This window comes from Aquila chrysaetos, chromosome 1 (assembly GCF_900496995.4).
Source record: "Aquila chrysaetos chrysaetos chromosome 1, bAquChr1.4, whole genome shotgun sequence".
NCBI lineage: Eukaryota > Metazoa > Chordata > Aves > Accipitriformes > Accipitridae > Aquila > Aquila chrysaetos.
Genome location: NC_044004.1, coordinates 6,107,336 through 6,231,758, shown reverse-complemented (window position 1 = coordinate 6,231,758; position 124,423 = coordinate 6,107,336). Strand labels below are relative to the sequence as shown.

General features: G+C 46.3%; 7 protein-coding genes across 13 annotated transcripts; 3 read left to right on the top strand and 4 right to left on the bottom strand.

The window, feature by feature from the left end:
• Positions 1-7,144: 7,144 nt before the first annotated feature.
• CD8A (CD8a molecule) lies at positions 7,145-14,705 on the bottom strand. The gene is made up of 6 exons (XM_030026337.2): positions 14,322-14,705; positions 13,393-13,761; positions 12,707-12,796; positions 12,049-12,165; positions 10,471-10,501; positions 7,145-8,108 (listed from the first exon to the last, which is right to left on the bottom strand). The coding sequence occupies exons 1-6, from the start codon at positions 14,365-14,367 to the stop codon at positions 8,054-8,056; spliced, it is 708 nt and encodes a 235-aa protein (XP_029882197.1). The 5' UTR covers positions 14,368-14,705; the 3' UTR covers positions 7,145-8,053.
• Positions 14,706-19,990: 5,285 nt separating this feature from the next.
• On the top strand, positions 19,991-40,707 carry LOC115341020. 2 transcript variants are annotated; one of them, XR_003923266.2, is made up of 2 exons: positions 19,991-23,353; positions 26,172-26,565. XR_003923266.2 is itself a non-coding variant. In XM_030013163.2 (2 exons), exon 2 carries the CDS (start codon positions 39,007-39,009, stop codon positions 40,702-40,704), a length of 1,698 nt encoding a protein of 565 aa, XP_029869023.1. In that variant the 5' UTR covers positions 19,991-23,353; positions 38,424-39,006; the 3' UTR covers positions 40,705-40,707. The 2 variants fall into 2 exon arrangements, 1 of the variants encoding a protein (XP_029869023.1); XM_030013163.2 differs by lacking the exon at positions 26,172-26,565 and adding an exon at positions 38,424-40,707.
• CD8B (CD8b molecule) lies at positions 28,953-35,158 on the bottom strand. The gene is made up of 5 exons (XM_030007941.2): positions 35,041-35,158; positions 31,879-32,229; positions 29,948-30,043; positions 29,398-29,487; positions 28,953-29,279 (listed from the first exon to the last, which is right to left on the bottom strand). Exons 1-5 carry the CDS (start codon positions 35,084-35,086, stop codon positions 29,239-29,241), a joined length of 624 nt encoding a protein of 207 aa, XP_029863801.2. The 5' UTR covers positions 35,087-35,158; the 3' UTR covers positions 28,953-29,238.
• A 3,718-nt stretch (positions 40,708-44,425) lies between the features above and the next one.
• LOC121233413 lies at positions 44,426-47,875 on the top strand. The gene has a single exon (XM_041124699.1). It carries the CDS (start codon positions 44,426-44,428, stop codon positions 47,048-47,050), a length of 2,625 nt encoding a protein of 874 aa, XP_040980633.1. The 3' UTR covers positions 47,051-47,875.
• A 3,181-nt stretch (positions 47,876-51,056) lies between these two features.
• KRCC1 (lysine rich coiled-coil 1) lies at positions 51,057-84,592 on the bottom strand. Of its 5 annotated transcripts, XM_030013244.2 has the most exons (9): positions 84,554-84,584; positions 69,404-69,510; positions 67,631-67,738; positions 67,368-67,542; positions 66,361-66,609; positions 64,673-64,772; positions 61,439-61,617; positions 52,745-53,882; positions 51,057-51,787 (listed from the first exon to the last, which is right to left on the bottom strand). In XM_030013244.2, the coding sequence occupies exons 3-8, from the start codon at positions 67,697-67,699 to the stop codon at positions 53,839-53,841; spliced, it is 816 nt and encodes a 271-aa protein (XP_029869104.1). In that variant the 5' UTR covers positions 67,700-67,738; positions 69,404-69,510; positions 84,554-84,584; the 3' UTR covers positions 51,057-51,787; positions 52,745-53,838. The 5 variants fall into 5 exon arrangements, with proteins under 5 accessions (XP_029869104.1, XP_029869085.1, XP_029869067.1 ...); XM_030013225.2 differs by lacking the exons at positions 51,057-51,787; positions 52,745-53,882 and having other exon boundaries at positions 59,650-61,617; positions 64,673-64,769; positions 84,554-84,579; XM_030013207.2 differs by lacking the exons at positions 51,057-51,787; positions 52,745-53,882; positions 84,554-84,584 and adding an exon at positions 79,146-79,179 and having other exon boundaries at positions 59,650-61,617.
• Positions 84,593-87,927: 3,335 nt separating this feature from the next.
• On the top strand, positions 87,928-115,365 carry SMYD1 (SET and MYND domain containing 1). Of its 2 annotated transcripts, XM_030013182.2 has the most exons (10): positions 87,928-88,344; positions 99,075-99,251; positions 99,935-100,148; positions 101,846-101,976; positions 103,776-103,814; positions 106,747-106,939; positions 110,264-110,356; positions 111,555-111,718; positions 113,284-113,452; positions 114,940-115,365. In XM_030013182.2, exons 1-10 carry the CDS (start codon positions 88,208-88,210, stop codon positions 115,096-115,098), a joined length of 1,476 nt encoding a protein of 491 aa, XP_029869042.1. In that variant the 5' UTR covers positions 87,928-88,207; the 3' UTR covers positions 115,099-115,365. The 2 variants fall into 2 exon arrangements, with proteins under 2 accessions (XP_029869042.1, XP_029869053.1); XM_030013193.2 differs by lacking the exon at positions 103,776-103,814.
• Positions 115,366-117,508: 2,143 nt separating this feature from the next.
• FABP1 (fatty acid binding protein 1) lies at positions 117,509-121,411 on the bottom strand. Its single transcript, XM_030013258.2, has 4 exons — positions 121,258-121,411; positions 120,135-120,307; positions 118,158-118,250; positions 117,509-117,625 (listed from the first exon to the last, which is right to left on the bottom strand). Exons 1-4 carry the CDS (start codon positions 121,322-121,324, stop codon positions 117,575-117,577), a joined length of 384 nt encoding a protein of 127 aa, XP_029869118.1. The 5' UTR covers positions 121,325-121,411; the 3' UTR covers positions 117,509-117,574.
• Positions 121,412-124,423: the final 3,012 nt, after the last annotated feature.

The window sequence follows — 124,423 nt, the reverse complement described above, 5'->3', positions numbered from 1 at the left end:
AGGGGAAGAGTGAAGAATACTCTGAAGTTTTCATACTTAAAATACAGTTAGCACCTGATACTCATACATTTTCTCTAATGGGGTTTGGGAATATCCGTAGTAAAAAAGTATTTTATTTTTAAAGCTACAGTGGTATCTGAGGTCTGTCTCTATTACACTTTTGGTCCAGATTGGACCTTTAACTAGTCCCTTTGTGCAGCAAGTGCCTTTTAATGAGACTGCTGCATAATGAGAGTAAGGAGACTCAGCACATTTATATCTGTATCGAGATCACTGTGTCCCTTCTGCATACTGCATCGGGCTTGCAACTGGTGCTTCCCCCCTTCTTTGCAAAATGTGTCAGAACAGCGGCTCTGCGGCAACAAGCACACCAGTTAGTAACGTAGATGGGCCTTAAGCCAAGAATTTTTGACCACGCTTATATAAAAGGTTTAGTTTAGCTTATGGGTGCTCCAAAAGTAATGGAAGTTAATAAATATGATTTATGTAGCAGCAGCTTGTTAGTAGTGTTAGTTCTATATCTATTAATGGACTGAGTTTTAATTTTTGTAGGTGTCTTAAATAGGAAATCTATTGTGATATGTTCTTGCGGGGTTTCAAGTCTGACTTGTGGTATAAAACATAATCAAACCTTAAAAACATAGTAGGAAACGAAAACAGTGCATAGCCTTTTTGATTTCAAAAGGTATTGATCATTTTTGTAGTACTGTGATTGTCATTAGCACAAAGCTTGTGTCCTTGCTTCCCGTTAGTACTCTCGATGATCAGCTGCTCTGTGAAGTATTTTTGAATTAAGTGAAGTCTTCCTGCAGTGACTTCAGCACTACACATTGCAGATGGATGTGGCTGAACAACCAATCTTCCCTCCTAAAAATCAGTGTTTCTCTACTGAAATACTGTCTTGATTTCAGTCTTCTATCTGTAAGTCAGGTTAATTAATGTGTGTAGAAGCTGCAGTGAAAGCTGTGTGTTACAATTAATGAGTTAGAGCTTCTGTTCCTTGTGAACTTAGACCTGTCTCCATCCTGTTGCTTTCGTTCTTTCTTCTTAAAATTTTACAGGATGGCTGTTGCTAAAATTTAAGGTTGAAGTTATTTGTGACTACTTGGAGCCAACTTGCCAAGTTTAACACAGTAAGTTTGGGTTAGATTTTCCTTGCAGGGTTTGTTTGCCTACTGCAAGATACCTTTTTCCTTTGTGTGCTTATCGCTGCAGAGGTTGATGAGTCTCTAGGAGTGGAAAAAATGCACGCTCCTTAATCCATTCCAACTCTTGTACTTTTCCTTTTGTGATTAGGAGACTGCAGTGTAGGGAAAGGCTCTCTGAGAACAAGAAGGAAAAAAAAAAAAAAGAGTGGCAGCAATGATCTGTAGTGAGTAGAGCTGTAAAGTAGTGCTACATTACTATTCTGAAATTAATTCAAGCCCTCTAATATATATAAAGGAGGAGTGGTTTACAGAAATATATATATGTGGGAGAAGAGTGACTTCATACTCCTTTATGACTTCATGTTTGCATTGAATTAGCAGTCCTATAGGGAAATATGGAAAATCGAGTTGTTCACAGCCTACTGTAAGCTCTTACTGAATCCTGCTGGGCCTATATGCAGGAACTGGTGTTTTCAGATCACACTGACTTGTAGTAGATTTTACAGGACAGCTGTTTCTCTGTATTCAAACGCAAAAGCCCTGGTAGTGTTCTGCAGTTCCTATTCCACTTCAGAAGTAAGAATTTTTCAAATTGTAGAGGGGTTATTTTTAATGTAGCCAAGCAGCACGGTTCCAGTGCAGACTGGAACAAAGACTCAGCGCTGAAGCTGGTGGGTGCTGTGACCTGGACTGGAGTGAGCAAAGCTCAGCCTTTGAAAGGGATATCCCCTCTTCTCCTGCCTCGTATTTATTTTCAGACTTAGTGACCCTGCTATTGGTTTCTTCCTTCTTTGTAAGTGTCAAGTTATCGCTGTGGGTTTTCCTTTACTTTGGCTAAAGAAGCAAGGGATGGGGAAGATGCAAATAGCATCTCAGTTCAAGTCTTAAGCATCATCCATAAGACATTTGCATATGGGGGGAGGAACTAAATACACAAACACAGCTATTTTGTCTGGTGATTTTTTTTCCCCCCTCAGAACTGAGGGCAAATCTCAGTATTTTCCAGGGTTTCTAAATTACACGAGAGGTTTCCAGGAACATGGAGCACAAGCAGATGTGATAGGTCTCCCACTACAAAAATCATATGTATTCAGTTTATTCCGCACATCTCAGGATGGGAATCCAGTGATGGATAGGTCATGCTGACCCTGCATGTCAAATAGATTTGATTTCAGATGAATCAGAAGGAAGAAACCTAGTTACAGGAAGGTCATATTTCACTGTCTCTTTACTGTTCTTCCAGAGATTTCTGTAATTCTTTCCTTGCCTTATTCTGCTTTTCTGCCTTGAATGCTGCAGAAACAGCAGCAAGGGTAGGGTTTCTGGAGGGTGGCTTCCAAGCACTTGCACAATGTGCGCCACAGCATTAGTCTGAGAAGTCTGGGATGAACTTGGGTGCCTTCACTGTGACAGGTCACCTGTCAAATACAGGCTTGGACAGACAAAGTGACTTTTAACTGACCAGTCTAGTTACTGGCTCTTCTGGGATCATCTTAGCTGTGTTATTTATCTGGAGCTTATTTAACTCGTCAAAATCCTTTATCATTCGGAAAATACTTCAGAGTAAGTGAAGCACTGGGTGGGGTAGAAGCAGTTGTCTAACAAAGGCAATAAATTCTAGATGCTTTATGTTGTGGGGGCATCTGATGCCTCCCTCAGCTTCATAGGGCTTTCAGTGACCATCTTGTGCCCTTTTTTCTTTCTTAATTGAGGTTTTGCTTAAATTGTAAATAAGCTCTTGCTCTTTCCACGATTGTTAACTTCTAGGTTGTTTGCCTTTTAGCCCATCAGCTTCTGAGAGTTTTGAGCTACTCCGCTATTAGTTTTGAGCAACTCTGCAATTAGGTAACCTTCAATCTCTGAACAAATTTAGTCCTTCCACTTCTCTTTGAAAGTAATTCTATATCTCAGACTCTTGTTTGCCTCGTATTAACCTGTAACAGCTTCCAGCCTTTGCTTCTGCAGCCGGTGCAGTCACCTCAGTGTGTAACCTAGAACCTCCTCCACACACTGTTAGCAAAAAGCTGTCAGATCTGTAGGGCCTGTCCAGCAACAGCTTTCTGCGCGGAGAAACAAGCATCCTCGAGCTGCTTCTGTAGACTCCAGCTCAGCCAGTTCTCCTCTCTTTATCGGTGCAAGCAGCAGTCTAGGCTTCTCGCCCAGACATTGCTACTCAGCCAGTTTGCTCCGAACTTGCTTGATTTTCTAGAGGCATCTATGTGCCTTCTAGCTTGATGCTGTGTTAGTCATTCACCTCTACAGCAGGGCTGGAGTTGCTTTCGGCTCCTTCCCTTCTCACTGCTGCACTGGTACTTGCATCTGGTTGTTGAGGTTTTGGTGCAAAAGATGTGGTTCTGTTTTTGCCTGCTATCAGTAGCTTATCAGTAGAGGTGCAAAGGTAAATATCTTGTGAACAAAATGCAGGTCTTACTAAGCTAATTGTAAAGATCATTGTTCTTCAGCTCTACATGTAAATGGAAAACTTAACAGGCCTTCCTTGAGCTCTAGGTTTAAATCTGAGACGCAGTGCTGGCTACAGCTGACCTGAACTGGAAGATGAATCGATCATGGGACTGCGTGGAGGGAAGAGCTGGCGAAGGAAACTCAGTCTTGCTTTGGAGAACTGTGCTGTGTCACCGCCTCTGCTGGAGGGTTCCTTGGTGAAGTCAGTCTGGTGGTTTAAAGCAAACTTCTCATGGATGTGTCTGCCCGTGAGGTGTTCCTCTTTTTTGGGGTATTCAACGTGATACTGGGAGCAGTGACTAAAGAAGAGTAAGTGCTTGTTCTGGTGCATGCCCCAAGCTGCCTCTTCTGGTTCCCTCAGCCTTCTGAGCTTCTGCAGAGGTAGTTTTGCTGGTTGGGTAGCAAATGCTGAATCACAGCAGTTCAGTCCAGTGTATTTGCTGTATTTCTAAAACATATTTAAATTGCAGTGTTTCACAAATAGAAAGGCCCATGTAAGAAGAGAGAGATCAACAACTTTTACCCCTGGGTATCTTGGGAGGGACAGCAGTCCATGAACATGTACTTGTAGTAACTCACAGAGAGTCCACAGGTAGAGAGCTGGATGTGCTTTTAAAATTAATTCCTTAGTAGGTTTATGCTAACTTACGGTGTCTGTTACAGTGGTACAGAGGGATAATATTTCTACTGATACTTTATGTGCAGTTTGCAGCCAAGCTTAATGGGCAGTTTGGGTGATGCATCCCTTTGGTCGTCTACAGATCTAAGAACCAAAATCAGACACCACCAAGATCTGTGTTTTAAAGAGATGCAAAGACACGAATGAAGGTAAAGAATTGAAGATGATGCCTGGCTGATAGTTAGCAAGTAAGAAGCTGAAAGCTGCTAATAGAGTTCAGTGAACAGTCATGTATTTTTAATAGCTTGATTATACCCAGTAAAAAGCCATGCTCTCATAGCTTACAGCTGTGATGACACTGTCCAGAAGTTGGCAGGCAGGAGAATTTTTAATAAGTCCGTTAACTGGGCTTGCTTTGTATGTGAAGCATACCCCATAAAGAGGGAATGTGCTATATAGGTAGTACTATTGCAATGAAAGTCCTGTCTTTGCAGTGCTGAAACTGCTGGGAGCTTGCTAGATTCATGAATTTATGAATGAAGGCTCCAGTTATCCTCAAAGATGAGATTTCAGTTTTGGTTTCTTTTAAGGCATCTGGCTGTGCAGCCAGAGCTTGAACCAGTAGATACTAGTTGCCGCAGGCAGTTGTGCGATGGTTGGTATTTATCTGTTTTTGCGATACCTGGATGCACGCTGGGTCCTGAGGGTTGTGCTGAGCAGGGTGTACCCCGGGGTGCTGCGTGAACTGTGGCCTGCAGAGTGCAGGCTGGGGGCTCAGCACGAAGAGTGCATAGAGGGAGGCAGGAGCCATCCCAAAGGCTCCCGAGTTCGGCATCGGGGTTAAAAGAGATCGACGATGTTCTGTGATTCTGAACTATAAGTCAAAAATCGGTAGCCCCCACTGTGCAGTGGATTTTGTGCTGTATTCAGGAGGGTAGTTACAACTGTCAGTGTTGTAATTTTTTTTTTTTAGGTGTCGGTTTCCTGTGCAAATGAAGACTGTTAAAAAAAAAAACAAACCCCAACAAACCATATACTGCTTCCAGTTCTTTGCTCCATTCATCTGCGGTGTCAGGAGGGCTTTGGCTGCATCGATCTCACTGCAGGACCAGGGTCTCGGTGCAGCGCTGCACGGTGGAGCATTACTGTTACTAATGTCAGTAGTTAGTAATGCCCAAATATATGTATTTTACATTGCTTGGGGTATTATCTTGCTCTTTTTATTGTGCATGCGGTTTCTGTAGCGAGGGATTTGTTGTACATGTGTTCATCTTATTGAAATGCTTTTTGATTTTTAAATACCCATATCCTGGTTTTCACTACAGGATTGACCTCTATAGGCTCTTATAGCAGTAGAACTAGCAATAAGTGGTTAACCGGTGGATCATGAAATAATAATTTCATTTGAAAGAATAGCATAGCTTACAGGGAGTAAAATACAGAAAAACGCTTCTGCTAGGTTTTCTGTTCAATGTTTAATGCTACACATTTAATCTTGGTGTGTGTCACATGCCACATTCAACTACTGTGCTAGAGAAAATGCATTTTCTTGAAATGCAAGGAAGTGCTTCCCGTGCATAATGTGGCCTTTTGTGGGGAAACAACAAGAGATGCATGCAGTCAGATCATTTTACCTTCTTTCTACAAAACCATTTGAAAGATCTGGAGTGGGAGGGGAAGGTCACTGTGGAAGCGTGGAGACAATCTGTTGGGAAAGGATTTAGGTTTGGGGGTTGGCACCAGGTCAGGAGGAGCATTGCCTGACAGCCTGGGTTACAGGAACGTGGCATGATGTACACCAAAGTGCTAGTATAATGTGAAAACCCAGGATAAAATGATTGAGAATAGTGAGGAAAGAGCTGTAAAGAATGGTGTCAGTGAGGTAGTGAAGTTCCTACCTTCTGTAAACTGTTTTGCAGAAATGCTTTATGAGTTAAGGCTTTATAAGTGAAAACTTTTAGCTCAATCTAAGTCAACAAGAGACTCTGGGACAAGCTAATAATAAAATTGATACTCACAGAGAGAGAAAAGGTATGAGCTTTTCATCTGCATGGTTAAGAGCTGACTGTAGGATGAGATCGGCCTGGTTCAGGTAACCATAACGTATTAAAATGGGGCTAAAGGTTGGACCTAGTCTGTCTAGAAACAGGTTGGTGAGTGGATCTGCTTCATGTTGTCAAAATGCAGCTGCACGTGGGTGACAAGGCTGACGCGGTGATGGGGCAGAGTGGCACCGCAGGTGCGGCGAGACCCTCGCTTCTCCCCAGCTTGGCACCTGGGGTATGAACGAGGTCACCCTTAGTAGATTGAATGTGTCTTAGTGTTTCTTAATGTCTGTGAATTCATAAGACATTTTAATGTTAAGGCTTTTCTGTTAATTTTTTCTTTAGTGTGTAGATACATGTAGTTGTTGTTCAGTATTTGCCTGCTACTGTTTACACTTACCGAGTCCCTGTTTTTTTGTGGGTTGTTTTTTTTGGTTTTTTTTTTAATTATTACAAAAAACTAAGTTTGGAAGAACTTTTTCTCTCTGAATTTCTCTCTTTCCCAGCTTGTTTGCAGGGAGGCAGACTAGCAAAGGATTTCTTTCATTCTTTTTTCCCCCAGGTTTTTATCAGGCCCTTGGCAAGAATACGTGAATACCTCCAGAGTCTTTATCTCATCCACCTTCACAGCATCTCCCTGCAATGGGGGAGTGTTATGGGGCCCATTTTGCAAGTCCCTTGGAAATTAATTTTAGATAATTTTAGGCAGTGGTAATCTGGAAGCTGAACTCTGGCATTCTAAAGCTCAGGCTGGTATGTAGATTGCTGGCTTTTCCCTTACCCAAGACTTCCTCAAACCCTCATTTATTATCTTCACAAAGGATTTTAGCTTTTCTGAGGCTAGGAACTGAAGAAAGAAATAAACCTTATTGAGTCTGACTAGAAACAGTGTTTTATTTTTTTTCTCAGTTCTTGATTTGGAAGTGCAGTAAGGAAGTAGTTACATCAAATACAGAGCTGAAAAAACAGAATTCCTTGTAGTCAATCAGCATGTCCCAAGTCAGTATGCTAAAAGTTCTGCTTAACTGAAACAAGTGACAAAGACTTTTTTTTTTTTTTTTTTTTTTTTTACCAGTCGACTTTCTTTCTTTCAGAAAGAAAATCCTACCTTCCTTGAACAGGCAAAAACTCCTGCTGAAATCGGTAGAAGCGGGGCTAGCAGCAGAACAAGGATAGCAAGAGGGAAACAGTAAACCTTAGCCCCCAGGACTGTAAAAGCCTAAAAAGTAAGGCCCTTTAATCCATATTTACTTTCTCAGTGCAGCCTTGTGTTACAGTAGATAAAACAGTAAAAGTCTTAGGAGATACATGGCACCACAAAAAGAGGATGTGTTAAGTGAGGGCATTTATTTTTATGTCATTTTGTAGCAAATTCAAATTTTGGCTGCATTTTAGAAAGAAGTATCACACACCCTTGAGCAAAGGTCCAGCTAATACCCTTATTTCTCATCAGCTTATCCCTGATACAGGTCAGAATCAGGATTGATCTGTTTCTTCAGCCGGAATCACAGAGCTCCGTCACTGGGAATAGAGATGGCATTTGGCCTTGGGAATTAATTTGAAAACCTCAAGTTTTGGAAGGAGCTGTGCTTCAGGGTGCAGTTCACAGAAAAAGTGCTTGCTTGCTGTCCGTGTGTCTCTGCTCCATCCTGTCTTTCCAAATTTCTCAGGGTAGAGTGCATGAGAAGTAGTAGCATTATATTATAGGTAGCGTAGGTGATGGGCTTATGCGGTGACAGCTCCCAGAAGATGATCCAGAAGCCAGAAGGTGCAGATGCTTATGTGTGTTGGCTTGGCGTGCTAGGTTTCGCATTGGGCTTCCCGTTCACAGGTCTAGAGAGAGAAAAGGGTTTGATTTACTTCGATGTGAAAGGAACAAGAAGGCAATTAACGTATGGCTGCTGATCAGCTCGTTTAGCCTTGGTCTGCAGCCAGGGACCTCCAAGAGCAGGCTGCAAAGTGTTCCTAAATCCTCTCCGTGCTAGTGAAGGATCTGCCAGCGTTTCAACTAGTGACAGCCAGTAGAAGGACTTTCTTAAGATACACTGCTAATCAATTTTTTTAATTTACCTCTGACTTCTGCACACTCCTGTCCTCTCATCAAGCCCTTCTCCATATTCAGAAATGAATGAAGAAAGAATTGCTCAGGGCTTTTTTTTGGAGTTGGAGAAGCTGTTATCAATTCATAAGGACTTTTTCTTGTCACAAACCATTTTCCTGCACAGCAGTTTAAAAGGAGGCTTTCTAGACAACCAGCGTGCTCCCAAAATGATAGAAATTACTGGTCTCTAGCAACTGATAGTTTTATGCTGATTTAATGAGTTGGAGATTTGGCACCCATTTTCACTGAAGATTAATTTGTGGTGGAAAATGAATCCTTCAGCTGCCAGCAAGAATCCCAGGCCAGATCCTGAGGCGCTCTTTAATTGAGTGAATTGCACTATTAACTTCCAAAGAGCTTCATTTCAGTGAGTGGGAACAGCTCAGAGCAGCAGGAATTTCCTCTCTAAATAAAAGCTTAAATATGCTACAGTTGCTTAAACCAGAACTCTGTCATGTTACTGCTGCCGCCGAAGGAAACCTGTCCTTGATGAGATGATTTCCTGAGGCACTTGTAACCCAACCGCTCCGTCGGTGCAAAATTGAAGAGCTCTGCAGTGTGTTTTTTCCCCTTAGGGACAGAACATCTTTGCACAGGGCTGGCAACAGGGATTGAGATAAGTGAAGAATGCAAGTATCGTCCTAAACAAGGCTGCTAGAAGAGCTCTTCATTATCACTTAGCCCTTGGAAAGCCAGGCGAGGATTAGAAAAGCACTGGGTGTAATAAATATCCGTCATAAAAATGACAAGCTGTTCCCTTTTTTCAGACAGGTAAAAAAAAAATGCAGGTCTGTGGGTGCAGCCGTATTCTGATACGTACATAGAAAGATTGCACCCAAAGGGCAGAAGGCATTGCCACTCAGTGCCGCTTCCCTTAAATGCTGCTGTTATTCAAGCAATGATTTCTGAGGTGTTCTGCCTTTAAAAAAAAATTGTAGGAATCTATTTTCTGTTCATGTAGGGGGACAGGGGTTCTTTCCGAGGGATACTGTTAATTTGGACAACTAAACTTAACTTTTTTATTATGAAACCCATGCATGTATAACAGGGAATTTGAATTCATCTGACTTAAAAGATGCTTGATTTGCAAAGCATAAGGCTCCGGAGGTGTGCCAATAATGTTCCAAACTTTCTTGCAAGCCAGCTTTTCCAAGTGCTAGCCCAGCGGTGGCCTGGCCGGAGCAGTAGCGGGGATTTCGGTGCTGAAGCACTCTCTTGCCAAAAGCCCTAGGGTGCACTCTCGGCACGAGGCTTGCAAAACTGCCAAGTGGTTTTCTGCAGAGCAGGGGAGGTGAAGAAACCGGCTGCGGGGAGGTCGATTTGCAGAAGCAAAATGCACGTTAGTCGCAGGCAAAAGGATTTCTTCTTCCAAACTGGCAAATCGCAATTCCTATTCTGATAGTGTTTTCCTGGTGACTCGGTGATGGGTGGGTTGGGGAGGCAGGAGGGAAAGCATAAAAAAAGGGTTCCTGTCTGTCCTAGAAAATAGGTTAACTCTAAAGCTATATATATATATATATCTCTGCACTGCTGTTTCTCAAGAAAGTCACCTAAGGCTGCATCAGCCTCTTTGCTACTGTTACTTAGTGCCTGTTGGGGAAATAGAGGCATAAAGCCATGATGATGTTGGTCCAAAATTGTGCAGAGGAGGATTTGGGATGCAATAACTTGCATCTAATCCGTGGGCACAACCTGAAGGTCCAGTGATGAAATCAAATGAACAGTTTGGGGAGGGGAAGGGATGAAACACGGTCACCCCCAGGCTCGAGCTGGAGTAGTGCATGAGGAGCACACAAATGTGATATTAGTTATAAGCATCAGGTGATGCACAAAGTTTTTAGGCTGCCACAAACACCTCCTGTCTTTCTGTTTCATATCTACTGCAGTGTCAATGCTCGCTGAACACAGGAGAAGAGTCTTATCTCTCTTTTTTTTTTTTTTCCCCCCCTTAATTCATTACACAGTCCCTTCCCATCCACCGTACATCGGATGAAGAATTTTTAGGTCACCTTTTGGCACCTGCCTGCTTTATCGCTTGAGGGCGAGATGCTGCCAAGTTTAAGAGAAAAATGTCAACACCTGTCACTTACTAACCTTTTACATCTGCATCTTCGTCTTCTGGTTTCTAAAACAAAAAAGAAAATGGTTTAGTTCCAAGATACCACGGCACAGCTCAGTAAAGAAACACTGCAGCAAGGTAGGGCTGGCGATTCCCTAGCAACTTGCTATCTTTAAGACTAACAACGGATAAACCAAACTTATTTTTGAGGAAAGCCATGCGACGGAGCGGTGCTATAGCTTACATTTCCCCAGCAGTCTACTTCAGTATTTTCATTAATTAAAGTTTCATGTGAGTAACAGTGGCAGGGTCAGCCTGGGAACACTGATGGTGAATAATTTTTTTTGCTGTTTCCAGTGACTTCAGCATGTTGCTGAAAATCCATTGGCAGCAATTAATTTCTACAACGGGCAGGTGGCAATAATGCCACGCAGCATGCAACCAAGTTGAACGATACTCTCCCCCATTTTAGCATCTGTGTCGTTACTTTGGGCTGTATCCAGCAAAATACAATGTCCTGCCATTAATTTTAGTACAGGGTAAAAATCTGTCCTTGAGGGCTTGGGCTGCCTGTTGCAGAAACTAATTGCAGCTAATGGCTTTTCACTGATAATTCACGTCAGCGTTAAAAGGCAGAAATAAATCACTGACTGGCGTTTGTACGTTAATGATGTTGCAGGTCACTGGGGAATCCTAGTGCACATGGAGAGCTCCTGGTGACTTCAGAGGGAATTCGGACCAACTCTGGGTGCTCTGCTGCATCATCAGCTATTTCCCTCGAGAAGAATGATTTTTGGCTGTGGCTCATTATTGTTTTTTCACGTATTCCTTCCTATCGCTGCAGACCGTGGTGAATTAGCATTTTTCAGGGCTGAAAGATGCTGAAAGATTGTACTTTTTTTAACTGGGTCAGCTGGTAAATTCATCTTGCATCAGCTCCAGGCTGCGGGGTCAGTGAGGATCTAGTTACGTTAATTCAGCAGCAAAGCACTTCGGTGTTCCAGGCAAACGAGCTGAGCCAGTTTAATGAAATCGGTGTAACTGCTGGAGGTATCGGAAAGTTAAACTGATTTCAGCAAGCGTTAAATTGATTTAAATACGTTTGCACTCGGTGCTTGCTCAGGGTAATTTAAAGACATTTCAAACATGAAATTTCACCAAAGGATTTTTGCCTACCCAGAGATTTTGCATTACTGCTTTAACCATAGCAGTCTCTGAACCTGGGCAATTGTTGCTTGTTCGGTTACAGCTCAGGCTGCTAATGAGAGTCTCGGCGTTTGAATTTGCAAGCCCTTTTTTACCCCCTGATACACCAATTTAAGGATGGTAGAGCCAATACAGTTTGATAGAGTAAGTTTTCTCTATTTATAATCTATTTTTCTTTCTTGTAGTGTAGAAATTGATAATTATTTTCAGGCTAAGCCTACTGATGAGGAAAATATGAACACCAATTTTTTTTTTTTTTTAACAGTAGCCCTTCTCTTGGGTTGACTGTGTCCTGGTTCTCTGATGTCTACGTAAAGGGGATAGCTGGAAGATCCATTCCCCTGAAGGACAGGGCTGCGGTTTCGGGCTAGAGGGACTATCTGTGGGGGGTTACGGGTAAGTCTTACGTTGACACAGCACGGTGGTGACTATCAGGGTGATGAGGAGCAGGAGGCAGGCGCCTGACAAGGGAACCCAGATGAAGATATCACAGAAGAGATTCGGCTCTTTCTCCTTACTGGTCTCTGCAGGAATAGAGAAGAGGAAAGGTCCGTCAGGTGCTCACGGCTGGTGTTACCCGCTCGGCATTCAGCGAGGCTGGCGGTGAAGCCGGGGGCTTCCCCTGGCCTGCAAAGCAGAACTGGGCACCGGGGATGTCCACGAGCGCAGGATGGGTCTCATCCCCAGCAGCGAGCCTTCGTTAGCGCTGCCGCGCTCGGCATTTTCCTGGGGATTTGAGGGAGGAGACGGAGCCAAAAGTTTTCTTGCGTCCCCTGCCGAGGCTAAAACCAGCCCCAGCCCCTGAGGCTCTGCCCTCCCTCCACCTCTTCCCAAGGTACCCGGTCGTGAGACATCCTCGTGCTTTTTAAGTGATCCTTAGCCTTTCCTATATGGGATGAAACGTTGGGGTTTTAACCCTCCCAGCTGCACAGACCTACTTATCCAACTCTGATAAAGCTCTAAGGATTTTCCTCCCTCTGCCATTCCCAAATGCCTGCAGGATTCCCCTCTTTTCAGTGGACCAGAGCCCAGCTCTTTCCCTCTCCCTCCCTGCAGGTGGGCTACCTGGATCCGGAGTCTTCAGGCAGGGGTCCTTTTGGGTGATGCCGCTCTGGGTGGTGGGTGCTGGTACAGTGGGTGCTGTTGTGATGGTGACTGTAAAGGAAAATGGATGAATACATCATATAGGGTAATACAATAAAATAGCTCTCCCACCCCTGCCAGGGCACGGCTGCTCCTGGGGCCAGCACAGGGCTCAGGTCTGGGGGGACTTCACTGAGCCCATTTTGGATGGTGACTCCCCCGAGGAGGGTCTCCCAAAACCCAATAAGGAGCTGCCGGCTCCTTATTTCTTGCTTTCTGCCACCACCCTCAGAAAACCCGAGTACCCCGAGGTCGGTAGGACCTTTGGGACCTCTGTGAGGTGAGAAGGGAGGGGGTGGTGGTGGACTTTGCTTTAGTCTTATCCCTTCAGAGCCATGAATGGGATGGAGAAGTAGGGATGGGGAGTTGATGCTGGGTCTGCCCGATCACTTTGTCTTTGGACAGGAGTGATACCACGAGAAGAGACAGCAAGCAGGGAGCCTCCGGCAGAAGGACCGGTGCATTGGTCACAAGATGCCTTGAGCAAGCAAGCGGGGAAAATGGGATTTGTGGGACAGCGGGAGAGGCGACTGATTAAAAAAGGCACGGGCAGGAGGTGCTGGGCATTTTGGCAGAGCTAAGCGAGGCTGGGTGGAGGTGTTGCTGACCTGGGAAGAAGGCAGGCTGGCCACGGCTGAAGTACAGCATTTGGTTGCTGTTCATGAGGCAGAAATAGTTCCCCTCATCTCCCGGCGTGAAAGACTTCACTACCAGGTAGTAGACAATGCTGTATTTCCTCGCCTCAAAGCGTGTGGATGTCTTCTCGTTCCCCTTGAAGGTGGTGCGGGACAGGGCGGAGATGAAGACGATGAAGTGAAGGGTCCCATCCTTGTCCTGGCGGACCCAGAATACGCCGCTGTCCTCCCTGGCACCCAGACACTCCAGCTCCAGCCGCTGTCCCAGCCGGGGTCGCGTGATGCTGCTGTCATGAAACCTGGCCGTCATCTTGTACGCCTGGCCCTGGATCCCAGGGCAGCCTGCGGGAGAGAAATCCTCGTGGGAGCCGCTCGGGAAGAGGCACGTCCCCTCTGGGCAAACCTCGTTCCCTGTCCGCAGGGTGCGAGCTCAAACGCGGAGGGAGGACCACGCTGTCTGAATGACTTGGAAGTTTTATTGGAGTCTTTGCTGGGGTCGCGCGTGGAGGGTGCTCAGCACGATCAACCACCCGGGCTTTAAAGATAGGTGCTGCCCTTCAGAAAAGCTTTTCAGCTGCCTTTGCGGGGACGTTACCCCTTCCCAGCTTATCTGAAGTGACTCCCTAAAAACACTGACTGCTAAACCCCCTTTTTTTCCCCCTTCCCCCTCCAGAACCACTTCTCCGACTGGGCTCCCTTCCTGGCGTGCATGATGCCACCCCTCTGGCTGCCCTACGCTGCCTGAGGTGCCTCCACGATTACTGAGCAAACCTCAAAGTCAGCCTTTTTCGTTTGCTTTTTAGTTTCCCTTTAATTATTTAGCCCAATTCCTTGGATTTGGCGGAAGGGTTTTACTTGCCCGTCTCGGTGAAGGTGATGCACAACCCTGCGTCCATACTCACAGAGCCCCAGACCGAGCAGAAGGAGCAGCGCAGGAGACCCGGCCATCTTCTAGGGGTGGTTGTCCTCGGGGACGGTGTGGCGGAGCAGAGGTGATCTTTCTTGCTCGACTTGGGAGGCTGCGTCGCTCTTTGGAGAGGATGTGATGTCACCGGGACCCTCTTCGGTAAAGGGAAGACGTTCGGCATCTGCGGCAAAATGAAAGAAAAAAAAAAAAGATTTCTGAAGAAATTCGGTTCTAATCCAGAATTTGGGCTCATTTATCGTTATCGGTTCTTAACGATGCCTCAAGGATTTTTGCCTCAACGGCTTCCCTAGAGATTCAGACCGATGATGCTCGCGCCTGAGGTAGGATCAGCCGCCGCAGCCTGCTGCCTCCCAGCCGTCTGGGGGTTCACGGCAGCTCCAGCTCTGCAGAAGTCACGGGACAAGCCCCATGCCCTGGCTGCAGGCCCCAGGTTGCGTTTCTTGGCAGGAATTCTGCTGCCTTCGCTTGCGTGCGCTCGGGGTCTCGTGCGGATGGCAGAGCACGCCGTAGTTTATTACCCAGCACGGTGTCTCGTGGCATATATCCATACGTACGATTTATCTCCAAGCACGTGTGGTGCTGACATGCAGCCGAGTTCTGCAGGTGCTCAATTGTTCTCTTTGCAATTGCTCTGCAAAAGCCGCTTTGTGCAAGGCAGGTGGTCTGTGATCTGAAATCCACCGAGAAAGCCCCATGTCCCAGGGGTATGCGTGTTTTTGGGGGGTTTTTTTTTTGTTGTTTTTTTTTTTTTTTAAACATCTTGTGGTTTTCTTCTCTAACCGCAGGGGCTTCCGCCCTGCCAGAAAAACCCTTGCATGCTTCAAAGGAGAGGGCCCTTGCTGCTGCCTCCAGGTGACCACTTGCACATGGGTATGAGCGATGTTTCCTGGAGCTTTGCACGTACAACAGCAACAGTTTCACCAGACTGCGAGGCAGTGGGCTGGTGTATTATTTATTTCTTCAGGTGGCACTTCCTGGCTTTCCTGCTGATTATTTTTCTGTGCGAGGTGTTTTTCTATTACTCCTTTGCAAAGCAAGCCCCCTTTTCCTGGGTATGTCAGAAACCAGGTGCTGCCGACTTCGATGCCGTAGCTATTGCGGCTGCTGCGTAGAGAGGAGTTATGGAAAATGGTTTAGGAACTGGGTTTATTTCATTGGGTATCAAAGCGTGTTGGTGAATGAGAAAAGCTGCTGTTGGGCCTGCTGGGATGTGTGAAATACATACTTTCATGAGGCTGTGAGACTTGTGAAATAGAGCGGATTTTGGCAAAATAAAGAGAAAATAGGTGTCAGTTAAATAACATTACAAGGATCTGGATCTCAAAATCCCATCAAGCAAATGTGAACGTCAGAGTTGAGCTAAATGTCACCTCTTAGCACTCCAAACATTAAGTGATGCTACTTGCCTAGGCTCCTTCTGGTTTCAGTGGGCAGTTTATTCCCCTTACCTTAAGTAGAATTGATCTTCCCTTTATAATGGGATAAGCCGCTCTTGGGAAGCGTCTGTCTTCACGGGCTGACAGAGGAACGTAGACAAGGAACTGAAACTACGAGCCTGCCTTGTAGACGACTACAGTTGAGTCTCGTGTTTTCTGAGATGCTGAAGCGAGCTGGTTCCTGCCAGCCATCGGGATTGTTGTGTGAGTGCCCCCCCCATTCCATCACTATTACAGCTCGGTGACAGAAAATGAAATTTCAAAAGCATTTTCAAAAGCACAACACTCCCTAGACCAAAGTAGGAAAATTCCCGATTCCCATTTTCCAGTATGGTTCAAATGGAAGTGAACGTGCTGGCTAATGAGGATGGATCAAATGTTCGTCAGGACCAGGTTCTCACTCTGCTGTAGAGCGTGGATGCTTAACTACAGCATGTAGTGCATGTCCTCAGGCATGTCGTGATGGATGTGCTAGGAGAACCTATGCAATTAAAGGATTATTCAGGAAGGGCTATTGACTTTCTTACTAGGGACATCTTTCTTCTCTCTTACCTCTGATTAATGGTAAATTTTATTATGAATTAGTCTAGAGTACCAAACTGGAGCCCAGAGATTCCTCTCCTGGGTGTAGAGATGTCCTTGATCTTGGTCCTCGTGGCTCACGGATCGAGCGGGTTTCCATGCAAGGCCACCATTTCCATAGTGACGTTCCGACCCTGCGTCACCGTTCAGAGGTTTCCTTTTTCTCTTCGTACTCTTATTTGCTGAAGTGCTTCGTGACTCACCATTACACGAAAGATACCATCAGCCCCTGTCGCTTCTGACGCTTGCCCGTTGTGCCGGGCAAGGGCAACGTTGGGGAGTCACAGGAGACGGCTTCAAGGGGAGCTATTCCTTTCTGCTGCCTGCAATAAACTGCTAATGAATATCTTCTTTTAAGGCAAGACAAAAGCCTATTGTCAGCGGAGAGATATAGCTGCAAGCAGGCTGTCATGCATCTCTTTTCTGTGCCCCCATCTCATGTCTCCTAAATAATAAATTAGCTGGGGCAGGGATCATTTTTATTTTTCTGGCTTCTGTGTTTAGAGCTCACTCTATTTCACATAGTAACAAATAAGAACAACTAAAACAGTTGCAATGGCAATTATTTGATTATGAAAAGCACCAGGGACAAGCAGGACCTCCAGGAAAGGCCCTAATTTAAAATCAACACTTGTATAAATAATTTAGATCAGTATATGTAAGTTTTACGCTAATGACCTACTCCAAAACTAGGAGGAGTAGGTGGTTAATCTAATTAAGGAATCTCTGACTTTAGGATGCTCTGGTTTGGCAGTTTGCCCTCTAGATGGTATTTTGCAATAGACTTGTCATTGTTGGGTTGAGGACCTAAGTCAAATCAGTGAAACACTAGCATTAGTAACATGTTTTATTAGTTATTTCTGTTGCACTGCCACAGTTACGATAGGACTAAGGAAGAAGAAAAAACTCAGACAACTAGTTACTTCTGCAGAGCATCGTATAAGAGATATCAGGAGACCAGACAGGTTGGTTAGACAGTAGAAGGTAATTTCTTTTTTCTCCCAAACTTACCAATAAATTTCATTTTACTTGTAGCTAAGGTTGCAGGGGTCTGATTGCTGGCGAACTCCAACCTAAGTTGCTTGTGACTGAGGCTTATCTTTATATACTAAGGCCAGCCTAGGTCTGTATTTAATTAATGTCAAACAATTAAACAGAAGGAGACAGGAGCAAGGAGGGAAGAGACAAAATCATGCAGGGAAGAGACAGATTAACAAGGGTCTGCTTTTTTTGAATGGGGCTTGGCAGAAGGTGAGTTTAGGATTAATTTTCTCTGTGCTTACTTACATCCATTTAACAGAGGAAAACATGGGAAATGAGAGGGAGCTTAGGGCATCAGAGCTGGAGGAGATGCTGAATTTCAGATATGATTGATTTCTTAGTCATTTTGCGGAAGGATCTCAGTGACTTTTTCGTAGTGGTGAGAAACTCTTCAGCTTCTTAGTATCAGTAATATCAGACATCGCACGGATGTCTCAGTATCGCGTGACTGGCAGCAGGAGCACGTCTCAGGATGTGCGAGTTACGCTGCGGTGGTTGGTAGACACAAAAGGAGCGTCAAAATGACCGTGCTCTCTCAGGTCCGTTGTTCTGTTGCCCATGGTTCCTCCTCGTAGGGCTTCAGAAGGACTTCTCATTGCTAAGCAATGATGCAACGTTGCTGCTGCTGAGCAGGTGCTGCTTGATCCCTGCGAGTGATCACTGATGATAACTCGGGGAGGGACACCGGACTGTGTTTGCTTCAGCATTGCTGATTCTTCCTGTTGTTAACCTTTGAAGGATCTCTTTCATAAGGAGGAATGGAAAGTTTGAATGAAGATTTCAAAATTTAGTCGCAAATCACAAACTTTTGTTTCAAACAGAGGAAAAAAAAAAAAATGTTGACACTATAGCATACAGCTTTTCCGGTGTGAAATGAAGCTGTGGTTTATGAGCAACTTGCTGCCCCTCTTTCCTTTGCAAAGCTGCAGCACTAAAGGGGTTTGTAGAATGTCAAGTGCAACTGTCACGCAGCAGATACTCACACACTATCTTTCCACTTTAGCTGCATGTTTCCAGTTCAGTGGTCAATACTGTCCTCTCTTCTGAGTACTCTCAGCGTAAACACCACATACCTTAAAATACCATACGCAAACCGCAAACACTCCTGCGCTCTCATCTCTCTGTGGTGAAGAGCTGTAACCTGACCACTGGGTTGAAAATCTCCATAATCTCCATGCTTGTTGGTACCTCAGCTGGGAGTTTGATAAAAGAAGACCTGAATGTGTTTACAAGTTTTCCTTGCGAAGGCTTCCCACACCTCCTCTCTTGATGCTGCAGACCTCGTTTGTGCAGACATTTGGTAAATCAGCAATCCGTGACAGCATCTTTTGAGGACTGGTGACAATTTACTCTGCCAGTGCCACAGCTGGAGTTAACAGTGGACAGGTTGGTTTTCTGCAGCTCCAATCTCCTCAATACCACAGAGATTCAGTCCAGAACTACAGAAAGACTTCCTATCTTCTAACACTGAATATAGACTTCCCTTAAGAAAAGGAAAATTATCTGTATAGCTCCAGTGTATCATTTTTTTGTCTGAAGAGCAGTTCCAGTAGCCTTTAATTGGTGAACTGGGCTCATTAGCTCACTACCAATTCCCATAATCGAATTTCTGCTCGGTTTGAGGCACCGTTTGGTAGTTGTCCTCCTGGTTCAGCGCCCTTCCAGGGTCTCATAGCCTTGGTGTTATCCCCACAGCCCTGGGAGCTGACTTCTCCTGTCTCCATCTGTTGTGTCCCAAAATTGGAGCAACTCAGGTTCGTGGATTTCCTTTGTCAGAATTAAGGTGAAACAACACCAGGGGAGTTCAAACAACAATCAACATTTATTCAGCCAAGCTAACCTTGCCCAAGTACAAGTGAACTTACCAATATGAACCTTGCATCATGTCATTAAGCTGCTGTTTGAAAGGAGAAGGGCAGTGTAGAAAAAGAAGTGGGAAAAGCAACATGAAACTTTGTCAGAAGGAGAGCCCTCCCGTTGAGTCCCGAGGTTTAGAGCAGACCCCCTTGCTTTCTAGACTCCTTCTCAGAGAGGAGCCCAGGGGCGGCTGGATCCACTCCTAGTCTCAGACTTGGTCAACGGTTTTATGTCTTAAAGGATGAGGTGTGGAAAAGAGAGAAGGAAAAGAGGGAGAGAGAGAGGGAAAGAAAGAAAGAGAGAGAGAAGGAAAGGGTTTCACCAGTCCTGGGTCCAGCACTGGTCCAGCCAGCGTAGAGATCCAGTTCCAGAGGGCACGCGCTGAGAACTCGTTCTCCCTTCTTTTATAGCGTGTTAGTCGGTGGTCTCGACATGCGCAGTTCACGTTCCCCGGGGTTCTCTGGAATCAGTCGGTGAGCTTTGGGGAGGTCATTGCAGAGTTGCCTCTCTTTCCCTGCTGGCACGACCGCTTAAGATAGAAGCACAGTCCCATCCTCCATGGGGCCTCCTCCTCCGGGCGCATACGCTGTGCTCCGTCTCCTGATCACTTAAGATAAGCAATTATGGCTTTGGAGAAGCGTGGTCCCACCCTCCGGGGGGCCCTCTCCTCCGGCCACATTGTCCTGTTCATAAAACTCCAGCTTTTTTACAGAGGCCGTTTTCTCCACCAAAGTTCTTTAACGAATGTTTGAGACATTGGCTATAATTTGTCAGACCGTCACACCATCAGTCCAGAGTCTTGTCATGTCTGGTCTGTATAGAAACCCATGGCTTGCTTGAGATTATTTGCTTCATCCATTTTGTGGTCCTATTAATAGCGTTGGCTGGCTTGTACAACTTGTTATTTCTTCCCAATTTGGCGTTTACTTGAAAAACACCCAACCCTCGCTCTAGAATTAGACTTGTAAGACACAACCCAAAGCCACAATACCTTGTTCAAAAGAGGCAGAGGGGACATGGCCGCATCAAAAAGCAGCAGCTGGTTTAATGCTCTTCCATCATCAACAAAACAAACTACATTTGGTGTTAAGAGTTTCACTTTTAACAGCCTGATCCCCACCGTTACTGCGTAGAGAAGTGTGTGATTACTCTTTCCATACCTGTTCTCCTAGAGGTACCGCTCCCACCCTGTTTGTGAGCGTTGGACTCAGTAGCCATGTAACAATTTAAAACATACCCTGCAAACTTTATTTTTATGCACGTTAATTTACTTGCATTTATGTATTGTAAATATAGAACTGCAGAAGGATCTTTCAGAGACTGGGCGATACAGGGGCAGGTGAAATTTGGAGTAGGTGAATGTGAAGTGATGCATGCAAGGAAAACCAGTCCTGGCTTTGCTATAAAATAAGGAGCCAAATATTGCCATTCAGGGGTGAAGATTTGGGTTAAGATAGGTACTACCATGGAAACATCAATTCAGTGCCCAGGAGGAAAAGCAAATCAGATGGTAGCAGGTGGGAAGGAAATTGGATATAAAATAGAGAACACAGCTATGTCATCGTATGCTCCAATAGTCCAGTTCGTGGTCAATGCGTTGTATAAATCCTTGAATGCTGTGTGTTGGTCTCACCCCCTCATCTCGAAGAGGGGACTCAAAAAAGAAGTAGTAGGACAAAAAAAGGTTCAGAGAAGGGCAAAATGGAGGATCAGAGGTCTGAGATGGGTTTTGTGTAGGCAGGCTAGGACTCTTTAGCCGGAAAACACAATTTAAGTGGATACACTAAAGTCTCCAGAATCGTGAGTGATTGGGAGGGAGTGGAAAAGGATTGATTATTCACTGCCTTTTCCAATACAGAAAGTAAGGGGCAGCAGATGAAGCTGACGTTGGTGAGGCTGAAAGCAAATGAAGTTGTCCTTCACCCACGAATGTCCCTGCCAAAGGACACTGAGGATGCAGAGCCTGGACAAATGCTTGGAAGAGAGGTCCACTGTGGCTTACTCAATAGATAGGAACAGGCTCAGGAAGTCTTTTCAGTTAAAAGTAGTCTGAATATTAAGGGAAAGTGTCATATATGATTGTCTTGTCCTTGTTATTCCTTAGCCATCTGTTTGTAGCCAGTGTTGGAGACAGAACAGTCATCCAGTTGGACCTTTGCTCTGAACCAAACCAGTCATTTTTATATTCTTAACTTTGAGATCTCATTACAATGTGTCATTCTAGGGAAGCCATTTGCGACAAAACTCCACATCCATTTCCTCTGAAACACTATTAATCTTCCAATTATCTCATTCTTTAATGCAGAACACTTAAAGCTTCCTTAGCTTTTGGCCCTGCACAAGGACATTTATCCCAAGAATGGATCCTGCGGTTCTCCGTAGCTCTCCCAACATCTCTGTCCTCTGCTCCGCAGATACTGAGACAAAAGAGGGGGGGCCAACTCTTTCATGTGGTTACCATTGCGTAGAGAAAGAAACTGTTTTCCGGGTGTGTATGCATTCAGGATATAGGAGATACGTACACATGAACTGCCTACGGCTTTCCAACCTGTGTCTCCAGTTGCATGAGCTGGAAGGTGAGGGGCTGGAGATGGTTTGAACTTCCCGTGGCCTCAGCCCTTCAGGGCAGCAGCATCCAGCCCCGCAGGCCCCGTGTCCGTGTCCCTGTCTGCTCCCGGTGGGACAGGACTCCTTCCACATCCCTTCGGGACTCTCCCTTGCTCGCTTCGCAGCCGTGAGCGGCACAGGGAAGGGAGAAGGGGCTATATCACCACCTTCTCCGTGGCATGCCCACCCATAGATGACACCACTGAGGATGCTATGGCCATCTTTGGTGCATCACACCCCTTCATCCCTCCAGCAGGGACCACTGGAGCAATTCCGTGGTTACCCGGCACCTCGAGCAAGACACCTTTGGTCCTTGAGAGAAGGCAGGTGAGTTTTTCCTTTCTCTGTTTTACAGTCCAGGGCACCCTGGATGCCACTTGGAAGAGGGATAATGGCCAGGAAAGAAGTTTAATCCTGGCCAGGTAGCTCAGTTTGTGTCCCAGCTTTGGGGAGGTGAGAAGGGACCCAGGTTTGGGACGAGGGGAATTTGCACGGCGGCAGCTGCCTTCCCCTGGCATCTCCTTGGGGATGGCGGCTTCAGATCTGCGCAGTGGGATGTGACCCACATTTCTAAGTTATATCAAAATTATCCTGGCTATAGTAGCGATGGGTGATTCAGATTAAAACGAAATGACCTGAGGAAAGGCATATATTTTAGTAATGGCTGTTCCACTGCTTCTCTGAGTCATTTCCTCCTGCATCAAGAGGACTGGAGACATATATTTTAATAACAGCAGTGCCATTTGCAGCTTGTTACTCAGGGCAGGAATATACAATCCCAGCCCCCAGGAATACTTCGTCTCGATTTCTTTGAAGAGACCGACAGGATATATCCCAACTTGAATTCTGCATTCAGTGCTGATGTTAAGACATAATGTTTCGAAGCCCCGTGGCTGGGTGTCAGCACAGCCCAGCACTTCTCCCCGAGGTATCAACCACGCTGTTTACCTCGTGCTAATGCCGGACAACAATTGAACCTTGAGCTTTGCTGAGGAACAGCAGCGGTTCTGCCTGCGACCCTGCCTGCAAGCCGGTCCCCAGGGTCCCCAGCATCTCCTCCCGTGGCGGTACCCGAAGAGACGTCAGACGTGGTGGGACTCGACCGTGGGGTTTTGCGTTTGGCCATGCTGCAAGGTGGAAGAGCAGCGTGCGCCCGGCTCCTCCGAAGGATGCCCTGCCCGTCCCCGGAGGCAGCTGCCCAACACCCAAATTTTCGGCCGCATTTCGTGTCGCCTGCACGGCCCGTCAGCCCCGGCTCTCCGCGCCGGGAGGGAGCAACAGGAAACGTGGTGGGCGAAATTCTGCGTGTGGCTCCGGGGACAGAGATATCTCTTAAGCCACAGCCCTCCTCCCTGCCCAGCCTCGCAGGGAGGGAGGTTGGTTGCGCCCCGTATTTTGGTGCCTAACCTCCCGGCTAGACGTTTTAAGCACAAGGAGAGAAGAAGAGCGGAAAAAAACGCGCGTGGCTTGCCCCTTGGGCAGGGTAAGGCTTGCTCCATCGTGCTGGCAGGGTGGAGGAAGGTGTGGGGTGGGTACGCGGGGCCGACCGCCACGGGTGGTTGGCACCAGCTTGTGGGCTCGTCGTTTCGCTTTGGAGGCACCCATCGCTTTCACGCGGCGAAATCAGGCGTTTTTTTGGTGATCCCCAGCGAAGCTCAAGCCCTTGAAAAACCCAACGTTGCAAAACTTGGCCTGCAGACGCGCGCCGTTTCTGCGGGATCGGGGGTTCTGCTGCGTGATGCGGAGGGTCAGTCCAGTTTGGGCAAGACGAAATGTAACCCTTACTCGTTGCCCGACCCCAAAAAAGTCAAGGAGACAAGCTCATGGGTGCCTGAGTCAGCTCGGCTGCCTGAGGGCTCCTGACCCCTCCAAGGAGCTTTTTGGAGAGGGTGGAGAGGGCTTTGCCATTTGAGCAGGTTTCCTTTTCATATTGACTGCCAGCTGCTTTCCATAAGTGACTCGTCTTGGGGTTTTTTGGTTTTTTTATGTTAAATGAACTCAGTAAGTTGGTTGCGTGAGATCCTCATTGCAACAGCACATAGATATGTTGTAGCTGGCAAAGAAAAAATTCTGTTGATGCCATCATTGGGATTTTTTGGAGTGTTTCACATCTGGTTTTAATTTATTAACTAGATCAGAAAGTGCAAGTAGTAATAATGATATTCCCCAGCTTAGAAGTGTGAGGCAGTCCCCCTTCATACACGTGTATATCTTAAAGGCTAAATGAGAAGTTGAACTTTAGCAGAAAAAGAAGAATGGCTGGGGAGGAACATTATACCTCCTGTCCCGTTGCAAATATTTAAAGCACAGGGAGAGTTTTGTTTCATGTGAAAGCACCACTGGTGTATAAACTCAAAGTAATCTTTCCCATCGCAAGGTGGTAGAGAAGGAAAATACATAGCTTGTACAGATTTATTTTTAACTTGGTCTGATATGTGTTCCAGTTAAATGAATGCTGGAATAACAAATATTTGTATATAATTCCACAGAAGCTGCAGAGCTCACCCTGAGTGCACGCAATATAGATATATTGATATACACAAATATTTATTTCAGCAAGTAATTTAATAAGCAGAAATAATATTAAATAAAAACTGTAATAATGTTAAAGAAACCATTTCTGCTTTATATAAACCAGATATTTAATATATTACTATTTGTGGTTTATTGAATGAAATGCGATGAAGTCCAGGGAAATATAGGCAAGAAGTACTTATGCTGCCTGAAGGTAGTTTTTTGTTCCCCAGTGGTTTTTTTTCATAGCTGTCTGTCCATCTGTATAACTGTCAATCTATATAATAAGACATATATAGCTATATAGATATTATATATAATATATAACACATAATATATAAAATAATATCGATAATATGGTTGTATATAATATATTCAAATGTCATATATAATAGATAACTATATTGAATATATTATATATATTTAACTGTAACAATTAGTTATAATATAACTATATATAATAATATATAGTTAGAAAATTGTCAATATAAATAACTGTCAATATATATGATACAATATTTCTATATTTAAGGTTCCTGTAAATTGTTTGATATATGAAATAGCAGGTGAGGTGGTGTGTGCTGTGGGTGCAGAAGGCTTTTGATCGTTGGATGCTTCTGAAAGACAGGGAAGAGAATTGCCCATGCCCTTTCTCAGGCGTGTGTGTAGGGCTGTGTCTGTGCACTAACAGGGTTCAGGAGAAGCAGGTAAAAACTGGGATGGTTTTTTTGTAGCTTCTGGGACATATCTGGTTTTATACAGTGGCAGAAAAAGACGTTTTGAAATTCCCATTTAACAGGTCTTATCTGGATGCTTAGAAGTCCTGCTGTGAATCCATTTTTCATGCCAGGAGGATATATTTAATGAGCAGCTACCGTGCACGGTGCCGTTCTGGCCAAGGCTAAATGGGAAGGAATTTAAACAGCACTCATGGATATATATATCTCTCCTTTCCCTTTGCACGGATTTCAAGTTTAATCATTTAATAGAGATGTTACTCATCCTTTCTCTGTTAGCGTGCCCAACTCAGCTGTGTTTATGACTCTGCAAAATTATTTTTTTATATATTTAAAAGCTTTAAAATCAGATATATCTTCTGCTCTCGTGTCACTAGCTTGTTTTCAATTGAACGTTTTCAACTGCACCTGATTTGATTTACTTGTTTGTGTTATAAAAACACAGACTATCCACATAAAAATGACTGGGCAGGTTAAAAGAATAAAGAAGAATTGAGCAGTGCCAATATTAGATCAGCAACTGAGATATTCTGGAAAGACTGACAATTTTTTTTTAATCCATTTACAGAAGTTTTACAAAAACATGAAGACTATTTACTGCAATGCCTGAAATACCTGCATTTCTGTTCTGCTTTCTGTCCTTTGAATATTTGAATGCTTTCGGGATATGCATGCACTTTTTATTGAAAGAATAACTGTAGTATTTTTAAGAATACAGAATATATATTCTATATATAGAATATAGAGAGAATATAAATGTGGACCATAAAATAATAAAATAATAATAATAACAACAGATTATTGCAACATGTAATTTTTGACCTCTGTTACAATTCCTTGCCCGATGATTCACGGGGGTGGGCACACCATAGGTAACGCTTTGTACTTAAACCCATAGATCTGCAAAAACCTCCTTGTCCTATTTGAAAGCCTTTTGTCTTTGTCCAGTTTTTGCGGTGTCTCCTTTTGTCATTTAAGATGACACCATTTATTTACTGCTGCCGTGAGGGTTTGGGGTTATATATAAAATCCCATTATTTTCCTTTCTAGGTATGGATGTTCCTTGCTGTGGGGAGGAGGGGGACAGTGGGAGACAGGAGAAGGCTGGTCCATCCTCGGAAGGAAAAGAGGAATAAACGAGGGACTCTTGTTTGCCAGGACATCGTGGCTGGGGTGACACTGTGACGGGTGACGCCGTTACCCGTTTCTTTCCCTCCGTGGATCCGGGCACCGTGCCATTAGCAGAGAGATGCACGGAAATATTTTCCCATTAGTTTTCATGGTGGAAGCTTCCCTTTTCCCCCACGTGCCATAACACAGCATCCCTCACCCTTGGTATCGTCATCGTGCTCTCAGCACAGTGACGAGGTAGCAAAGAAGACCAAAGGAGTTGCAGATATCAGGGGACTGGGCTAATTTTCTCAGACATAAAAGCATCTTTTTATTAGTGTTTCTGTTTCTTTCTTATATATGCTCCGGGAAAAAAGTCTATGAAACGGGAGGAGATTTTTTCCCACCGGCTCTCGCAGTTGTGAAACCTGCTGCTAAAATCTCTCTGAGGTTTACTGTCTTAAAACACCCTACTGATAATTACAGGATTTACTGCAATTTTTTTCATTGTTTCCATTGGCGAGCTGCCCAAACCTATGTTTCAACAGGACAGGTAGCATCCTTGAGTGTTGCTGTCCTCACCTGTTTTCACTTCACACAGATGATGTGGAGTTTGGTTTTCTTTTATTTTTTTACTTTTTCAAATGACAAAGGACCAACGAAGCCAAATTGGGGAATTCAGACATTGAGCAAATTCTTTGCTGCCTGTTACAGTTATTCCCAGGGGTGGGCAGAGAGCCGAGGGGTAAATCCCCATCCTTTGAACGAGTGTTATTGGAATTGGGATAATCCAGTGGCTGAAGTCTATCAAGGTAAGACGGTGCCGTCCCGGGGGGGTTTCAGCGAGGGTCGGACACCGTGGGGATGGCCTGAGCGCGGGGATGGAGGGAGGAGGAGTGGACCGGGCAGGGTTATCCCCGAGGCTGCTCACCTTCCCGTTTGAGAGGAGGATTGGGCTGTCGCAGCCTGCCTTTCGCTGCCCGGACCGGGCGCTGGCTGCTTGGCCGTGGGAGGCCAGATCCTGTGCTGGCTGAGAGGTGGGAGAGGAGAAGCAGGGATGGACATTAAGGTCAGGATGCCTCAAGCGTGGGAAACCGAGCTGGGGTTTCAAAAGCAGCTGCAGGCAGAGGGAAAAACCCCTGGTTTTGAAAGAATAAACCTTTGCCCATGGGAAGTTTCAAAGGGGTTTCCTGATAGCTGTCCTGTAAAAATACATATAATAAAAATAACCTGCTCCTGGGGCGAAGATCTGCGCACCGAGTCCTTGCAGGGTAGAAAAATGGTGGGTTTAGTTCATCTGAGCTTTCACAGAGGCTAAAATGCGCTGCTGGTGTGATGTGTCGGAGGCAGAGATGCTTGGGGACCCCCCCTGCAGCATTCCTGGTGGGATGGGGTCTGGGATCGCCTGAGTGCCTGCGTGAGCATCACAGCCCGGGAAGGCCGGCTCGGCGTGCACCACTGCTGGCTTTATTACTGCGTCATTTAAGGGAAACATCCATCTCAAGGAGCGCCCGTGGCCGGCTTTCAGACCAAGCCCTCTAGAAAAATTTATATTAAAGTGGAGAGCGGCAGCTCCCTGCGGCTGGGAGGGGAGGGAGGGTAAGGCCAGAGGGATGCTGCTGCGCGCCCGCGATGCTTTACGCCCGCACAAGCTCTCCCCACGCCTGCGTTCGCCCGGGCTCTCGCGACTCTGGAGCCACACGAGTCCTTAGCTTGTGGGCAGCTGTAAGGACGCACGCGATGTGCGGTACAGGAGATTCCCCGCCGCTTCCCCAGCAGTAAAAATAGCTGGGGGAAGGAGGTATCTGGGCCACCTTCCCCTTGCGCTCGCTGCAGGTGATACAGCCTTGCACCGGTGCCCACGTTGGAGCAGAGACGTGGGGCTGGGGATGCGCCCGAGAGCGAGCGTCCACCGCCTGCGCTCAGCAAGGTGCCGAATTTCCAGCCTTGCTAACGTCCCCGGGGAGACCTGCCCTGCTTCTGGCACGGCGCGGGGCTCAGCACCCACGGGCGTCGCTCAGGGCTCAGCACCCACCGGCATCAATCAGGGCCGGGCCAGCACATCGCTCGGGGCTCAGCACGCCCAAGGCTCGGCACACGCGAGTGTCGCTTAGGGCTCAGCACCCGCGGGCATTGCTCGGGGCTCAGCACCCTCTGGCCGCGCTGCTGGGCTCAGGGCCAGCCCCCCGCCGCCGCTGCCTGCTCTCGGGAGCGGTGTTGGCCTTCAGGCTGAGCCAGGTGTTTGGCCTTGGGTACATCGCTTTGTCTGGCTTTCCTCTCCCACCCTTGGCTGTTTGCAATCTCCTGCTATCTGTCCCCCCGGGAGAAGACATCCCTCCCAGACCTGCTAGCCACAGAGCTGTTTTTCTGCTTTAACTCTTGCTTGGGCAGAGGCCGTGGCTCCTTGCTCGCCACGCAGCCGTGTCCCGCACCGACTGCGGCCACAAGACACCAGCCTGCAGAGCAAAACGGCTGAGCAGCGTACTCACTATTTCTAACAAACGTGCTCGCGCAGAGCCTTTACAAGCTGCGCAGCGACCTGCCCCTGCTGCCTGCCGGTTGCTCGCAAAGTGTTCGTTAGCAAAGTCTGATCAACCAGCGTTAGCAGGAGCAAACGAAAAGCACCCGTGAGCTGTGCCGTGGGTGAACAGAGAGGAGAGACAAGAAGATCCCAGAGCATCTTTCCAGCCCATCTGAATTCCTTTGGTACACCAGCCCCGGTGCCCCTGGTGCAGAGCCAGCCGTGGTGTTTGCCCTGCTCAGCACCCTTTGAGAAATGCTCAGCATGCTGCAGAATCCGGCCCGGTCCCTTTGCCAGCCATTGGATCAAGGGAAAATATTAAAGTCATGGTCTGTCGCAGGAAAGAATTGTCTGTCTTGCAGTGCAAGCCCACGTCCGTCCCGTGCAATGTCCTTCCCGGGTCACATCCAGGCAGGGCTCAGCATCGTGCAGGGGAGGGTCCGTAGCTTCTCCCTGCCTGCTGGAGATGGGGGGAGCCAGCGGGATTTACTGCCTGTGCATGCGAAGCCAGAGCCTCCTCCGCAGACCTGGGGAGAGATGGTGTCCGTCAGCCCCGGGACCTCCTCCGAGCTCCCCATCCTGCTCCCGGGGGGTCCCGGGGCCTGACCCCCCCTCATCGTCCCCCGGGGCTGGCGGCATGCTTACGGTGGAGGCGGTGGGCCGTGGGGACCAGGCTCAGCAGGAGGACCAGGACGCTGGTGGCCAGGGGGACCCAGACCAGGGGGCTGCAGGCACCTGGAAAGCAGGAGGAGACACGGTGTGGAGCTGCCCTGCCAGCTCAGCACCCAGCATCATCCTGCCCTGGCAGCTTTAGGGGATGGAGCGTGGGGTGGGAAAGGGAGAAAAGCAAGGCAGGTCCTTAGAGGAAGGGTGGAGGACGTGACCGTCGCTCTGGGGTATCCCTTGGAGGATGCATTACACCTGAAGGCATTGCAGGCAACTTAGCTATGAGTCACGATAACCTAAACTGAAATATATTCTGGCCCCTAAACCCTTGTATATCCCCGGGAACCACTCCTAAAGGCAGAGGTCAGCTCCATCCAGAGCACTGGCTCTAGGTGGACCCAGATGCCCACCCTGCAGGGTCACGTTGTGGTTGCCCCCACCCCAGGACAAACTCCAGCTGAACCCTGGGGACCCCAGGAGCTCCGCAAACCCCTTTTGCAAGGCCGCCTGAGCCCACCCGGTGCCGTACCTTTCTGGTCAGCACCTTTGCTTTTGGTTACGCACCGCACGGGCTTTTTGGAGAGCGGCGCCTGAGTGGTCTTCGGAGGCGGAGGCAGAACGTCAACTGGTGGATAAAGAGGAGAAGAGGATGGTCAATATGGCACCGAGTGCAGTGGAGATCTCAAACAGCAGGCAAGAAGGGCTGGGAATTTTGGCTTTTAAAATGAGCCCCATCCAGCGACCCCTGCAAAGGGCTGGGTTATCCGGAGGGGCTGGGAGCTTGACCTGATCCTCTCGGTGGCCACAGAAGTTACCAACAGCTTGTAAAAGCATTAATAAAGCAATGTACTAGGCAAACAAGGGCAGAAGGCAGAGAAAAAGGAAACTTCTTTGAGCTACATTTACTGCCAGGCACCATCTCATCAGCGTTGCACAAAATTACGGGTAGCAGGAGATTTCAGTAGCACTGGGAGGTTTTAAAGAATCCCTGGATCTTTTCCATATTCAGATTGCTCTAATCTTTGCTCAAAATTGGATTTTTTTTTTTTTTTTCTGGTAAAATAAGGGCAGGATTTATTATGGTGTATCTAAATTACAATGGAGCACATACATCTCTGTAACGTTGGTCAGGAAAATATCCCACTAATGTCATCAAATAGCTGTACACCTGACCGCTCAAACTCCACTTATTCAAAACTCTGGGTGATTGAAAACTATTTTTTTTCTGCTTCTATACGGGACTGAAATTCCTACGGAAACCACCGTTCTTTTACATGGAAAGACGAGACATCAGGTGACTGGGATTTATCTGGACAACTTCTCCCTTACTTTATAATAAACTTAAAGAAAAGGAACTTAAAAGACAATTTGTTTTATCATGTGTACTAAATGAAAAAAAGAAAATACCCAGCAAGGCCTGAGTAATCTCAAAACACCTGTTGGTGTTTAGTTTTAAATTGGACTGTCCTTGATCATGCTGAATTTCAACCCTGTTTTTCATCCTTTGCTTTGCACATAGATATGTGCCCAGTTGATAAAAACCAGTTCTCATTTATCTCAAACCAGCTTTTCTTTGAGCCGGCAAGAAATCAAAAGGAATTTCTCAGCCAGCTCAAGGTGAAGGGCTTATTTGCGAAAAAAAAAAAAACCCCAAACCAAAACCAGAAAGGTTGGGACACAGGAGATGCTTTAGAGCCAGCAGCCATAGCTGCATCTTGGTTAAATAAGAAGTTATTTGTTTCCCTAAAAGTCTGCAAAGAAAGGGCTGAATCCTACTTCAAACGCATTGGTTTTTCTATACCACCTCCTGCTTGGTGGTCAAGGGGAAAATGCTGCTGTCTGACCCAGGGTCTGTAAAGCATCATTCCCCCAATGCCACCCACAGATAGCTCTGATTTCTGGCTGGAGCTCCCCAGTGGTGCTCGGTTGTGAGCTTTGAGGAATAAACCCCAATTCAATCCTTTATGTGAAGGACAGGCCCGAAACCTGCAGTCAGATCCACCCCAGCGATGCGAGGGGTGATGTCCTCTGGCCTTGATGCCGCTCTTGCCACTTGGAGGAAAGGTAAGGAAAAACCGGGAGCTGAGCAGGGCACACATCCAGCCTCTCATCCAAAGTACTACAGGGGATGAGGAAAATGCAGGGTATGGCAATACTGGGGGCTGAGCATCTTCCCATGGAAATCCTAAGATGCTAGGACCAACGCGGTGCTCAAGGCATGACCGCAGCAGAGCAATTGCTGGTGGCAAAAGGACTGTCACATGCAGCTGACCTAAAATGTAGCTATTTTCTGTATTTTCTGCCTTATCTGGTCTCATAGGTCTCTTCGGAAAAACCCCAGAGCCCTAACCTTGCACCTCAAAATTGCAAAGGGTCCACCAACATGCATCACCCCTCGCCCTGGGGACCTCATCACAGCCTGCCGGTGGCACATTTTGGAGCCCGGGGGGTGGTGCTTACCCACACTGAGCTGCGTCCCGCTGCCCAGGAGGAGCTGGGAGGACTGGGAGATGGAGCAGTAATAGGTGCCGTTGTCCGAGGCATGGAGGTTACAGACGTGCAGGCTGTAAGAGGTGCGGGAACTTCCCCCAGGGACACTAAACTTGTCCTCGCTGATGTTTGTGCCGTATATGGCTTTGCCAAATGGGTTGGAAAATACCAAGAACTCGAAATTTTGCTTCTCCTGGCTCCAGCGGTACCAGTACACCCCAGCATGCTCCGTCTTCAGCTCACAGAGGATTTCTATTTTATCGTTAGTTTGGGCTAAAATACGGTGTGGAGTCTTGGATAGAAGTAGATTTGTAGAGAAACCTAAGAAAAAAGAGAGAAATACAGAGTTGTTACTTTCTTTTCATTGATGTTCTTCCATGCTAAGTACAGATTTTCTTTGTGGACTTAATAAGGTCAAGTAGTCACAGAGCAGGGGATCATACAAGCAAGAAACGGGATCATCTTTATCAGGAACCTCAACCCATAGTCCCTCAGAGGCCTTTTTGGGTTGCCCAGCTATTTTTTGGTCAAGCCTAGTTATACAGGTAGATTTTTGCCTCATAAACACTCATCTAGGGAGGAGGGTCAGTGGCACAGAGAGAGATGGAGGGATGATTTTGACGGTGTCCCCGGGGCTGTATGCACAGGGAAGGGCATCCCCACCGGCTCCTGCAGATGTCCCCCTCCCACCCTCCCTTTTCTCTCTCATTTTTCAGAGAGGCTTCACCTCTATTTCAACAGATTTTTTTTTGAACCTCTAAACTTATTATTTGCCAGATTTTTGTTCTAACAGAAGCAACACTGACAAACTTCAGATGGCATCTCAGGTACAGAAAAAGACCAAAAAAAGATGCAAAACATCTCAGAATGAGCCAGTTTGATATTAGTTTTCAGACGACATTAGTTTTGTATGAATTTTGAGACCTGTGGAAGGAAAGGGAGTGAGGGGTAGCGGTGGGGTTGAAAGCTTCGGTTTGGCATCGCATCGCTGTGTTTGGGCTTTGCAGCTTTTGTAGAAATTATCTATCTGAATCGTCTTTGGCCCAGGCAGATGTGAGCGGTGTCTGTGAGCGAGGATGTGTCCTTGTGAAAAGAATAACAGGTGACTCGTGATCCTTTCTGTTCAGCAAACAGTCCTACAAAGCTGCAGATAACCCGAGACCGAATGAAAAACAGCCCTGTGAAGATAAGGATGCTCTCGCTTCCCCCGTCTCTTTCCCAGGCGCGTTTTAAAGCCATGCGAAAAGCTCACCAAAATACATTTTTTGGCTTTTTAAACCTTAAAATGTCCCTATTCCTTCAAAATCCCAAAGCTGCTTACCGTAGTTGTTGCAAACAGCCTCGTGCAGCCCTGCAAACCCAGTGGTGCGGGAATGGGTTTGCATGACCACAAAAACACCTGAAGCCATCCTTGTGGCCCATGGCCCTGATGTCCCCCATGTCCCTGATGGGGACAGGCAGAGGAGAGGGCTCTGGTGACTGACACAGGTCCAGAGCCTTCCTCTGTCCCTGCGCCGATGACCCCATCGGCTGCCGACACGCTGCAGAGACGAGCAGGCTTCAGCCCTAATATTGCAATGCCGAAATTCAGGCATTGCACAGCAGCCGCAGCATTTCACCACATCCTCTGGTGCTGCGACAATATAAATGCCTCCTTGTTATTAAAATACGTTTTTCCAGGTTTTGGAGTGCAATCCTCTCAAACTTCGCTCTGGCAAACACCTGTGTGGTTTTTTTTTTTTAGGGGATGAATGTGCGTGGCCATGGGCATCGTGGCTTCAGGGTCTCCTTGGCTGCCCTGAGGTCTTGCTCCGCTGGGCATGGGAAACTTAATCCCCCAAGGAAAACCTTTTCCTCGAGCTGTCGGAGAGATTATTAGATGAATCACAACGGATGAGAAGGGATCCTGGGAAATGCTCAGCTCAGCTCTGAGCCAGTGGTCAAACTCCAGTGGGGTGAGCTGGGATGGAGCCAGAGCGGAAAAATCTCATCCTCTACCACACCTTCATCCCCCAAAACCTCCCTGTTCCCTTCCCCAGTGTATATTCTCACAGAGGAACATGGAGAATCAGGGTCGGATGGGTTTGTTTCCACGTGCTTGCCAGACCAGCCTGCAGCAGCTCAAAAACGGTCCCTTTCCCTTTTGCACGTGCAGAGCAAACTCTAAATTATTGGGGTTTTCTCAGCGGGGACTCCTCCGTATAGATCTATAGGATAGTACTACCTGTATATAGGTGTCGATAAAGCGCATTGGGCTGTTTGCTGCCAGATAGGCCATGTTATGCCGTGGCTGGATGACCATCACAGGACACGAACAAAACACCCTGCAGTCCTGGCAGCCTCTAGTGAGGATGCTGAGCAGCTGTGGACCAGCTTTGGGCATCGTCCCAGGCGACCAACTTGAGCTGCCACCCTAATATATACATTTAATGGGTGTTTCAAGCTCTCAACTTTTTCCACCTAAGAACTGATGGCACAATTTGTCCTGTAAAGCGTAATTCTACCACTTTGCCATGACATCAACTGTATATATTCAGTCCAGACCTCCTGCAACCTGTCTGCAATATGTAGAAGGCAGCATGGTTTTATAACACACTGATTCCAGCTGTGGCCCTTGGGAAACGTTCAGTCCTTGGATAGATTTAGAAGAAAATTTGATGGGATGTTTATTGTCTTCATGTTACACAGGCAGCATAGAGAGGTGCAACTTTAACTTCTCCATCAGCAGCTTCCCACTTTTAGTCTGCACTAAAAGAGTGCAGTAAAAACAAACTCTGCAGTGTCTATACCATTATAAATTGCACTATAAACAGAATAGAATAGAATAGAATAGAATAGAATAGAATAGAATAGAATAGACTATTTTAGTTGGAAGGGACCTACAATGATCATCTAGTCCAACTGCCTGACCACTTCAGGGCTGACCAAAAGCTAAAGCACGCTATTGATGGCATTGTCCAAAATTATGGGTTCAAAGGTAGTAATATCCTGTAGCTTTATACTATACCTGTATATTTAAACTTCCATCATCCAGATGCTGTGCAACGAATCCCACGTGCTGGAGTGGGCTGGAGAAGAGGCTCCAGCGTGATTTTAGGTGCCCTCAACCCTTAAAAGCTGTGTCCCTCTTACCTGGGATCTGCAGGCAGACGCAGAGATGGAGCCACAGCCTGGCCATGGCGGTGGAGTCAGCAACGGAGGGGTTTTGTGCCGGTTGCCCCTTTCCACACACAGCCACCTCTTGGTTGTGGGGCTAGCTTCACCCCAGGAGGTTCTCGTCCGTCTCGGTACGGATGTCTCGCCGACGGCTGCCAAAAAGCATCTGCCGCGGCAGCGCCCGGAGCCTCAGCCCAGCAGCTGCTTCTGTGCTGAGCCCCCGAACCAGGTGTGCACCAGGGCGGCAGCCCCACGCGCTTCTCCAGCACCGCACGAGATCCCCTGAAATCCCCTTTAGGAAGAAAAAAATGAAAGCTCGTTGATTTTTAATTATGATTTCTTCATATTTCATCACCTAGCTTCTTTCCTCCTTCTTTTAATCTAGTTCCGCGCAATTAAAAAATGACAAATGTCGGAGCTTGGCTTTAAAAATAAAAGCAGGAAAGGATGAATTTTGGCTGGTTTCTCCTCTGCTGAAATAAAAATGCATTCAAAATAAGGCAAAGATGCAATGTGAGCCGTGGGGTTGTTTTCTTCAGCAGAATCTTTAGCAGGAGGTGTTTTTCTCCAGGCCTGGAAAATGCTGAACGCCAAACTAGCTCACCATAAAGCAGAGGTGTGAGGCATCACAGAAAACTTTGAAGCCAAGAGCAAGAAACCTCAAACAAATTTAGTGGCTGAAAAACCGCAAAAATAAGGAAATTCTGGTGGGGCTCCCCACCTTGCAGCGGGCGCTGCTTTGGTAGCTGTGACAGTGCCTGGCTCATATGCAGAAATATTTAAATGATAGCCAAAATATCAGAGTGGCTTTGAAATGTCTTTGGGAGGAAGAGGTTTGAAGGACTCGGGGTTTGGGATTGAAAGAGTGAAATACATGATGTGAAATTACAGGGGTGAACTGATGTCAGCAGCCTTCAGTATTTCCATGTTTGGGAAAAAAAAATGTACATTATTTATTATTTTTATTTATTCACTGCCCCCTTGACTGCCAAATGGGGTTTGGTTTTCTTTTATGCCCTACTTGTGCAGATACTCATGGTCCTTACAAAGTCTCAGCATCTCCCTGGGGCTGGCTCCCTGGTGAGGGGGGGTTTCCCGGGGGGGGTCTCACGTGGGGGCACTGAGAAACCTCCCCTGGGGTTTGAGTCGGCGGACGAATCGGAAAAACGATTTTGCATCTCATGCAGTGCAATTTTTTGGTCCATTTTGCACCAGATTTTTCCATGCTGCTGTAACACATCCCCTCCCCATTTCTGTTTAAAATAATTTCCTGCTCAAAGCAGGTTGCTAACCACTAAAAGCCTCGCGACGAAGGGCTCCGCTGCTAAAATTTAGGGTTGGCTGAATCACTCCTTAACTCTTTGCTGGCAGGAGAAAGTAATTTCAGTGCTTTCAAACGCATTTCAGTGCTTTCAAGGGCTCGTTTTCAGAGCTGAGCCCCCGGCTTCTCCCCTCCTTACCTCCTGCTTGCCTTTCCCCTCGCTCCACATTGGGACCTCTCCAGAACTGGGTGTAGGCACCTCTTTTTTGGGGGAGGAGGGGATGCTTGCCTGCAGTGCTTTTACCTATAGGGTGTCTCCTACGGAAAGAAAAAGGAATATTTGCGATGTAAAAGCATAGTGTGTGTGCTGCAAGAGGGATTCATTTTCAATTTTCTTTTAAGCTGCTGTTTATATGCCGTTGAGCTATTTACTGGCAGCCAAGCTGTTCTCAGGACTGGATGGTGCTCCTACAAGAAAACATTTTGGAGATGGAATGCCTTTGTCTGGCAGCATATCGCCGACAAAAATGAAAGCACTGTGGGAATGTGCAGGCGAGCAGGTGCTGTTTATAACATCCCCACATTGTTTGGGGCTGCTGTTCTGGGAAGAAAGTAGGGGAGGAAAAAACCATGTCAGTTGAACTATCTGTTAATACAAGCAAGATCTGTTGGTGACCTTGCTGGGGTACAGCGGCTCCTCATCACAAGTGTTTGGCTCACAGCCGGGGCAAGATTTGGGAGATCGCTGAATTTTAGTGTATTATTAGTGTTTTTCAGCTGCACAATTCCTAGGGGGAATTTATTCTTTTTCTGAAAGGAAAGACAATCATCCCGGTCCCCAGCCCGGCCACGTCCCTGCCCCATCTTGGTGCTCTCCCTGTGGGTCTCCTCCTCGCACATCCCAGGGGGAAATAGCCCCTCTTCTTTTTCTCAGCCCACATTTCATGTACCTCACCACACCGACACTAATTCCCTGTGCTTTCACCAGCTTTGTTGTTACATTTTCAACTTCTAATTTTCTCCCTGTGTTGGGTTTCTCACAGCAAAGTGTTTGCTCTCAGGGGGTTGGAGCAAAGCAATGGGGCAGGAGAAAGTGGTCTACAGACAAGAAGCGAGACCTCTCTGGGGTTTCATCTCGGCTAAACTCCCATGTTGCAGCAGAGGTAATTGCAGCTGGGCTGTAAATGCCAGGCTGGAGGAAGAGTTGTCATAAAAAATAAGGAAAAATCTGTTCCCTCTGTGCTTTCTGGGATACAAGGGCTGATTTTGGGGATCGAGGAGGGCTGCTCAGCCTCAAGCTTGGTCCAACAGAGCCAGTACTGCAGGACCTGGAAATAAGGGCCCACTGGGGATAATGGGCTGCTGGATGGAAACTCCCCAGGACTCAAGCAGCCACGGGTGAACAATTTTTTGCTTTTAAAATTTTTTTAAATGATTTTATTCTGGGGAAGAGTATAGCTTCTGGAGTATTTCATTAGGGGGAACAGCAGCAATGAAAATGATAGCATTTTCACCGAGTACTACCTTTTTCTTAGTGTAATAGCAGAAACAAAATCAAGTGGGTCAAGTTTTCTTTTCTAAACTGCTCTGAGCTAAGATGTGGTTTGTAGGGTGAGGTTGGGGGGGGTCTGTCTGCCTCTGCAGGTGCAGATTTACAGCTGTACTTCAGCTGATGCAATTTCACAGTTGAGGCTCCTGACATGTCGCGGGATAGCCCCAAGGTATATGCCAGCGTGCAGTGGGCTGGTTTGTGGCATGGAAAAATGCTGCTTTTGAAGTCCAGAAGCCAAAATGGACCTAAACTACATATTGTATGAATTTTCCTGCCATCTCGTCTCTCCCCAGCAAGCAACCTGTGCTTGGAGGGGGAGCTTTGGGGGACCGTGTGTGTTACAGGTGTCAGGTGTGAGCCCCATGTGCGATCTCCCCCCAAAACCCAGGTGCTTACGGTGTGTGCGGCAAGCGAGGGGGCCTTTGGGGGACTTTGGGAGGATGGATGCTGAGGGGACAGGCTCCAGCTCTCCCTCTTCAGGGCACTTGGTGTAAGCAGAGGGTAGCATAAGCAAGCTGTGACTAATTCTGGGCCCTGCCAAAACAGATAAGGGGCAGAGCAGCTGCTGCCATGTGATGCCAGCCTCCCTAATCAGTGCCGAAGAGGATAAGGAAAGACAAGGAAAGTGTCCTTGGGAAGACAGGGGGAGGGATGCAGCACCTGCAGGCGGACGAGCCACTGAGGACGTAAGCAGAGGCCAAACAACAACCTGCCAAGGGTATAAAAATCCACCGGAGTGAGACCTCGCAACCACCTTGACTTTAAAGGTGCCGAATCTACGGGAGCTCTGCAGCAACCGTCTCCAGGTGCCCGGGACCGCCAGGACGTCCAGCCAAGGATTGGTGAGATCTTATTATTGGGGTCGTACTACGCCTCTGCTTTGCTTTGCCTATTCCCGCACCCCTTCCCCGTCCCCTCCCCGGGAGCCGGCGGGTCGCGGCGGCGGTCCGCTCGGCCGCGGCCACCCATCCTCACCTTCCCCTTCCCTCGCTACCACGCTTGGCATCTCCCCCGGGGAGGCTTTTCGGAGGGGTTGGTCGCAGCCTTCCTCTGCGGGTGGGTCGGTGGTGCTGGTGTTATGGTAGCTTTGCCCTGAGACGGAGCTGTCTCTGATCTCGTTCCCCTCACCATGATGACCGACATCGTTAGCAACTGGAAGCTGGAGCAGTTTGTGCTCCAAAAGTGTCTCCCCCCAGTTTGGTCCCCGGGGGCATTCCAGGGCCCGGAGGCGTACCAGCAGCTATGCCAGCAGTGGGAGAGCTGGTCGGAGGAGACCAAAAAGCCCAAACCCACAAACAAGTGCAAGAAGCGAGCGGCTTTGCAGGGTTTGTTGATGGTGGGCAGGGAGTTGTCCAAATTGCTGAAGGAGGCTCTTGAGAGCGTGCAGAAGTTGGAGCAGGCTAAGGGTGAGCTCAAAATGCAGGTGGACAACCTGCAGGCAGAGGTGCAGGGTTTGTGCGGGGACTCTCTGCGGAGCGCGGTGGAGATCACCCGGCTGGAGAGCAAGCTGGGTTACGAGAAGCTGAAAACGGAGGAGCTAGAGAAGGAGGTTGGCAAGTGGATTGGGGAGACTCACGATGCGCAGAGCGCGGTGCGGGCGGTCCTGCAGGACGTCCAGAGGGACCGGGGCACTGGCCCCGATCACAAGGTGTGCCACGCCAAGATCCAGGAGCTGCAGGCGGAGCTGGGGGTGTCGAGGGGCATCGTGGCCGCCATCCAAGGCAAGAGGAACCGGTTTGGGAATGGGGAGGGGGAGGACTCCCTGGACCCGCACCCGCCTCACTACGACTACGAGGACGATGTGTGGGGTGCCAACGGCCCCACCAGGCCGTCCCCCTACGCTCCTCTGCGGGAGGAGATGTGCCAGCTGCAAGGAGGGGAGGTGGAGGCTTCCAAAATAAAAAAGAGCCCCCCCGATGAGCCGGCCGGCCATGCCCCGCTCCAGGCCATAGACACCAACAGGGCCGTGCTCTGGTTTACCCCTGAGCAGCTCAAGACGGTGGGGAAGATGCTGGGGCCGTTGACAAAGGAGACAGCGGTCAACTGGCTGTCCAGGGCTCAGCGGCTGCCCAGGTGCCAGAGTGGCAACTCAGTGAGTGACCTGATAGATATTGTGAGAAAATGCATGAAACCGGACGATTTTGCGGTGCTGCCGGGGGACGTGCAGATGGGCAATGTGCAGGACATCAGGGATGTCCAGCTGGCCGTGCTGAAGGTGTTCTTCCCAGAGGTCAACCCCTTAGTGCTCTTCCACCAGGAGAAGCAAAACCCCGAGGAGCGGCCGGACGCCTATGTTAACCGTAAGAAGATGCTCTACCAGATGGCCGGGCTGCCTGGCTCAAAGGATTCCCCCCTCAATTTTGATAGGCCCGAATTCAAGGAGCCGCTGGTGGTGGGGCTGACCCCCCCGTTGCGGGTGATTGCTGGTGGGGATGCGGCCAGAAAGCCGCTGTCAGAGCTGGAGCAGATCCTGACCCAGAATTTTGAGCTGCAAAAGCAGGCGTTCCCGGGGTACATGCTGGGGGGGAAGAAAGGGAAAACCTCAGCCGTGTCCTTCCAAAACGTGGGGATGAGAAAAATGCAAGGAGACAGCCGAAAAGATCCCGATGGCAGGGGCGGTTTGGGGAAGGAGAACCAGCAAGGGCTGAGGTTTCAGAAGTCCAACCCTTGGCGGGCTGAGCTGAGGAAGCGCTTGATAAAATACGAGAAGCAGGAGGATATCGATGGCTTGCCGGATGCGGAGCTTTTCCGAAAACTGGCCCTGCATGAGGCCAAAAAGCACAGCAGCTCCAACCCGATTGACCCGGGGTCTAAGGCTCAGCAATAGGGCTGCCAGGCACCCGCATCGCCCCTTTTTGTGGCACCGATTAAGACCGATTCATGGGGGCGCCTGATAGTTGATACAACTATCGGAGGAGGGGTGCTTGGACAAGTGATGTTAATTGATACTGGTGCCTCTTACTCGATTCTGAGTATGACCCCTGGCGAAGCCGGGCTCTTCCAAACTTGCGAAATTATTGAATTGACAGGGCCGAACGGCCAAAAATCCTCAGTGCCGTTCACAGGGCCCGTACCCTTTGAAATTGGGACTGCCAAAGGGTCTGAAAAATTTGGGAAAATGGAAATTAAGGGAAAGCCAGGAATTTTAGCAATCTCTGCGCTGACAAAGATGGGGGTGGTGGTGGACCTGGCAAACCAAGCGCTATTACGCTGCCCCCAAAGTGATGTGCCCATCATCCCGGCAAGCCACAGGGTGATGGCGGTGAAAGCCCCCGAGCTCCTGGTCCACCCTCAGTGGGAGCCCCGGGTGAAACGGGTCACAGAGCGATTCCCCCAGGTCTGGGCAAAGAACAAGCTAGACTGCGGGCAGATCGATGCTGTCGTGGCAGTCAAAGGGCCGGATCCCCCTCCTCAGCCACAGCCCCGATACCCGTCTGAGGCTGAGGACGGCTTGTGGGACACAGTCAAAACCTTGTTGGAGCAGGGGGTGCTGGTGGAGCAGCAGAGCACCAGCAACGCCCCGGTGTGGCCCCTGCGGAAAGCTGACGGGAAAACGTGGAGGCTGACGGTCGACTTCAGCGCCCTGAACTGTGTCACCCCACTGCGGACCTCCGCGGTGGCCAAGTACCCCAACATCATGGCAGCCATCTCCCGGGGGTCCGAGTGGTTCTCGGTGCTCAGCTTGACCAGCCCGTCCTTCGCCATCCCCTTGCACCCCGAGTCCTGGCACAAGTTTGCCTTCACCCTTCGAGGACGGCAATTTGCCTTTGCCAGGGTCCCCCCGGGCTTTCACAATGCCTCCGCCGTCTGCCACGTGCACGTGGCGAGGATGTGGGAGAAGCTCGGTCACCGGGACAGCGTGCTGTCCTGTGCCGGTGACGTCCTCATCCACACCCGGACGAAGGAGGAGAACCTGGAGGTGCTGGCGGAGGTGCTGGAGGCTGTCCAAAGGACAGGCTTCAGGATCAGCCCCATGAAGGCCCAGCTGTGCTGGAAGGAGGTATCCTACATGGGGGTGACCCTGGGGGAGGAAGGGCTCTCTCTGGAGAAGCAGAGGGTCGAGCTAATCCAGAAGGTGTCGGCGCCGGCCGATGCCACCACCCTGAGGTCCTTCCTGGCTCTCCTGAAGTTCTCCCGGGAGTTTGTTGAGGGCTATGCGGAGAAAGCTGCCCCCCTCTGCCACCTCCTGAAGAAGGACATCCCCTGGCAATGGGGACCAGAGCAGGACGAGGCGGTGAAAATCTTAAAGGAGAGCGTGGCACAAGCCCCCACGCTGGCCCATCCCCGGCGGGACAGACCCTACGTCCTGCGGCTGGTCAGCATGGGGAAGGGGCTGCGGGCCACCCTGAGCCAGCAGCACGGTGCCCACCTCCTTCCCATTGCCCACACCTCGCGCCTCCTGACGCCGGCCGAGCAGCAGTTCACCCACTACGAGAGGGAGGTTTTAGCCTTGACCTGGGCCCTGCAGCACTGGGAGTACCTGGTGGGGTCGTCCCCGGCGCTGCTGAAGACCTCCCATGCCCCGGCGAGGTACCTCTTGTCAGGCAAGGGGGACGAGGATCCCCTGCGCTGCCCCAGGATGGCCAACTGGGTGTTGGCGTTGACCGACAAGGAGGTCCCCGGGGAGGTCGGGGAGCCCTCGTCTGGCACCTTCAGGGTGGTAATTAGTGGAGAGAGGGACAGGGAGGAGCCGGGGGGTCCCCCAGCCGAGCCCAAGCGGCGGCGGGCACCCCTCTTTGAGAGCAGCCTCAGCCTGGAGGAGGCCAAGGAGAAAGGCTATGTTGTGTGGTTTGTAGATGGGTCCAACTACCAGGAGGAAGGGGTGTCCTACACGGGCTATGCTGCCATCAACCGGGGCACCGGGGAGGTGGTGAAGGGGAAGTGCCTGCCGCACTCCATCCAGGCTGCCGAGCTGGTGGCCGTGACGGCCGCCCTGGAAAACACGCCGGCAGACCGGCCGCTGGCCGTATTTTCGGATTCGGGTTGGGTGGTGCGGACGGTGCTGGAGTGGCTGCCGGTCTGGCGGGAGAGGGACATGCAGTCCGCCGACGGCAAGCCCATCACCTACGCCAAAAAGCTGCTGTACCTTGCGAGGCTGGCGGAGCAGAGGGTGCCCCCAGCCCAGATCATTAAGGTCAAGGCCCACAAGAAGGGATCGGAGGAAGCCAAGTGGAACAAGGAGGCAGACACCAAAGCCAAGCAGGGCGCGAAGGAAGGGCTGATGTGGAAGGCCAGCAGGCTCGTGGAGAACGGCTCCGTGTCGGTGGCTCCCAGCAGACACTGGGAGAGCGTGGACCTGCTGGGCTTGCAGGCACAAGATCCCAGCATCCAGAGGTTAGTGCAGGGCAGGGAGTATAAAGGGTGCAAGGTGTGGAAGGATGTCTCGGGGTTAGTCCTGGCGCGGAGGGAGGGGATGGACTTCCCGGTCTGGGTGGTGCCTGAACTCATCCGGACGGAGCTGGTGGCCCTGGCTCACGAGCAGGGGCATCTGGGGACGGACAAGACCATGGTGAAGCTGCAGGGTGCTGCGTGGTGGCCCGAAATGAGAGAGGACGTGGAGAGGTATGTCGGCAACTGCCTGACGTGCGCGGCCAACAATCCCGACGCCAAAACGGCAAAAGCCCTCCTGGGCCACCAGAGGATTTCTGGGCCGTGGAGCAAGTTGCAGATTGAGTTTATCGGCCCTTTGCCCCAGACAGCCCAAGGGAACAGGTATTGCCTAGTGATCAGCGATAACTTCACCAAGTGGGTGGAAGCGTTTCCGGCTCGGAACAACACGGCCAGCACAACCGCGAAGATCCTGGTAGAGCATGTCTTCTCACGGTGGGGCACCCCAAAGGAGATCTACTCGGACCTTGGCCAACGCTTCATTGGAGAAGTCACGAAAGGGGTGTGCCAAGCCCTGGGTATCAAGCAGAAACTTCACATCACGGGGCATTTCCAGAAGCCCAGCTCGGAGGAGGGGCCCAACCAACCACTGAAGACGGCACTGAGGAAGCTCGTGAACCAGCAGAGGAAAGACTGGGATAAGAAGCTCCCACTGGTCCTGCTGGCGTTACGGGGGGCCATGGCATCTCAAGCGCCTTCTCCCCAAAAGCTGCCTCCTGCAAGAGACCTGAAGCTGCTGGGACACTGGTGGCAAAGAGGGGAGCCGCCGGATGAACTGCAGCCCCGCGTGCTGATGGACAGGTGGGTCCAGGACCTCCTGAGAACGGTGTCAGCTACGTACCACCAGCTCGCCTTGGTGCAGGAGACCAACATCCCCAAGATAGATAAGCAGCTGGGAGCACTGCTGCGCCCCATGGAGTGGAACATGGGGGACCTGGTAACGTATCGGGGGGTTAGAGAGAAGAACGAGGTGCTGGAATCCCAATGGATGGGGCCCGTTAGGGTTGTGAACAAGGCCAGCCCCTCCATGTACCTGGTAGAAATCAGAAAGGGGGTGAAAAGGCAGGAAAAATGGCTCCATTCTTCGCAATTAAAAGCATGGAAGGGAAATTAACGGGGCTGGAAAGCCCGTCTTGCTTATGTTTTGCAGATAAAGGAAAATGGAAGGCAATTGTGACCGGCGGGAAGGGCGAACTTCGCGGCATCATCAGCCCTGTTTGCGCTGCGGGGAAAATGCTTTCAAATTTCTGGTTGCAGGATTTGCTTTGCTTTCTGGTATGTGCATAGCGCTGAGCACCCAACATGCCCAACCAATCCATCAGCATCTCAGACAAAGAGTCAGTCGTTCCCACTTAGAAAGGCACCCCAAAACATGGGCCACAGCCCAGCACAGGGTTAGGAGGTACACAAAAATTGAGACCGATTGGCCCTGGTCTCAAGCTCACATAAAATATACGGGAAGCATGGGTTTAAATTCTAACAAAGGCTTAAATTTGTCAACGGTGGTTATGCATGGGACAGAGGTGTACTTGGAAAATGAGTGGAACTGGGATAGCACAAACAGACTCCCGCAGCTGCTGGGGAAGGTGGGACAAGAAATAAAGGTAGGGTGCAGGGTAATTAATGGATCCACTTACCAACGGGTAACTCAAATCTCTGTAACTGAAGTAAAAACTAAAAAGAATCAGAGAAAAACCTGTGCCATAGAAAAATTGGACTGTTGGTGCAATTTTACCTTGGTCCAGCCAGTCTTTGTGGTCTGCCTCTGGGCCCACAACAGCATGGGGCTGTCCTTTAAATTCAAGATTAACACCGCGATGAGCTCCTTTGCTGCTGTTAAGATCGCGAAGTGCCATTTTTTGGCCTGGCATGCAGCCCAATACGCTGAAGTTGGCAACCAGGTAAAGTTGGAAATTAAATACTCCCAGGAAAGTATAACTGATCCGATGCAAATCAATGGTACCACCGTGACTATTGCTGCCCCTAACGGCTGCAAGTGGGTCGTGCCAGTAAACTGCCTCCAGGAGAGCAAAACGTTTCATAGATCTGAATTAGGTGCGGAGGCTTCATGGTATAATCAGGACTACGGAGACTGTCCACACCTGGTCATAAACCTCCAGGTATGGTGTCAAGGAAACCTGAGCGTCAAAATGTCCCCCGAGCTTGGAGGAAAGTGGTGGATCGGAGGCCCTGAAGGGTTTAAAAAAGAGTTTACTATCATTTCTGTCTTGCACCCTTTTGTTTCCAAAATAGGCCCTTATGTAGTCAAGCAAAATCACATCCAAGAGCTGTTGACCGGGCCTGTCCGATCACTGAAGAAGGTGGTGTTGTCCCTGTCCACCGTTAACATCTCATCTGTCAGACCCCACTGTACCCCCTTCCTATCCACCCTCAACACTGGCTGGCAGGCATGGCTCCACAGCCGCTCCATCCAGGGCACCCGGGCCAGAAGAGACCTGCTGGCCACGGCACTGGGAGGAGGAGGCGCCGGGCTGGGGATCCTCAACAGCATGAATGTTGAGGTCTTGGCCAACAAGTTGGAGGCTGTCACCTCAGGCGTGCAGGGCCTCCTCAACCCCCTAAATTCATCCCTGGCCAGCCTTGGGATGGGGCAGTGGCTCGTGTCAGAGGTGTTGCCCACCTGGGAACAAATAAGTGAGAAAGACCATCAGGTGCTGTTGCGAGCACTGGGCATCGAACAAAGTAACGTCTCTCTTGCTCTTAGTTGCATCCAGGCCCAGATGTGGGTGCAGAGTGTTGTTGCAGGTATCCTGAGAGATGGTGACAACGGCATCCTCCCCACTGAGATCCGAAAGATTGTGTGGGATGCGGCCACAGAGAAGGAGCGGCAGCTCCAAGCCTGGTGGAGGCTTGTCAACTTCACCCACGACCAGGTCCTCAACGCAGTCATCGCCCACGTTCTTACTGTGGCAGAGGCTCGCATCGAAAAGGTCTACCCCATCGTGGCCCTGGGCGTTAACACAAACGGGTCTGTGGTCTACCCCTTGGACCACCGCATGTGGGCGAGGGTGTCTCATGGGAAATGGCAATCGGTAGATTTGGAAGCCTGCATTTTGGAAAGGGGGCTGGGATTCATATGCGAAGATGATGCCCTTAAGGCGAGTGATGTTTGCTTTGACACCAAAGAAGGGGTGTGTCACTTTGAGATCAACCCCCAGAGCAGTGATAAAACCGTGTTAGTGTACGTAGGGAAAGGGTGCGTGTGTTTTAGAACGAGGTGTAAACACGTGCAAATTAATGAAGTTTATAATCAGACCGTGTTTAATGATTCAAATATGTGTGCTTGCAATGTAGCTACTATTAGAGGCTGTGATTTTGTGTATAAACCGCCTGTGTTTACTAGCCAGTTGCTAATCAGAAACTATACCTTGTATCGTAGTATAACCCCGACCCCCATCGGTATGGATTTGTCACTTGTAAAAGAAATGTTAGAGCATGCGAATTTACAGCAGCTGTTAGAAAATGCCAGGACAGAAGCTAAAAAGATCCTAATAACTGTACATCATGATGGCAATGTTATAAAGCAGGTAATGGAACGAATTAAGAGGGTGGGAGAACACCACTGGTGGGAAATTTTCTTTGGCTGGTCCCCCACGGCCACCGGCATCTTCAACATGCTGCTGCACCCCGTTGTAGTTATAGTGCTAATGCAAATCTGCGTGTGCTTTGCCATGGTAGCGACTTGTTACTGGATGAGGCAGGTAAAGACCTACATTGACAAGCAGGTGGAAGGACTGCGGCTGGCCAAGAAACTCCTACCATAGTCAAGGGCAAGACTGGGTTGGCCTCTGTGTTTGCCACCAAGAAGAACTTTTAGCTCCGCTGTTGGCTGCAACCCAGTAGGCGTTGAGCGGTGGGGACACATGCCATACCAGACCTTGATGTGAGAGATGGCCTTCTCTGTTAGAAGAGGGCCATCCGGGAGGAGAGGGCAGGCCAAGCAGCCTGCGCTTGGCATGAATCACAGAATGGTTGAAGTTGGAAGGGACCTCTTGAGATCATCTAGTCCAACCCCGCCTGCTTAAGCAGGGTCACCTAGAGCAGATTGCCCAGGACTGTCTCCAGCTGGGCTTTGACGATCTCCACAGATGGAGACTCCACAACCTCTCTGGGCAAACCTGTTCCAGTATTTGATCATCCTCATAGTAAAAAAGCAAGAGTTAGCATAAGTAAGTTTTCTTTGAACCTCCCATCCCCAAATGCTAATGTGAAGAAGTTGCTCCTGTGTGATTTAAGACTCCTTAAGCAGAGGTGAAGGGGCTAAGGAAAGCCAAGGACAATGTCTTTGGAAGGAAAGAGAAGAGAACATTAACGCCTGAGCATGGAAAAGCACCCACTGAAGATGGCAGAGGTGTTACCAGCCTCAAAGACTTGGAAAGATGATAAAAGATGAGCAGAATGAAAAACCCTGTAATCACCTTGGACTTAAAGGAGCTGAATCCACATGGACCTTTGCAGCAACTATCTCCAGGTTCCCAAGACTCCCAGGACGCCTGGCCAACGGACTGGTGAGATCTTGTTTTCAGAACTTGGACATCACCGCTTTGCTTTGCCTAGTTGTGCATGTACTCAATAAAATTTTTCTGTTAGAGGACGGACTGTCTATTCAATTGCCACCTGCTCAGCTGCTCACTACCCAGGCTTGTAACTTTGACTACACTGGTAAAGTGAAATTCTGGTAAAAAGAAAAGATGTGGGTTTTTTTCCCTTTTATAAGTCAAAATCCCTCACTTGCTTTTTGTCTGCAGAATATTCACTGAAACACAAAGATTTCTGCCTTGGGCTGAAGAGCGGGGCTCTGAGCTGGTGCACAAACCCGCTCCCCTCTTCCATTCTGCCTCTCCCCACCTGCCTCACCTCCCTGCCTCTGAATCCAGAAGGAATATACATAGGGGGTCTCAAACAATTTAAAAACATTGGCAATTGCAAAAACTAGATTACCACCTCATTTGCAGCCCACATGTCTGATCTCATCTCAGAGGCGCTGCTCGCTCTGAGAATGGCGGGGGGGGGGGGGGGGGATTATGCAGACAAAAGGCCCTTTGCAATCCAGGCTGAAATAAAAAGATTAAAGAACTGGCCTTTAACCCAGTAGGAACTGCTGGGCTAGCTCGAGAAATGAGTTTAAAACCCCACTTTTCACAATCACCAGGCTGGGAAGCACAAAGAAACGGCATATTGCCACAGCATACTTTTTTTAAAGAAAAGTGAAACTTCAATATATGGGTTTGATAAAGACACTTCTCCTTAGGAAGCACACATTATAACTGAGCTCATGAAAATGTGAATAAATAAATCACTGTCTAAAACCACAGAAATCCTTTTTCCCCCTGCAAGCACCACGAAAACACCCCCTTCACCCTTGGGATGGGAGGTTGAACTCTCCCCCCAGCCCTCCCACCCACCTGGGAAAGGGCTGGTGCCTGGTGCCCTCTATGCTCTGCTGCTCCCTTCATATTACCCATAACAAAGCCTCAAGAAAACACAAGGTTATTTTGGTTAAAGCACCTTTCTTACTTGCTAACACCTTACATGTTTCAGGAGAATTCATTTCCCTGTGAATAATTACCCTTTTATACAAAGCCTTTACCCCTCTAACCTGTTTTGGGAGCCTGGAGGGGGAAAAAGGAACCACAGAAAATTCACATTATCCACTCTGCAGTCCCAAACTTGCACTGGGACAGTGTGGCACAGCAGGGGTTGGCCCCGGGATGGTGGTATAGCCGTAGGGAAAGGAGTTCCTACATCTACACGCAGGTTTTAGCTGAATGCAGACCCCTGCACGGCTGCTGGATGCGGCAGCAGCATCCTCTGCAGCTGCAATGAGCTGCTGCCCTCTGCAGAGCCAGCACACGCGTGCATATAGGTTTGGAAGGTTTGCAAAACTATGACATTTTCCCCGCTTTTTTGTGTCACTTGTTTATCACCACGAACCGAGGAGGGCTGTTTTCATGGCAACAGCAGTATCGCTGTGGCTGCGAAGACTTTGGGTGCAGCTGGGGGCAGGACCTTGAGCCAGAGGTTTTGTCTGCTTTTCCAGTTGTTTCATAAAAGATTTTACCCAAACTTGCCTGCTTTTCTGAGCCAAATGTGTAACACTATTGGATTTATTCCGTTTATATCCCTGTCCTCTGTGCTCTGGAGCGGCAGGGAGTCTGCCTGTGCAGACCATGCAAGTTGTGGCCTGCGGAAACCCCCAACCCATCTGCAACGCACCAGCCCTCCTCGGTTCCAACTAGGTAGATCAAAGAGGTGGTTTTCAGAGCTAGCCCAGCCTGGCTGCCTCCGCTTTAGGCTGAGAAGATCAATGTGAGCAGGTCATTGGCCCCACTGGTCTAGTCCTGGTGGTAGTAATTCAGATTAACTTTTGAAAAACTAGGGGCTAACGTGTGGAATTTTGACTCAAGTGGAAGAAGTGCTGTAAAAATAACCCTCGGTGGTGACAGCAGAAATGCTGGGGTCCTCTGGAGAGTCTAAGAAGAGCCCACAAGGGACAGGAAGGTACGAAACACATAATTTAACCCAAGGAGCCTGTCCTCCAGAGGATTTGCTTATCTCTGGATATGTCTCATGGAACTTCAGGGATACTCTATTATTTCTCTTTGGTACCTGCTGCAGAGAATCCTGCCAGTTTTGGGATGTGCTCTGCAGCCACGTGGAGGTGCCACTGCACGTCCTCACTCCATATGAGCAGACACGGAGAGTCTCCATCTCCTCCGAAGCAAAGGCGAGGGGCTACATGGAGATATCTCGATCGTGGCTGCATGGGGCCACCTGCAGAGCCAGTCCTGGGGTAAAGACCTAACATCTACCCTGAACCTATACATCCCACATTGGCTCAAATCAAATGCAGAAGGAATTTGAGCCTGGGTTTTCCCCTGGCTAGGCTTGTACTTGAGTGTGTTGCTCAGAAAAAGCTCAGGCTTTGATCTCCCAGCCCCAAACAGGTTAGCATCATTGTATTTTCATGAAAACGTTCAAAAAAGCTTGGAATTTTTTTCAGGGATTTCTTCCTCTGAAGCCCTGAACACTGTCAAGGTTAATTTCCTAACTCCTCAGGCAGGGCCAGGCTGGCATATGCCTGTCTGTCTGTCTGAGCTCTCTGTCGCAGCTGCCTCCCCAAACCCATCATCAGCATTTGACCAATGTCACTCTCCAGCGTGAACTTTGCCTTTCAGACTCAAGGTTTGGCCACAGCTCTCCTTTTTCTACTCTTTCCCTCTCTATTCCCTCTTTCCCACCTCTAACTTTTATCCCCTTCCTCTACCAGGTGCTTTCCACCTTCCTTAACACCAGTATTCTTGCTTCTTGAGCACAACTGTCACTCAAAATCATCCTTCAGGACTCCTGGCTTTGAGCACAACATTGCAAAGCTCTCCTCCTTCACCCAGCACCTACAAGGTGCCTGCATATTCACAGAGAGGGGATTCATCTGGCTTAAAACCTCTCGGTGCTGATGTCTTTCAAACCTCATGCATTTTGTAAGCCACTGCGCATCAAAGGAATTCTATAAAAGCAAAAGTAGTAGCAGGCAGATTGATACCCTGGAGGGTTCGATCTCGATGCAGCACTGGACAGTCTGCTGCAGTGCTCAGGTTATGACCCCTCTGTAAGATACCTTTAATGGTTGAGAACAAACATTTTACTCCCATCAGCCTTGCATAGTGGTGAGGCAAGCTGTCCCCCAGTTCTTTTTGCTCCCAGGAGTGTTACTCCACCCCAGAGCACACCAGGCGATTCACAGAGAAGCTGGATACTAGCCCCATCTACTTACACTCTGTAAATTTACTGTAGACACGACCCAGTATAGCAGAGCAGTAAGAAGGGAAGAGCGAGAAAGCCCCAGGGACAGTGATACAATCAGATGGTGATGTACTGCAGCATGCTATATCCTGGCTCATCACAATTTATTATGTATGGGCAGGATGGAAAAACTGAGTTTTAGGAGGCAGAATAAAGAAGAGCATCAGGGCTCAGAGGCACAATGAGGAGAGTTGGTTTGAGAGCCAAAAAGCTGAGTCGCTCATCTGGGATATGGGACAGATTCTGGCTTGTGTTGATTTTTCTTCAGCTTTGTAGAGTCCCAGAGAAATTCTGTGATGTGCCAGCACTCAAGCGTGAAGGGAGACGCTTGATTTATTCCTCACAGCAGGCTCAGGAAGCGATCAGATATACATCAGCCTAGCTGAGAAGGGGTCATGAATAACTCAGCAGGGAGTTAGTTTACTCTTAGGAGTGGTGAAAAGACTGAAGTTACATCCCGCAGAGGGAAATGGAGGGAATTCTTATGGGTTCACTCATTTTCTTGAAAAATGAAACACAATAGAAACAATTTCCAATTTTGAGAGAGATCCAGCATTGGCATGACTGTTGAGTTTGGCAAAGCTTACACAAGACAGTGTAATTAAGAATTAGGTGGTCTACAGCATGGGGCAATCAAAATGTCCTTGTCCCTCCAGCTGTTCTTAGCATTTTCACCAGTGGATGAGAGTCACAGGTATCTGGAAAGAGAACGGAAAGACACAAGGTTACTTGGAATAGTGCAGGCTAGAAGATATCGGGGTAAAAAATAAACTTTCAACTACGTTTCCCTTTCTTCCCAGCATCTCTAGAAGTAATGCAAGGCTTTATTCCATCGAGAGGAACAGGAAGTTGGTGATATCTGCACAAGTGAAGGTGGATATGCCATTTGACCTGATCCGAGAGCAGGAAGCAGCTGTAGGGCATGTACCTACGAGGTGAGCGATGGTGTGAATCTACAGCACATCGGCTGCGCTGTGGAAACTGCCCTCTCCACGCTTGTACCACAGGGTGTGCACAGAGTGACTTCTCCCTCAATCAAACTGAGGTATGTTACTCATATTGGTCCTGGGACAAGAGCACACAATTGGCCAGCAAACCCATGACCTATTTTGTCTCCTGATAACTACTTTGTGCAGCTGGACACAGATTTACAGGCCTGGCCCTCCCACCTCGTTTGGCCACATGGGCTCTGTCCCCTGTATGCCCATGGAGGTTGCACCGGTCCATGCATGGTCACCAACAGTGCAGGGATAAAAGTCATGGCTGGAGCCACCTGCATTGTACATGTATCCCCCTTTCCACTCCTCCAACAGATGAAGGCTTGTCCGGTATGATAATGAAGGTCCTGGCTGATACCAGCACAGCAAGAAAGGAAAATGGGAGTAAAAATTCCCTATCTTTGGCAACATGCAGTCAGTACTTTAATAGAAAGCTTTATTTAGCTTATTCATGCAATTCCAGCAAATTATTCTAGTATCATCCTTCCAAATGCATTCAAAGGACACAGACAGGCTTGCATAGCAATATTCTCTGCACTCAGTGTATCTTCTAAGACAAATGTGTTTTGGCTGTGTATACTGACATAAGTATTTTCAGAGACCCATATATCATCAGGCATTACTGGGGACAGAGGAAAGCAGCAAAGACAGACTCACCTCATTGTCAGAGCCAAGTGTCATACAGTGGGGAGAGAGAGACAAATCCCCATGGCTTATGCAGCAAGCACTCCCAAGGGAGAGAGGGTAGACACTGACCTTTACAGATTTCCTCGGGAAGTAAACAAACAGTAAGTACCATTAGATAGTTTAATGACTGCAGCATTTCCACAGCCACCCTTAAATTGATTAAAGGCCAGAAGTTTCAAACCTGGAGGCCTAACACAAGGCACCCAAATCTCTTCTTAGACAGTTCATTGGATCGTCTTTGATTTTTAGTGCTACTGAGCAGCAGGTAGTCAGCTGTTCTCAAAACTAAACACCTTTTTGAGGTGCCTACAAGGGGATATAGATGCTTATTTATTAAGTTGCAAGACTGCTTAGGCAACACTGGCTTAGGCTTCCATTTGCTGATCTCCTCTGAAGTCTCTTGTATTTGTCAAATGCCACATGAGCATATTCTGAAGCATAAACACTACAAATCCATCTCACTGGGGGGCTCCCATTGCATTATCCTTGCTCTCCATTAGCAAACATTGTAGTAATGCTACAAAGATGCCTGCTTGCCTATGTTTGCCTAAACAAATAGCATCAGAATACTCTATAAAACATTGCTAAAAAAAGAAAAAAACCAAAGACTTATTTGCCTCAACAGCACATCCACCAAGTCCTGCCACAACAGTGGTGGTATGTCTGTCCTCGCTCCCTTCATGCTTGTTCATAAACCTGACCGATAATCTTAACCCAGTTAGTTGCCAGGACTAACATGGAGCAGTAAGATCATAATGAAAGACGACGTAGCTATGAGATGAGCGTTGGAGAGCGGACAAGGCTACATGGTGGAGGTCGAGATGGACACCAGCTGGCAGATGTTGTCTCAATCTCCTTTTCTCCACCAACTCGTGCGTCTTGCTGTTTCGAGTGCAGAGCGGAAAGATTAAAGGCAAGCTGTGCACTGGCGTACGTACCCTGCACCCGGCGAGCTCCCCGTTTGCAGCTGTGTGGCAGGCAGCGCGCCGGCTCTGCTCAGGCTGGGCGGCACACCACGTTCACCACAGGCACAGCGCTCGGGTCGGCACACCAGCACTCGTGAACTAGCGCGGCTGGGGCGTGCGGTCTGATTTCTTCATTTGCCAAGCTAGAAAAAAGAAGGATAAAAAGAGATGTGAACAAACCAGAAGGCAGGCGGCAAAGCAGCTGGCATCACCTTCTCGCCCAGGATTTGAGAGAGGTTTTTCTTAAAACAAAGCCCCTTCCATACAACCCTCTCATTTTGAGGGCAATTGTAAGGAAACAAGTACGTAGTACCTGCTTGCTTAGGCTGTGAGTGCAGATAACCTCACGGAGTGACATAAAATAACTTAGCAGGGAACAGACACTCATCCTGAGAGTTTTCAAAAACCATCACAGATCTGTAAGTGCTTAAACAGACACAAATGCCAGGAGCGCTAACTGCTGACCATTGACAGAGGGTCCTAAACCCCAGACTTTATATAAACCTGAAGGGGTAGGCTTTATGTCTGATGTTGCTTTGTAGGATGCAACCCCACTATCATGGTCTTGATTTCACATTGGTTTCCCAGGCATCCTCTTCCACCCTGAGCATGACAGCATGGAGCAGGGAAGGAGCTCATGTGTGAAGGAATTGCTGACGTACATTCAAGTTTGACTGCTACATGCAATAAATGTGCAACAGGTGCCTGCCCAAGGGGCCATGAGGCCTCTGCATCATGGGTACCACCGACACGAGCTATTTGGCCCAGGAACCTCAGTGCATGCACAGATGTTGCTGCTGAAGGCAAGCCTAGGTGCTGTCTGAGAGAAACCCATGCGAGCCAAGCGCATCTTGCATGGTCCCTTCAGCTGGGCTTGCATGAAGCTACAGCACCAAAATTTCTATTGACCTCTAAGTAGTGAGCAAAAGAGCCAAATCTTGCAAGCTGCTGGGAAGCCTCATTTCAGCGGTCATACGCTACCTTGCCCTGGTGACTCATTTGACCAGACAGTGATGCAACTGGTCTCCTGGTGTTGCAGCAACATGGGGAGTGCAAAGGAAGAGAGGGAACAAAACTGGGGTGAAGCTGAGCAAGGCAGAGTGATTTTTTCTTTTTTTAAAGCACAAGAGATGGATTTGAGGAAGGCTGAAGGCAGGGTAGGAAAGAACTGTGCTGATGCTGAAAGCCCTCACAGCTTCTCCCAGCGTGCTCTTGAGGCACAGACTTCATTTGCACATGAATGCGAGGATAGAGACTTCAGAGTTTTGATTAACACTCTGAGGAGAACCTGTATATATACCATGGTACTTCAATGTGTTATTTGCCATTGACTTATCACTGACATGGAAGAGTGAAGAGAAACAGAAATCATAATTTCTGCTGACTACAAAAGGGAAGGTTTTACCACTGTGGCTCAGAAATAGCATCAATAGACATTGATACAATGCAGTTCCAAAAGAAACATTTTGAAGGAAAAATCTTAGCTATGAGCAAGAGGTATCATAGTCAACATATTTCTCATACAGCATATTATCGGTAACTGTGGCTGAGCCTGTGGAGCTTGAATTTATAATGAAGATGCTTTGGAAACAGCACCTAGCTCTGGGGAAGACAACTTTATTTTAGCTCTGGGGAAAACAACTTTATTTCAACTGTTTCTTAGGTTAGTGCTCAGAACATTGCTGTGAACAGTTTCATTGTTAGTTCTAAGAAACCCTACTTCATTTTAAAAGTTTCTTTTAAAACTCCCCTCCCTCCCACACACAGAGATTTTCAGTTTTCCCCACAGCTCTTGGAGGAAAAAAAAAAAAAAAAACCCCCCAAAAAAAACCCGAAACCACTTCTTTCACATTCCCCCATTGAGAGTGTGGTTTTATCTCAAACTTTCATGTCTCAAGTAGAGAAATAGCAAGGACCTGAGCCTGTCAATGCAAGAAGAAAAGGTCTGTGACCTAAGGGTCTGTGTTTTTGCCTGGTGTTGTTGAGTATCAATCCTACGATGAAGCCCAACTGTGAGGCAAGTGGTACTCAGCACATTGTGCAAGGTAGGCTCCTGCAGGTGTTCAAGACTTGTGGGAATGTCAGTCACTTGTGGAAATTGAGATTTATGCCTGCACCCAGCCTTCCACCCTGGAGCAGGAGTGATTGCCAGTGCACACCTAGGAGCAAAGCTGGGCAGGCAGTTTGCTGTAGCTCTCTGAAATCAAAACAGAATTTTCTTGAAGTTCAACAGGAATCAATGCCTAAACTTTTGCTCTGCCAGAAATAACTGGTTGAAATAGCACTTCATTGCTTTCCACTGTAAATCAAGCTCTTTGAAATAAAGGACAGTAGCTTATTTAGAGATGAGGAACACTTGCTCTTTTTCCAAAGCTTTCCCACAGAAGGATTTATGGCATTGTACTTATTTATGGTTTCTTATTAATTTTTTGTGACCTGTTTTTGTGATACCTGTGTTCATCCCCAGTTCAAGGGTATAGTCAAGAACTGCTACAGCTGGTCAGGGTTAAAAAGATACTGTGCCTAGCTGCTCACCACCTCACTCTGAAAATATAAGCAGGACAGGAAACAGGTACAGCTAGAAAGACACCAGCAGAGCTGACAGGGCTGTAACCTCCTCCCTCAGGTCATTTCCACCAGTGGATGTGAAGAAGAACCATCAGCTATAACATGTTAAGGTTAAAAAAGCTGCAGCTGGAAGAGCTCATCTGGCACCACATTCCTGGCAAGCTGTAAATCACAGGAGAAGCTTGTGGAAAGGTTGGAAAGAGAATCCAAATCTTCCAGTCCTCACCCTGGTGCTTTCATCTTGGTGTTCTGGCTGATAAATACAGCCGTTAAGCACACTGTCAGCTTCCATGTTGTTGGATGGCAGTGCTGGCCAAGAGCAATATGCTGAAAAAAATACCTTAATTTAATTAAGCTGTAATAGTTCTCTTAACTAGCTCAAACAACTGTTTTACACTGTAATCTGATTCCACAGATACGTGGTAAATTTGAGATGCAGCTCAAGGCGTTGCATTCAGGTGATTTACACTGATTTCAGTTGAATGCCTCTCAACCTTTATGGAAATATGCTTGGACAAGTTAGCAGGTTAGATATGACAAGGATATGTCTCATAGGCCAGTGGTAGGGTTAACTTCCCACGTGTTAGTGTTCCCAGTGTGCCCCACTGAAACCACAGCCTGAGTTCAGGGCATGCAAAGCGACTTTAGTGCTTCTCCCTTTTGTTGCAAGATTTCAAATGACAACCTTCCACCATGAAAACAACTTTCTCCTCACTTCACAGGATGCAGAAAGAGATGTCCTGTTTCAGTTGTGGCCTTTTTCAGACAGACCTTGCACTAGGATCTCACTACAAATTTTTCCACATACTGCAGCCAGTCATGAAACCAAAGTATAAAAAGTCACAAAACGGAAAACAAACTATAAAAAAGTGACACTATTTTGCATGCCCTTATGGAGAGTTTAAGCTGATCTGTTTGCCTGTGAATGAGAATAGCGGATGCAGGGACACAAGGATGTCCCAGGGATGGTATCCTTCAGGAGAAAGGAGGGGAAACTGGCAGCAGCAGTCTGCTTCAGGGGCAGAGCATGGGCAGGATAAATCTGCCACAGTACCCTTCTGCACCATTTATAGATGGAAAAAAGAGGCCTTGGAAGAATTAAGTACTTGATCCAGGTGACCTGGTGAACCAGGGACAAAGCCAAAATTGAAATGCAGGAGTCTTCACTTAAGCTGAGTTTAAAACAGCATTTTTAACCTTGTTTTTCTGCTCTGCTACATGTACACAGTTTTAACTTGCCTTTTTGATATACAGCAGTTCTTTCATAAGGCCAAGCAGCACGCAAGTTTACTGCTGAAAGAGGAGACAGGTCAAATTTAGTGCTGTTGGGCCTTCACAGAGGAACCCTCATATGTGCATAAAACACCATTGACTCCAAGGGGTCTCCATGCAGATCTGCAAGTCTTTCTGCTCAGGTGTGACAGAAAGATCTGTGACTTAATTTGTTTCTCAATTTAGAACTGTAATGCTTTAGTAGTTTTAATGAGGAACAGATGAGCAGAATTAGCTTCCACTACACAGAGTGTGGATTCCTTTGCTACTAAGAAATGAAAAAAAGACATATTTACAGTAAAAGGTAAATAAAGTCATCGATCTCTGTGCCTAGCATTTCAAAGTGTCTAGCATGTAGATAACTATTGGGACAAATATGAAGGGCTAGGAACAAGGCCATCAGGAAACACATGAGCAATAATCATTATTTATGACCTTAGAAAATTGGATATCGCTTACCTGAATTAGAGCTGTGAGTCACTTCTGCCAGATGAGAATCTGCTGTCTCATTCACAGCATTTACATCACAGATTAATAATTTTTTCATCAACATGTGGCAAGAACACTTCTTTTGGGATCTTATCTTTCACATTTGATATCAAGAAACTTTGTTTAGAGCTATTCTACGTAGTTTGTGCAACCACTTTCCGGTGGATGGGCGAGGAGAGCATGGAGTTCAAGTACAGATTTGGGAATGATCACTGAAAAAACCAAAAACATCTCCTTGTTCTGTCAACTCATGCTTTTACCATATTTTCAGAGCTATTAATCTCCTGACTTCCAAAAGTGGAACTCTTATTTCAAAAGCAAGTAAATTGGCACTTATTTCCCTTCAATTAGTCTGTTCCTTGTGTAGAAGCGGAGTACTACATTGTGGCCTTTCCATCTGCTGGAGGTCTAACTGTTTTCTTAGACTGACTCCCTAAGGAAAGGAGGCATACGTGACCATATGGAGCAAGGGTTCCCCACTACTAACTGTGAAAGACACTGGCCATATTTGCACAGCCCTATTTGACAGTGGCACAAATATCAAAGAGATCTTACAATGCCTAGTTTGCTGAACTAGGTGTCCTGAGAGAAGTCATTATTTGTCTTACATGGGAGAGAAGCTGCAGTGTTGCCCATGTTATTCTCACAGCAAAGAGTATATATAGGAAAGAGTGCTTGAAAACCTCCCTGGTTACACTGTAGGTCAATACAAGCAGTCTGCAGTTGGCAGCTTACAACAGCTCACAACTGTCATCAACAGTTAGCAGAAGTAAATTATGATTGAACCCACTCTCTGCCCAAGTAAATAATGAGAAAAGCAGTTATTAGTGTGTGACTTTAGACTCCATCAGATGAGCAAGGGCTAAGGAAAGCCAGGAAAAGAGTCCTTGGAAACATACAGAAAGGTATGTAACTCCTAAGCGACGAAAAAGAGCCACTGAAGAAAGCAGAGGCATTATCAGCCTCAGAGACCAGGAGAGATTAGGAAAGGGCACCAGAACGAGGACCCTATATACACTTTGAACTTAAAGCTGAATCCCCATGGACCTCTGAGTTCAGGTTCCTGAGACTCCTGACCAACAAATTGTTATTGGCACCTACATGCTCCTGCTCAACTTTTAGTTGTACATGCATCTAGTTAAGCTTGTCTGTTAGAAGATGGACTAAGTTATTTGACAGCCTAGATGCTAACTACTCAGATTTATAACTTTATCATCAGCAGGAAATTCTAAATCCAAGACTGCAATCAACCACAAAACATCAATCCTTAAAAACACAGAGCAGACTACATTATTTTCAGGGCTTTCCAACCTACTACTTATACTCACAAAACTAAAACTAAGACAAATCAGACAGAATTCAAGGCTTGAAGGCCCTGGTCTCTACTCCATCCCACACCACAACAACCCACAACAGAAAGTTTCAGTTGGGCAGATTTACTGAGAGCAGCAGCTCAGCACAGGTGGCTCTACAAACAGACTAACCCAGTGAAAAGCGCAGTCTGAGCAGTGTAAACCAACAGCGTGATGGCTTTCAGATCCCACGTCAAGGCTCAGAAAAAGCTTTCTTGCAACCTGAAGGCAATAAGAGAGATACTAAATGGTATCTTAAGAAATTGCTTTTTAAATGATCACTTTTTAGAATTTAGCTGTATTTACTAAGTCCAGCAGCTTTCAGTAAAACATCACACAAGCTTCAAATCCTCCACACAACCCCAGCTCTGCACAGTGCAGGAGGCAGACAATGCAATTCCCCTCTTTCTCTTGGGCAGGCTGCCTGCCCCAGGCCCTGTAGAGACTGACGCGCTTCCAGTGTCCATGGCTTACTGAAGGTCTCATCTGAGAGTCCTGGGAGCAACACAAGAGCTTGAACCCCATCGTCTGAGTTTCTCAATTAATTGCACATATATAGGACATCAGTGCTCATGCCAAAATAATGTAAATCCATATTGTAAATGAATGTCTGGTGACACAACATTTAAAATGGAAATACAAAGCTGTCACTGATTTTTCAGGGTATTTTCTGGATCACAAATCTAGCTTCATTCTAACATTCCTTCTGTACCTTACTTTGAGTGAATGAAGCAGAACATAGCCTCATGTTAGCAATTAATTTTGCATATTTACACACCTTTTCTGTGTTTCCTAAATTAAACTAAAAATCAGGATTACAATGAGAAAAATCTACTAGACAACGTATATCTGACAACCAGTTACAATGTTTAATAGACTCATTTTCCACTCAGAACTGGGTGACAAAAAACCAAAACCAGAAAAAAAAAACCCAAAAAAACCTCCAATAGCAAATAAGATTTGGAATCAAAAGCCTTTCACATTCTCCTTTTAAATCTGTCAGAGAAATGGTTACAGACATGGCCGGGAACACTGAAGGGCCCTTATTTATCTTAAGAGTTTATGTCCTTTCCTAGAAGAATAATAGAAACCTCAATAATAGGCACCATTAGTATTAGAAAGAAGCTAGGCATTTTGGTGAAATTCAAACAGTATTCTGTAAGCTACTGACCCTTATTTGTGTTATATTCCAGAAGAGATTGCAAACTTTCAAACTCGCATCACTGCAATGGCTCCTGTATGTGTAAGATGGTTAAGAACTGATGCCTACCTACTGCCCAAAAATTTAAGAAAACAGGCTTTTTCTTGATTCCAGATTGGAACAAAAACTTTGCTTAAAAAAAAAGTCATATTATAGTACAAAATGGTTAAGTGAGTCTACAAACAGAATCAACTTCTTAAAGCTAAGCAAAACCTTTATCAACATCCCAAGACAGATTCATCCCAAAGTAGCTCCTCTTCTTTGTTATCCGTCTGTGGCTTCTTTTTACCCTTTTTGTGCTTTTTGCTCTCTTTCTCAGCAGGGTTTTCTTTAAGTCTTTTGTTTTTATAAGGTATTGATTTCTTCTCATTTACCAAGTCTACCTCAAATTTAATTCTCTTTTGCTTCTCATTTTCTTTTCCAAAATCTGCACCTTCACTATTTTCCTTTCTTTTCTGTTTAGTGGCTTCTTTCTCAAACTTCAGCTCTTCACTGATACATTTTTCCTCCTCAAAATGTTTTATCTGAAATTTCTGTTCTTTTCTGTAGGAGCTGGTAGAAGTTTCAGCAAGCCTAAGTTTATAGCAGTCTTTAGATTCTGCAACCAATAGGCTGAAACTCCTCTCTCTAATGGTGGCTACCTCAGATCCTTGCTCTTCTTTACAGCATCCCTTGTTATAGTGACAATTAGGTGTCTTTTCTAGTGCGTGCTCACAAGCTGATGGCCAGCTTGGTGATCTATTTTTCCCAGTATTTGTAGGTGACCGGCTGGAATGCTGGCCTTGTTCACACTGAAAGTTTGAAGATATAACCTTACCGAGGTCACTTCCTCCTTCAATGTTTTTATCTTGAAACTCTTCCTCTTCTGCTTTTCCTAAATACCTTCTTTGCTCTATGCCTCTAGCTTTCTGAACTTTACTGTAATCCATTAATTCATCTTGAAAGGAGTCGTACGTTTTCTTTGATTTCTTCATGAGATTGACAAGCACTGTTTCTCTGCATAAATTGGAGAGAAAAAGTCTTAGTTATTAATACTGACAAATTTGCTTAGCATCTATTGAGTTAAAAAAAAAAAGGTTGTATTTCCACAGTTAGAAAAAGAACATATTCCAGCTGTGTTGTTCTGTGTAACTATATGGACCGTGTTACACACGATCATATCCGTAAAGCTGAAGTTACAGGGAACATATCCTACTCTGTGAAAACTGAAAATCCAGAATAACTTCACGAAGATCAAATGAGTTTCTTGTGACTTAGGGTGCTGCAAGAATGAGATGCTTTTAAAATGACTGCATACATTTTTAAAACTACTTTTTAAAAAGAAAATTTAAGATTCTCTCTTTTGAACTAGTCTCCAATTAGATGCAGTTAAGATGTAATTACATTATATACTGACCGTCAAGTAATAAAGTAACTAATTTCTTTATGAGATTCATTCTATTGAACAGATGCAGTACAGTAATTTCAGGCAAACCGTGTAACTCCACAGCAGAAACAAAACAGAACAGAAACAACCAACCTGGATTGCTAGAGCCCAAACAAGATAAAAGTGCTCCCAAGGCAAAACTACCTATCAGTTTATATTCTACTCTCCGTTTCCTCAGGCTGGAAGATAAAGTGGTTAGATGAAAAAGATATCCCCTTATGGGAAGAGCAGCTCTGAAGACCCATCCCTTAAATCTATCCTGTTCTGCCTTAATTCACCAGCTTTTTATACATTCATTTTGTTAAACTATAGATAGGCCCATAGCACCTCCCTACACTCCTGTTTTGGGGGACTAATTCTGCTGACTAAACAAACACTTAAAATCCAAGCAGCCAGGGATGAGGTTAGGAAAGCTAAAGCCCTGACAGAATTAAATCTGGCCAGGGGCGTCAAGGACAACAAGAAAAGCTTCTATATACATGTATCAGTGATAAAAGGAAGACTAGGGAAAATGTGGGCCCTCTCCAGAAGGAAACGGGAGACCTGGTTACCTGGGCCATGGAGAAGGCTGAGGTACTCAATGAGTTTTTTGCCTCAGTCCTCACCAGCAAGCGCTCCAGCCACAACAGCCAAGTCGCAGAAGGCAAAGGCAGGGACTGGGAGAATGAAGAACCGCCCGCTGCAGGAGATCAGGTTTGAGACCATCTGAGGAACCTGAAGGTGCACAAGTCCATGGGAGCTGATGAGGTGTGTCTGCGGTCCTGAGGGAACTGGCCAATGAAGTGGCTAAGCCACTATCCATCCTATTTGAGAAGTCACGGCAGTCTGGTGACGTTCCCACTGACTGGAAAAGGGGAAACGTAACCCCCATCTTTAAAAAGGTAAAAAAGGAAGACCTGGGGAACTACAGGCCAGTCAGCCTCACCTCTGTGCCTGGCAAGATCATGGAGGGGATCCTCCTGGAAACTGTGCTAAGGCACATGGAAAATAAGGAGGTGACTGGTGACAGCCAACATGGCTTCACTAAGGGCAAATCGTGCCTGACAAATTTGGTGGCCGCCTCTGACGGGGTGACAGCGTTGGTGGATAAGGGAAGAGCAATGGACGTCAGCTACCTGGACTTGTGCAAAGCTTTTGGCACTGTCCCGCACGACATCCTTGTCTCTAAATTGGAGAGACGTGGATTTGATGGATGGACCACTCAGTGGGTAAGGAATTGGGCAGACGGTCACACTCAAAGAGTTGCAGTCAACGGCTCAATGTCCAAGTGGAGACTGGTGACGAGTGGTGTTCCTCACGGGTTGGTATTGGGACCGGTGCTGTTTAACGTCTTTGTCAGCAACACGGACAGTGGGATTGAGTGCACCCTCAGCAAGTTCACTGATGACACCAAGCTGTGTGGTGCAGTCGACATGCTGGACGGAAGGGATGCCATCCTGCGGGACCTGGGCAGGCTTGAGAGGTGGGCCCACAAAGATGATCAGAGGGCTGGAGCGCTTCTCCTATGAAGACAGGCTGAGAGAGTTGTGGCTGTTCAGCCTGGAGAAGAGAAGGCTCCGTGGAGACCTTACTGTGGCCTTCTAGTACCTGAAAGAGGCCTACAAGAAAGCCAGACAGGGACTTTTTACAAGGGCATGTAGTGATAGGACAAGGGGTAATGGCTTTAAACTGAAAGAGGGGACCTTTGGATTAGATGTAAGGAAGAAGCTCTTTACTGTGAGGGTGGTGAGGCACTGGACCAGGTTGCCCAGAGAAACTGTGGCTGCCCCATCCCTGGAAGTGTTCAAGGCCAGGTTGGATGGGGCTTTGAGCAACCTGGTCTACTGGAACGTGTCCCTGCCCATGGCAAGGGGGGCTGGAACTAGATGATCTTTAAGGTCCCTTCCAACCTAAACCATTCTATGATTCTATGATTGTCTATCAGTTCTACATCAGTCTCTTGTGGTTATATTATTATTGTGCCTTCACTTACAATATGTCTTATCAAAATGCTTAACATGTAAGCAATTTTGATACTTAGCCTACCTGCACGGCAATCTCTGAAAAGTACATTTTAAATCACCACAACATCCAGTCTGTAATTAATACAGTCTACAAGCCTCTTCTGGGTAAAAGGGAAAGTATAAGAGCCATCATCTATCCCGTAAATCATCTTATGCCAAATGTAACATCCATGTTGATGAATTCTGAAAGCAACACAATTGATAGAGACTTGGCACTTTTTGGCATTAAGGTCTTCTTTGCCCTGACAGTAGGAATCTTTAAGTTCAGAACAACTCCTTCTAGACTGAGCACTGAAGATACAGTACCAAAACAGGTGCTGCTATCCCTAAACAGCAAAATAAGTGGGAAAACTGTACAGGTTTCAGAACCTTTACCCTGTGGGTTATCATTGAAGATGCAACTGTGGAAACAGTAAGACTGAATTTAAGTCACAAGTATGATGTTTAAATGGACAGTGCCCCTTTAAACCACTAAACCAAGCAACAACAAAAAAACCCCAACCCAAACAAAACCAAAAAACCCACAAACTAGTCAAAGTCACTTAACAGCAGACAACAGGGCTAATGGAAAAAGTTTGAAAGTACAAAATACAGAGGAATAGTAATGGAAGATTTGACTTACTTAATCTGGTGCTTATTCCCTTGCACATGGGATTGGTACGTCTCTATAGATGTAAGTGTGACGTTACATATGGGGCACATGTAATAACCAACCCCAACTGCTGAAAAGAAGGAACCTGTAGGTTAGAGAGACTACAAACGAAAGCAAAACTCAAAGCACATCATGATCCCATCCCATGCAAGAGTCCTAACATACTGTTCCCATAAACAATGTTTGCAGGCAGATATAAAGTCTCTGCTGCAATTTTACACTAGAATAATATTTATGAAGGGAGCTGGTGAGGTGTACAGTTGCAGTGTAACCATGGTTTAAACATTAACAAAGAGTATTTCTGATGACTGATGTGATCCAAGATAATTCCAGTAAACTGTTGTCAAGTGCTGATGAGAATGAACTGTACTGAAAAATTAAATACTATTGTAAATATGCGACCCAATGCAAGCACCAACAGATACCAATCCAGTCAGTCCAGATTTAAAGTAAGATCAGTTTAAACATTACCCACTCAAACGTTCATGCAGTGTTGGTTCAACCCTGCAAAGATGCTGAGGGAATTGTCAATATAGTACGTCATGAATACGGTACATGGAGTCAGGCAAACATAAAGTAAGGTCAGGTGAGAAAAACGCTTTTGTTTTCTAGGTTGTCGTTGTTCTTCTCCCACAAGCTGTGTCATCCATAGACCTAAGCATACTGAAACCAGTGAGTACCCTTTTGCCCCATGCAAACCCAAGAGCTTAATCCATTAGCAAAATACAGCATTAATTCCAATAGGCTATTGCTTTGCATCAAAATGTATTATTTTGTTCAAATTACAGCATGACTTAATGAGAGCTGTTTTATACTAACAATGACTTTTGACTATCAGGTAGGATTTTGAATTCCTTACTAAAGAAAGGATTGGCAGTTCTGTTGCACAGGACCAGATGATGCCCCCTCAAAATTAATGGAAGTTGCACAGCAATAGGGCCTTGGCTTTGGACACAGTGCTTGAGCTGGAGACAGTCCTGATGGGAGGCTAGAGAACAATGACTGTTTAGGAAACAGATTTCCTTATGTGGAAAGATCGAAATAATTAAGACAACCAGTTTCGTGAATAAAGGATTAAGGGAAGACATGACACCAGTTTTCAATTATTTAAAGAAAGCAACAAAAAGAAAACAAATCATTCAATTCTTGTGTCTGCTTCTTGTTCTGTGCACAGTGAAGAAATACATTGTGGTCCGAGAGAGCTGAGTTCAATGTCTGTAGAAGGTTTTAAGATTGAGAAGGTAAAGATCAAGAAGTCCTGGGAGATGCTCCTTATGGCGGTTGTAGAGTTTCCAGTACAGATGGTTTTTATGAACAAAGTGGATGAACATCTTAAGAATGACACAGATACAACTGATGCTGGCCTTGGATTTAGGGGACTGGGCTATTTTCTATGATCCTTTGAATTTGACTGCAGAACTCGGTGAGGACTAGATTTGGGTCTCCAAGTCAATAAGAAATACTTTCCAATTTACAGCTGTCAGAGACAGAACTTTAGCTGTTCATAGACCAAACAGAAAGGAAGAAATGAACTTGTTCTGTAACACAGGAGAAGACTATAATTTCCTTGCACACATCAGAGCAGTTCCTTGAACAAATCAGAACTGAGCACTAAAGCTACACTCAGAGATTGCAACACTAGCTCATGTTCTGCTTACCATTGGTGCTGGATTCTGCAGGGACAGCTTTGTCTCCTAGCTCCTCCAGTATCTTCTTCCGTGCTTCATTTCTTCTGTGTTTCTTACCAACATAATGCTGCTGGGCCACAACTGGATTATTGAAGGGAGCACAGCAGAGCTTGCAGTACTTGTCTGGATCATTTAACTTCAACCTTGTGTTGGAGGAGGATGAAGACTCTTCAGCTTTTGAAGGCAGCAAGGGCTTCTCAGCTGATGGCTTCTGTAAAGCTGCAGACATGGAAATAGAGGATAAATCTGCTGACAGCACAGCAAAGGAAAGGCTAAAACAATTCCATGGAGCAAAACAGGTGACTGCAGAACTACAGAGATGGAAAGGAGAACAGCCTGCTGGTTGCTGAACTACTTGCAAGAGCCTATAAAATATCTTAGCCCTTGCAAGGATATGAATGTACAGACTAGTAAGGAACACAACCCTGGAATATTCAGAAACCCCATCATTAGATACCTAAACATCAGCTGTATTTGATGGCTGGTCACTCTAAGGTCCTTATACAGTCCAAGAAGAGAGATGTACCCTGCAGAAGGTGATTCAAAGTGCATACGCTATGCTCCATCTTTAAATACAGTTCAGCAACTTGTACTGGACTAACACCAGTTAAGTGTTGCCTGTGGACTAATTCTTTTTTAATTTCTTAGCATATTAATTTATCAGAGGAACATCTTGTTGGGACTGCAGTGAGTTCTCAGAACAAAAATAAACACCTTTCTTTAATAAAAAAAATCAGAAATATTTGCCTTTGGTTTTAGTCAATGAAAGACAGGGAATTTGAAAGCAAGGTTCCATGGCTTCAGAGTTGCACAGGGTAGTATCTTTGTTTATTCACCTAAGGAGTTACCACAAGACAGCTCCACAACTTCAGCAGAATGGAAAGGCATAGAGACATGGCAAGTGTAAGAAGATACTTCTCTATATTTGTTTCAGAGAGTGACAGGAAAACACACGAAGCAAACTATTTAGTTCTTACCAGAAACAGGCTGCATGCTCTGTGCTGGCATGTGGGCTTGGTCTACTGATAATTGCTTCAGCTTTTTAGCATGGATCTTTCCCAAGTAGTGAGACAAAGCAACAACTGGGGAAGTAAAAAACATGTTGCAGAGATTGCAGTATTTGTTTTTGTCCACTACTCCACTCCCATCCATCTGAAACCAGACAAGGACAAGCTCAGTTACAAGCACTCACTGAAGTATACAAGGCAACATTTATTTAGCAATGAAGAGGAATAGTCACCTGAAAATTGGTACAATCTGTTTTCCTTTGTTTGCCATCCTCCTGCCTTTCATCTTTCTTGCCACGCATTTGGATGTAAAGACGAACTTTCTGAGCATGTTTTTTGCCCTGGGAAGAGACTAGAATTATTTCTGTTTCAGTAACAAGGATCCAAGCAGTGATACATCCAGTGACTGGGACTTCATCGAAAACTGCTTTCAACACTTGCCAAATTGTATTTGTATAAAGCAGTGCCATAAGCGGACCAACACCAGCTCATGTAACAATACTATACTTTAATCAATAATATAGTACTTAGCATTACTCATAACATTTTGCCTCAAGCAGCCCTCAGTCATCTACTCTCAGCTCTTTGGAGAATCAAAAATCCTGACATGTCCCCTTACAAACAGGGACACTAAAATAGGTAAGGAAAGGAAAGCAGCCATGCCACAGAGCAAGTCTGCTGTGCTCCTTTACCACTAAGTCTGGGGGCTTGACATCAAGGCTGTCCTGTGTCCCAGCACAGAAGAATGACAGGCAGCATTACTCAACTTACCTTCCTAAATAAGAAGTCTAGTCTCCCCATACAGTCAGTGGAGAGAAACAGTTTCCCTGGAAGTTGAGTTAAAGTATCTCCAGCTTGGAGTCAGTCTATGGAGATTTCTACACCTTTCTACTGAGGATACAATAGTCCAGGTAACTAAAATTGGGTGTTAACACATACTTCCCTCACACACAATTAATTTTTAACTCTTAGATGCTCTCTCAACCTATAACCTTCAAATTCTTGCACTTGTAACTCATTTACCCACACGCCACTCTATACAGTGGTAACATACAAAGCAAAAGTAGTAACTTGCCTTCTCTGATCTGATGCTTTTCAGATGTCTTTTAAGGATTCTGAGGAGCAGTGCAGGATATTATAACAATATTACTAAAGAGAAAGGGGTCCTATCATAGCTGGCTACATAATACAACTCAGGAAAAAAAAAAAAAGTCAGTTATTTCCATCAGTTTGATTTGTAATAGTGAAGTCAGGTAACTTTACAACTGCATCTATTATCCTCAACTGGATTTGCATGCAAGAAGCAGAACATCAAACTGAGGGTCTGAACTCTATGAAGTTCTGACAGCACAACTGCTGCTTAAGTTAAATTGAAATAAGTAAATACAACACCTTGCAAGACCCGAGTCTTAATAGCATGAATAGCAAGAAAGACTTCTGACAGCAAATTACACTGTTAACTTTTTCAAGAAGAAAAAGACAGAAACACCTGTACCTGCAAACTTGCACACCCTCGAGATCAAGTTGCAAAATAAAGCACACTTGCCCATGCCTACAGCAATATCCCAAGGCACACAGTTGTTCCAAGAAATGCCTTTGGCATGATTCATACAACCTGCCTCAAGCAGACGCTGGTGCACAGAGCAGCACGTGTGTATCACCAAGTGAAGCGTCACGAGGCATGACGTTGATCCTCTATAGCTAGCACTGCCCCATGCCATACATATGTTTCAGCTCACGTGGTACAGATCTGCTTCGATCCCATATACAGCATGGCCTGAACCTGCTCAGTTCCTTCTAAAATCATACTGCAATATGCAGGTGATTGCCCTTCACTATCACTGAACGCACAACTTTCACAACATTGAAGTCTGGTTAATGTCTAAGCCTAGCATAAGCCTTGAGAAACAAACTATAAAAAGTCTTTTATAACACTATGTAGAAAGCCCAAACAAATAAGCTAAAGCCCCAGTGCTTGCTAGGAGAAATTCTCCTTTCCAGCCTACCTTATAGTGTGACGCCCTCTGAGATTCAAACTGCAGCACAGCCCCGCAAACCTTACAGAGAGTGTCAGTGAAAAGGTCTTTCCTTGTTGTCTCATCTAAAGCGTCATCTAAACAGAAAGAGCAAAAGACAAAAATCAGCCAGTAGTTAAGATATATTTGCATGTCTTTGCTTACACAAAACATCAACCACTTAACATTCACATGCAGCACAAGATGAAGGAACCAACATTTGCCCACTGAATCACACCATGCCCCACTATGGCTTCAAAGCAATGCTGTAAAGCCACCTAAACCTTCCTCCTTCGAGAAGAACTGCTCTCATGGACTTATAAAGTGTTACTGTAAGAGTACCTGGACTTTTAAAAACAGAGACACCTCATTGGGCTTTCAGTCCATATAAAATAGGCACAATGTCAGAAATATCTAACAGCCTAAAAAGAAGGATTTTAGCTGGACTAGATCACACAGTTAATTAAATATGGTAATACACCTTAAAGAAGAGATTTGAAGAAAGACTAGGAGTAGCTCAGTACATGAGAAAGGCCAGGAGGTCTCAGATGCTTAGGAAGGTTGTACCTGTGTCCCCTATAACACTTGAACTGATTCAGTTTTATGGGGAAAAAATGCTCCAATGGCTTGTTTTCATTTTCTTTTCCCTTTTCCCAGTTAACTCATGGCCTGTATACACTTTATTTCAACCAAAATTGGCCCAGACTTGAAGCTAACAGTGAATAATTGTACGTGCAGGCCCATTTGATCTGGGAGGACATACTGTAATCATAGAATGGTTTAGGTTGGAAGGGACCTTAAAGATCATCTAGTTCCAGCCCCCCTTGCCATGGGCAGGGACACCTTCCAGTAGACCAGGTTGCTCAAAGCCCCATCCAACCTGGCCTTGAACACTTCCAGGGATGGGGCAGCCACAGTTTCTCTGGGCAACCTGGTCCAGTGCCTCACCACCCTCACAGTAAAGAGCTTCTTCCTTACATCTAATCCAAAGGTCCCCTCTTTCAGTTTAAAGCCATTACCCCTTGTCCTATCACTACATGCCCTTGTAAAAAGTCCCTGTCTGGCTTTCTTGTAGGCCTCTTTCAGGTACTAGAAGGCCACAGTAAGGTCTCCACGGAGCCTTCTCTTCTCCAGGCTGAACAGCCACAACTCTCTCAGCCTGTCTTCATAGGAGAAGCGCTCCAGCCCTCTGATCATCTTTGTGGGCCCACCTCTCAAGCCTGCCCAGGTCCCGCAGGATGGCATCCCTTCCGTCCAGCATGTCGACTGCACCACACAGCTTGGTGTCATCAGTGAACTTGCTGAGGGTGCACTCAATCCCACTGTCCGTGTTGCTGACAAAGACGTTAAACAGCACCGGTCCCAATACCAACCCGTGAGGAACACCACTCGTCACCAGTCTCCACTTGGACATTGAGCCGTTGACTGCAACTCTTTGAGTGTGACCGTCTGCCCAATTCCTTACCCACTGAGTGGTCCATCCATCAAATCCACGTCTCTCCAATTTAGAGACAAGGATGTCGTGCGGGACAGTGCCAAAAGCTTTGCACAAGTCCAGGTAGCTGACGTCCATTGCTCTTCCCTTATCCACCAACGCTGTCACCCCGTCAGAGGCGGCCACCAAATTTGTCAGGCACGATTTGCCCTTAGTGAAGCCATGTTGGCTGTCACCAGTCACCTCCTTATTTTCCATGTGCCTTAGCACAGTTTCCAGGAGGATCCCCTCCGTGATCTTGCCAGGCACAGAGGTGAGGCTGACTGGCCTGTAGTTCCCCAGGTCTTCCTTTTTTACTTTTTTAAAGATGGGGGTTACGTTTCCCCTTTTCCAGTCAGTGGGAACGTCACCAGACTGCCGTGACTTCTCAAATAGGATGGATAGTGCCTTAGCCACTTCATCGGCCAGTTCCCTCAGGACCGCAGACACACCTCATCAGCTCCCATGGACTTGTGCACCTTCAGGTTCCTCAGATGGTCTCAAACCTGATCTCCTGCAGCGGGCGGTTCTTCATTCTCCCAGTCCCTGCCTTTGCCTTCTGCGACTTGGCTGTTGTGGCTGGAGCGCTTGCTGGTGAGGACTGAGGCAAAAAACTCATTGAGTACCTCAGCCTTCTCCATGGCCCAGGTAACCAGGTCTCCCGTTTCCTTCTGGAGAGGGCCCACATTTTCCCTAGTCTTCCTTTTATCACTGATACATGTATATAGAAGCTTTTCTTGTTGTCCTTGACGCCCCTGGCCAGATTTAATTCTGTCAGGGCTTTAGCTTTCTTAACCTCATCCCTGGCTGCTCAGACAATTTGTCTGTATTCTTCCCAGGCTACCTGTCCTTGCTTCCAGCCTCTGTAGGCTTCCTTTTTGGTTTTGAGTTTGTCCAGGAGCTCCTTGTCCATCCATGCAGATCTCCTGGTGTTTTTGCCTGAATTCCTCTTTGTTGGGATGCATCGCTCCTGAGCTTGGAGGAGGTGATCCTTATTACCCAGCTTTCTTGGGCTGCTCTCACCTCCAGGGCTGTATCACATGGTACTCTACCAAGCAGATCCCTGAAGAGGCTAAAGTCTGCTCTCCTAAAGTCCAGGGTAGCAAGCTTGCCGTGTGCCCTCCTTTCTTGAACTCCACCATTTCATGGTCACTGCAGCCAAGGCTGCCATTGAGCTTCACATTCCCCACCAGCCTCTCCTTGTTGGTGAGAACAAGGTCCTGCATAGCACCTCTTCTTGTTGGCTCTTCTGTCACTTGGAGAAGGAATTTATCATCAATGCATTCCAGGAAACTCCTGGATTGCTTATACCCTGCTGTGTTGTCCCTCCAACAGGTATCAGGGTGGTTGAAGTCCCCTGTGAGGAACCAGGGCTTGTGAACATGAGGCTGCTCCTGTCTGTAAGTACTTAAAAGTAGTACCAACATCATGTCAATTAAGAGAAGTAAACACACCCTCCAGAAGAGCATAGCTGTGCTAGCAAAAGCCTCACAAAGATAAAGCTACATCACCACCCCTGTTCTTTCTCCCCTTAATACACTTTAATTCATTAGGGAAACCAGTTTAACTCATATTGCCTGAAACAATTCTCTAGTACAGGACATGCTTGCAGGGAACAAGTTTACCCATGGTGCTATACCACAAAAACTTTTTCTGTGCTGACAAACTTTAAGACTACCTGTTTCTTTTTCATACCCAGTGTGTCACACTAATTCCAATTAAGCTAGAATTTCACTTTTTGGCATGCCCTACTCTTAAAAATAAGTCAAAGTTAAACAAGTTTAAAGCAAAAATAAAGGAAGCCACATAACGAGACAGTTCAACTAAACCATGCTCTTCAAATGAAGCTGAAGTTAAAGGGAAAGTATCGGGGAAAGTATTGTGATGTCTTAACCGAGCTTACACCCTCTAAGTTTACCCAGTGGTCCACCCTGGAAGCAACAAGTGGAGCAGCTGGCTTTCCATGCTTTGCAACACAGCCTGGAAAGATTGTGGGCAAGGAAAGCATCACTCCCTGTGGTCTCAAGGCTCAGTGCCAAAAGGCATCTAGAAATCCATAAAGGCAGTCACCCTTTACCATTACTTCTAAAGATTGCTCTCTTGGCCCCTTGCCAAAGGAAAGCAAAGTCCAAGGGAACATGGAAAAAACAGAATCACATACTGTGTATTGTGTCCTGTAACTCTAAATAATGGTGCTAAGCTGTGGGATGGTCAGTTCACAAATGATTAAGGAAGGATCTAAAGTCTACCCAGTCCCCTACGTGTGCCCTGGACAACACATGGCTGCCACCTTCACACAAGCGAAAAGTGCCTTAAAAAACACAGCATGAATTTCAGGACAAGCTGCATGGCGCATACTTCAACTGAGCCAGTATCACCCCAGGAAACAGATGCCTGCTTGTGGCTCCAGTAGAAGCCTGAAACAAGGAATGCCAAACTGCTTTGATAAGCCAATATTAACACACGCAACCAGCTGAAAAATCTATCAGGAGCTGTATGGGCACTGACAAAACCTGAGGAATGGCAGATGCAGAGATCCTTCTCAAACTGTGTGTGTGGCTAAGCCCACTTCGTTTTCCCAAAGCAGCACTCCTGGATTGTTTAACATACAGATCTTAATAAAACTGGCTCTGATGAGGCTTTTGGCTGAGACTGCAAAAATGACTGGGTATCAAAATGCCGCTGTCTGGCATGGTTTACCATCAGTCCTCAATATAAGAATTCATTTTCTAATAAAAACTTTATTTTCATGAGGTACAATGGCCAGGTGACTAGTCTTTTAGAGCTTTTGTATTCTGTAGTACGAGTCATCCAGAAATGTTCAATATTCTACAGTTACTGATTCATGTAGCTTAGCCCCTTCAAGCAGAGGAGTGAAAGATGGACACAATAACTTGAGTTGATCCACACAAGAAAATCCAATGACTTAGTTCTGGGCATTACACGAAAGCCCATCTTGCACCTGAAACGCATGAATTGCCAATGTTTGCAGCAGAAAAAGCCACTTACAGAGCAAAATTACACCAGTTTGCTCAAGTGTACTGAACTGTAAAAACAGCTACCTAGAGAAAGACAAACGGAACAATATTCTCTATTTAAAACAACAACAAAAGGCAAATTGCAATAGCACAAGCCTATGAAATGCTACTATCATGGGCAGTATTTACTCTATTTCAATTTGCAGAACTTCTCACTGGAAAACATATCTTTATTTCAAGGACAGACTTCTTTATATTAGCTAAGGACAGTATTTTATGCATATTTTCCTTGACTTAGCAGCAAACTGCACAGCTGTCTTGGCAGACAAAAACCAACCAAGTGCATGCTACAAAAAAGACCCTAAAAACATTGTAATGTGAAAAATTAAAAACATAATGTGAAATTAAAAATGGGGTTTTGTTCACCTTTTTCTTGGCTGGTCACTGCAATGAAAAGATCGGATTATAGGGAGCAGAAGTCTGGTTGTCCAAGTAACTCCTATTGTGCCTCTTGGAGCCATCCTGAACCCTGTTGTGTCCTTGTCCTCAACAGCATTTTGCAGTAACTGATAAATTGCACTAAAATATATTGTAGGGACAGTTTTAAATATTGCTTTTCATTGTTACAAAAGCCGTTTTCATTCTTCAATATTGTAAAAGGGCTGACAGGACTTAAGATTCTTTCTTCTTTGTAAATTTATCACATCTTAGTTCTCTTTTCATAGCATTGTCTTTTGTATTTCTCATTAAGTCTTTCCATTTTTCACCTCTTAACACTGCTGTCCCTCTACTTTGGCTCAATCTTTTCTCAAGATAAGGTTTTGCTACTACAGATGAGTCAGCAGTCATGAACGCAGAGTTACAATTATCTCAGTGAAGTCTCCTACCTCAGTCTAACACTTGTAGTGTTGTTAAGCCCAAGAATTGGTTACCCCCAAGAGAAATATCTACAAAAATAAAGGCACAGAGTTCACAACATTTGCCTTGATTTTGGAACCTTAAAGATATGCTCTGCTTAGTTTTTCTCCACGGTCACAACGTGACTATTAACATGTATCACATGAAACGTGCAGGGTTCCTAAACAATAACTTGGCTGGGGAATGCAGACCAGCACCATGAACATGGTAATGTAGCCTGCTTTAATGCAGCTCTTGGCATTCACCTGCTGTTACATTAGCAAACAGCATGGGAGTTCAGCTCCAGCTTTGTCAGCATGATATAGCCAAGCACAGCATAGCCTTACCTGCTTTCCTTTTCCTGATCCACAAAAAGGATACAGCAGCTGCTACCAGAGTTGTCAGAAGCACAGCTACCTAGCACTTCTGAAAATGCCGGGTAGCCACTTTTAAAAACCCTGATCTGATAATTTTGGCCTCAAATCACATGAAAACCCATACATATAAACATAGCCTTTTTCTTTTATCTTCTGTATAGTTAGTGGATTTTTAGGCAAATATATATGCCTTCGATAGTGTATTTCTACATGGTCTTCTGACAAACTGCATAGAGACAACTTCAGAAACAAACTGATCTGCCTCACTTAAATCCCAGCCAGGCAGTGAGTTGTAAATGGTCTTCAGTTCCGTCTGGGCAACTGCAGGCTCCTTCTCAATGGCAACCACGTACATCAACAGCCCTCTTTGCTAAATGACATATCTCTGCTCACTTCCAGAGAAGGGTCAGGAACAAGTCTGCCCTTTCTCCTTTTAACTATGCCTCAAGACCATTTGCAACACACAAAAATGACAGAGCATGGGGAGATCTATGCCACCACTGCCTGCGTGCAACCAGTTCTATAAATATTAAGTTGAACTTGAAGTCTTCAGCTTTCAGATTCACAAGGTATCTTTCCTGGCAACTCAGAAAAACTTTTTAAAAAAATAGCTTACCTTACAGTTTGCAGCCACACCATCAGAAACTTTTCAGGGAATCAATCAAAAGCAGTAGCATTGCAGAACAGCCATACTGACCTTGTCATTTTTATGCCTCCAAAATGTTTACATAAAACTACTAGTATCATGAATCCGGAGCAACTGTTCAGATCAGCTTTTTGTCATTAAAAAATGGTCCACCACAACTACCATTTGTCACAAGGGGACTGTTCCTTAATAAAAGGATATGGATTAAAATGTTTTAGAAATATAAGACATGAGATTAATTTTTTAAAAGATATAAATGTTCATGCTGCACAATGAAGTCAACCACTAATTTTCAGTGTAGCTTTTGCCTTATTTTTAGGCTATTCCTCCCCCCAAAATTTAGATTTGTCAACAGTCCATACTTAAGAGGAAAAGACAAATCTCTGGACTATCTGGACTGGAGTCCTTAATCCAGCCCACACCTCCTATTTACTAATAACCCAATGGCAGTACTTTCTCACGTGATTCTTAGTAGGTCTTATGGGTTTGTTCTTGCCACAGTTTTCTCAGCTATATTATGAAACCTATGGTACTTAGTACTGCCACAGACATGCTGTGAGATCTCATGTTTTGTGAGGTCCACGGACATCCTCAGAAAAGACACACTATAGCAACAGTAAATATTAAGAGCAGTTTACATATCTAAAAGGATGCATAAAGTGAAGTAGCACACATAAAGCAGTTTCTGGCAAATCAAAGGAAGAAACTGATCCCACTGAAATGCTAAGAGCAGCTTTGCAAGTGACTTTAGAACAGCCAATTAACCTCTGATACTCACAAGGTCATCCCATTAAAGGAAGTGCAAAGATCCCTCAGAGATTTAACTCAATGTTCATGGGAAGTGTGGAGCACTGTAACAATCCCCTCTGGCTTCTGGGCTCAGAAATCCCAATGACCAGACTGGTGCTCCTCTTCAGTAACAGCCCTGTTTTCAGTGTCATCTCACAATGAGATTCCAAGGACTGATCCTGGGCAGCATAGCTTCCAAAAGCACAGGTGATCCAAACTTTGTTGGTGCTTACAGATGTTAACATCAGGTGAGGCTGTCACTAAAAGACACAGGGTCTCGTATGGTAGATTAAAATTATCAGCTTTGGGTCTTCAGTAGTCTTGAGGGTAGCCCGTTTACATGAAGATATGTGACCACACAGGGCTGAAAACAAGAGTGCAGTTCTTGATTTACAAGTGTCTAGAAGCGCCAAGAAGTATTAGAGCCCATTTCCAGTGGGTATAGTACAAGCATAGAAGAAAAGGAGCTTTTGCTCTGACTTAAGGTGGCACTGACCACAGCAAAAGTATGCACACAAATGGAAAGGAGCCAGGATGACAATGGACAATTACAGAAACACGAGGCTGCACATATTAACCATGTGTATTATAGAATTCTTATTTCAAGCAAACATAATTATCAGCTCACCAACACACTATCTGCCTCACCTGTACCATTTGCTTTGCCCAGTTAAACTTCCTAAGCTCTTAAGAAATACATCTTTGCAGAGGGAACTAGGCTGAGAAATGTACCCGTCAAAGCCAACTGATTAGGTAGAATAGGAAATGAAGTACCACCCACGCCTAATGGGAAAAATCCAGCCAATAAACCAGGTAACATCTTCCTGTTTCATCACAGTTCACTTGTGTGCCCAGAAACAAAATGTGAAAGACAGTCTAGACTTCCATGAATGTACTACTTATAAGCTGTCCTTAAAAAAGCAGATATTCACACACACAGAGAAAATATTATTGTTGCTGGACTGTTAAGGACAAAGCAAGCAGACCTGGGAGACAACTGCTACCCTTAGTGATGATCCACATTAGAATAACCATAGTCTCAAAGGAAAAACTAGAAAAACAGGTGAAGTTTTCAATTTTCTTCTCAAAGAAAAGAATAAAATATTTTTAATTCTTTTCTTTTGACTACTAATTCTCAGCAGTCACTATTTCTTGTGATTACTTCAGCTCTTATTACAATTCAAGAGCTTAAAGTCCAGGACAAAGAATAGGTGCCAAAAAAGATGTTTTTTAATCAATCAAAATACCTATAAAATGCAAAAAAGCAAAATACACACTCAAAAGTCAATCTGTATTCCTTCTCAGTTTTGTAACACTATTAATTTATAGCAGTCACCTGAGATACTCGGGCATTTTAATAAAGGGCTGCTTTACAATCAGATTCAAATTCCAGATACACCGCAGAGGCTATGAAGCCCTAACAGAGAAGGAAAAAGCGGGTGGGAGGAGGTAAGAAAGGACAAGACTAGAAAGATAGCTTATGCCTCTGCACGGAGAAATGGGACAAGGTGAGTTCATCTGAGATGCTAAGACAGGTTATATTTTCACACTATGAAAAAGTTTGAGAAACCTACCTGAAACCAGACAGCAGCATCACCGTCTGTCTTCAAGCACTGTATGCTAATGAAATACATGTGCCTGTGTACACGTACATTTATACCTGATTGGGAGGCCCGGGGTCTACTCTCAGCTCTGCTGCCTACTTGTTAAGCTTGGTCAACACCCTTAAACCTACATTCTCAAATGTAGCTATGCTTGTATTTAGGCATTTGAGCTTGAAACCCTGGTTTTCATTTCTGTGCATCTCTGATTCCTGCAACAGTACCATGGAAGAAATTAGTTACCTACTGCAAAGGGATGAGTTAAAACTAATTCTTATGAACATAACTATTCCTCGTTTTGACGGGTCCTTTCAATATTATCCTAAACAACAGAATTAGCACAAACAGCATCACTTTAAATTGCTATTTTCAGTTAGGCTATGAACAATCTTAGTTTAAATTAATTGGTTTTCTTAGAAAACAAGTGTTTCAAACCAAGTGCTTTTGCAAGTGACTCCACATGCCAACATCTTGCTATTTAAGTCTGAAATAAGTAGTAAGTATCAGAGAAGGACACAATTCCTCCTTCCCACCTAAGCTGCATTTTACAAGTTACCTTTTGAAAGGCACTCAGTGAGCTACCGCCTATAAAACACACCTCTGCTATAACTTCTCACTGTCGTGGCTGCTCCACACTTGCATAAGAGATGGAATTGTTCCTCTTTCTAATGGTGCTGTGGCCTCAAGAGACTGCAAGTCCCATCAGGTCCTGGTCAAAGTAACACCAGCTCGACTGCACAGGGATCAGAGTACACCAAACTTTGACCCTGGTGAGCTACAGCTGTAGACAGGTACAGCCATGAGCACACAGGGTCAAGACAGGTCAGCCCAGCCTGGGATGAGTTATGATCTTCCCATTCCAGATGGCAAACATACACCTAATACAGAACGGACAAAAAGTTGTGTAGTCTTAATTCATAGCCACTAATTAAAAAAAGTAATATAGTTCCACATGAAAAGAAAATTAGCACATTTTCAGATGTTTGCAAAGACTGTAGAAGCAAGCCACAGGGCAAAATGCTCACATCTTCTACTCCTCTTTGAAGAAATACAGTCAGTGTATCTGCTGCATTACTGTTTCCTCTAAGTCAATGTTCTGTTTAAGTCGCACTTGGAGTTCTGCCTCATAATTTTATTTTTTATGATGCCACCTTTGAAGCTTGAGATTGAGATGTAAGCTAGTAATTTGATTCATATCTAATGTTTTAATGAGTTGGTCTCACTCTTACAAGTCCTCCATCATTAAGACAAGCCACAAATCACTGAAGATTTATTAGTTACCAAAACCCACTCAAACTTTACAAAGACTGGTGCAAGAAAATTTCCTAAACACATCCACTTTCACTTTCATAAAATGACGTCTCATTCTTATCTCCAATGTGACTTATAAAAATGTCTGAGTAAACAGAAAAATCTGTTATTAAAGCAGAAGATCATAACAATAAATGTATGCTTAAAACCCAGCATACTTTTTATTGGTATCATTTTCTGACTTGCATCTTCTGAGAGCATTCAGAAGACACAGAAGCTAAATACTTCGTATGAAGTGAAATTAAAAGCCGCCTGACATAATAGTGAATAACACTGGTGAGGACAGAGAACATCAAGTATCACCTACACATCCAGGTGATACCCAATCTACTTACATTCTTGCTCATTCATTTAGCATTTATAAAAATACTTCTCCAGAGATGTGTTTTATACAATTATTTTTTTAATGTAGAGAATAAGCCTAGCCTAAATCAATAGACAGTGAGGAGCAATCAAGAGGCAATGAGGAACACATACTTAAAACAAGATCAACTTGATTGTTTTAATGTTCAAACACTGAAATATGGGCACTGAGAAGGCAATGGGAACTGCAGGCTCTCTTAACAAGAAAACTAAAGCAATTTAAATAGATTTTTTAAAAAATAAAAGTAACAGAGGTGGATTGTGGAAATCTGGAACCAAACGAATTGCCTAATAATAATAAATGAGACTCTTGCTGTCTGAATTTAAAGATAATGATTTGCTTACTGTTTCTCAATTCTCAGTTACTGTCTTAGAAGCACACCCAGCATTTCTTATTTTTTTTTAAATCTTCTTCAATGGCACAGCAATTCAATAAAGGCATTAAAACACTGATGTGAGAAGGCTTAGGGACATTTTAACATTATTGTACTTGCATATTTTACTACCTGAGGGAAGTTGAAGGATGTCTTTTAAACTTTAAACCTTCGCTATCTGTTTTCTTACTTTTGCTAGGGCTAATTGTAGAGGAATCTTTGTGGCATGCCATGTCGGAAAGGCAGGGAAAAAAGTCTTCCCTCAGGGCAGCATAAAGGTGGTAGGAAAAATACTAACATTAATTAAAATATCAGAAACCAGGTAATTTAAAAAAGCCTGTTCAGCCCAGGATTTTCTACCACTTGATTAAAAAGGAAATGCTCCCAGCTTTAGTCTATTATTAATTCTTCTTCCCAATTCTTGAGGGTAGAGAAGACAGAAAGCAGAATAATGTAGTAAAGAAAAAGTCTAGGCTAGACAAATCCCTTAAGGCAAAGGCATAAAGTTTCAAGTTCAAGGTACTAAACCCACAAAATGACATAGCCAAATTCTTCCCTCAAATGCCAACAGCAAACATAGCATTTTAATGAGAAATAGATGGATATGCATGAATTAAGTTCAACAACTGCAAGTCCTCAAGAGCAAATATTGACCCACATACTTTCTCATTTTACGAGCCCTTTCACATGGCTGTCTCCAAAGGCACATTCACAAAAGCGATGGGGTTAGCACATCTTACCAGGCTACCACCTGTCAGCCTCACAGTAACTGAGTGTGCATGCTGAAGCCTGTCCCAGCTGCAAAGTAAACCAGGTTAATTTACATCACATGCACTACATTAATTTGCTTTACTCTGCAAGCAAGAAAGGCAGGAGCCTGCACACAGTCAGTTATCTCAGCTGACTGGCTGTAACTTTACATGATGTGCAAACTCTACTGCTTGTAATCAGGCAATCATATTCCCACTCCGTAACAGGATGAAAGATGAACAAAAGCTTGAATGCTTATAATATCAGCTGTCTGAAATTGCAGGCAAACACCGTCACTGAAATCCAGTCACTTTTGGTTGTGGTACAGGAGGCAAGCAGAGTCACTGTACAGTGGGAGTCAGAAAGCAATCTTAGAAATAAACCCAGATATCCACAGATATCCAACTTAGAAAGGGCAGGCAAAGATAACAAACTTTAAAACCCTTATCAAATACACTGAACTGCAGTATTACAGCCCTGTATTCCTATACGAGGAAGGGAGGCTGAATCGGGCAGATTCCGATTTCCACAGTTAGGTGAAAGATGTTTCTCCAAGGAAACAATACTGTAGTAGCACTAAATTTTCATTTTCTCAGCAAGTTTAGTCCCTAAATATACTTTTGAATTATTTTTTTGTGTTATTTTGTTTTCAAAGCTCAGGTGATTGTAAAAAAATGAAATGCCAAACTGGACTCTCTTGTTTGGAAAAGAATGCTGTTAATGCTGGCAGTGCATGTTTCCATAAACCAGTTTCATCACTCAAACTATAAGATTTTTTTCCCCACAGACTACTATAACAAGTTAACTTAGAACCATTTATATGCATCTTTGAATACTACATGTTATCACAGATTTGACTAAGACACATGGCTAAGCCTGTACACACAAGGCCTTTGAAGCGTACAACTCCACTACCAAAACAGGGGTTAAGCCTAGCGTTGCCCAAACCTTCTCAAATGCACAAACTAAACCAAAACAGTGCTAAAAGCCTTGATGGCCAGATGGATCTGTGATCTGCCCTGACACACAACAGAAGAAGTTTGCAATTGATGTGAAACACAATGCTTCCCCTTTTGCCCAGGGTGAGCAAGCAACAAGACGCTTTGCCTACTCTCAATGCTCTGAACTCAGCCAGGACAAAAAAAATATTTTAAAGCATTAAGACTGAAGTACGACATATCAATCACTACTAATAAAATTAAGGTGTCCACTTCCTGCAACGCAGTTCCTTGATTCTCTTCATTTTTCTCCCTGTTGGTCCAAGTCCTCGTTTCCACCTATCTGTCTCTGCTGAACAACACACTGACCTCTGCTCCCTGCATCCTATCACACCCAGCAGAGCTGGGCCAGCCTGCCACAGCTGAAGCAGACTGAAATCAGCTCTTCTGCTTTTACCAGTAAAAAAGTTGCAGTTTTTTTTTTTCAAATGTCAGATAATTTTTACTGCACTAAGGTGCACAGGATTTCAGAAAAGAAGTCTTTGATTTTTTTTTTTTTTTTTTAATTTCTGTGAGCATAGTTTGATCCAGCTGTACTTTCCTTCTTGAAGCACACTGTCAAAATACAAATAGGGTGCAACAGAAGGCTGATTAAGTCTATGCTGGGTGGCTGGTTCTTCTGAAGAAGAATTTAATGCATTAGACTTCTTACACACTGCAGGATAAGCTGTTACGTTTCCTTGCCAGGCATTAAGTTATTCTTTAGAATAACAGACCTTTTTCCCTTTCCACTCTGTTGTGGTTTAACCCTCCTTGGGTCTTAGAGCACACAAGAAATACACCTCACAATCCCCACTTTGTAAACTCTCCGAGGCAGGTTAAGACAAGTTACCTACCTTTCTGCCTGGCTCTCTTCTGACATATAAATGCTCCCATACAATTGTACGATAGTAGTTTGTGCAATACTATTTCTCAGCCTACTCTCAGTGCTATTTAAGGTGGGCTTGTGGAACTCTGGGTGAGAAACATAACCAGCGAATTGCTACCTGACACTTTTTTTTCCCCCTCCAGTAAGTGAAGAAGATGTGTAGAATACAAAAGGAAGGAGACGGGAAAATTAGTCATTTGTAACATGTGTGAGCCCTATGCTAAGTCTTGAAAAAGGACGCATGTTTGTAACTAGTGATTAACTACACTCTTACAGGTACCAAGGGTTTTTATCTTGCTGCCACTGAGTCAAAAGAAAAAGAAACCCCTTAGGCTAAAACAAACAAACAAAAAACCCCAAGGGGTGTGTGTGTGAAGAAATTAGCAAGACCTGTTGCGGCAGAAAGTTTCCAAAGCCAAAAGTTACCGCTAATTTTGTATTTAAGAAAAGGACACCCTCCCTCCTCAACAGGTTATCAAACCAGAAATTGCCCATAATATCCCATGCCACAGCTCTGTTTGGCACAGGTATGAACTGACAAGCATAACCAGCAATCCTTGGTGTGTCTGGCTCATGACAAAACCTGTACCAGCTGTGCACTAAAAGTAAGTGTTTGAGCTACCTCTAAACACTGAGAATTTAAGAACCACAACCTTTAGACCCTTAAAATCCCTTGAAATTCCCAGGAGGTCAAAGTACTTGTAAAGTTAAAGGCTTTGTTGCTAATGCAGCAAAACACATTTCAGCATTCAGGAACATGACAACTCAGTTCAAGAAAAACGTGTGAAAAATGGAATTTAAACCTAAACATAGCAAGACTGCATTCTTAACTTTCTCCAAGTATATTCTTTTGAAGAGCATACATACTTGTGTTGCTTTCTTCCTCCAGAAAGCCAACTGCTTAAAATAGCTGTCAGCTTTTTAAACAGAGTGATTAATTCCACCAGAGTTATTTCTGTTCAAGAGCACTACTAAATTTAACTGACAATGGGGAAATCTGCTGTTAATGGATGTTTCACATCTTCAAAAAAACCTCCATGTTAATGCATTGCTAAGTGTGTGGCTTTTTTTTTTTTTTTTAAACTTGATTTTCATTATACAACTGAATAGCCAATGCTTATAAACCATTGACCAAAGCCTTTCGACATGCAAGTTTTTTATACCCATTTTGAATGGCTTGGCATTCCTGGAAGCTCAACGCTTTTTTTGGGGTGTTATTTGCTAGATTTCAGCAGGATGATGTCTCTCAGGAGAAACTACCTGGGAAGGAGAGGGCATGGAAAGTTCCCATCCCTTCTCTGCCACAACCTCAAGATTCAGTTTCGGGGCTCTACGTCACGGGTCTGGTGTATAAAAGCAACCTGTTTGTCACCTTACTGTCCCGTCAGCATGAGATTAGTTTATGAAGCTAGAGCAAGACCCGTTTGCGCTGAAGAATTAAACATAAGACTACCTTTTACGAGCTGCCTATCAAAGAGTTCGGACCCACTGCTGATACCCTACCCGCTCCTTCCACATGCAAAACACAGCCGAGACTCTCGTTGCCTTTCGCTCCTCGTTACTTTCTGCCGTTGGCATCAAACGCCTGTTACTTTTCAATACCGGCACGACGAGAACGCGCTTTATTCCGGAGAGGGAACGGCACTGCCGTGCCTCTCACCACGTTCTGACAGGCCCCTGTCACCACCTCCCCCTCACGGCCCGGCCCCACTCACCTCGGCGGCGGGCAGCGGCGGCCAGCGCCGGCAGGGCGGCCTCCCCGCCCCGCTCCGCCGCCATGACCACGGCGGGGAGCGGGAACCGCCGCCGCCGCCCTTAAGGACACGGCGCCGGGGCGGGGCCGGGCCGGGCCGGGCCGGGCCGCCTCGGCGGGGCCTTGAGGGCCGGGGCACCGTAACAGGGTCCGGCTGCCGCCTAACGAGCTCTTCCCGCCGGCTTCACCCTTCTACCGTGGCCGCCCCCTCGGGTCCACTTTAATCGCCCCGGGGGGACCGCCGTGAACCCCCTGCCCGCCCTGCGCCCGGCCCGGCCTCCCCCTCAGGGGCCTGCAGCCCTCCGAACTAACTAGGGGCTACTAGTAACTGACTAGTAACTAACTACTAGTGGCTGCTTCACGACTGCCCAATGGCTACTAGTAACCACCAGTTATCAGCCTAGTATCTGCCTCGCAACTACTAGTAACTGCCTCAGAACTGCTAGGACCTAATAACTGCCCAGTAACTACTAGTGAGAGCCCAGTAATTGCCTAATAACTGCTCAATAACTACTAGTAAGAGACTAGTACCATTGTAATAACTGCCGGGTAACTACAGCTTAGTGTCTGCCAGTAACTGCCTAGTAATTACTAGTAACTTGCTAGTAACTGCCTACTACCTGCCTAGCAACTGCTAGTAACTGCAGGCCTCTCCCCTCACCTCCCCCTCACCCAAAACACCCCCAAAATCCCCCAAATGGCTGCCGATCCACCAGCCAGCCCTCTCCTCGATCACCCCATCAATCCATCCCTTTTCAGGGCCCAGTTCCCCTCAGCCCTTGTTACACCCACCCCCAGGAGGATGGACGGTCTAATTTCCCCCAAATTTTCCCTGCTGTCACCCCAAAAAGGGGTTTCATCAGGACACAGGGCCCACCCTCGCCCTGCAGGTGATTGCACTTAATGTTTAAAGCTGAATTACAATGACGGGACAAGTCTGAGGAGCACCCACCTGGGACGGTTAGGTTTTTTCCACTCTTTTTTTTCTTTTTTCCTCTAATTCACAACTTGTCTGAGTACTGTTCACTGCTAATCCAAAGCTGTGGCAATTAAATTTGATAAAATTGTGCTTTGGATAAATTTTTAGAGGGCAGTAGAAGGTGCTGTTTGTTCTCCTGTTGGGAGGATGGGGCTACTTGTCCCTCCCGCCCAATATCCAGGCAGATCCAAAATGCAGAATAACTCGCTACTGAAGGGTCAGCATTGCTTGGTGCTCCAAAATCAGCGTGCCTCTCCGGCTGGCTTTGAAATTCAATATGTTTCCAAGGGGCTGAAAGCAGGGTCACTGCTCCAAATAGGTATTTAAGCAGGAATCCCTGTTATCCAGCCTCTCCTGGCCCTTCCCAGTTTTCCCAGTGTTTTCTCTTCAAATGAACGGTTTTACCACCATATTTTTGCACACAGCTGGGTCTGAAACCGTGGCCCAGCAGTACCCAGTGTGTGATGTACAGCCAGATGGCTGATCTCCTCCCGTATGACCTGGCTGAGCACACACCTCCGTGGCATTCACCGGGCTGGAAGGGGAGAAATGAGACTCGTTACACTCTGACTCAGCCAAAATGTGGGTTTTTTGTGATCTGAAGGGGTGAGGGGTGCATTGTATTGGGTACACCACAGATGTCTGCCCATGCAGAGACCTTGTAGCTTGTAACTCTGTGCTAGAAGGACTTTGATCTGTTGGTTTTAGTTGGCTACTTTGAAAAGATATATTCTTTGTTATAATTATATTCTTTGTTTTTCTATCCTATTCTATTCTATTTTCTTTGTTATGTGGGATTCAGAAACAGTGTTTAGTGTGCTTAATGACTGGGTTCAATATAGCCACACTCCAAATTGTGTTTTTTGGGGGAAAAAAAAAATCAGCACCTAATTTGGAGGTGCTAAAGTACTGCTGGCAAATATATGTACCTAAAATGTGCTTACACCCAGGGGAATTCAACATGGGTAACAGGTGAGGCCAGAGCATCCTGACATCATGTATCACACAAGTAGAGCATTGCAATTAAAATTGTAATTGCTTGTAGGGTCTCATTGCCTGTAGTGACCTTTCTACGCTGCGCAGCGTAAATGCTGGGAGGTTTGTGCTGCTCTGGCCCTCCTCAGGATGACTGGAGGAGTCTGGTTGTTTGGGGAAGATTGCTCATAATCACATGAACACCTGGATCACCCTGAATTTATGGAGTTGTGGATTGATATTGTTTGTGCTTGGGACACGTGGGCAAACTATAACACAGGATATTTGTGCTGAAGCGTGATACCTTACTTCATTCTCAGGCAATGAAAATTGCCAGAAGCTTTTAGCAGATGCTGAGCAGTTCTGTGACTGTCTTGAAGAGCACAACGATGCTTCTTATTGCCTTGGCAAGGTAAAGCATTTGTTTTACAGTCTAGGGATGCAGAGGAATTACCCTCTTTACTTCTCTATACCTCACTTTCCCTGTTAAATCAGACAGGTTTTTCTGTGGAGCAAGGAGGTGTGGGAATAGGTTTGCAAACATTGGTATCTGCGCAGTGCTTAAGGATCCAGGAGGAAATAGCATCAGATTTCCCAGGGGTGGGAGGGTGAGATAAGCACGATCCAGGCCTGCAAAGTGCTATTAAATGATAAATGCTGAATGACGATCTGGGCTGGGCTCAATTTTCACAACGAGGTTCACTCTTATACATGGAGGCCTTCCCTTGCTTCACCCCAAACTTGCACTGTCTGCTGGGGACAGAGAGCAAAGCAAGGGCCTGGCTTCTCATGGGTTTGGTCTGTCTGGTGTACCCTCCTTTTCCACTCAGGTGGCTCAAATTCCCCCATCTCTTCCACAGCTGAGCATTGGAGGTGGGGAGACCTCTCAAATGCAGTGCCGTTTCAAAGAGGTTTAGTGCATGCAAAATTGTGTGAGTATCTAAGATGTCCTGCTTGCTTCTGCAGCCCGTGCCAAACCACCGTTGTCCTTCCAGCTCCATCCACGCGGCTCTGTGCGCCCGCCGCCACTGGCATTTGGGAAGTGACTCCCCTTTTCCAGGCTCTGGTGGCGACAAAGGATGCCGAGAATTTCAGGGTGTGTGTTTCGCTCTTATCCCTGCCTCTAAATATGCCATCCGTCTCCTAGAGGGTAAAAATAAAGCAGCATTGTTTGATTTCTGGAAAAATCCAGATGACAGTGGAAAGGTTCAGAAATATGCATACCAGCCCTCCCTGTCCCACTGTCTCAGCTGTTGCTTCCTGAGAGACAGAAGCATGTGGTTGCTAAAAATACCCTGCAAAGAGAATACATTCTCTCTCCAATGGGAGAGTATAAATTAATCCGAGTCGTAACATATACAATTGCTTGTGGCTGGGAGAAACAATTCCAAACGTAGTTTTCGGAGAGGGGTTTCCTAATGAAGCAGCAGTCCCAGCCCTGTGCCTTCCCTGCGTAGGTCGGTGATATTGCGTGGAGGATCTTCGCCTCCTGCCTCTCCTGCTCCCACCCCCTTGCCCTCCTATGGGAAACGGTGTGGCCGGGGGTGGGGGGAGGCCAGCCCCTTTATAAGCGTGGTCTTGCAGCAAGTCAAAGTTGACAGGAGTGACGGGAGATTTGGCTCGCTCCGAGATACCCACCACCCAAGCCTTGGGGTCCCTGGGATGACCAAAGGGAGAATGGAGTCAGTCGAAGTGTTCACGTCTGAAGGCAAAGGCAGGGGCTTGAAAGCCCAGAAGGAATTTTTGCCTGGGGATGTCATCTTTGCGGAGCCAGCCTATGCAGCCGTGGTTTTTGATAGGTAAGAGAAAAGCACTTGTAAAAGACAGACCAAAAGTAATCTCGATGCAAAATTTCATCTGGCTGGGTGGGTAAAAGTTTGAAAGTGTCTGGACAACATCAGAGAAGGGTGCAAAGGGAAGTCAGAAGCACTTCTGTAAAGACAGCTTACAGTGAATGTCCTTCCCAGGGCTCAGATCAGCTTTTTTACTTTTAATATGGCGCAATCTGTTTCCAGGATGTGATCTTGCAAGGTGCTCGGTGCCATCAGCTTTTACTAAATGCGGTGAAAGTTGCATGTATTCAGTGCCTCACAAAACTGGACCCACGTTACACTCTGGTGAACTGCCAGGAGTTAGTGTAATTCAAGTACAGCCGTATCAGTCTGACTTTGCTGAAGCCTCTGATGTATAATGCGTGATAAAAATGAGTTACATTGTGCTCTGCTTACGTGTACCACCTCCCAGCTGTACACGCAGCTTCATCGCCTGCTGCCTTCAAACTAGAAGCTAGTGGGGTCTGCGAGTGATATTGTTTCTGTTAAAGTGATTTTATATTTATAGCTAGCCAAGTTAACTGGAGACTGGTTTCTGCTTTCACTTTTGCATGAGAGTGGTTTTAAATTTTTGTTCACACTGATGTAGCCAGCAACTGTATTCTGGTGCAAATGCATTTTTCTTTTCTGCTGCTTGTTTCAAGGACGAACAACATTCAATCAACCTGCACTGCCGGTGTGGCTGGTAGGTGCCCACTTCTGCCCTTCAAATCAATGGAAGATTTACTTAAATACGGTGAAAGCTAAAAGACACAGAGAACCAATTTCTATGTTAATCTTCCATGGGATGAATCTAGAATAAAGCCTCAGACATGAATGGAATTTGTTCAACCTTATAATATGCTAAGAAAAGAATTTGGCCCAAACTTTTTAACCGAGGAGCTAGATGTCAGCTGAAAGTTTCATTCTGGGCTTAGGAAACTTGTGAGCATTCTTCAAGGACATCATGGTGAGTCCCAAGACTGAATTTTTTGCCCCAAACTGCCAGTGACTTTAGTGAATATTCTGCACACTAAATAGGGTGGTGAGTGATTCTGCCTAGCTGAGCTTTCCCCAGTTGAATCAGCTCCACTAATGAAGTCTGGGGCACAAGCAGAGCTCATGCTGCTGTTTTAATCCCGGTCATCTTGTAGCTGGAGCTGATTCGTGCTACTGTGTGATCTGGCAATAGCAGAGAATTGGGGATTAAATGGACAGAGCAGGAAGTAAGTTTTTTTTGTGTCTTTCATTCACTTTTTCCTTGCCCTTATACTGTCAGAGGGCAAACATGTTTATGAATCTTTACAATAGCAGCAATGACACTTTTTAGTTTTTATTTTAATATGTCATTGCAAGAGCTCACATTAAAAATGTCATTTTTTATTTTAAAATGTTAAGTTCTTGAATTCTTAACCCTGAGTACAAATACAGTAGTTAGTGACAAAACCATCTCTCCTTGACATGTCCTTTTAGCTCTTGCACTTCAGTTTCACTTGTGTCACTAGCTGGAATCTTGCTGTGACACTATGTTTGCTTCGGAAGTGGCTATGGACAATTATTTCTCCCATATGCCTTATTAAAAATAGTAGTTATCTTTTACACCGTTGAAAATATTTTGCCTTTTGATTGCTGGTTGAGAATTTTTTTCCTTCTATGTGAAATGTTGCAAGGATTGTGCACAGAGTAGAGCTGTCCATGTGGAAGAGCTACAACTTCACTGCATTTTCAAATGTCACTTCTGTAATGTGAGATAAGGGTAGAAACTATCACCACATCAGCTCTTAGACTGCAGACTCTGTCTTAGGCTTAGGTTTCCAAGAGCAAACCTCGGATGGGGAGAGATGTGCTTCCCTCCCTCCCCAGGCTGGGTTTGTTTAGCTCCCAGAGGGCAGGTCCAGACATTGAGCAGCAAGGTGGCAAGGTAAACACATCCCTTCTCTGCGACTGGAGAGGATGGGGATAGCTTCAGTCATCTCTCTGCTTCTTCTTCGTGCTGCCGTGCAATAGTAATGGACTCTTACCCTCCTGTGGCACATTTCATCCCAAAGCACTTCACATACATCAGTGGTGAAATACATTCCCAAAATGTCCGAAGCAGGTGGTGCCAACTAAATGCTTGTTGGTTAGTGCTTGGCAGGGGATAACCTGGGCCTGAGATATAATGGAAACACGCATTTTTCTTGTGAAAACTGCCCCGATGCTTTTCCTACATGCACAGGGCTTTGGTTTTGAAGGTACCTTCTACTGCTGTCCCAGGGTATTCAATTGCATAAAACCCCATTGAATTGATTGCTATCAAAGAAGGGTAGCTTGGATCCTTGTAGGACCTGCAAGAATAAATCCACACGAGGCCACAGTGGCTGGTTTTGCCCTGAAAAAACTGCTGTTGCCTCTGCATGGATGAAGACTCCAATGAAGAGGCATGTGTTTTTCCTTGGCCACAAACACACACGTATAGGTCCTAAAATTGGTGTTGAGTCTACACTATTAAAAAGGGTCTCACCCTGCATTGGGAAACCCAAAATCCAGAGTCCCTCATCCTAATTCCATTCAGCATCTTTCTCTCTTGCTGAAAGCAGTGTGTATGTGTACTATGGAGAGGGGATTCAAATATGAGTGATTGGTGGGTTTAATTTTTCGGCTCAGGTCCTACCAAATATGTGACCAAATTTTCCACAGACCTCAGCTTTCTTCGTGTATAAAGACCACTGTGGAAGCCCTAGAGTGCAGAGTTGGTCTGTACTTTGCAGCCCTTTGAAGAGCTCAGTCCTTTGAGAAGCCTGGTCCCAGTGTGGATGCTGAGCCCCTGAAATCCCGCCCCTGATTTTGCTGTTGAAATCAAGTTCTGTATGTGATGTATATGGATGGCAATCAAACTGCAGTGGCCACACTGCAATCTTCTGTGTGACTGCATGTGATGTGGCAACACAGCAGGCAAAGCGATGGTCTCTTTTTCAGATTAGTAGGAGCAGGTCTTCAGAGATACAACATAATTTTCTTGGTTTGGCTGTGCTACAGGATGGAAAGCACCTTGTGTTTGTGCCCGGGCACAAAGCTGTCAAAGGAGTGGGAGGTATTACTGTTCAGGAATGGGGGAGCTCCATAAAAGCTGATCATCGTTTGACCTGTTGAAGAACATAATTATGAAATGAAAAATTTGCATTATCTGCTATAGGTGTTTAACTTCAGGTGTGTAAGCGAGAAACCCCTCCGTAGGGCTGTTGCATAGCAGAAACCTACCTTTCATACTCTGAGAAACTATAGGAAGAACAAACCTCTTTGACCCGACTGTACAGGGATCTAGGAAGCCTGAACAACTAATCTTGGCACCTGGTGTTAGGTGCTCACAGCAGAAAGTGTGGATACACTACACTTTGGGCTTAAATGATGCAAAGGCTCTTCTTTATATATTGATGTGAGGAACTGCTGAAGTAATTTGGCCCTGAGGCTGTCACCCAACTGCACTGTATGAATGTCTTTCAGTAGGAGACTGAGCTTGAGGAGGTGTTGAGAATTTCATTTTGCCAGGGAAAAGAGAAGCATTTTCTTTGACAAAACTCTATAATAAGCCATCATACTCTGAGCAAGTAAGACCCATCAATTTAACTGGACCACCCTACAGGGTGATGTGGTGGCTTGTCCAGCAATATGCTTTGAGACTCAGCTTGCAAATTAAGATGCCCAAAACTAAGGTCTGTTACAAGTGTCTGCATATAGCTAATGGCAGGATTCAGTTGCTATAGGTGTTTAGTGTCATTTGAGATGCCCCAGGGTGTTTGAGACATCCTCTTAGAGCTGACAGGTACAAAACAGGATTTATGAGACTCAGGCCTCCTCTCAAGCCAGATGAGTGTCCCTGCAGAGCCTAAAATAACACTAGGCTCCTATGTCCAGGCAAGTGAATCCAGCCCAAAGTGCCCATTACAGTCAATGGAGCACTATAATGTGCACTGAACACAGACACCTACCTTTGAGCTGAATGACCTTCCAGACGCCACTGAGTGTTTTGATGGAATCTCTACATAGACACTGAGGGTACAGATGAGCACATCCAGGTGTCTAAATCTGCAGACTGCATCCCACCTTGGAAGTCCCTGAAGGTCACAGGGACCCTGAAGGTCCCTGAAGTCATTAAGGCTAATGTGGGCTTGTACTCCTCAACTCAATGATGGTCATCTGAGCAGCAGTTTCTTACCCAGTGCTGGAGACTTTTAGTCGAGAAGTACATAAAACTCAAAGTGAAGCTAAAGAAGGTTCCTACAGACATCAGCCAGGTCATAGTTTCTTAGAATTGAAGGCCAGGGTATGACTCACAAGGTTAACCCTGCTCATTGCAAGGGGAGTGGGACTAGATGACCTTCAAAGGTCCCTTCCAACCCAAACCATTCTACGATTCTATGATTCTATAACCTTTTGCTTAATATAGTGGTTACCTGGCATTGACTCCTGCATCAAGCCTGTTACTTCTACCTGAACTAGAGCAGGCTGTTTAGAGAGGTGGTGAATAATGATTGAGAGGGGGTGCAGAACTCAGCGTGATCTCTAGTATTCTGCTGTTTGGATAAAGTGCAGACATACTCTCTGATCTGCATTTGAATCAGCCTTGCTGTTATCAGCTGAAAGAGCACTCAGAAAATGCCAGTGTCAGGCCTGCTTTGCCCTAAAATAGATGCAGAAGGTTGGAAATCTATCTTCTCAAGGGATTCTTTGCCTCTGTTGGGGACATTTTTTGATTTGCAAAGCCCCTGTGCATTCCCCATTGACATTACCTCTCACTGAAGCTTTCTCTAGTGCTCTGCTTATGTGTTGGGGTTTAATCCTTCCTTCCCTCTTCACTTTCTCTTTGAAGATCCCATGTCTCCCTTCCTCACTGCCACCTTCAGGTGGATGGCATTCCCATCGCCTGGGCTCAGTGTACAGTATGTGACCTTCTCCTCTGGCATGTCAGTTGGCTCTCAAGCGTGTAAGAGTTTACATTTCCTACAGGCATGGGGATGCCTAATATATCTCTGTCAACCTTCAAGAGAAGGTTTGCTCTTTAACCAGTGGTGTTTGAGACACAGTCAAGGCAAACAGTGTCATGTGGTAGAAAGCCAAGATCACCTGAAGATCTGCTTGATGAGTGATCTGCAAATTGCTAAAAACCTGAGATGATGCAATCTTTGCCCTCCTTTTTGATGTGTGAAGCAGGCCCAAAACATTTTCCAAGGGAAATGTGGGGACCTCCATTATTGTAGCTGGGATGACCTAGGGATATAAGAAATGCAAGATTTTCCATAACAGTATGACTCTGAAAAGATTATAGAAACAAATTCTTTGAGCTGATCCCAATAAAAACTGAGAGCTAATGTGATCATATTCACATTGCTTAAATTTTCTGGGGTTTGATTTTTTTATTATTATCTCATTTATTCAAAAGCTTAAAAAAAACCTGGGAGAAAACGAGCTTTCTTAAAGAAAACCACACCCACACCTCTAAAAAGAGGCTGAGAAATTTTGTAACGAAAGAATAAAAATAAAATAGTCTAAAATTAGTCTAAAATAAATCCTCCACTCAAATCAGGCAAACCAGAATGTGTCATCCCTGACATTTTAAAGATAAAAGTACTAAGTTCCAACCCCCTTTTTAAAGGAGCAAAACTATTACTGTGCGAATAATTCACCATTATAGGTATCCCCAGTAGAAGCTAGGTATTGAATACCTCCCTTTTCCTTTCACTGCTGAAAGAGTAGGTGCATTTCCTTAGGCTTTTGTGTTTAATGACGTGTTACAGCCTCTGCTTTGAAAGCCAAGTGGACTTTGCCTACATCTTAGGCTATTCTTATGCCGTCCTCTGTAGGATGTTGAGGAGAGAGATGCCTAGTCAGCCAATAATAAATATGAAGCAGGTGGACTTAGGTGTAAGGTAGGTCATCTGTGTGTGTCATCTGTCATGTACAGAATAAAATAAACTCACGTTAAATAGTTTGTGAGCTTCTCACCATGTCCATTAGCTATTCAATGAAATCCTCCTTTAATTCCTTTGCACTACAGCCATCTCACCTTGCTTTTCCAGATCAGTGAATGAGATGCTGTGGGTGCTGGATGGGAAATGGTGGACAGATGTTTGGGTTATGCATGTCTCAGAGATGAGGTTAATACATTTCCTATGGCAGTGCTCAGCCCTCTGTCCTGGCAGGTCCAACAGATCTTAATCCATCTGAATCCAATCCAAGCAGTCACGAGAACTACTTGCTGCTTCTGATTTCACTGAGAGCCATGCTTGTGGGAGCCATGGTTTAGTTGACAGTGCTCTGTCACCTCTTGCATTTGTTGGTTGGCACATCGAATCATTGCTTTTCTGACTGTAGCTGTGTGCGTCTCATCTACGTAACACCAGAGCTCATGAGCCCCTGAGAGTTCAGCTCGGTTGATGCTTGGATGAGAGGCCAAAGAAGCCTGAGGCTCCCAAGAAAGTAATTTAGTGAGTTGGTCAGTGGCACCTGCCCTCCAAGTCAGTCCTAAATCCCTGACCTGGCAAGGCTTGGACGGGCTGGAGAAATCACTGTGCTAATGAAGATCCTGCTTTTAGGCAGGGTGAAAAAACAGAAGTTCTCACTGTGTGTGGAAGATGGCAGTGAACGAAGGGCCAGAGATCACCCCAGAGGCCATGGTGTACATAGACACAGCAGAAAGCAGTTCTGTTGTCCCCATGTTAAAGCAAGGGAAGCTGATCACTGAGTCTGTAAGGGTGAAAACCTTCAGGGCTCCTGGGTAGGTGCCATACATCTCCTCAGAAATGTTCAGTGCTGCCTGGCCATGCAGCATCCTCTACAGGGAGAGGAAGGTCCATCCGGGCCACCTGGAGCCATTTCGGGTTGTGACAAACACTTTCTAGGCCAGAGAAGGCTTTACAGATCAGTGATTTCCACAGGCTGAGAGACTTGGGTTTAACCTGAGGCTGCTCCCCCTGTCCTTGGGGGACCTTAACCGTTGCAGAGGGGATGACAGGGGAGACTGTGGACCACTGCAAGCCTTTGGTGTCCTTGGTGTTTTCTCCCTCCAGGACAGATGCCATCAGAGCCTGTCGTAAGGTCCAGCCCTGGGGCCAAGGGAGAGCCCCAGTTTGCCATCCCCATTTGGGGCAACTGGCTCTGAGTGCCTCTGGGACAGCAGAATTTTGCACGACTTCCTAGGGGCACCTGGGGGACTTAGGTGCTTGGAGGGTCAGGCAGTGTTCAAGCAATGTTTGTTGAAGATTTAGGCAATAGATCTCAAATACCTGTGTCCCCTGATATTTTTTTCTAACCAAGAGTTGAGCCCAAGCCTCTAGAGTCCTGGTAATGCACATTATCAATAAATCCAGTCTTCTTTTAAACGATTTCTGAGCAGGGAGGATCCCATGAGGGTTTTGTGAGAGATGTGGTATTTCTTATACCTGCCAGTCAGATTACCTATGAGTAATTGTGTCTGCAGTTTCAATACTACATGAACTGTTCCTTCACCTCCTCGGGAAGTCTGGTATAACTTTTTTTGTGCATTTCTGCATCTCCTTAGAAACGAGGGCTTTCCAGGACTGACAGTAAGTTCCACCCGTTGGGTTTGCTTTGGAAACTATGGACACCTTATGCAATAAACACCAAATGCAAAGCCATCATTTCAGGATTTTTCTGTTCTTGGAGAGAGAGCTGGGGGAAGACAAGCCTCTGTTTGAGGACTTGGGTTTTGCTGCACCATATTCCCCTCCAACCTGTCACTCCTCTTTACAGGGAAACTTCTTTGACTGCCTTTTTGCTTTCCGACTGCCCTCAAAGCACGCAGGCGGCAGGAGGGAGCCCCATTCCCTGTATGAGATATCTCCCTGTGCTTCCCGGCACAATGTAACCATGCGGGTTTTATCAGCTCTCTGGCTCTCCTTTGCCTTACAAGGAATGTAATCTCTCTTGCACCTCTCTACCCCCCTGACTTGACAGCTGACAGAGCACAGCCTCACATTTCTCACCAGCTCCCAGCTCTTTCGTTTGACTTAATGGAGCTGGCTGCATCCTCCTTCCTGGACATGTGCCCCACACCCCATCCCAGGTGCTTGCCTTGCGTCAGACTCCCTCCAGCACTGCTCACTGTCATTTTCCAAACCTCATTTTCGCACGTGGTTTTGCCTGCTGCAGGTCATCCTGCTTTAAATCAATGGCCTTCTTAATCCTGCAAGAGCCAAAGCGCAGGGTGGATTGTGTCAGCAGCTCACGCAGCAGTGCCAGAGGAATGAAAGTGCATTTTAAGTCTACTGTGATAGATATAAATATGCGTACATATGTTTTTATATATATCTGTATAGTGGAGAGGCAGGACAGTCTTGGGGTTGGGGACTCTGGGGCTGTGGGTCTGATTACTGCCTGTGGCACAGCCTCCTCGTGTGATCATCAATAAATTTTTTATTTCCTTGTGCCTCAGTTTCCCCACTGTGGGCTGTCGGTGATAATATTGTTCCCTTTATAATGAAGCCTCTGTGGTCAGTGACCTTTTTGCAATGAGGACAATCTCCCTCCTGGGACCAACAGTGTCTAGGTGATGGGAATTTAAATTCTCCTGTTCTGTCAAGCCTGGCTGGAGGCAGAGATAAAGTGGGCAGTTGCCTGGAGAAGCAGACAGCTGGGGTCACCAAAACAGGCAGTAAATAGCCTTCTCTAGCAGCAAAGGGAAAGTCCCAAAGTTGTTTGAGCAGGAGACCAAAGTGTCTCCCCCTCTTTCCCAATGAATTAAGTCCTAGGAGCAAGCAGCTGGACATGTGAAAGGGGCACATGGGGGAGGTTTCCCGTTGGTCTGGGTCCCTGGACACTCTCGGAGGGAGGATGTGAGGTTAGACTTCTTCATCAGTATCCTCTGATGCATTCCTCCCCCAGCCTTGGTTATAGTTACATACATACAATTGAAATCCTCTTTTGAACACTCTAAAGGAGCAACTTGCTCCTTTTGAAAGGTGTTTCCCAGTTATCCTGTGACCATCTAACTCACAGTAACCTGTCAACTAGTTAAATCACAGAGCCAGGAGCAGGAATAGCCAGTGAGGAACACTTACCACTGCCGGCACCAGAGAAAGACAACTCAGGCTTTTGCATTTGGAAGAGAAATCTGCATCACTAGCCCATCTGCAGGAAGGCTTTAAGTGGCCTAAAGAGCATAGCCCTTGTGAAGCTGACACCGGACTAAACAGGGAGGACTTCATGCCCTGACAGCAGAGGACATCCTCACATCACGCACTGTGCTCATTACCTGTAATGTTTAACAATACCTCCATTGGTGTCATCTTCTGGGCCACTGACCAGCAGTAAATCATTGATGTTCTCAGCTCAGCAACATACCAGCCTTGTGAAGATGAAAGATCCCCTAGATTTATTAATAAAATCTGATGGTGATCATAAATGCAAGTATTGCTCCCTAAGGTTGGCATTACAGCCAGCCCACCCCATGTCCTACCCCAGCCAGTGCTCCTGCGAGCTGTTGAGAGTTCATCTTTCCTCTGTCTTCAGCTGTTTCGTGTTCCTTGTCCATCCCCGGGCAGCTGAAAATCCATTTGTGCCTCAGCATTCGTGCCTGGGGTCCTGCTGAATGGCTGGGAGCCTGCCCTGGTCCCTCAGACCTTCACTAATCCACAGTAAGCATCTGTCTGGAATCACTGGGACCAGGAGAGCCCCAAACCCCCCTGGTCTGGGGCTCCGTGCTGCTGTCTCCTGAGGGTGGACAGCCAGGAGACGTGTACTGAGACCGAAGGAAGGAGGAGAAGACGTAAACCACTCTGTGATGAGAAGATCTACCTTGAAGGAGGCAGTTTTCTTGGTTTCCCCATGTGATTTCCAACACAATGCCACAGTTGCCAAGTGCAGTGTGTCCAGTACAGCTACACCTTTGGCCCAGTGGCAAAAAGAAGTGATAAGCAAAGCTGCTTTTTAATCCATGAAAACATATCTTGGTTTCAAGCAGTACAAACACAGGGTTTCCCTATGCAGCCACTTTGATCTACCAATCTTCTTCATCGTGATACACCTCACTAACAGAATATTTCTGATGTGTTTTTTTATTCCCACAGTATGCCTGTGCCTAAGGAAAGCTTAGGAGAGCAGTTAGGACAGCTCAGAGTCATGCTCCCATTTGGTCCCTCTCGCCCAATGTTTTCCTAAGTCTCTTGGGCATGGTGGTGGCCCATGTGGGGCCCAGAAAAACCTTAGTGCTCAGCAGCGGTTTCACTTCAGCCAAATTCAGAGGCTTTGCAGGCAGGTGAAGCTCTGAGGCTGGCTCTTTGCCTTCACATTCTTCTTTGTGCTTGCCTGAGCCACAGACTCATTAGGCATCTGCTTTCTTCTCAGCAAATGGGTGGCTGGTGCTTCAGCACGGGCCAGACAGAAAATGAAAACAGCCTGAAAATCCTATTAACAGCGGCGGTGCTGAGGAGGAGCAGGTGAGCTGCAGACAAGAGGGCTGAGAGCTGGGGAATGCTTTATTGCTGTCCTCCTTTAAACAAAATGTTTGTCTCTTTGGCGTAGCCAAACAGAAAAGGAACAGCACTGGGCAAGCACAGAAAGATTACGCTGGGTGGGATGTTTCTCCATCCTCCCTAAAAATCTCTGGCAGTCCATCCTTAGTGGCTGTGGGGAGCCCAGGGACAAAAAGCTGGCAGAACCCTTGCTGGGTGGAGCTGGTCCTTCACCAAGGTATGAGCCAACGGGTCCTTCTGTCCTTCCAGCCTGACACACGTCATCTGTCACACCTGCTTCAAACGGCAGGAGAGGCTCCACCGCTGCGGCCAGTGCAAGTTCGCCTACTACTGCGACCGGACCTGCCAGCGAGCAGCTTGGCTGAACCACAAAAATGAGTGCTCCGCCATCAAGAAGCACGGCAAGGCACCCACTGAAAACATCAGGTGAGAGCTGACCCCCGGGGACTGAGCCTGGGGACAGTGGGAGAGGACAGAGCATCCCTCCGGAGGGTGGTGAGGAAGAGCTGGGTGGTCTGATCTGGAGAGGGTAGAGGTGGGAGATGGTTTGGGAAAGGCCAGGAGTATCCTTGAGCTGAGGGGATGGGGACCTGGACTAGCATCTGGGGTGCGAGGGGGTTGTGCTTCTGCTTTTTTTTTTGGTGCTGGGCCCCAAAAAGTCTACTGCAGCTGAACATGGTGAGGCAAACCCACCCAGGGCGATTTAGGAAGTGTGGGAAAGTGGGGAGTAGGTGGAAAAGTAGAAGAGGAGATGGGCTCTTCCCCAATTTATCTATAGGATACATTGATTTGGCTTCACATCCCAGCTCCATCATGGAAAATGAGAGGAATCCTCAAGGAAATGAGGGCTGTTGTGGAGGGCTGGGGACCTGAGGAAGGTCAGTAGCACTTCTCCAGACGAGAACATAGATGCCAGGGCAAAACCCTGCATCTCCCTTTCCTTCAAAAACCCGTGGATGGTGACCAGCCATCAGCCATCTGATGCTGAGCCTGCCTCGGTCTGTCTGCACACAATTTCCCACCCATGAAATGAATTTTGATGGTCCTTTGGTCCCTCTCCTTGCAGTGGGTGGTGGTGGTGCTAACACTTGGGGCTTTCTCCTGGCCAGACTGGCTGCCCGCATCATGTGGAAGATAGAGAGGGAAGGCAGCGGACTGGGAGAGGGCTGCCTGGTCTCCATCGATGACCTGCAGAACCACGTGGACAGCCTTGGTGAGGAGGAGAAGAAGGAGCTCCGTGCCGACGTGGAGAGCTTCCTCGAGTTTTGGCCGCCCCAGAGCCAGCAATTCGGCATGCAGTACATCTCCCACATATTCGGAGTGGTACGTCGAAGGGGTGGGAGAGCAAATGGGGGGCTGCTTTTAATGCCAGCTTCCCAGAGAAAGTCTCCAACTGGCCTGAGTTGAGGATGGCTGAGTTCATCCCTCTCTTGCCCTTAAAAGGCCATAGCGTTTGGGATAGCTGAGACCAGCATTTGCTGCAGGTGGTTTGAATGCTGCCCATTCCCCATCTGCACCACTGCTGCACTGACACTGGGAAACTGAGGCACGACAAGGGCAAGGTCTGAAACATTTCATCTGTCTAAACATGCAGGCAAGCAGCTCGCTCAACTGTAGGTGCTGCATTGACATCACAAGTCCTGCTGGGCATCTCTCTGCACCTGGGAGAGCTGAGAGAATCTATTTAAATATATTTTTTAGTAAATATACATAAAATATATGTGAATGTAACAGAACTGTTTTAGTATATGCATTAATGTCTATTACATTGTGTGCATTAGATTTTTTACATGTATATTATAAATATATATTATATACATTATAGAAATAGGTAAAATATACTAAATATATTTAATAATATCCATTCCTGACTTGTTAACTACAATTTTTTGTTCTCAGTGTAGCAGAGAGGGAAATTCCCAGAAGCCAGTTCAGGCTGAGCTGCTCTGCCTCCAGCCCCGGTACAGGTCAGGGTGTATTCCGGGCTGCACAAACCTCTCAGCTAGCAACACTGCCCAAGGGGCCAGCGTCAGCTGAGATGAGATGCACACTCTGCTCACACCTTTGCCAGTTGCTGGTGTGGTGGAGAAGTTGTCTTTGCCAGCCCTAGCACAGACAGGGGACGCAGCATCCTTTCGTACACACCCCACAAAGGACATCCAGTCCACTGGGCTCAGGGAGACCTATGTACTAGTGACTGACATAACTTGCCCATGCAGAAGTAAGGAAGTACAGATAAAATACAGAATCAGTTAAAAAAAGAGTAAAAAAAACAGAGTAAAATAATTAGCAACTGTTGAAATTATTTCCTTTGGTATATACTATCACATTTTCTCTTTGCAAATACTTCCTTGGTTCATGTTTGCAGCTGAAAACTGTTCTGTTCTTATGTGATAAGAATGTGCCATATAGAAAAGTATAATAATGTATTCTTGGTATATATGTCACCCAAAAGTAGTCATTCTGAAAATTGTCTGAGACTCATAACAAACAGTAGTAACTGTTTTTTATAATCTCTGTGGGTCACCCAGTAAATATGGCTATGTTGAATGTAGCTCTCAAGGTAAATTTCTAACTGATACCTGTTTTAATAAGCGTGAACTTTGCTTTCTGCTGATGCTCTGCTTGAATTACCTCAAATTCATCTTCCTGTGACCTTTTTCTGAATTATTTGCAGGAAGCAAATATAAGAAAACTGATGCACGGTCAAACCAAATTTATCTTAAACATCCCAAATGAATATTAACAGCAAATGTTCTGCAGAGCTCTGCTTTGCATTGGTCCATCTGCATGAGTCCTGCATTGCTTCTCTTCTGATGTTTTATCCCAGCTAAAGATGTTTCTACAATTACCTTCTGCAATAATCTCGTAGGCACTCCTCCTTTCTCCTTAAAGTTTGGAGATGTTATGCTAGAGACATACCTCTTCTAAAGCATCAGTGGGAATTGAGAAATCCTGAATGTAGCTGAGTTCAGCTTTTTCTCCTTCAATGCTTCTTCCTGCCTGTGTTTTGGGACTAGATCAGCTGCAACGGCTTTACCCTCAGTGACCAAAGAGGACTACAGGCTGTTGGTGTGGGAATCTTCCCCAATCTCTGCCAGGCCAACCATGATTGCTGGCCCAACTGTACCGTCATCTTCAACAATGGCAAGTGAGTGGATTTCTTTCCTTGGGCACAGTGGGGATGCATCCTAATGGGCAACTCAGCAGACTCTGCTAACCCCACAGTGTCAGACCCCTGCCCCAGAAAATCTATTCATTCTTGTTTCCTTCTCTAGCTCAGAAGAAAAAAATCAGGATTTTCTTTCTAAAGAGGAACTGTTTTCTCTCTCATTATTGTTATTTTAAAAATTATTGTCTGATGCACTAGACAAATACACAAGGTTTGACCCCAAATCCAGTGAACCAGCAAAGAATTCTCCCCTGGTTTCTGTGGGTTTTGAAACCAGACTCAAAATAGGTAGATAAAGTACTAAGTAGCTGCCTAGATCACCCCTTATATTGAGGCTTTATTTATAAATAGTTAAGAAACAATTATGGTTAATAAATTATTAAAGATTATACCGAGTCCACAGTCCAAGAGTTTCTCATAACCGAAGCTTGCAATCAGCTGTGTATCACTATCATCTGCTGATGTGTTTATAACCATTCCTAACATAACCTTCATCTTTGTGAGAGTGTACCATCTCTATTAATCACTGATTAACTCTTTAGCAATGGGATCTTAATGACAATTGTGATTGTTATTTGCAAACCGAGTCACGTGCAAGTGAAGGTTGCCCTAAGCCGCTGGGCATTCCCCATTCCCACTCAAGTCCTGTAAGAAAACTTCTGCAGGACATGCGAGATGGAAAGAGATAAAGTGGGAAATGCAGGGATGTTTCAACAGAGCAGGGAGCGGAGGCTGCTGCTCTCAGTGCTCGGGGCAGCCCGCGGGAGGGATGTTCTGCCCTTCCCAGCCTCCAGGCCGTAACAGGTATAAACTGCTGCTGATTCAGCAAGTTGTATCGTGTGTGAGACATTAACTGTGGGAAACTGCTTGCCAAGAACTGCACAGCCACAGTATTTAATCCAAATTTTCTCCTAAGATTTTACAAATTCCTGTGTTCACCAAACTTTAGTGCTATAAGTTAACCCTCCATCCTCCCCTTCTTTAACACATTGTTTGTGCACTCCAGTTACAGCTGCTGGTTTTACCTGATAAAACTGTACCAGCGTTTATCAAGCAGCTGGTAAACGAGCAAAGAGAAAACAAAACTGCATTAGGATGATTACCTTGGTGGGAAATAGGGTCCGATCCAAAGTCAGATTGGAGTCTGTGCTCTGATATCCAATTGCCCTGTATCAGATCCATAGTGGGATAATGGAGAACCTCTCCAATCAGCCTGGGAAGTGGAGGAGGTAAATAGCAGTGATAGCAAGCCTGAAGTCTGAGTTTCTGGGCGGCAAGTAGAGGAATGGCATTTTGTTTGCCTAGCAGCTTGTCAAAGCTCCCACATGTATCCTGTTACTGACTTTAAACTTGACCATCTGGTTATTGGCCAGGTAAATTATGAAGGTTTCTTGTCTTTCTGTGGAAACCTGATGATAAGCCCCTGTTGTGGGAACCGAGCACTCTATCAGTGCTCAAGGCACGATACTGGACTTGAGGACACACTAAACTCGTTACACAGAGCACAGTCCTTGTTGCTGATATCCCAGTCTGATTTCTGTTTCAAGCTGTGTTTTAGAGAGCACGACTACTGATGTCAGTGGAGACATTCCTGTGCAGGAGAACTAGCCCCCTTGTGCCTGCCAAACATCAGAAGCGGGTTTTGCACACCCCCTGGCCAAGACCACTCCTAAAATCACAGTGCCAGGACAGTTCTCCACCAAATCCACCGTGTACCCATTTTTTTTTTTGTTGTACTTGTACCTGTGTAAACTGCAGATGTTTGTTTTGTCTTTCAGTCATGAGGCTGTAAGATCAATGTTCCACACACAGATGAGGTGGGTCGGTCTTGAAAGCATCATCCTCCCCCCTTGCCCTGTACCCCTAATGCCCCGTGTTTAATGGAAAAGCTGCAAACAGCCCGAGGGGCTCCCTCTGTTTGCAGAAAATTTCACTTTCCCTATTTTCTGAACTTCTACTCCTCCCCCTGTGTAAAGCCCCACTAAACCCAAACCTCACTTAACTCTGCATTTTGTAGTAAATTAAAATGATAGTGGTAATACCATGACTGTCTCCCCCACTGCAAATTCCCTCTCTGCCTTCCCACCCTCTCCCTTGGCTTCCTCCCTGTCAGTATTTCCCCTCTCCACTTCTCATTTCTCCTCCCCTGACTACGGCAAGAGCATGAAAGTCAGAACAAGGTCTCGCTAATCTTGTACAGCCCAAAATAAAACCTTGCGTATTAGGAGATGAGAAATGATTGCATTACTGACATACTAAATAGTCCACGTTTCTTCTGCAACAAACGGTGCCCGTTGAATGCGTTGCCTACAGTAGCAGTGCCATGAGATGTAGGTTTCATCCTTTTTTATCATAATACCTGATTAATGTTTTACCCTTTAATGATGCCACTGTTACCTGATCCAAACTAAAGAAATCACAAAAATATTTGAAAAAAAAACTTCTCTGCTTAGCTCACTGCACTTGGTATATTATAGTCAGTCCTGTTAAAGGGACACTGTTGTCTTTAAACTTTAATTTTAAGCAAACGTGTGATTTCCTCAAATAAGACGTGAAATACTTTTGAAGTGCTCTTCTTCACCATTGACGCTTACTTGGTGCATTATAGATAGGACCATAAAAAGGGGCAAATGAGTTTCACTTCTGATTAGAGTTGCTATTTTGGGGCAATTTGAGTTTTGAGCTATGGGGCACTCGCAGTGCCTGTGTGTGTGTCTTTCAAGGTCATTGGTGCTTGGGGCAGACACTGGGGAAAGAGCACAGGACAAGCTCAGTGGGGTGCTCTTGGCTTACAGTGTCTCTTTAACTATAGCATTTAAAATATGCCATGTGTTTCCAGGCTTATCCCAAATGCTATCAATCCCCCCCCCCCCCCCCCAAGGAATGGCTGCTTAAAATATACCTACGGTGCTTAGGCTATCAGGGGCATCATAAAAGTCAGAGGCTTGATTTTGCTTCTCTGGTTGCATGACTCACTTTAATGAGGATCCTGTTAAGTGTGAACAGGAATGTTTATATGTGTAAACCTTTCTGATGGGAATTGCTCTTTTTTATGCACTTTCTCCTGGAGTAGCAGGTTGCACCTTTCTTTGGCTGGCATTTACCTGTGGTTGCGACATAACTAATAGCTGCCCTTCATGACGACGGCATGTTTAGTGATAAATTTTGTATGAAATATGCTAGTGATATGCTCTAACACCCAGAGAAGGTCAAGACCAGCCTCAGAGAGTAGTTTTCACAGCAGCTGTAGCACAGCTGAAAGGCTCAGAGCTACCCCCTTGGTGCTGAGAGCTTGTAACAGGAATTGCAAGAGAATTACAATCCCCTTGCAGAAATATGATCACGCAGAAAAAGTCGTGTCCTCCCCAAAGGACTTACTTTTAATGCACCTGGTGACACCTTTGAGTCCTATGCCACCTATGCCTTTGGTGAAACCTTCACTGGGTCCCATCTAAAGCACCTCATGTTCAGGTGGGAGCCAGCAGTTCCCCCCAGGTCCACCTCATAGCAGGCGTGTACATCAAACACGCTGTTGAACTCAGCAGGAGGATGATCAAGGCACGCTGCCCACGGTGAGGGAGTCCCAGGACTGATGTACCACACTGTAGCGCAACGGTAGGGTGGGAGCTCAGACCGTGGGACTCGCTTCATTTTGATAACCTGTAAGTATGCCTACCTGCAAAAATATGTTTAACCAACTAACTGGTCTGAGCAGAGAGCCCAAGGTCACCGGTCTCAAGTGCAGGGAATTATTTCTAACCATGGGTAGAGTCACTACTAGATGGGGGAGTAGATGGATACAGAAGCACCACTTCACAACTGGTATTTGATGGAGCTTTTTCCCATTCTGGCCAAATTCTTCAGCCTGTCCAGTTCAGTTCAGTTGTGCCTGTCCAGCCCCTGCAACTGAGAGATGGCCCAGAGTAACCAGGAGATTTAGCACGTAGAGTGAAACAGCAAGGGAATACTTTTGAGTGTCCACACTGTTTAAGACCTTTTGCGGGGAACGACATGAGAGAAAGGCAGGTGCAGAGGTCTGGCTTTCCAAAAGCCTGTCATCAAGGGCTTGCTGTGGATGGCAATTGAGTTGTCATTTGTATTAACAGTAGGCATCAGATCACATTAGCTATTAAAAAAATAGACTATTTCCAGAGAATTGTTTTTAAGTCTTTAGGTAGAGATGCATGAAAAGGGTGAGGGCATCTCTTACCCAGCACCCAGCGGGAATTTGCCTTAACTTTTCAGAGTGAAAATGATACTGAAAGCAGCACAGCTCAGTCTGGGAGTCTAGCCAGGGATGTGTGGGTAACATGCAAAGCAGTACTTAAAAAAAGACCCAAAGTCCAAACTCAGCATTTTGCAAGGCTTGTTGGGTATTTCTGGTCTCAGGGTTTTCTTCTGGCGAGATCTCCTGCAACATAATAAAATTTTATGTCTAGGTTCAGCCCCCGTCCAGATAAAGTAATGGAGCCATAATCTGTTTATAGCTCGGACCCTTACATATCCCTGCCAGGGACATGCAGAGGGGCAGGAGAAACTGGTATGACTGTGGTTTTACTCTGTATTCAGTTAACCAGACTTCTGCCCATCTCTGCATTGCCTTCCTGAAGAGCTAAAGACGTACCTTAGGGCAAGGGCTCACCTCTGCAAGGCAGGGGCAGGTCACAGGATTTGTCCCTGATGGCTCTATGGCTGCACCTTTGCTTCTGCTGCATCTCTAAGTCAATATCTCATCTCCTTTGCACCCAGGATCGAGCTGCGGGCACTGAGCAAGATTTCTCCAGGGGACGAGCTGACTGTTTCCTACGTGGATTTCCTCAACGTGAGTGAGGAGCGGCGGAAACAGCTGAAGAAGCAGTATTACTTCGACTGCACCTGCGAGCACTGCAAAAAACACATCAAGGATGACCTGATGCTGGCAGTGAAGGAGGGGGAAAGCAAGGTATGCTTTGTGCTGCTGTGTCCAAACCCAGGGGCGGCTGCGTCTCCTCCACCAAGGCATCTGTGTGTCTCTGTGGCTGTGGTTCCTCAGCCCGGGGACACTCTCAATAGGAACAGAGTCAGGTTTTGGCAGAAGACTGGCTAGTGCCAATGTGAAAAATGAGAACAGAACTGAACCTTGATTGAGCACCACACCAATTCAAGCCCACCATGAAAGGCCAGTTTAATCCCTATTATGCAACATAAGTGCAGTTTTTAATTTAAAAAAGCCCACAAAATTTGCCTTTGACTCTAACCTAAAAGTCCATCAACAGGCAGAATGTTAAAATATTGGAAAATTAGGTCTAAAGCTGAGAAAATGCTGGCATTTAGATTGTGGTTTTTTCTGAGGAACTGAAAGGGAATCAAAGTTTTGAACAGCAGAAAGGAAAATGTGGTGCAGGTGATTCATGGTGACAGGACTAACCAGCGCTGCTGAAGCTGTATGGTTTGTAAAACGTGTACCATCACACTGGCTCCAGGAATGTGGGAAGCCTGAACATGGCTTGACATTTGTGCATGGTTGCTGTGGGCAGACTGACTGCGAAGAATTCACATGTTGACTGTTCATTTTTAAGTAATCTGCATTTTCCTTGGAGGTCTCGCAAGTCATTGAGTGGGAGGGTGTAAGGCTGTGTCTTGCTGTTGGCAGTGGGATGTGTTGCTTGGCCAGCAGCTCCAGTTTATGAACATTCTGGTAGCTCTAAAAGTTTCTTTTTGGTTCCTCTGCCCAAGGATATAATTGGTCATATTTTTTGTCCTCTGTGGCAGTGTTAGCTTAGGAGGTTTCTACTCCTGCAAGCTTTACAAGGTGTGTAAGGGAAGGCAAAGCAAGGCAGGGCAATTTAATGTATTATCAAGTCATTGATCTGCACTATTGAGCAGTCATATAATGAATCAGACAGTACAGCTCAGGGGCTGATGTGGGGCAGGACCAAACAGCAAAGGTGGGATGAGGAACCGTGACCTCAGACCAGCACTGCCACCAGGAGAGGTCCAGTGAGCTGCACCTTCCTGGGAAGGAACACAAACCCCTCAGCATCCAGCTCACTAGTTACCAGAAAGCCAAGTTCAGTCCTATGACTCTTTTTTCATATAGGTGGCAGTCAGGAAAGGCTGGATATTGCAGAGTACAAGTCTCTTCTTGAGAAAGGTTTGGAGAAATGGGATCGAACTGGTATCAGGGAGCTCTCATGGGAAATAGGACAAGGGACTAGAGGAGACCCTTTGCTTGCTGGGTCAAGTTTTCCTCTAGTGCAAAAGACCCTGCTATATAATCCCATTACTAAATTATCAAGCTTCATCTTAAAGCTAATCATGACTACTGAAACTCCCCACTTCTAATGTAAAGCTGTCCCAGAGCTCAGTCCTCTGGTGCAGAAGCATTTTCATCTGACTTTCTGTAGAAATATTTTCGAACAGCTCCTCCAGAGGACAGCATAAAAAAATTTCAGCTCTCATTCAACACCTGCTATCAAGCCTTGACTGAGCAGTGAGATGCACCATCCGCTTTTCATGAGCATTAGAGGTGCTCTGCAGCTTGCAGTGGGAAGACATGCACTTTTGGGTAAATGTCCTCCACAATCTGAAGTGCTTGTATAGAAAAACGCCTGTAACTATGCAAGGTGCATGATTTCAGCTATTAAAAATACACTCCCACAGACAATAAGTATCCAGACTGACCTCACCCGCAGAACACGTCTGCTTGCCACCGGCTGTATCACATTTTCTGAATTCAGGCTCACTTGCCTCAGAGCAGCAATGCTCACAGCTGTGTGGAAAAAGCACTATGAATATATGCAAGATTGACAGCTTACATCCTCAACAGCCGCTCCGACCTCCAGTCCTTCACCTCTTCCAAAGAGTAGCAAAGTTCCCATTGTTTATAATGACAACAGACTTAGGGGTCTAGTAAATGCAAGTGAGGATTTTTATTAGACAAAGCCACTGTGCAAGTGCTGTTTAAAGTACCTATTCTGGGAGTCTTTACTCAGACAGCATAGCGATGTGATTTGCACTGACGTTAACATTGCCTTTGAATGTGCTCTGTGCCCTAGAACACCCTGTGTGCTGCTCAAACAGCTGCCAAAATCTGATTAGCTATGGTAGCTTTAGTCTAATAATATAGACTATTTGTCTATAATCAGCTATATATATATATATGGTTTTCCTTCCTTACTAAACTTTCAAGAGCTTTCCCCAACTAGCTGAATTTCACAGATTCCTCAAAAATCTGATTGACTAGATGTGGGGAAAAGACAATGGGACAGTCCTATGTCCTGACTCCAAATCTTTGCGTCCTTTGTTGCAATGTTTGGTCTCTGCTTTTGATCTGCACCCAGAGATCCTTCCTGGCTGCTGGGCACATGCTTCTGCTCTGGCTCTACTGCGTGTCCAGACCAGGCTCTTCCTGAAAACTTCTGAAGTCATGGGATTGTGGGCTGATTTCAGATTTCCCATTTATGAAAAGGAGGGTCATGAGACCTAGAATAGTTAGAAAATGCAAATTTGAAAGGCTCAAAAAAGTGGAAGATGAATGATGGTGCTGGATATCGTAGTGTTATATTTCAGCATTAAATTAAGGAAGAGGAGGCAGCTAATTATGAGCTGGTTAGCGTTTTGCTGGGCACGCCTAGATGTGCATCATATTTTCAAATACACGGTGAAATCCAAACTTCTTTGAGGTGTGTGGGAAAACACATTTCACTCTCTGGATGCAGCTGAAATCTGAGATCAACCATCTTATGGTGTTTGGATCTAATGACAGCATTTCTCAGAGTGGGTAAAATTTAGTGATCTTTCCTATCCTTATTCCACCCATCTCTCATTCAAGAGCCTTATTTCTCTCAAGCAACTGCACTGGGGGCACCTGATACACACTAAATGGTGACTTTCACAGCCTCTTTGGTGTCTCATGAGATCTCCCAGTTTCAGGGTCAATTCTGTCCCTTTTCTAGAGAAGAGAAACGGGGGGAAGAGTTCAGGAACCCAGTTATGCATGTCAGAGGTACGTGGCAGCTACCCTGATGAGCAACACTTGCTGAAGTCAGCAGGAGCTTCACCTCTCAACTTGGCACTGGGACCATTTCAGCCCAGTCTCGGGCAGGTCTGAGAGGCACGCTGGGATATACAGCCAGCGGTAGAAAGGTAGTGGGTAATGTGGGAAGCATCCTGCTGAGCTGATTTGGGTTCCCAGACTGCAGAACAAGCATCCCCTCAACTAGGGTATTTTGGCATGTGTCAGGCAGTGCGTTTTCCTCACTGGTTTTCCTAATGTTGTCCCCAGCCCTCTGCAGAGACAGTGAAGGAGGTCATCCAGTTCTCCAAGGACACGCTGGAGAAGATCAACAAGGCCCGCATGGAGGGACTTTACCATGAAGTGAGTCCCACTACTTTTGCTCTCTTGCTGTATACGGCCTGCCAGGGAAAGCAGGTCTTTTCCCTCTCTACGTCAGTGATTTAAGGATGAAACAAACCCCCCATTGCTGTAACCTGAATACCGCCATGTGCTTCCCGCCTTTTTGGCAGCTCAAATTGCAAAAGCTGACACTGGTTTCCGCCCTCTGTAAAGCACGACTGTGTCTGAGACAACATTCCAGACTGATCTCTTTCATAGTGATGATACCAAGGAGATTCAGGTGACTTCCAGCACCTCCAGTTGACACAGGTGTTGAACCAAGGGCCTCCTGGGCGAAAAACTTGAGTCACAGGACAAGCGTAATGAGTCAGCTCTGCCAGGTAGCCTCATAAAAAGGGGGACAGTGGTTTTGAGAGATGCACGGGACAGTCAGGAGACTTGACACACAGAGCTGTGGGCTGTTTGCCTCTTGATCTCCTCTTCACCTCCTGGCTCCTGCATGTTGCTCCTTTGTTAGGTGCTGAGGATGGGTGTGTGGTGTGGGAGACCCACGTCCTACCTGGACCACAGGCCACAAGGGCAAAGGGTGAGAGAGCTCAAGTCACTTCTTCCTTTTTCCCTCTTTTGCTGACCCAGGAAATATTTAATTGTTCTCTTCAGAGCATAACAGCTTCAGGAAAACACTCCAGGTTGAGCAAGAGCCTCTGGTTTTGAACTTAGTTTGGGAAAAGGCCCCCAGAGCAGAAATCTGGACATTGGGTCATGGCTAGGTGCAGATGTGACACAGCTGAGCAGACAGGCATGGGACAGTGCAGCCCCATGTCTCCAGCCCCATGGGGTCATTAAGAGCATTCATTGTATCAACTGCTTGTAGGAGGTTGGCTGGATGGTGTTGGGGTATAAAAGTCCTGCAGGCACTTGCTATCTGACAAAACCCAACCTCCTGGGATCTTTCTTCTCCTGACCAGTAGACATCACTTTTTCCTCACCAGTTTTATGAATGTAACCCTGGGAGAGAAAGCTTTGAGCACCAATCATTTTGCTATGCTGATATTTCTCGAAGAATCAAAACATATCCTATCTTCCCCAAACTTCACAGAGGCTGACTTGGCCTCTGGGACTGGTATGGACCACGCAACCCACAGGGCTTTGGTGTGGCAGCTTTGGGGGCAACGGTGCTCTGACTTGCCTTTCCTCTCCCTGCTTCCTCCGGGCACAGGTCGTGAAGCTGTGCCGGGAGTGCCTGAAGAAACAGGAGCCTGTGCTGGGAGACACGAACATCTACCTCCTAAGGATCCTCAGCGTTGCCTCCGAGGTGCTCTCCTACCTCCAGATGTTTGAGGAAGCAGCTGACTATGCCAAGAGGATGGTGGACGGCTACCTGTATGTCTGTGCCCTATTTTTGGCAGCTCTCTGTGGTTGTGCAATGTTAGGCAGTGTTATAGGAATAATTTTTTTAGTCTGCTCTTATCAAGGCATTGGTGCTGGCATTCAGACTGGGACCTGATTATATCACCAGACAGAGAGGGACTCCTTCTTAAATGCACGAGAGCTCCCAAACACCTTGATTTACTAAACTGTAACTGGCAAATGGTCTGGGTACATCTTTCATTAGCCTTTTTGTTTTGTCTCAGAAGCACCCCAGGGCTGCCCTGGTAGCAAGACACAGAGCCTGGGTACAGGACAGAGAGGCTGTCACTGCAGGAGATGGTCTATTCCCCTGCACCCTGCAGGAAGGAGAAGTTGCAGAGAAAAGAGAAACCGTGTCAAATGGCTGTCACTCAAGATATCCCTTCATTCTTGAATAATACATGGATTTTTATCTTGGCTAATTAGTATACACAAGTCCTGTGGTAAAAGCTCAGCGAGAATAAAGAAATTCAGGCTTAGTTCACATAGATCCGGGGAAAACCTCACAGTAAAATGATGTACTTTATTATTACTGAGGTTTTACTACAGGACTGATGAGTATTAAATAGAAAAAAAAAATAAAATTAAAAAGTAATGGAGACCATAGAGAAGAGAGAAAAGCCCATTTCATCATCTCATTCACCCTCCTGCTGGGAGCATCTCATACCCATTACTTTCTTTTTGGTCAGTTCTGCCCCAAAAGGCCTGTAATATTTTGTTTGTTTTCAGAGGGGTGACAGACTCACCTCCCTGTCTTGCAGGCCTAACGAGCCACTTCACGTCCCAGCCCTGGCACTGAGCTAATTGAATGACACAGAAGAAATTGCTTCCCCCCCCCCCCCCCTCAGTTTTTCGGTCCAGAGTGAGGACTGCAGTAATTTCCTTCCTTTCTTTAAGATCTGCCAATTCAATATGCCAAATAAGCCCTTGAAGGCAGGGCTTCAGATAAGTCCAAGCAGCTTCTAACTCTGCCTCAGCTTCTAAAGTTGGCTGTAGAGGCCAGGTTTCATTTTTCCCACCTCGGGTACTGGCCAGAGGGGAGTGATCTGAGAGTCCCCAGAGGCAGGGATGCATCTCCAGGGGGTGAGATGAACAATTTTGGAGTTTCTGGAACCACCTGTTTCTCTCCTCACTTTGAATGAGAAGCTGGTGGTTGTTGCATTCTCAATTTAGCCACTGCATTAAGTGTCTGAAGTTAAGTTGGTGCCGTGTGGGCTGTAGGGTCAGATCTAGGTTTTGTTTGTGCCAAAATAATATGGAATGACAGAGCTTGGCATTCTCTAACCCAGGTGTCCAACTTTCCCTGTTCGCAAGTTGTTCATCCCCTTTCACAACAACTCACATCCTTGTACAACTCGTGTCCTCGCGTAACTCATGCCTGCCCCTTTCTAAGCAGGGCTGCACATTTCAGTGGCACCGAAGGCAATAGGCTCTTCACTTGAGTAAACAGTCTGCTCTTTGGCAAACATATCACATCACTGACAAACATTTGGGAACCCAGACCTGTCCTGAACTAAAATTACTCAATGTTTTTCCAGGAAAATATACCATCCCAACAACGCACAGCTGGGAATGGCCGTGATGCGGGCAGGAGTGACTCACTGGCATGCTGGTCTCATTGAAGCTGGGCATGGCTTGATCTGTAAAGCCTATGCCATTCTCCTGATAACCCATGGACCTTCCCACCCAATTACCAAAGACCTGGAGGTAGGTGTCATCTCCTGTGTTGTCTCTGTCGTCTTTCTGGGCAAAATAACATTCAAGCTGTAGAAACAACCCATCCGTAAGAGCTGAGATATGTATCAAATACTGACTGCTTCTTACTAGTGCTGTGGTTTTCTCTAGATTATGTTACAGTCTGCTGGGAAGTGCATGTCCCTTCTTATGGGAATTTTTCATCCCTGAAAAATAGCTTTTATCCTGCACCGGGACATACATTAAAAATGGCTGCTTAGCCCCTGAATCTTCTTTGAAACTGCTGTGCCCAAGGACAGAGCCTCCCATTCTTCACCCTGATTTCACTGCTCTCGGATGGATGGCATTACAATTTGACTATATCAAATTACATATGGTGGATGTTCCCAGTTTACCAACTGATTTTCTTTGTTGGTGTCCATTCTTCTTTATTTAACACTCCCCAGTCCTTCTAAGCTGCAATGTATTTTTTCCTCAAATGACTGATAGGTGTATTTCCTAGCTTAGGCTCAGGAGCTGCAGATCCTGGGGAATTACATCTGCTCAGCTATGATGAAATATTTACAACTGCAGCTGGGGATCTGTAATTTCTTTAGCCTTTAACTCACCTGATGTGACCTGTTGGCTTTACAGCGTTCTCCTTTATTAGCCAAAAAACTTACACAATACCAAATGAAATACTTTATTGATGTCTTAGTCCCCGTTATAGCAGAGCTATAACCTTCAGTAGTGCAATTTTATATCATCAGAAAAATGCGTATCTAGTACCTAAAGCCAACCTGTCTGTTGACTGTTTCCCTATATATAGCAGAGGGCGAGACCCCAGCACCTCCATTTCTGTATTTCCCTTCGCACTTACTTCAGGAGGAAAATAGTGGATATATGGCACGTGGTTATCTCTGTGCTCCTAAAGCAAGGGTTGAATAAACTCACAGACAGGTGTAAAAAGATTTCCTGAAATCCCTTCTAAGCCTCTGCTATAATGCAGCACTACGAATGACTCTGCTCATGGTGAACCCTGGGATTCAGGGGGTGCAACTGTGATGTGGTTGAAGAGGGGCTGAGCATCCCTCTCCTCCTCCTCTCCCTCCTCCCACAGGAGGTGACCCCCAGCCCCGTGATGGGTCACCCCAAGAGTCAAACCCGGGGTGTGGATGGGAAGCGCACTCGCTCTCTGGCTCTGCACAGCATCGCCTCGAGGTCCTGCATCAGGTTTGGGAGCGTGAGGCTTCCCAGCAGCCTGTAGAAGAGCTGGGTGCAGGAAGGGCTGATGCCTTCTTCACTTTCACAGTATATGGGCAACCAGGTTTGAGAAAGTAACTGGATATCTGTGTCCAGTCAGCTTTGGTCCTACTGGTGGGACAGCTAGAGTAAAGTGCATCAGTCATTACATGGCCTTGGACATCCCTGAAGGACGGTCCCCATTTTCAGGCAGCACGTTATTCACTTGCTTTGAGATCCCCTGCATCACAGGGTTTGTAACCTGTCGTGTTCCTCAGGTCATGCGTGTCCAGACGGAGATGGAGCTGCGCATGTTCCAGCAGAATGAGTACATGTATTACAAGATGAGGGAAGCTGCCCTCAAAAACCAAAAGATTCAAGTCATGCCTGAACCCAGCAATGAGGCCTCACCAAGCCTCTTCCACAAGAAGGAATAAACCCTGAGCTTGACACGATGCCTGTCATTCATGCCTGTGCGATAACATCACCCGTGGCACCTCCAAACATTGGGAATGTGATATAGGAATGTGATATATCCATCAGGATTATTTCCAGTGGCACCAGTCTGACAGCGTGGAAGTCCTGGGGGAGAGTCCTGAAGAACGTTCTGAGGGCTCAAAGCAGAAGAGATCTTGGCAGAAACAACATCCTTTTTCTACCACTAGCATTAAAAATCAAGCAAAAAAACCCCTGTTACAAAATTATTTACATTATTATTGGAAGCCTGTTTCTCTCTACACAAGTCCTGATCCTGAAGTCCTTGGTTAAATTTTAACTGATGCTTTCCTAAGTGTTCTTTTTCCCATCACTTCCTTGTGATGGTATCATTTCTTTCCAGTGATGTCCACGGGTGGTTGACCAAGGGACGGTAGAAGTAGGAAGCTGGTTCCAAAAAGTGTCATATATGCCTGTGGGCATTGAGTGCAAACTGAGTGAGACCCACAGATGGTGTTTTGTGTAAAGTGGTGTTTTTCTGATGAAAAAACGATGAAAAATGATTCTGCAGCTGAGACGGGTGCAACATCAAACTGTGGGCGCTTTGCAAGCGAGACTAAGTGGAATTCCTACATCAGGATAAATTAATTACGGTAAATTAGTCTCCTTAGTTAAAAATCAGAAAACGTCTGCAGTGATGGCAGCAGATGGACATGAGATGAGTCCGTGCCAGAAGCCAGTTGCACTGGTGTGGTACACTGGCTGTGTGGATTGCTCTAACTGAACAAGTGGTTTCCAGGGAGGGGGATCCATCTTTGCTCACCTTCAGGGTGAGTTGGGGGCTCTGATGCCTTTCAGCACCTGCCTTTCAGCTTAGACAGGTGCTTAATCAATTTTACACCAAGCAAAAAAGGGATAGTCCATGGATTAGCTGCCAGTGGGCAGCCAACAGAACTAAGGAAAAGTCTAAAAGCAGTGGCTAAGGATTTCTAGATAAAAAATAGGCTTTGCTTTCTGCCCACCTAAAAATCCAACTGGTTTGCTCCAGACCTCCAGTGGCAGCCAAAAGATGAAAAGGGACGGTTTGTTCAAGACTGCCCTACCTGCTCCTCAGCAGAATAGCAAGAAAACAAACCCGGGGCTTTTCCTCTTTGACATTTCTCAGTGATTTTGCTGATGTTTCTCCAGATCTGAGTTCACTGGAGGCCAACATCTGCTTTTTAGGCGCTGTTGAGCTAAGCCCTTGCATTTGTCCATGAGGTGCCCATCTGATGCCCAGTGGTGACAGTCCATATTGGTTCAATTCTCAGCATGAGGATCAATGTTGACCTGTAACATTGAAACCTTCCCTGAGGAGAGAGGAGTCATAGGAGAGATGCACGTGAGGACAAATTGGTCCTTTAGTGGCACAGGCTGGGGTTGCAGGAGGAGGTGAGAAAGCACTTGTGGTGTTTTCCTAACATCCTGATCAGCTTTGAGCAGTTGTAAGAACATCATCCCAGCTAGGTATATCACACCAGCCATATAGCAATTTCCCAGTGACGATTGCCAATCGTCATCAAAGCACAGGGCTTGGAAAAGGCAGCTAAGAAGGGTTTCCTCTCCTGTGTTCATCAGCAAACCACATCTCCATCCAGCCTCCAGTGCCAAGCAAGAGTGTGGGAGATGACTTTGGTGCTCCTTCTGTATCTGCACTGTGAACAACCAGCACGCATCTCCCGCCAGGAAAAAACCCTGTATTTCATCCTGGGAGAAGTGTTCAATTCCAGTTCAACCCAATTTATCAGGTGTGGTTTGGGGTGAAACACACACTGGACAAGCCTAAAGGCTGTCTGGGGCCCTCCTGCTGGTGGGAAGGAATGGGAAGGAGGTGAGGATGGTGTGGTCAAAGCCTGTAGGGCTGGATCCTGTTGCAGAGGTGTGAGGATGAAGATGGCAGTTGGGACACCTGAACTGCCCCCATGCTGGTCGCTTCCCCAAGGCAGCTTTCCGGGCAGGATCACTGACATTTCCTTGAGCCCACCTAAACCACCCCATCCTTTGGCCCTGCCAGTCCCTTTGTGGTCACTTTGGCCGTGTTTATAAGGAAAGGGAACAGAGCCCTTTCCCTGCCCAGTGCTCCTCCACCCACCCAGCCAGGGCAGCCATGGGTGCACAACCCACCGGGACATCCCCAGCAGGGTCCTGACACCTCTCCCCAGGAAAGGGCTGGAAGAACACTCATCGGTGTGGAGCACATCTCAAAGGGTCACTCAATGGCTCTGAGCCTTCGCCCTAGCCCGGCTCCATTCACCGACATCAGCACAGCTTTGGCTCAGCCTGTTGCCCAATTTCTACCAGGGCTTGCGTGAGTTTTGAAGGCTTGCATCTCTTTATAGCAACAGGGAAGACATTGATGATAATGAAGAGGCCTTTAATATAAATTTTACTTTAATGGACACATTTTACACAGTAAAATGATTGGCGTGTGCAGGGTTTCTAGATTCTCTTGCTGATTCTCTTGTAGGTGAGGTCTCCCATGGTCAGTGTCTGAAAAACAAATGGAGAGTGTTAGCTTTTCATGGTGCTTGGCTCCAAACTCTACTTGGAAAGGATCTGGTCTTGCAAATCAAAACAAGACTGGTCCCCAGTCTATCTCCTATAAACTGAATTATTAAAGCTTTGGATTTCTTCATGAATATCCCAAAGTAGGTAGGGATAATCTGGCATCCCTCAACTGGGATCAGTCTGCTGCACCTCTCTCTCTAAAAGTGCCAAGCCCAGACACATACATACCTATACCGCTGGGTGGGTGAGAACATGCCTTTATTATATGAAACTTTGATCAGCAATGCCTACTGGGGTCTAAAAGAGTACATTTTGGATCAGACTATAATGAAAAACTGCCTTCAGTGCCTGGCCAACTGATCAACTTTGGCTGCAGAGCCTGAGTGCAAGCATGTGCTCATCTCCAGCACCTCCCAAAGTTCCCCAGCATCTCTCTAGGCTTTCTAGGGCCAGGCTGCTGAAGGCAGCTGTATGCACCATTACTCCAGCCATTGCCCTTCTCTTCTACACTTACATTGGTGATGGTGTCTCCGTTGAGTTCGGTGACAGATTTCAGCCCTTTCAGGTTTGCGACCAGTCTGTTGTTACCCTCCATCTGAACAACAGCCTGGTAGGAGGAGGCAGAGACATTCATGTTATTGCTGGAGACCATCTCAACCCTTCCAATTTGTCCTTCCCCTTCTGTACTGAGTTGCCACTATCCCCTCTGCAAGCTGTTTGGAGTAAGCTGCTCCCCTGGTGATTTTGGCTTTCCTGGGAGGAGGAAGAGAGAGGGTTGTGGTGGTGGTGACTACAACACAAGTGTGTGGATGTTTACTTTGGCCTCTCCAGGGATGTGATTTTGCTGCCGTACCTACTTCTCTCCCCTTCAGATTGAGACTGACTCATGGCTCCCGCACTGTTAGATGCCAGAGCAGGGATCCTTGGCATCCCTTGGCATCACACCAACACATGAGTTTCGAGGAAGAAGAAGGAAGGCTCTTCACCCTGCCAGTGCTGGTGCCTCCATGCAGCCCTGATGCTCCTTGGGGCAGCTCCTCATGCAGCACCCAGACCAAGGGGAGCTGCACGCCTCCAAGGAGAGGACTGCAGAGCCACCTGAGCTGGGCCAGGGCATTCCATGTCACCTCCTCTCCACCCCCCACCTATTGCATATTGCTGCAGCAACCTCCTTTGGGGTGGGGTGACGGGGAGCTGGGTGACAGTATGGGGCTGGGGGGAGTCTTGGTCAAGGTGGGAAACTATTTAAGGAGCTTTCAGAAACTCATTTGTGGCTGGAAAGCTCTCAGAGGGACAGGTACATCTGCTGAGTCTCTGCCCCCAGAGGCTACAGACAGCACCAGCATCCCCAGGGCAGCTATCACTGATCATTGAAATTACTCAAATAAATAACCCAGCAAAAAACATTTCTGTTCATCTGTCTGTCCAGCTAGAAGACATGTTCATCTGCCCTTGAGTTGCTGCTTTATGGAGGGTAAAACTCTTCTAACAGCCATTTCCCCCTAGTTTATGTGCAAGGGAATTCAGTGATGCTGGAAATCGTGACATAGCTGGTGTGGCTCTAAGAGCCCAATTCACTGGGTGATCATCCCTCCTGCTTTCAAAAGTCCCTGCAGTATCATCTTCTCCCAAGGTAGAGGTGAGAGGCAATATTTGCCCGTGGCGCTGTCTTGACATTTCATGAACCATTGGAAACTAATGTCCAGGAACGGGAGCTGACCCAATTTGAAGGGTGATGGATCCTCACCTTGCCAAATCAACTCACCCAGTGCAAACAGAAGCAGTGGAAAAGGCTAGCAGAGAAGCTAACAGCTGCTGGGACTTAAAAGGAGAGATTTATTGGTTTAGGATTCACTGGCTGACTTTCCTGCACTACCTTTAAGTCAACAAAACAAAGGTGGGAGTATGTTTCATGTTGCAACATGACAGAAAGTCAACCCTTTTCCATCTCAAATCTTTCAGACCTTTTGCTGTCAGAAAAACTTATCAAAGCATCTCTATCCCCCTTTTCCAAATGGGCTATTAAAACACTGGCTTCCAGTGTTTTCCAAACTGGCTATTAAAATAGCTTTAGAAATGCAAGGCTTCATCTGCAGAAGTGCTGGTTGGGGAGCTTGTTTTATAAAAGCGAAGAGGGGAGGTGGGAACTTCAGAGTCTCAGGCTCTGAGTTTCTCAGGAAGGTGGCTCAGAAATGGGCTGTCATTTTCAGAAATGTGTCCCTAAGAGACTTGCTGAGGACCTGCAGGGCAGCGGGTGTCACATCTGCAGACTTGGTTTCAGCAGTTAGCCCCTTCCCATTATATTAAATCATGCACGCAAACTGTGATAGACAGAACCAGGCTGGGGAATTACCCATGTCTTTTCCCTGTGTCAGATTAACACCCGTGGTCTGGTCATTCCCTTTGCTCAAGTACAGAGGGAATGGCTGGAAAGGAAATTTAATATCCCTGAGCCCCTGCAGCCCTGGCAGAGGAGGAGCTGATCACTCACCTTGACTTTCTCTCCTGTCAGCATCTCCATCTCGCACTCCTCCCCGATGACAAACTCGTTGTGCAGCACTTTGGAGCCAGTGGTCACAGTAATCTTGAACTTTTTTCCATCCTGCACAATTTCTGAGATGCTCTTGATGTCCTTGCCCTTCTGGATCTGATCATCGGGAAGCCCTGCCCGGGAACAAGAGATGTTAGGTGGACCTTGGAGCCATCGGTGGGCAGGTTGCTGCTGCTGAATGAATGTAGCAGGATTTGGGGACCCACAGCTGGGAGGCTTTCTATTCCAGTGTGGAAACACCTCCCTTGCCTCACCGACCTGGCTGGGAGCAGAACAGCTACCTCCCTGGCTAAGCATCAATCGGAAAGAAAAAAATCCTGTTTTCTTTCCTTCACTGAGAGGCAAGCAGAGAAAACGGAATAAATCGAGGCAGAATGGGGGAACCAAGTGGGGTTTTTAATGAGATTCAGGCTCCCTCAGAACCAGCTCACTGAAGTCTTCTCTCGAAGCCTGAAGCTGATCTGACAGGTAGAGCCCCTCCAGCACATAACTGTGCAGAATTAGTGCACAGCCTCCTGAATCTCTGCAGGAGCACCTTCCCTGGCATGGACACTGGTGGAAATCTAGCTAGCCACATTTATCATTAAGCATTTAAACAACCCCGACTATTTTTCCGACAAATGGTGGAATCTGGGGCTTTGTAGCATCGCTAAGCAGCAGCACGGTGGGCTGAGCAATGTCCTGCTCGCCATCAACTTTCACAGCCTGACGGAGCAGATCTATAGCTGCCCTAAGCCACCAAGGTCCTGCTGGCTTATCACATGTCTGCCGCACTCTGTTGTGCTGGCTGTGGCTGCAGAGCTTGCTGGGACCATTTTCCTGCAAGCCATAAAATTTCACCCAGCATCTCCTGACCTCCAGCCGCCAGCCAGAGAGATGCTTTCTCTTCTATTTTGAGATATCCACGCACATACATTTAAAAAACCCCAACAATTGCAAGATGACAGACAGAAATAGGAAATCTGAGACATGTTTTCAATCTACATCATCAGCACAGGTAGATTCCCAAATATCAGTGGGATCTGCAGAGGCAAAGCAGCACATAGCACATGCAGGCACTTACCAAGGGCTTTCATAAAAGGCTCAAAATTTTCCTGGGACTGGAGTTCATACTTTCCAGTGAAGCTCATGATGGAAAAGCTCTCTGTGCTCCCAACACAAGAGAAGGTGCCTTGCTGGTAAGCAGAGCTTGGTTTTATAAGGTCCTTTTGCCTTAAAAGTTGGTCAGAGGTAAGATGATGTAATTCTTTTATGGCCATGTTCAAACATTAACATAAAACTGGGCAATGGTCAGTGATAAATTGCTCTACATTTTACAGACCTCGATTTACAATGTGGGGGCAGGGAAAATTCCGTAAACCCATTTTATGGAGGTAGCAACGTGGCATCCATAAACAATTATTAAAAAAAAAATTGTGCAAAGAGATCAATTATCAGAGGAACGAGCCAAATCATCTAATCAGCTTGCAGTCTGGAAGTGCACATCTGGAAGAGGAGAAAGCAGTGAAAGATTATGGTGTCCCCTGGAGCTGACACCAGTGGGGTTTCTATTCACTGATATGTGCACGCTGGGTCTTTAGCATTGGCATGAAGAGTAGTGACTGCACGCTGGCAGACACTAACTTGCTCATTCCTTCAGATGCCTAGCGGTCCTCTGTAATGGTGGGTTTTGGTGTAACCCAGATGTAGCAGTAGTCACAAAATCATCATTGTCCCCTAAGGAGAAAACACGACTCAAAATGAAATCCTGGGCTTGAATTGGCCCATGCTGAAGACTGCAGTTTAATTCAGACTCCATCACTACGGCCTTGCCTCCAAGAAAGGGGTTTCATGTGGATAGATGGACCAGTGCCATTAGTCATCTAGCAAGGCTACTGCCAGGAGCCACCACCAAAACCCCCTTTCCTCTCCTTTCCCCAGAGGAGCCACAGTCACTCGTGTACTGAAGGACCATCCCAGCCCTCAGAGCTGCATTTCTCCCAAACGCCACGTCAGAATTAGGGCCAGCGGCAGCCTCCAAGCTGAGCCCAATTCATCCCTCCAAAGCAGGACTCGGGGCTGGGCTCCTCTCCCAGTGTGGTCCCCTCAGCTGAGCATCCCGAGTTGCTGCACGGCATCTGAGCATCCACCCTCTGGGTCTGGACTCCCAGTCTCACCTTCTTGCTCCCATCTCATCCTCTGCCCCAATGAATTCCTCCTGCCTCCCGAAGTCACCAGCTCAGGGATTTTCCCCTTTTTCACTCACATGCCTTCTCCTCTTTGCAATTCTTCCATTCTGCCTTCTCATAGCATCTTTGGCTTCTTTTTTAAGTGAAATCATGGATAAGCATGAAAAAAACCCCTGTCTCCTTCCAATCTGGAGATGGTGTCAGAGCCTTCTGCAGCCGACTGTCCCGTTCCTGCAGGCTCAGCCCGGGGCTGCCGCCCTCCTCCACGCTCTGTGCTGCAGTGGTGCGCAGTGACGCTGCCTGGGCTAGATTTAGCCTCAGTTTCTGGTTAATTAGTACAGGCAGTGTCTGCCTGACAAGGCAGGAGAGGGAAAAACTCTGCCGGTGGGGTGGGTGGCAGGTGAAGTTGACTGGGGGGGGGGACGTCCATAGGGGACATCACCCCTCCGCACCATGGAGGGCGTCAGGCAGGTTCAGAGAGCACTCATGGGGGGTGGGCTGATTCAGCAATTTCTCCAAACAAAGAGCTTTTCAGCTTTTTTCCCTTTTATCCCCCGCTTCCCAACAGGAATGACATCACCTTAGGAATTGCATTTCATTTTTTCCCCCGCCCCGGGTGAATACCTTGGGGTCACGCGAGGCCGTGCTGCCACACGTGCCTTTTCAGTGTCTTCTTCATAGGGACAGTGGTGACTGACCTCTCCGGCCGGGTCCTGGCAGCAGCCGGAGCTGGCAGTTCCCTGCCTCCCACCAGGCAATGTCCTCCAGCCACGGACCACCTGGAAGCACATGTGTGCCTCCCACGCATTCATGCCCTGGACCTCCAGCAGCTCCTCCAGGCAATTCGGGTCCCCTCTCTTTGCACAGTGGGGAGAGAGATTCCGACTTGAAAAAACACCTGAATATTTTTCTATCAATCATCTGACTCATTTTGGAGCCCAGCGCTCCCAATGCACTGTGGGGCGATCACCATGGGAAAGCTCCAGCACTGCACGGCTCATTTTCGCCCCACCGTCATCAACCGGAGCAGCCTGGAGTTGTGGTTTCCATTCATTTTTCAGCGAGATGCACTTCCAGACCGGCCACATCTGACAACATCCCACTGCCGGGGGGGGATGCCCAGTTGTCACCCATTTCCATATGCAGGCTAGGGAGAAGGGGTAACCACTAAGTCAGTAGGGAGAGACCTTTCTCAGGTAATCTCAGCCACGTCCAGTGCCATGAGGACCTCTGAGCTGACATCGAGGTAAGTCAAAGGAGAGAAATAGGAGAAACACGTCGTGAGTAGTGTCCCAGGGCTACCTATCCCCCGCCAGCCTCTCCAAATGAAGCCTACATGCCTAGGGCATTTGTAAATATTTCATATTATCCAAGATGAAACCAATCTTACGTGCTTGAAGGAGCACCTTATTTTCCCCAGCCCCTGAGGAAGCCTGACATCTCAGCCACCACAGACTTCCCAGGTTCACAATCTCCCTGAGAGACCCATTCCAGCTTGAAAGGAGATACAACCACCAAGCTAATGAGACCTGAGCCTAAGACAGGATTTGGAAAAGCCCACCAGGTTTTGTACCACAGACTTTCAAATGGTTATCGTGCCTAATCTGGACCTAAACCACTTAGAAAACCACCAGAAACTGGGTGAGAACTCCCTCTGGGCAGGCCAGGCTCCTAAGGTCTGGATGTCACCCATCAAATGTTAAAAGGGGGATATAATTATTCAGGACTCTCTTGGTAATTGGGCAGAAATTGTTTGAGCAGTTGGCAGAAACAGGCAACTGATGAGAGAATTCACCCCATTTGGGACCCAGGTTGTTTTCTGCAGGTATCCTCTCCTCTTCTACTTATTGTGGATAGATATAAAATATCTATGCACCCAGCTTCAGTGTGTTGGATAAATGTGGACTATGGATCACTGCTGGCAAGTTTGGAATGCAACCAACTGATTTTTGATCAATGATCAAAAATAAAACCTCTTTGTTTTGTCTGCAAGTGTTCTGTCAGACTTGTGTGCTTTTATTTCCCCTAGTAAAGAAATGCAGAAGTTCTTATAAAAAAAGA

Bases quoted from the DNA above. Each gene is read 5' to 3' on its own strand.
- CD8A (XM_030026337.2), bottom strand. From the start codon at position 14,367: ATGGCCGGGTCTCCTGCGCTGCTCCTTCTGCTCGGTCTGGGGCTCT. The intron at 13,762-14,321 runs GTGAGTATGGAC...TCTCTCCCGCAG, and splicing joins TCTGCTCGGTCTGGGGCTCT to GCTGCCCTGGGATCCAGGGC. The intron at 12,166-12,706 runs GTAGCCCACCTG...CTATTCCTGCAG, and splicing joins CCTGAAGACTCCGGATCCAG to AGACCAGTAAGGAGAAAGAG.
- CD8B (XM_030007941.2), bottom strand. From the start codon at position 35,086: ATGGCCAGGCTGTGGCTCCATCTCTGCGTCTGCCTGCAGATCCCAG. The intron at 32,230-35,040 runs GTAAGAGGGACA...CTTTTTTCTTAG, and splicing joins CGTCTGCCTGCAGATCCCAG to GTTTCTCTACAAATCTACTT. The intron at 30,044-31,878 runs GTAAGCACCACC...TTTATCCACCAG, and splicing joins CGGGACGCAGCTCAGTGTGG to TTGACGTTCTGCCTCCGCCT.
- LOC115341020 (XM_030013163.2), top strand. From the start codon at position 39,007: ATGATGACCGACATCGTTAGCAACTGGAAGCTGGAGCAGTTTGTGCTC.
- LOC121233413 (XM_041124699.1), top strand. From the start codon at position 44,426: ATGGAAGGCAATTGTGACCGGCGGGAAGGGCGAACTTCGCGGCATCAT.
- KRCC1 (XM_030013215.2), bottom strand. From the start codon at position 67,699: ATGCGTGGCAAGAAAGATGAAAGGCAGGAGGATGGCAAACAAAGGAAA. The intron at 66,610-67,367 runs GTAAGAACTAAA...CCATGTCTGCAG, and splicing joins GAGCATGCAGCCTGTTTCTG to CTTTACAGAAGCCATCAGCT. The intron at 61,618-64,672 runs GTAAGTCAAATC...CAATTTATGCAG, and splicing joins GGGAATAAGCACCAGATTAA to AGAAACAGTGCTTGTCAATC.
- SMYD1 (XM_030013182.2), top strand. From the start codon at position 88,208: ATGACCAAAGGGAGAATGGAGTCAGTCGAAGTGTTCACGTCTGAAGGC. The intron at 100,149-101,845 runs GTACGTCGAAGG...TTTTGGGACTAG, and splicing joins TCTCCCACATATTCGGAGTG to ATCAGCTGCAACGGCTTTAC. The intron at 111,719-113,283 runs GTATGTCTGTGC...ATGTTTTTCCAG, and splicing joins AGGATGGTGGACGGCTACCT to GAAAATATACCATCCCAACA.
- FABP1 (XM_030013258.2), bottom strand. From the start codon at position 121,324: ATGAGCTTCACTGGAAAGTATGAACTCCAGTCCCAGGAAAATTTTGAG. The intron at 118,251-120,134 runs GTGAGTGATCAG...TCCTCCTACCAG, and splicing joins TGACAGGAGAGAAAGTCAAG to GCTGTTGTTCAGATGGAGGG. The intron at 117,626-118,157 runs GTAAGTGTAGAA...TTTGTTTTTCAG, and splicing joins ACGGAGACACCATCACCAAT to ACACTGACCATGGGAGACCT.